Source organism: Polyodon spathula, chromosome 2 (assembly GCF_017654505.1).
Source record: "Polyodon spathula isolate WHYD16114869_AA chromosome 2, ASM1765450v1, whole genome shotgun sequence".
In the NCBI taxonomy this organism is placed as follows: Eukaryota; Metazoa; Chordata; class Actinopteri; order Acipenseriformes; family Polyodontidae; genus Polyodon; species Polyodon spathula.
The window spans coordinates 84,590,462-84,734,640 of NC_054535.1; the positions used below are offsets into that span (position 1 = coordinate 84,590,462).

Consider the following 144,179-nt stretch of genomic DNA (forward strand, 5'->3'; position numbering starts at 1 on the left):
TTAAGCTTGAACAAAAATAAATGTACCCATTATCAATTCATTTTAAATAAAAACAATTATGGTTTTATGTAGATAGGCTACACAATATGCATATTTGTCCTGATCTCAAAACTGAATTTGAAAGGTGTATGTTTTTCTCCCTAATTCACTTCCTAACTTGCAGGTAATTGGACGCAACACACTTTCCCATAGTAGACAGCATGGAATTCGAGTATACTGTACTTTCTTCCCGGTTTGCGTTACCTAGGCTGTAACAGTCATATAACAGACTGTGAATCTGTAGTGTTATGGCAGGATAAACTACCTTCACCTGAGTGAAAATGAAAATAGATTTTGAAAAGCATAACAAATCGCCAGTAAAACAATAAGTAATGCGAGAGATTGGTGAGATACAAATTAAATGTGATATATTTATTATTATACTTTCAGTGAATACATGAGACTAAATAACTTGAAATAACATGAACTTGTGCTAATAGCTTCATTTTATACGACATCTCTTTTCTAACTGTCACCTGTCTAGAACGTGTAGAAGAGATCCATTTCTGCAATACAAATGAAAACCGTTGAATGTGACCTTCACTTCAACCTGCTCTAGAAAACTGGCATTTAAATAATTCAATTATTTTAAATTACAAACACATACGCGCGCGCGCGCGCACACACACACACATGTTTTCTTGATTCTGTAATTCTCTTAGGCATTACTGGGAGAAGTTTTGAGGCAGAGTATAATTTGCCCAAATACCCATTTCTTTATGTCTAGTTTAGCAAGTAATAGAAAACTATGCTATTGTGAATTCTACACTTCAGTCATGCTCTTCATTTAAAAGTTATAGCTGGGTAGTTATTGAACCTTCATAGTTGAGTTGCTGCATCATTTTTTTTCATCACTCCTTTTGTTAAGTCAGTCTTGGGGGTTGTATGAGGATTTGCATTGAATATGTTCTCTCCCTATCTAACATGTCTACTCCCATCACAATCTGGGTCTGTGGTTTTAAATATTAACACCTGCAATATATTTCTTCTTCCAGAGTCTTCAGACTTGCCTTTGAAGTCGCTTTTCTCAGAGGAACTAGTTTAACCCTGTTTCTGACCTAATCTGTTTGATATTAAAATAATACATTTTAACTCTATTAACACATCAATTTATTTTAAAAATGGTTCAAACTAATTGAAATATAATAATTAATATTTTGCTATGAAACAACCCAATGCAATAAGTGTCAAATAAATGAGTATTATACAGCAAGCATATTAAAATAGATGTTCTAATTCTGCATTTAATATTTCAAAACCATCAGTACAGAATACATTAGATGAATCTACCAGAGGGAAATTATTAAACACATAGCAGGGCATGGTGGTTAATGGAAAGATCATACTGTTTGTACTGAACCTTCATATCAGCAATTCTCCTGCTGTTATTGTTTTATACAAGACTAATAGAGTGAACTGTGGGATCCAGGTTCCACAGGAACTATGTGGATCACTCCCTTGAAACAATTGTATGTATTGCTGATTAATCAGTTGCCCCTCTGAGTTCTTCAGATCTATCATCAATCAGAATTTGTAATTTGTACATGGCATTTCAGTTCATTTGAACATTAGGATACAAACTTTGTGGATTTAAAGGTCCTCAGCACTTTTTTTTTTTTTTAAATGCTGGTGGTCTTTGAAAATCATTGCATAATGGTTTTCAGTTAAGCAACTTATGTTCTAATAGTTCCTGCATACGCGTGGTTTAAAACCCAACATCTGTGTGTTTAAAGATGTGATGTATACTGTTTGTTTCGTCTTGTACAGCTATTCTTTTTAAATCCTGATTTATAAGCTGCATCCAGGTGTAAGGGCACAACTACAAAATAATACCTGTTACCATGCAGCAATTCACACCCTGTGAGCTGCAATGTCTCTGCCTGGCTTTCCTTAGCTGCTCAAGCTGGAGTTCAGCTGGCACCTCAACATCAAGGGGTTAGAGCAGTATCTCAGAGCCTCTTTGAAATACTAGTGTTCTCACATGTGTATGAAAGACTACACTGTAAACCACTTCAGTACCAGAGTGTGCTACTGCATCACTACAGCTGTGCAGCATTTATTACAAATCTCTTGCCTTTGCCAGTACTTGTAATTCTGTGCTCTGTAAGGGATCTGTTTGTGGATTTTGTTTCCCAGCCAAGACCCGATAAAGGATGGCCAGCGTTAACTTTTTACCTAGTTTTGAGGCTTTGTGATTTATATGAAGGTACATTTTTCAGCAATTGCTACCCATTTTGCTTTTGTACTAAAAAGAAAGATGTTCTCAACACTTTATTTGTTAGGCATTTTATGTTCTCATGACTGACCAGAAAATAAACTAGTGGCATGATTGGAGGCACAGTATCTGGTACTTCGAATTTCTATGATATTAGTATATCTCATTCATGTTTGTAATTATTAAAACATGTCACATCTTTCTGAGTTCCTGCAATCAGCTACCCCAGTTACTGTATTATAAACAGGTTTTCCTTAAGCTATAGTGACAAAATAATTCCATAAATCAAACCTGCTGTCCACTTCTATGTTCTATGTATGTGCCAAATGTGCAATTTATAGAAAATAAGTATTCTCATTTTAAAGCATGCATCAGGTAATACAATATGTTAAATAAAGTGTTTGCAGACCGTATAGAAAGTCTGTTAAAGTTTCACTTTCTAGGTCATTTTCACCATAGGGTCAAAACATATTACAAGTAGGGTCAATATTGGAAGCAGCTGGATAGTTGATGACAGAAAAGAAGGTGTTGAATGGGTAAGGACAATCTCACTCCCTAGGTGAAATGTGGAAAAATATTGTTATAGAACGTGAAGTTTCAGAAATGGAGGAAATTAGGGTCCATATAACTGAAAACTTGCGCACATAGGGCTAAACTGTAAAGAAGTAGTTGTACTGACACCTGCTGGTACAAAAATGTTTTCCATGTGTATCATTTTAATCAGTTCGGCAATCTATACAATAGTGTAATTAAAAATGATAACCTATCAACAAACCTGACCACTGATGGGGCAGCAACCGAGCCTAAAAAAATCTATTTTCTTACCTCATCACTTTCGATTCTTTCTAGTTTGGTTTTTGACAATTTTATCTAGATCTAGATTTTTCAAACACAACAATTTAATTTAAAAATGTAAACTACAGCTTCTCTGTATCTAATGTCTGTAGTCACGTGGTCTGATTAAAGCCAGATATTTGTAAGGATGAGACAGGGAACAAGGGAACTTAAACACACAAAATAAGCATCACTGCTTGGCCTTGCTTTGTTAACTGTTCGCCCTTTTTACGTGACAGAATAATTACAAAAGGAAAATCAATAAGCCACAAGCTTTACTCAGCCTGTAATTGAACTAGCGTCCGAGTACTTGAATGATTTTATTGGAAATTCCCATCTTTACTTTGTAGTAAGACAGGATTACAACACAGGAAGTGAATTGGTACCATGGGAAAGCAACCTTTAATCTATATTGCTGTATCTGGAAATTACTAAAAACTATACTGCAGATAGACAAACACCGTGAAACACTGTGTGGTATATGCTATTACACAGGACTGCTCTAAAGGGGACTGTGCAGTAAGTTTAACTGCAGTAATTAACTCCTGCTAGCTTATTTTATAACTGAGGTATAAACAATTAGTTTAATCTTTCTTCTTTGATAAATTAAAAACATACTACAAACACTAAATGAAGTGTAGTGATAAAATATGATTGTTTATTTCAATATTTAAAAAGCAATGTTCATACAGTCTTACTGTACATAGAGATGTGTTACTGTGTATATTTCTGAAGTACATTTAAAGGATGGTAAAGTGAATTAGTATAGAATATTTTTTGGCACGTGGATACAATAAAACAATAGATTTAACAGTCTTCTATACCTCTTATACCATCACATACAGTACTGATAGATATGTTATATACTTTCATACTAACATAGTTGTACAGTAGAAACAATGTCATAAGTAAACAAAGTCATTGGTTTTAATTAAATCATTTCACTTTTGATTACAGCATTTTACACAAACATTGAATATACAGCTTTGGTCAAAATATTAAAAGGTACTATAAGAAACCACTGTCTGAATACTCTTCATCTTAACTACACTGCTCCAAACCAAGCAGGTGATCTTTGGTCTGTGGCTAGTACTCCAATCATCTACACATACTCTACATTACAATCAGGATATACATCTATCCAGTTTCTTGAACAAAACTATGAAAGCACTCATTATTTATTACAGTACTGTCACCTAAGTGGGTGAACTATTGAAGGCTGTATCTTGCCAACTGCTTCTCTTATTTTGATGTAACAACTGCATCCCTAAGCATTTGCTATAATAAGGCAAAATGTTGCCTTGGATAAAGTGGACGCCTTTATCCAAGGCAACTTACAGAAACTAGGGAGTGTGAACTATGCATCAGCTGCAGAGTCACTTACAATAACGTCTCACCTGAAAGACGGAGCACAAGGTCACACAGTGAGCCTGTGAGTGAGCTGGGATTTGAACCAGGGACCTCCTGGTTACAAGTCCTTTTCTCTAACCATATATATACCTGTTTCTAAAAATCAGTACTAATGAACTAAACACTTAACATACTGTATAAATCTTTAGGGAAAAAAACAGCCCATAAGATAAACTTCAAATGATTCAGTCAATGAAAGAATACATAAATTGTGTTGTACTGCAAAGTTAAAAAGTAAGTTGATGACATAATTGCTAACAAATGCCAAATGGGGAAAATTCTGTAAATGTTCACAGCTGTCTCACACACAAACACACACACACACACACACACAAAACTCAGAATGTGGAAGACAGTTTATGTCTTTCAGATTTTCCTTCCATCCATCTTTAATAACTACTGTGTAATTTCCCATGAAGGGTGTGTGTTAGTACCACTTTATTTTCGAGGTTTACAAGATCGCTGGTGGACAGTCAGTCTGTCTGGAAGGAAAGTCCGCCCACAGATATCACAAGGCACCAACTGGGCCTGGGCATTTTGCCAGGCTGCTTGGTTTTGTGCCTCAAGATCATAGAAGCCTGTAGCTAGAAAATGTAAATAAAAACAGTATCAGTTTTTATTGCAGACAAGGATACTGTATTCTTTGTGGAAAATATTTTTAAGTGATATCCAGTGGTTAAACACTTCAAACTTTTTTTTTTTTCAAAATCTTTTGAACTGAACTTGAAGGACCATATAAGCTTGAATGAGCTATAACTACAACTTACAAAAACAAGTTTACTTTCTACAAACACTTCAAGTTATAACTACTATATATATATATATATATATATATATATATATATATATATATATATATATATATAGGTCATCCTTTAACTACAGTCTTCATCCATATTTATACGAAACTTTTTTTCCCAGACCAGACCTTCTGGCTAGTGTGAAACTATTGAATTTAAAAAGTTTTCAAGACCTTAGAGCGAGTTGGATTTAACATCTGTCAGTTGTAGTGATTTTGTAGGAAATACTTTAGATGTTATTGAACAGCAACTGAACTGGATTGTATACTCTTAGGAAATCCAGTTGTATTAAAATTATATTATGGTACTAATTCATCATCACATACATGCAGTCATCACCAGTGTAAATTACACTGCCTGGAAATACCATGGGGGCTTGTTGAAATGAATGCTATTAAACAGCTAATAAAAAGCTACATTTATTTCTACAAAACAAAGGGTTAATTAAAAGAAAATAGAAATAAAAGTGAATTGAAATATATGTACCTGTGGCCACCATCACTTCAGGCTTTTTAGGTTCTGTTCTTTGGAGACTCTTTGGCAACTGGCTATTTTCAATGTGCCATTTTTTCAAACACTGTGGTTCATGTATACTAATAGACTTGGATCCAAATTCCCGTCCACAAATGTAGCAAACAACAGTTGCTGGCCGCCTCACTATTGCTGGCTTTAAAAAAAAAATAATGCATTTGATTAGAAACTAAAGCTCTGTGACACAACATCCTCAGTTGTATCCATATTTTCAAATTAGTGAGTTGGTTATACGTAACTGTCTAAATTGAATGAAAACATTGTTTTTAAAGAAATGATCAGCCATTACCATGTATGATCAGCAATCTACTGCCCTGCGACCCTAAAAATGAACAGTACATAAAGGATACATAGACTATTTGCTGTCCCTATGGTACCACAGCTACCCCTGGTGGTTAAATTTTAAGTAGGCTATGGTTCCTTCAGGCCCTTGAACACATAATATGTTCCCTATCTGCCTTTTAAGGTCTGAACATCCTGGTCAAAATAAGTGAACAATAAGACCCAATAGAAGTGTAGGAATGGTCAGAGCAGTCCACAAGCATATTGTGATGAACTAATTACTAACTTTTCAAAATAATATGTACCACAGTTCCATGATTTGCAGTACAATCAACTTTGCTGCTACCAGAAAAGAAATAATAGTTTTTGAATGCAAAAACACAGATAAAGAGACAGAAGCAACAAACACAGTCCACCCCTTTCCCAACAAATAATTGTAAGTATGAAGTAGAACCCATCTATACCTTCTCAGCTGGTCTGGAGGAGGTTTCATTATTTTGTTTCTTGATGGTACCCTGATTATTCTGACATGTCACCTCATTAGTGAGGGAGACTGTCTTGACACTGAGACCAGTAGTTTTATTCTTACAGCTCTTCTGGTGGACAAGGAGCCTGTCAGATGCAAAGGTGCGGCCACAGTTAGAGCAGGGTAGAAGCTGATCCTTGTAGCTCTGGTAAGCAGCCTCATTTTGTTTTTCCCTTGTGGCCCCCCCTGCTTGAATGGCTTGTGGTTTTTGTGGGAGAGGCCTGCGAAGTTTCTTTGATAACTTGTCATTTTCAATCTTCCATTTTTCCAGGCATTTTGGTTCGTGGATTGGAAGCGATTGTGTCCCAAATTCCCTTCCACAGATGTAACAAAGTAAAGTTCGGGGTTTGGGTTGTGCTTTTTGAGATGAGTTTGAAATGCTTTCGGACAAAGTTTCCTGGGTGGTACTAGTTTTAGAGGGTCCCAGGGCACCTGGCTTTGGTTTACAGCTCCTTTGATGAACAGGAAGGCGATCAGGCAGAAACCTGCGGCCACAGTTTTCACAGGGAAGAAGCTGAGCTTTTGAACTTTGCCATGCTGCTTTGTTCATAGCCTCAACATCATATGCACTGCCACCAGACAGGGTTTCAGGTTTCTGAGGTGCTGGTCTCCTTTGATGCCTTGGCAATTTCTCATTTTCAATATGCCATTTCTCCAGGCACTTTGGCTCATGGATGTCAATTGACTTTGAGCCAAATTCCCTTCCACATATATAACAGACCCTAAAGGCTGGCCTTTTTGGGGGTATCACTGGATGGTTGAGATTGTTTTCAGACATGGTCGATTCACTTGATTTCCTGATTAACACTGCAGTAGTGGGTCTTGCTAGTCTCTTTTGTTTACCAATGTCGATTGCCTTAGCACCTTCTTTAGGTTGTAAAGTGGAGTCTCCTAACATATGTAATTGATATTTTCTTTAGGAAGTGTTCAGGTGCTTTGACTATGGATTCAGAGAGGCTCTTCAGGTTTAGTTGCCTGCAAAATGCATACATCACAGGCCAGATCAGCCAAAGTATATTTACTAATATAAAAAAAAGAAAAAATAGCAAACAAAAATGTAATTTCAAGCTACTTACTCTTTCAAGGGTTTTTTAGGAAATCTGAATAACTGCTCTGTGAATTATCTTTCTAAAATGAGGTGGCAAAGCAACTCTGCTTATTATCAAATACATCTTTCAAATATACAAATACAATAACTGTCTTTGAACACTGGTTATCGTTCAATAATGGATCCTAGGTCTTTTCCAATAGCTAGTAATGTTATGGGAATGTGTTTCATCAGGGGGCAATAACAAGTCTTTTTTTTTTTTTTTTTTTAAGGATACAACACTTCCAGATTTGCCATTTCTTGATATTCAGCTTAATTGTAATTCAACTAAACACATTTTTGTCAGTTTCGTTTTCCAAAACGAGTCAAATGTAAACAAATTGTAGGTTCATGTAACTACAATGAGGGATCTAACTTCACCTCCACTTATAGGTCTTCAGCCCCGCTACTGCGTCTAAATAAAGCATGAAACATAAATACATAGACAGTGCATTGACTTACATTATAACAACTGTAATTGCACATTGAAACAAAGAAGCACATGTATACATACAAAGGAAAAGATACTGTAACTTTTTCAAATTGAATTTACAATTGTGTCTGCTGAACAGACGGTTCATTTATCACAACGCTTTGCAATGCTTTGTTTTATGATTCATGTATTCAGATATCCTGCTTTAGAACACACACACACACACATTCACACATTCACACAGAAGTTATGCCTACCTGTTTAATCTTTTACATCTGTTTGAATTAAAACAATATATATATATATATATATATATATATATATATATATATATATATATATATATATATATATATATATATATATATATATATATATTACACGAAAAGTAAAAGAGATCCTTCAAGTACAATCTGCTGTCGCACAGACTGTCCCAATGTTAGAGCTACGTCATGGCAACACAGATTATCCTTGGATTTCAAGGCGTTATCTTCAGTGTCTCGTAGCAACCGTCAACAAACTGACGAAAACTTGTTTTTGGATGCAGGCAGGAAGACCCAACAGTAGGTGATTTTAAAAAATCACAGTGCGCTTGCTGAAAATTACTTTCTAAAACTTAAATGGCACAACAATAAATAAATAAATAATCCCGATTTTATGTGAAACTTCATTGCTACCTCCATGACCAATACATTTCTTCTACCTTGTGATTACGATGTCTGTAAATACCCATAACAAAGCTATCAAAGTTTCATTAGCGTTCTCTTGGTTACTGTAAGTGTTTGGAACAATAGGAGTATAAAATACAGAAATAAGTATTAAAAAAACAAACGAGTTGAAAGAAATATTATTTTAGTTAATCAGTTACTGGGTGATTATTGGATTACTCTTTCAAATGCTAGATTTATGAAGAAATAAACCTTTCCTGTTAGGGAAAATTAAAATTAATTACATCAGACTAACTCTGTATAGATAATCCAGGCAAATACAAATAGGTCGTTTAAAAATGATCAACCATCGCTAATATATTTAATATTGTGTACTCTGGTTAAGCGATTCCAAGAGACGTGGTAAATTGTCTAGCGACATCTAGCGACCTTGTGTGGTTTCTCTAGCGACTTCCTGCTTTGTGGAGTTGGCAACATTGTGAAAGGGGCGGTATCGCTGGAAAGCTTAAGCTCAGCTTCCTCCCCACCCCACCCCTCCTAATACAAGTCGTCTAGATAAAATAATAATAATAATAATAATAATAATAATAATAATAATAATAATGGTTTGTGGCTTTTTCCACAATGCGACACTGACTTCCACTATACAGTGTGCGATAAAACCTACAATAAGAAAACACAAGGGGGCGCCATAGGCACAAGCAACGTGCATCTCTCGCGTATTTGTTAGATAGGTATAGTCTTAATGTTTTTAACTGGCTCTTAAATCCCAGAAGTCTTGTTACTGTATTTCAATTAGCAGCATCTCAAATGAATAGCAGGAAACTCACAAGTGTTTGGCCAATAAGATTGCCTTAGATGGCATAAATCACTTTGGTTGCATTATGACTAGACTCGGCATCAAGGGGGTGTTAAAATAATTCCGAAATTGCACACGTTACTATCAAATGCGCAAGCCTGCAGTTAGAGTATACATTTTAACCACAAATAATACCTCTCTACAAGAGGGTGGTAAAACAGATTATGAAACGAAGAACGATTATTAATTATATAGATCATTAACAGTTTATATTACAGTTTTACCCATACAATCATGCATTTAAGGTAAGGATGTGTTGAAAAGAATATACTGTATTTGTTTAAACTCAGTTTCCACTTTCAGAAAATAAAATTATACATTGCAAATGTTTTTATTTTTATTTTTTACGTCTATATTTGTCCTATGAAAACACCACACACACACACACACACACACGCACACACAGAAAGATTGAGTAAACCGGTGGAAAAATTGAAGTTGTATTCTTGTTCGGACAATCTGTTAAACCACTACTTTAAAATGACAAGGCAAAATAAACACATCTGGTGTTAAACATTAAGCTGTTCTAGTTTATTTTTTAAATTAGCTGTTAAATATTGAATACTGTCTTTTGAGAAATATGACACACTGTGTGAAAGTCATTTGAAGGGATTTATCAACACATTGTTTTGCGACGGCGTTCATTTGATAAGATTACCAAATTGAGAATCCAATACGTTCTGGGATTTGGTCTTACTCTTTCTAGCATGTTTTAGGCAAACCTAACCCATACTAGAATTGTGCTTAAGGTTTGCACCATTCTAGAATGGATTGAACAGTCTGTTAATTCTTATTTGATTCAGGATGACTGATACATGTGATTTGCTGGTCACAAGAAATGCAATTCAGTTTTAGCCTCTCGTATTTCAATGCTGTATAGTATTAGGTTCCCTTCTCTTTAAAGAGCGGTAGTTAACACAGACCAGAAAGGGCGTTTTCTAATAAAGAAAGAAAAAAAAAAGATCTGCGGCTCTGTCAGACTTCACGTTTTCAGTCTATTACGTGAACAGAATAGGAGCATGCCCGCCAGAACAGAGCTTGTATAATTTTGCAACGGTGCCAGAAACTTTAAAAAAATCAAATTCCTCCTCCTCCCTTCACTCCAGACACCAGCGAGCAAGAGGAAGATGTGAGCGCGAGCTTGCTCATCTGCATTTTTTTTTACAAGACTTTTTTTTTTTTTTCTTTTTTTTTTTAAACTTCAAAATTCCCTGTATAGCTCGGGTGCAGTTTTCTACAAAAATACGATTTTAAGAAATGCAGTATATTTATATATATATATATATATATATATATATTTTTTTTTTAAATAACAAATAATTATTTTAACTGAGGCTATAAAAGCTAGTTTTATATTTTCTATTAGGCAAGTTTCCTCACTTAAACTTTGTTTGACTCGAAAATGAAGACACTCTTTTTAAACTCGATCATTTATAGATGCATCCTCTTTTGTTATTTGACTTGCATTTTACAAGTTGTTTATTGCCAACAACAGCAGCTCCACACCAAGCAAGGAAATGTCCCGTCGACAGGAAGGTTTAGGCAGAAAATTCAGTGGCAGAGTAACGGCAGAGTCTTCCATTTGCTAAGCCACGGATCCGAATACCAGCCAGCGAGAAGGAGAGAACCCAACGCCAATCTTCCACCTCCAAACCCTATTATCATACTAAGTAACACTAACCACACAGCGGGCACCGAGCACTCGAGAACCTCAAACAATGCACGCAGGCGAAATCATTCTGGCAGAAGACCAGGAGCAGCATACTGGTTCCAGGCTGGTTTCAATGGTACTGGACAGGACAATGGTACTGTAGAGACGAATCCCACACCACTAAGCAATCTAAGGCTAGAGGATAGAATGGTTGGGGATGATCCCTACAACCCTTACAAATCTTCAGATGACAATCCTAACTATAATTACTACGATATATATGAAAGACCCCGACCAAGACAAAGACCAGGGTATGGGACAGGGTATCACCAGTATGGTAAGTATTATATTCAGCATCTGATCAAAACATGTAATAAAGTACACCGTCGATCCGTGAGAAAATATGATGTTTCACTGTTTAATTTGTAATATTAAATCCTTCAAAAACAAGTCACGGATATGTGGTTCTTTCAAAGGTTTAACATCCATTGTGAAATGAATCATCCACAGGTCTCCCAGATTTGGTGCCAGACCCCTACTATATACAAGCCTCTACATATATACAGAAAATGTCAATGTACAACCTGAGATGTGCAGCAGAGGAAAATTGCCTTTCAAGGTATATATAACCTTCAGGGAGCTTTGGAACAGTGTTTCAACTTTCTGTGATTGCAGTGCTCAGAAGTAAACTGAACCTTTGGTTTTACCTAACGTCAACCACTGGCTATTTTGGCTGTTGCTGGTGCTAAAAGCTATATATTTGAAGTTTCAAATATAAAATAATAATAATAATAATAATAATAATAAATAATAATAATAATAATAAATGTATCCCTTCTGTGATTGACAGTTCAGCTTACTCTGTAAGAGACTATGATACTCGGGTGCTGTTGAGGTTTCCCCAGAGAGTGAAGAACCAAGGAACAGCAGACTTCATGCCAAGTAGACCACGCTATGCATGGGAATGGCACAGCTGTCATCAGTAAGTTAAATACATTCTGTATTTCTGCAATTACTTTGGCTGTAAGATAATGCACTACTTTCTTTGGCCACCTCTCTCTATGGAATGCAGTCATAAAACCAACTGGGGGAAACATCTGGGACACTTGATATGGGTAATATCCACATACCTTTAACTCATATGCTATTTAAAAAAACAAAACAAAAAAAGTTTTGTTCATAAGTTGTTTCATTGTTTTAATAAAACGTTACTAACCTGTTGTTGGCTTCTTTCCCAACAATCTAGAACAGTAAGCCTTTTTTTTTTTTTTAAAGATATTTAGAAATAAAAAGTGAAACTCATGAATTAAAGCTTCGTGAATAGGGCAAATACATTTTTAAAAAAAGAGCAAAACCATTAACCATGGTATCCTTTTAGAAAAACATACTTGTTTATAATTTGAAGAGCACATCAGTGGTGCCTGGCAACACGTTTATGCTATAAGTGATTATTTGTTTCCACCTTACTGACAGATTGCAATATTATTATTGAAATGATAAAGTCATTGCTAAGCTATGAAGTGCATCAGCTTGTTTAGAGCCTTGGACGTGGCATTCAGTGAATAGCTACTGCACAGCCCAGTCCTCAGAATACTGTATGTGAACAGACTGTTTTAGTAGTTTAAAAAGCAGATTGATACCCAAACCCTCCTATCTTCATCAACAATATATAATACCACTCTACAATATTAAATATCTTATCTATATAGCACTATATTAGTGTCTCTCACAACTCACATTCTTGTTTAGCCTTTCAGTATAACAATCAATGCACCTCAAACTACAAAGCAAGTGGACTGTTAGGTATACAGCTGGGCCACTGAACTATATGATTGGCTAGTTAAGGTTTAGACCTAGTTAATTGGTAACAGCCTTTTTTTGTTACAAATGGTATAGTTCTTATAGATTTAACAAATTAAACAGAAGTATAAAACACACTGAAAACAACAAACAGCATGATAATGAATATCCTCCAGTAGTTTTGATGAAGAATACAAGAATCAATAATTTGTATGGCTTATAATAATAATAATAATAATAATAATAATAATAATAATAATAATAATAATAATAATAATAATACATCTTTGTTTATGTGTAATAGACATTACCACAGTATGGATGAATTTAGCCACTATGACTTCTTGGAAGCCAATTCACAGAGAAGAGTAGCTGAAGGACATAAAGCAAGTTTTTGCCTTGAAGACAGCTCATGTGACTATGGCTACCGTAGACGCTATGCTTGCACATCTCATACACAGGTGTGGTTTTCTGCAGACAATTGCCTATAAACATGAGATCCTTTTCTATTAATTGTTATTATTGCAACTTCCAATAGTGAACACTGATAAACTCTTTCATTGAGTCACATAATGGGAGAATGGTCAATGTAGCTCCCAGTGGATTGTGCAAGTGAAAAAAGGCGTGTCTTGTCCAGTGCTGAAGGTTTCTGTGATTTGGGCCACTGCTACTGTTTTTTGTCACAATACACTGCACACATGTGCAACCAGTCAGTGTGCTATTAAGTTAAAATGTCCTTCTTTGGTAGAATTCCTCTGAAAAGCCCAGCAACAGCTGGTCAGAAATCATGACACTTGCATTTTTCTGACTATGCTCTGACATTTAAATGTTCCACATGGAGTATTTTAAGGTGACCGATTTGACGGGTATGGTGTATTGGATTAAAATGTGATCATGCTAGGCGATGGTATGCTAATTTACACTAGTGTCGTCAGATATACCTAAGTAATAACTACGATATATGTCGTCATGTAAAACTTTTTTTTGGTGAGGGTTGGGCACAAATTTACCATTCCATCACCGCGTGAGTGTTCAAAAAAAAAAAATTGGTTTTAAAATAAGATGTATATATAAGGATTATATATATATATATATATATATATATATGTTTTTTTGTCCAGGATTTGAGTATATGTTATACACCTAAATGTTTTTTTTGTGCAGGGTTTGAGTCCAGGATGTTATGACACCTATAATGCTGACATTGACTGCCAATGGATTGATATCACAGATGTAAAGCCTGGCAACTATATACTTAAGGTCTGTGACCTTTTAATATCTAACATGGCTGTATATACTGTAACATAGTTCACTTACACAAAACTAACACCTGTTTTTTTTTTTTTTCTAATTGTAGGTTAGCGTGAATCCCAGCTACCAGGTACCAGAATCTGATTATTCAAATAACGTTGTACGATGTGACATTCGCTACACAGGTCATTACGCATATACATCAGGATGCAGACTTTCAGCGTAAGTTTTTTTTTTTATGTATTATTATTATTATTATTATTATTATTATTATTATTATTATTATTATTATTATTTCCATTTTATTAAATGTGTGTCTTTATGTTAATGCCCTATTTTAAACTCTAAAAAGGATATCATACTGTATTTTTTATTCATGTTATGGCAAAACTTAACTGACTCTGCCAATGCAGTGTATCCGTTTTGCGAGAATTTATTGAAAGAGAAAAAAAAGGCACTGAAGCCCTGTGAAATGCTACTGTCCTAATGCAGCATGTAAATGTGGACATGATTCCTGGATTATACAAGGAAATAATGTACAAGGCATAGAAACTATGAACATAGGTGAATTATGAAAGCTATGAATATTTTTTATAAAAATAAAGGAGTTTAGACTATAGATGCAATAGGCTTTGCATAAAGATAATGCGTGGATGTATTTGATGCCCATTTAATTCCATAGTAAAATTAGTATTCTATGTTTTTACAGAAGACCACTGTGGCGTAGTGGTGGGTGGTCAGATCTAATCAGTGGCAGAAATAGCAAATCCCAAACACCAAACTTCAGTTTAAAGTGCCTTGGTGCACTTGTATTCAACAAAACAAATCAAAACAGGAACAAAATGTTTAAACAAAAAACCTACAATGTCTTAAAACAAACAAAATAGAACACCCAAGCTTTGGCTATCCCATTTATGTTTTTCTCTCTCTCAACAAGCACTCTTTTGTTCCTTATATACCATGTGGCCAGGGGCCTGATTAATTGATTGAGTCCATCAATCATCCAATCGCCACCTGGCCACATTCCACACTTTTCCATTCAGACAATAACTCAATTAATCAATTAAACAATGCCATGTGGCTGTGCAAGGGTGGCCAGCTTGGTTCCAGCTTCCTTCACCAAGATGGCCACCAGACACAAAACTCTCACACACACCTGTGTACCGCCTCTGCTCTATCACATCACATATTCCAACAGGGTTATTTACTAGCCAAGATAGCAAACAAACCTATGGCGCTTTGATCAAAGTATAATACAATGAGAACATTAAACATCAACAGGGAACTCTGAAACCTTATCCAACGATGTAAGTGGCAAGCAATCAAGAGATTGAACATTCACATTGTGTGCAGCCAAAAGGGTCTCTGATGGTGGAGAAAAAGGATGGTCTGTGGGATATATTTATTTTTTTGTAAGAGGTGGCTTCTTGTTGGAATAGTATGAGATTGTTGGCAAGAAATGGTCAATGAAGTGGTAGCAAAGAAACCTAGAATGAATATCAAATTGCAGTAGACCAATTTAATTGCATTCCAGCTGTACTGACTTCATGCCAAGGTGGTTTCTGGCAGTGATCAAGATTATCAAGGCAAAAGGAGGCCCCACCAAGTACTGAAGCAATCCGTTGACTGTTTAAAAAATAAATAAAATTAAAAAATTGGAACAATTTTTGAATAATCAAAAAAGATGATCTTCAACAAGACAGAAAGTATTAAGCTATTTTGTCTATAATTAAATAATACAAGCTTACTCCTTAGTTATACTTGTTTGTTTTTTGTACACATTTGACGCAGGTTCCACATCATTTGGAAACATAACTTGTTTCCAGCAATAAGCGGCCACTGTTTACAAATACATGTCGCCAAAGTATTCGTTTGAGGAAGAGAAAAAAATAGACCTGTATACACATGACTTTCAACTGTTGTTTCCCCTTAGATCATTATTTGCTATGCTTACCAACTATTCCAGCAAAAGTGTTTTTTAAAGACTGAATGGGGAGACAGACTGGCCAAGTTTGGTCACTGAAAGTCATAGAAGCCTGCACTTCCCCACATCACACCACCACAATGAGCCTTGAGGAATCATTCAGAAGCATTTTTTTTTTTTGCTGGAACAAAATGAGAGAATCATACAGAACACACAAAATAGGATATTTAACAGGAAAGATAATAAGGATTAGGAAAATATAGACCCTTTCAAGTGTTTAAAGCTGCAGTATACAATGCTAAGTATCTCACTGGCATTTTCATTAATAATGCAGCATCATCCAGAGCTTAGTGTCACATAACTCAGCTGCCTTGCTTCAGGATAAATAGCATTCCATCTTGACATCAAACACTAACTCATCAGTTTTACACTATAAAATGTGAAAATTGATTTAAATTATAGAGGAAAAGACTCCTAATATATCTGCAAATCTGAAGTGTCTGCTGTATGCATTACAGGGAATGCAGTGGCACTCACAGTCATATTGTAGCTTTTTAAAGCTTTTTCCAATCTTTTAAAATTATATATATTAAAAAATAAATAAAAATCCTGTAAACACTTTTACCAGAGAAACTAGATTACTTGTAGAATCTTGGGGATTTCAGGCTTTGTATTTCGCTGACCCTGAGATTAATGCTGCAGAAATACGTAAGTAACATTTATAAATATTTTCATTTTCTAATGTTGGGAAATCTATGAAGCCTGATGTCTTACTTTAAACACAGCATTGTAAAAACACCTTAAATGGCTCTGTAATACATTTTAGTTGCGTAACATCTCAAAATTAATAGTGCCTTCCTTTGTAATTTGGGATTTTTGTCCTTAAAATGTGATAATGACGAGCTATGATTTGTTGAGTAAACAACTTCTTATTTCTTTTCAGGTACTAATTTACTACAGATGTGGATCTGGGCCCAAAGAGTGAAATGAAAATCTAAACTGCCTTAAGATATTTTCAGAATGCCAGGATACGTACCTTCTTTAACTGCATAAGGACTGCTTTTTGTAACAAAACACTATAACGGGATTTTAAGCTACTGCAGTAAAATGAGTATTTATAGTTTAAACAGATTAGACTTTAGGTATTGTAGAGTTGGGTGAAAACACAAAGAAAAAAAAAATCTGGACATAAACAAAATTTAGAAGACAATACAGCATTGGGATATTTGCAAAATAATGTTTTTTTTTTTTTTTTACATGTTAAAGCATTCATTGTAAAACGTAAGTCTAAATAACCAAAGCTGACCAAAGTGTACTCAGATTTTAAATTGACTAGCATTTTTTTGTTACGCAGCACTGGCTCAATTAAGAGTACATACTTGACATGCACAGAATAATGGTTATTTAAAACATACTATTTGTGCAGTTTAATGGGATCAGAACACCACTTTAACAGACATAAGACCACTTTCATACTGCCTTTACTGAAGGTTTTTTTTTTTTTTTAAGCAGCAAATATAATGATCAATGTCTTGTTAAAACAACAAACTGCCTGTATCAGAAACATATTTATGTGATTATTCACTCAATATACAAATGTAATGTGAGGTCATCTGTATAGGACCACACACTAAGGTTTCACATCCTGATGCAAAATACCAGAAATGTTTTTTGGACAAGTTCCAGTCTGTAAACTATGTAGTCCACGTATGCAGGAATACGCAGTGGCTACGTCTAGTCTTGCAATAAACGCTCTTTTAAAGTGTCTTACTGTTAAGTAAAAACAAGTGCTAATTTATTAGCCTACTTGGAACTTGATTTCAATTTTCTTTGTAACTAGTGTGCAGGTAAAAGTTAAATGCCACTAAATGTTGCAGCTTTGTAGATAAAATACTTATTTCCTTGTTTTTCTAGCATTTAAAAAAAAAAAAAAAAGAACATTTATTACCCGATTGCTATATAACTCCTGTATGGCATTTACAAATAGTAGCTTTGTATTCTTATTGCCCTTTCATATTCTTACTTTACATTTCTGTATCTTTAATGGAAAATGTACTTGAATAAATGGTGGTGCTCAATGTACCTTCTCTCTCGTGTCTTACATTGGGGTAGCATATACATTGCTACTCTGGATCCATACTATAGATAGAATATTGTGTCCTTTCAATTTGGAACTTTAAGCATTTGCTGACAGTATGAGCACTTATTTAATTCATTTACATGACTAAAAAAAATCAAGACTGTACCTGGAGGGCTTGCCCTGGGTTATTCATACAGTGTATAGCTGTATGAAAATAACTTCTGACTTAGTTATTTTCCTTTGCATTCTTCTTACTTCCATTCATTGTCTGTGACTTTTCAGTTTTTAAAACTTGTAAAAAAAAATTAAAAAACTGATCACACCATGTAGGGAGATAGAGCACATGTTCTTACACTACCTGGATACTGTGACTATCAGACCCAGTGTTTGCAATGAATCAATACCTGAAATGCATTAACCTTTTAAAAATAACCTGTATTTTTCTTTTTGAAAGCTGAGATCAGATAATACTGAATTATTATCTTTATATATGAAACACACCTACAACCACCATGAATCCGGCTTCTTGTTAGACACAAAGAATACATGGAAAAATATTGTCCGAGCCACTTAAAAAACAATTTTATTACATAATTTTGTGAGCGCCTGAAAAATAAATGTTGGAAAAGAGCAAGCCTAGATATAATCTAGTATATGTCCATGACGACAAATGTGCTAGTCAAATGTTTCATTCTTCAGACCCAACACACAAACAGTTAACAATCTTTATCTTTAACATTTACTCTGTCTTAAATGCATTTTACATTTCCTGCTATATTTAAGCATGCAAACTGAAGCTGAAGCTGGTAGATCACATTAATCATCTATGTATGTAAATATGCTATACACGGAAAGCAATACTCAGATATCCTCTGAGACTAAGCATTTTATAAGATGGCATATGGGACTTGCACTGCCATGCATTCCATTATAGCCCCAGGTGCTTACAAATGTGATGAACTTAGCTGCTTATAATATTGAGAAATGTACAGTGTGTCCCATAAGTCAGGTATCATAGGCATTATTATTAACACTGGCTGTCTCTAGTTCTTTCAGGTGTGAAAGGTGTTCTTGTTGGAGCATTATATATCAGATATAGGTACTATGAAACATCCTCAAATAACATGCATGTCAACAATAGCACACACACAACCAAAAAGAATAAGAGAAAACTACATATCTTCATTAAATTGCAGCATAAACCTTAAAACAGTAATGGCTCACAAGACAAGGTACAACATACAAAGAATGATAACTCATCAAATTCTAAATAATTTAGGATTTGTGTAGAACTTAGTGTCTAAAAGGTTGAGCAAAGTAATACATATGTACAGAAACAAAAATGCTGGTGCTCCAAGAGATTTCTATTTAAAACACTGAAAACTTGCGTTATTTGCACTTTGCATGTCATTTTGGATTACTCTGCCCAGTTCTAGTGAAGTTATACACAAAAATTAGTTGTCGTCGTCAAACTTGATCCTTTTTCCCTGGAATGCTGTGATTTGGGCCTGCTGTTCTTTCCGTCTTCTGCTTGCCTCCCATGACGGATGAAGAGATTGTTGCACGTGTGGAACTTTACTTGTGAACTGCCGACTGGCAGCAGCACGAGGCAGTTGCTTCTTAAACTGGGGTCTGTTTAACTCAGCTGTAGAAACAAAAGTTTAGTTGGTGCAATGAATGTAGTCATTTCTCAAATGCAGGTAACACTAGACTAGAAAGTAAAGTAAACATACTTTTATTTTTATTGATTATGCAGTTATGGATGAGTCTGCACAAAACAAACAAAAAAATGTCTCCAGTTGCAATATTATAGAGATAAAAAAATAATTCCACAAAGCAGTATTTTAGGAACATACACTAAATAAATAAATGGCACCCTGTATTTTGTCTATGCAAGAAACTAGAAGGTGTGACAATAGTTTTGTGTGTTATGTGTTTAAAGGTTATCCAAGTGTTGAATCTTTAGAATTTTGCTTAACCGTTTAAAAAATATAGAAGTGTATGTAAAGTTTCTGACTTTAAGTTATTTGCTGCAGGGGACACTTTGTAGTTAATTCGTTTTCATTTATGTCATTTTTGTTTTTCTTTCTATTTTTTTTTTTTTTTTTTTAAATGGCCACAAATGTATTTATACGTTTCCAAAAACACTGCCCTATGTTAAATAATAAACATAATGGTTTATTAGAAAAAAGTCTATTCTCTATTTTCATATGTAAAATTGAACTCAAAATCAACATAGCTCTTAAATATTAGATTAGAAAATTCTCTTCAATTGTTACCACATTTTTTTAAAATTTTGTTTATATACACCATGCAAATCTTTTACTGCATTGTAATCTTTAAAACTATTAATGCACTCTGTGCATACTGCAAGGGTTACAGGAAGAAGCTTATGTGCTATATAATTAAGTACTTTAAGTAATATTACAAACACCTGTTATCTATCCTCCTATAATGTGCCATTCAATAAGCAAAAAAACTAAACACCCCCCCCCACCCCCTCCTTTTTTTTTTTTTTTTTTTTTAAATGATTGCCTTTTAAAAATGACATACAATATTTCAATTGTGACTATCAGGGATCCTAGTTTTCCGCAATAAAAAAAAAAAAAAAAAATACAAATCTGCGTTATTCTGCAATTAAAATAAAAAGGCCAAAGTTCCCCCTTAAACATTGTAAGAGATACCCACTGTATAACTGAATAACAGTTAACACAGAAAGCATTTATTGTACACTTTCAAATCCTAGGGAAGTTACAAGCTCACCAGTGCCATCAATCAATAAAATAAACAAACTTACCATTTTACTTTAAACATTACAAATACTTCTGTGTAGTAGTAGTAATAATAATAATAATAATAATAATAATAATAATAATAATAATAATAATAATAATAATAATAATGGTTAATCTCCGAGGTAGTCTTTGTCATCCTGATGGCTATTGTTAAAATAGAGCTGGACTCATTGACCCGATCTTTAGGGATGAATTTGACCGTTTTCGGCAACTGTAAACAGCTTGTTCAGTATCCAGCGTTATTAAAGACTACTGAAGCAAACCGCAGGCACGTTCCAACGTGACTGTACGTCTTGTTCAACCTGACCTCTGCACTGGAAGCAGTTTTACTGGACTAGTATGTTTACATAAATTGATGATTAAATATGGTAATTGTATTGACTTGGTTATCAAACTAACAAAAAAAGCCTTGCATGTATTTTGACCCTCTAAGTGTAAAACTAAAAAACCTCCCACAGCGTATAAAATCAGTGTTTTTTGGCATTATACCACAGCAAACTGATTCCTAGGATCCCTTGTGCTAATATTGATTTATTTTATTTTATTTTATTGAAAGTCTCAGAAAAATAAAGTTTTATTGTGGTTTAACATGTGTAAGCTTAACATACCTGACCCCTTGTTCACTTGAGGCTTTCCTTGAAACTTCCTGGAAAACAAAATGGATATCTAACTGAAAGAATATATTTACACGCCAAGGTACAGCACAAAGTTAGTACATACATACTGCATTTATTCTCAACAGTCTTCTCTAATTTTCTACTGGATCTATTGGCATGCAGTTGTATTAATTACAACTTTGGTAAATACGGTCGGTGCCACTTTATCGGTACGCCTCAGGAGAAGTATACATATCCTGAATAAGCGGCCGTCCCAATTAAAGAGGCACTTGAGAAGACATTAGTCAAGGTTTTGTTTCTAAATGAAAAGAAAACGAATGAAATCAGATCACATTGTGATTAAATGTTAAATGCATAATTAAAACAAAGTCAATAGTTTTTTTTTTTTATTCCTAAACAAAATTAAAACACTTTTTTATTTCTACATGAAATGAAAAAAGAATGAAACGACATGGCGATGCTGACACGTCAACTTTCTTTGCAACTGCAGCCTGAGAAACCACAGGAGACTCCAGCTCCTTCAAGTGTTCAACACGGTTTACGCAAGTCACAGTGTAATCACATACTCAATGCACTGTGCTACACAAACCTGTCTAGCTCTGAAAAGCAAAGTCCTTTCATCATTTGAAAATACCGTCTCCCAATTAAACAACATAAATAGCATTGGGAAGAACCGTCTCATAGAGTTGTATTCTATTTAAGCAGAAATCCTGATTATCAGTATCAAGATTAGGCGACACCGACTGTACTGTAAATTATAACAAGATTAAAACTGACTGAACTTGAAACAGATTTATTACCAGTCACCATTTTAGGAACGACCATGTATTATGTTGAAATGAGGACACAGGGCTCAAATGGTGTAGCTGCACAAGACTAAACCTGGACAGTGCTCAAGTACACAAATATTCTCAAACATTCCTAAACATTCACAAACTTGTTACCGTTGCTGCCTTTCAGTGAATAAATATGGTAATAAAGTCTATCCTTTAAAAGAACTGCAAGATGCAGTCATCTTGAATTGAGAATCGCAGGTGGCCATTTACTGCAAAAAGGCCACTTATGTTTGGGTTACAGTAAAACAAACATTACAAGTCTTAAGACTTAAGTCCTTCTATTTCTGTGTTTAACTATTGCTTTTTCACTCTCCAGAATACGCAGCCTTCAAACAAAAAACAAATCATACCTCGTTTGTTCCAGCGGCTTTGATACTTTTGATCCTGATAAAGAATTGCAAAATACAGACTGTAATTTATTTTGGTTTGACATGTGCCTGCTTTCCTCAGTATCTTCTTTTTCAGATTTCCTGACTTCCGTTTTCCCCTTTTCCTGTTTTAGGCCAGGGTCACTTTTCTTTTTCTTTGTTTGTTTAACTTTACCAATGAAGAAATCGTCATCATCCCCATCACTGTCTTCAGACATGGATGACTGCTTGAAAAAACGTTCTTCTGTACTGTCGTCAAAATATTCTTTATCTTCTTCATCTGATTCTTCTAATTCACTTTCTTCACCCTCTGATTCGTGTGTATGTTGTATTATTGTAACACTGGCTTCACTTTGAGGTTTAGGTTGTGTTTTGTTATTCTTCTTTGGTGATTTTCTCTGAGAAATGGCATTTGAAATGGTTGATATAGTGGCATTGGAAGTGTCCTGCATTATGACGGTCTCAGGCAGTGCATCAGTCATATCTGTATCTTTACTACTTTCTAGATTACGAACATGCTCTGTTTTAGTTATCTGGTTAATGCTTTCTGCAGTATCTCCAGGTAGGGTTAGTTCTAGGTCCTCCGAGTGATCCTTTTCTTGGACTGATTGTGTCTTTTGTACAGGGTCTTCTAGCTTTGCAACCTCTTGAGTGTCTTTGCCTTCTGACTGTGTCTCTCTCTCTTCCTTAAATGCCTTTATTGCCGCTAAAAAAAACAGACGAGACAAGTATTAAATGTTAATGTTTATTAATACAAAAACAAGAGACAAAGCTAGTTATGATGTGTGCAAGTACAGTATATGTAGTGTTCCGCACTTCTGGTTTACTCCGAATTACCAAAAAATTGATTAAAATGCTGCTTTATTTGACTCTGACATTGTAACAAGCAGCCCTACACTGTATCCTATGATACAACAGACGTTTAGATGTCCGAGGATCAAATCACGTTTAAAAATTAGTTCTCTGTCACTTCACAAACACATTATCCCCTGATTATGTTGGCCAATCAAAGTCCAATTATTGTGGCAATTGCTGGGAGTGGTAACTACTAGCTTGATCAAAAACTAAATTGAAATACTTACACGAAAATGTAAGGAATGGGGAGAAAACGTAATCAGTCTGGGTCGATTGCAGTGTACCAAAGTTAGTCCACTTGATGCATCTAACTAGCGGATGAAGCAGGTTTAGTCCACTTACTTGTACCAAAGTTAGTGCACTTGTTAATCCCGGTTGCAGAACACCAGAAGATAATCACCACAGGTGGACCATCCGCTAAATCACTAAACAAGATCCTGATTGCAGTGTACCAAATCGGATGTGAGATGATCCTGTTCAGGAGGACTAACTGAGTACTATGAAGTATAAGACTAACTTAGTATACCTGCTCGTCCTACATTTGTACAGCACATTTTAACACAAAGACACAGCCATTATTCTCTGAAATGATGTCTATAAACTAGTGAAGTGGAAAGTGAAGCCTTTTGAACCTCAGTCTGAACCCTTTGAAGCATCTGGTTCAGTAAGGTTCGCTCAACGAGTCACAGAAATATCCTTAATAAAATTGACAATTGCACTATGTAAGATATAAAGTACCTTAATATATTGTTGATACACTATATTAAGTAATTATTCATTTTCTTAGGTAGACGGCGTATGTATCCATTAGTTTAAATAAACTACTATAGCAATGTGGCACCCTTTTCCTTTTTGTCTAATTTATTATGATTGAGGAACAAAAGAGATAGTTTAGTTTTTTCATTAAAATATTGCACAAACTTTAATACAGTGCTACACAATAAGATACTGTATACTTAAATAATAAAAAAGCATGCACGATTGATGTATTCAATTTAAACTGAAATGTCAGTGTAATGAGTATTAAATATAAACAACACATTTAGAACTAACATTCAATGTCAAGCAACAATGGGCTAATAGCAAGTTAAAATGCAAGTATGATCCGTGTGCAGAATGTGCATAAAAAGACAATTATACTATAAATATAGGTGTACTTTTACTTAAATGTGTTTGCCCGAATCACGCATAATGTAATAAAAATGCTTTTACCATTTTATTGTTAATATATTCATTATTTGCTTCTTTCATATTTCTGACTTTTTTGCTGGTTCAATATCTTTAATGTTTTTTTTTTTCAAATGTTAGTAACGACAATGTACACGTAAATGCCCACGTTTGTCTTTACACTTTAAATTGTGAATTTCCATCCGCATTTGTAATTACTTATTAGTTAGTTAGTCCTCATTATCGGTTAACTTGTTCCACTTGTTCAGGATAGCAAAACCAATTTTCAGGATTAGCTGTTTGGTACACTGCAATCAGGACTAACTTAGTACAGAGCTGCAGGATTTGCTAGAACGTTTTTTAGTCCACTTGATGCAGACTAAGTCACTGGTACGCTGCAATCGACCCAGAATGAATATTTAAAAGAAAAAAAATGTTTCATAGCATACAAAAAGCAAAAATAACAGAAGTGGGTTAGATGAGGCAGAAGGTACATAGCAGTGCAAATACTGCTGCACTGAGGTAGATGTTCGTGTTAACAATAACATCAATGTCTTACTCACTGAAAACGAGATAGATAGATTTTTAAACAAACACAAGTTGTATAATCTACATTGAATATTCTATAATCCTTTGATTTGTGTTCATACTTCACTGTACAAACCACCGTACTATGAGGCACACAACATTCCAAGGACAAAATATTGAAATTAAAAAAGGATTCTGAGATAGTAAATCAAAAACAAAAATATGGTAATTAGATAATAAAATTATTGAACAAAACAATGCACCACATAAAATATGACAAATGCCTAAATTGGGGATTACTTCACATACTCCAGTGTCTACTGTATTTAAATATTTGATTTTAAAGATAAAAAGCTTACCTTCAATGGCTATTATTTTTTTGCTGATTTGTGGATGGGATGCTATTCTTGCAGTTGCCCGTTCTGATGATGTAGAGTTGGGCTGAGAAAAAAAGAAAACCCAGAAAGTTCTACCTATGATCCAGATTTTTTTATGTTTAATTTACTCCGAGGAACATATTTCATATCAGGCTGAATATTTTGTAAACATGATGTAAAATGGAAATGTAAAAAGATCTGCATCATTAATGTATCTAGATGGTTAAAACAATGTGGCAGTGAAGATATTAATTTCTCCTGGACACCACCTGTAATGGAACTTTGAGATAATAATAGAATACGGTTTGTAAAGGCTCTGCCTGACTGGTCTGTATAATTATTAACTCTATAGGGTTTACCCAATGTTAAATATCCTGCCAGCAACCTGGCCCTTTAACTCTTTTTATTCAGGCATTGTGAGAGGCAGCCCTGCTTGCGACATACCGTTGGAAAGAGGAGTCAGAGCTTTAAAACAAGGTCCTGTGTATTTCCAGTAGATTACCATGTTAGGAGATAGCCGTGAATGTGAGCATTTTGCAATGTTACTGCTGCGCTGTAAGACAGATCTACCTCAGTGCAGTAAACAAACATTTTCACGTAAAATCTTTACAAAGCATGCAGAGCCAGAGCAGAAGGAAGCAAGTTTTCTTCCAGGACAACCATGTACTTGGCTTGATTCATGCGCCCTTCACAAAGACAAATCTGCCCGATTCCAGCCTTGCTGAAGCACCCCCAGATGAGTCCAATTTTCAGCTTTGCCCAACACCAGGTCGTCTAATGGTTAGACGGAGACCTGGAGAGGCCTAGAAGCCACAGTGTCTCACACCCACAGTGAAATGTGGTGCGGGATCGGTGATGATCTGGGGGTGCTTCAGCAAGGCTGGAATCGGGCAGCTTTGGCATGAATTAAGCCAAGTACAAGGTTGTCCTGGAAGAAAACTTGCTTCCTTCTGCTCTGACAATGTTCCCCAACTCTGAGGATTGGTTTTTCCAGCAGGACAATGCTCCATGCCACACAGCCAGGTCAATCAAGGTGTGGATGGAGGACCACCAGATCAAGACCCTGTCATGGCCAGCCCAATCTCCAGACCTGAACCCCATTGAAAACCTCTGGAATGTGATCAAGAGGAAGATGGATGGTCACAAGCCATCAAACAAAGCCGAGCTGCTTGAAATGACCAGGAGTGGCATAAAGTCACCCAACATCAATGTGAAAGACTGGTGGAGAGCATGCCAAGACGCATGAAAGCTGTGCTTGAATATCAGGATTATTCCACCAAATACTGATTTCTGAACTCTTCCTAAGTTAAAACATTAGTATTGTGTTGTTTAAAAATGAATCTGAACTTATTTTCTTTGCAGTATTTGAGGTCTGACAACACAGCATCTTTTTTGTTATTTTGACCAGTTGTCATTTTCTGCAAATAAATGCTCTAAATGACAATATTTTTATTTGGAATTTGAGAGAAATGTTGTCAGTAGTTTATAGAATAAAACAAAAATGTTCAATTTACCCAAACACATACCTATAAATAGTAAAACCAGAGAAACTGATAATTTTGCAGTGGTCTCTTAATTTTTTCCAGAGCTGTGTGTATGTGTGTATGTATGTGTATATATATATATATATATATATATATATATATATATATATATATATATATATATATATATATATATATATGTTTTTCGTGTTTGTGGATCAGACACACAAGACAAGAGCTGTTAAGGTTATGTTGCCATGTTCACCATCGTGCTGGCCATTCAAGCCAAAGTGAACAGCCCCATCTTGTGCCACATGATCAGGGTCCCTGGGACGAATAATTTGAATGCATTTTTCTTTGTTTTCTTTGCACATTTTCAATTAATCATGTTTTCTTTGGTTGCTTTTGGTCCCTTTTGTATATATGGTCGAATTCCTTTATTTATTATCCAATTTGTTCAAAAAAAAAAAAAAACATTCCATGTTGAAGTTTCATTGTACACTGTCAGATTTAGATTTGGCCAGAGAAGTTTCCACATAACAAAGTAAGTTGCTAGGTAGTAGATGCAATGGATGGTTTGCAAACTTGTACTGTGTTTTTGTTTTTTGCTTTTTTGCGTAAATTTATGTTCATTGTAATTTGCAAGGTTCATGTCTACAATGCATATTAGTATCTTTAAGATGGGAGTGATTGAGGAATTGTTCTTTTTTGTCAGCGCAGGTTTCAATTATTTACAAATAATATTTTTTTCATTGTTATTGAAGCGAGTTATCCTGAGCAATGGAGTAAAAGGAAAGACAATTTTCTTTGTCAAATTCTGCCCAAATATCTAAAAGGGTCCCCCGTTTCTTTCATTTCCATATTGTCCCATTGTTTTACCAATTTTCTGACCAACATTTTTTCAGAATACCAGACAAAATGAATGATGCTACCAGCCAACTACAAAAAAATAACCTTGAAACTTCACTTCCTCCTCATCTATCTAATAAGGTCAACATGTAGCAAGCAAACTGAAGACATGGTCTCAGTTCAGTTTGTATCCCAAGTGAGCTGTTGTTCACACCACACTCCAAACTAACCAAACCATACAGAGTTCCGAACAAATTCAGCGAGAACACAGACTTAGTTTTGGGTTGGCTTTGCCATAGAATTAATAACAGTAAACAGGATAAGATGATGTTTGATCATACAAAACTATTTTTATTTAATTACCATTTTAGCCCAATATTAATTTAAGGTACAGTTGATTATCTACTTGTAATGTTTTGTTTTAAAGAAAATAAACTAACCTATTGTAGAATGTATTAGGAAAATCAGTATCAATATTGACAGGTTTCTTGCATTTTCCACTACAAATTATAAATGCTAACTTTACACCAAGATGACTAGTGTTCTACAGCCCATTGATAAAGCTAAAGAATGTAACAGAAGAGTGCAAGAACTCCCATTCACTTAACCCCATACTGTGCATTTTGCAATGGTTTCTGTTCTCCTTATGGACCCAATAGTACTGTGTGTGTGTTTATTTCTCACAGGTCCACCATCTGCCTTAGTTTGACCAGTAATTGCAGTATACAAAAGCCAACATAATGACCAAATGATGAACATAAAGTACCATATGCTGGACATGACCATTAAGAATGTGGGGTTGCGAATCGCTGAACTTACTGGAAGTTTGATTCTGTTACGGTATATTGCATAAAATTCTGAATGTTTCATCATTCACTTAATTTAAAACTTAAAAACATCCACAGATGGTTCAGAATGTAGTTTGTGGAGTTGCAATTGTTGTTTTAAAAAACCAGAGCCTTCATAGTAAAAACTGGTCTTTCACATTGCAAAGAGGCTACATGCTATAGGAATGGACCTCAAACTGACTGATTCCACATCTGTGCAAGTCTTTTCTACACAGATTCTAACTGAATTTGGCAACTACAGAACAAACTGGCAGAATTGTCCAGTTAACTGTCTACCTTAAATCTTAAACATCTTGAGCCTTAAATTATGAACAGCCAGTTTCCAAGCTCCAGGGAACCCATGTTGGAATTCAATTAAAAAATGAAATGCTATCAGAGACATGCCTAAACTTTTATACAAACAGTCCAAAAAAAAAAAAATCAAACAAAGTTTTAAAGGGAATCTTTAAATAAAGAAAAAAAAAAGAAGTTTTATACATCCAATATATGTTCTATGTATCCAGAATAAAAATGTACTTGAAATCAACATTTCAGACAACAATTAGCTGCATGTTGCACTGACGACCGGTAAGTAGTACTCCAAATCAACCCGTAATCAAAAGCTGGGGCAATTCAACACTAAATACAGCCCCCCCCCCCCCCCCCCCCAAAAAAGCTAAAACAATCTTGTCTTAAAATGCTTCTAAACAGTAAACTTCATTTTTTTAAAATCCCAACAAGTACACGTACTATAGGCTGCTTATTATAAACTAAGCTCCTGTTAGTTTAAGATTACACAACGATTATTTCTAAATCTGCTAATACCTTAGCAACTACGTGTTTTTTGTTGTTTGTTTTGTTAACTTTACTAGATTGCTGCATTTAAAAGGTTAGGTTTATGTATTAAGAAAGCAGTATCACTTATTTGCTAATTTACAAAAAAAAACATAAATACTGGTACAGTAGTGTCCATGTATAGGAACATCTCCTAAGAGAACACTTTATTTAAAGGAACACCCTTGTGGTGAAACAGATTTTTACCATTATACATGCTTTGGCTAAAGAAACAGGAACTTTGCTTAAAAGAACACCTTCTTGGCATCAATAGTGATTTGTTCACAAAGGATACAGTACTACTTTGTAAAAAAGTGACTTGTTATTGCAAGAGTGTCTTTAGGGACAGTGATTGGTTTATTAAATCTTTCCAGAACCACCGTCATAACATTGAATTAATTGTTCCGATTTCCATGAGTACAACTCATCGCTACAAAATGTCATGTAAACAAAACGGCAAAATGCGTCGCTGTTTCTCTTCCTACACAAAGATAGAAATTGTTCGAGCTCTTGAAAAAAACCTGCATTGGATACAAGTCACCAAACAATTTGGTGTTTCCCATTCTGGAGAGATGCTTTCACTTTTCTGTTAAATAATGTGCATGTCTTGTATTATTGCTGCAGCATTTTGTGATGTGTGTAGGGGTGCTGTGTTAATTTAGTTTGACAGTTAGTTTATTAGGGCTGCAACGAAGGGTACATTTTGACCTTCGAAGGTTCGGAACACATTACCAAAGGTAGGTCTGAACCTTCGATGGTACTCATTTGCATAATTTATTGGTGATGTTACCATAGCTACTTGTTTATATTTGATTGAAAATCCTATTATTTTACAGGTGATCCATACAAATGGAATAAAACATTCACATGTAGTTTAAAATACGTTATATAGAACAGAAATCACGTTTTTATAATTTAAATAAAAATAAAATTACATTTATTTATCTCGTAACCTATACAGTAAGCTTGCATTGCACCAGCTTAAACTGCAGCAGACAAAGCTTTATTTAACAGTCACCATTCCAAGCAGGTTATCAGTCACATTATACTGCTACTAAACATATTAATAATACAAATAATTTTTTTTTTTTTTTTTTTTTTTTTTTTTTTTTTTTTTTTTTTGTTTTTTTTTTTTTTTTTTTTTTTGTTAACAATAACAATAATAATAATAATAATATGAACTTACGCTTGTCAAGTGACCCCAGAGATTGGTTAGGCCTTCATGATATGAGTCACTTGCACAGTTTGCATTCAACTTTTTTTTTGGTTGTCTGGGCATTTAACAAAAAAATCCCAAACAGCAGAGGGGTTTCGAGACATTTCTTTCAATACAGCTTACGCTATACAGTTCTTTGCTGTCGAGATGGCGAATGAAGAGATTAAAGGTTTGCCACTGGATAACACGAGCTGCAGGAGGGAGGGGCGGATGGTGCTCAGTTTTCGAAATTAAAAATTATTAGTGTTAGCGTATATTTTGTATGTTTCAAACATAATCTTCCATAGCACTTCTCTTACACTGTCTTGTACACTAGGTATTCAGTACATATTTTACTGAAGCAATACAGCCACTAGAGGTATTAGCTCACTGCTTTGCATACTATACCCTGCTCCAGTTGTAAGTAATGCATAATGATGTGGTAGCGGATTTTATTAACAACTTTTGTTTACATAATATGCATTATACAAATTAAAAGATCAAATTATGCATGACACTTGAGTGACATTTAATGTGTGATTTACAGCATTTTCGTGTTGTCAAACAGTTTTTGTTAATGTGAAGAAAAAAAACTGAAAAAAAAACAGTGCGTGAACCCATCTGACGAACCTTCAAAGGTTTAAAACAATCTTCGAATCCCTGGCTAGCGAACAAACCTTTGGACACAGCCCTATAGTTTAACTATAAGTTAACCCTAAGTAACGCTGTTATTTTTGCCTCTGCCATTGTGCTGTTTTGCATTAGTTGTATTAACGTTAGTTTGCCTGTTACTTATGTAGAAGTAGAATTAGTGTTCCGCATTTCCGGTTTATTCACAATAATTTGATTAAAATGCTGTTTTATTTTGACTCTGACATTATAAGCAGCAGCCTAGCACTGTATCCTAGGATACAGCAGGTGTTTAGATGTCAGAGGATCAAATAGTGTTCAAACGTGGCTCTCTGTCACTTCTCAAACACATTATCACCTGATTATGTTGGCCAATCAATGTCCGATTACTGTTCAACTTTCTGGTCGTAGTAACTAGCTTGATCAAAAACTAAACTGAAATACATGAAAATATAGTATTTTTAGTGGATGAGGAATTGGGAGAAAACTTAAATCAGTTTATGAATATACACTACCGGTCAAAAGTTTTAGAACACTTCCATTTTTCCAGTTTTTATTGAAATGCACGGAGTTAAATGTCTAAATGTACTCTGAAATTAAAGCACAGAACAAATAAACAATTGGAGATAAAAAAGAAATCATGGAATCATTTTGTTTAACAAAATTTAATCCAAATTTTTGACTCAAAGTAGCCACCTTTTGCAGATATAACAGCTGAACACACTCGTGGCATTCTTTCTACAATGGAAATCAAATATTGTTCGGAAAGTTCTTCCCAACACTGTTGTAGAAGTTCCCACAAATGTGTTGCACTTCTAGGTTGCTTTGCTTTCACCCTTCTGCCCAGTTCATCCCAAACCAGCTTGATGGGGTTTAAGTCAGGAGACTGTGCTGGCCATTCCATGATTTGAAGCCTACCGTCTTGTTCTTTTCTTCTAAGGTAGTTCTGACATAGCCTGGAGGTATGTTCTGGGCCATTATCTTGCTGTAGGATGAACCCATGACCAACCAGGCGTATACCAGAGGGTACTGCATGGCGCTGCAAAATGCTGTGGTAGCCGTTTTGGTTCAGGGTGCCACTCACTCTGTGCAAGTCGCCGACTCTGGATCCAGCAAAAGAGCCCCAGACCATCACGCGTCCTCCTCCACGTTTGATAGTTGGTGTTACACACTGAGGAACCTTCCTTTCGCCTACTCGATGGCGTACAAAAACCCTGCGTGATGAACCGAAGAATTCAAATTCTGATTCATCAGTCCATAAGACCTTCTTCCAGTCTTCAGTAGTCCACTGGCAGTGCTTCATGGCCCAGGCAAGCCTCTTTTTCTTATTTTGCCATCTTAGCAATGGCTTTCTTACTGCCACTAGACCTGTCAAACCTGCAGCTCAAAGTCTTCTCTTCACAGTTGAAACTGAGACTTGCTTACTTCGACCAGTGTTAAGCTGTACTTGAAGCTGTTGTCCTGTGAGCCACCTATCACGCAAGCTGTTGACTCTCAGAAACTTATCTTCTGATTCAGTTGTGGCCTTGGGTCTGTCAGACCTCTTCCTGTCAGAGTTACCTCCAGTTTCCAAGTGCCTTTTGATGGTGTGGGAAACTGTACTCACTGACACCTTGGCTTTCTTTGCAATTTCTCTAAAGGAAAGACCTACAGTTTTAAGGGTTATAATGGTCTGTCTGTCTTTCTTTGTTAATTGCCTTTTTCTCACCATTATGATAGCAATATACTACTTGCTGCAGTACAATACTGTCTAAATAATGCCTAAGAGGGTGTAGTAACACAGTATGTTCCAATACTGCTTTTATACAGAGGGTTTGTAAGTAATCAACAGAAGTTGGGACACCTGTAGGAATTGTTAACATCAACTTTCAAGGCTTAATTTACTTCCATTGCTGCAGAACAGCTGTAAATTGTTAACCCATTACTTGTTCCCTGAAAAAGGCCTTTTTGTATAACTCTGAAATGTACATTATTTTTCAGTTTTTGGTAACCTAAACTTTTTTTTTTTTAACCTCTGGCAGTTTACCGCTTACCTTTTTACCATTTCAGGTTATTCACTGGACTTGAACTGCTTAAATTTCAATAAAAACTCTAAAACTTTTGACCGGTAGTGTATATTAAAAATTTTTTTTCGAAGTATACAAAATGCAATAATAGCAGAAGTGGATCAGATGAGGCAGAGGATGCATAGCACTGCACATACTGCTGCATTGAGGTACATGTTCACGCTGACAATAAAAGAACATTTTATATAAGCGAAAAATAAGCGACACATTAAACTGAAACAAGAAAGTGAATTGAGAAACAAGCAATCAACTTCTGCGGCTTTTACACGTGCTTTAATAAAAAGAGAGTGCAGAATGACTGTGTTAATGAGTTTGTCAGGGCGCTGTGCTTTGCTGGACAGCCACTGGTTATTGCAGAGAGGTATGTATTGGTGACCGTGTGACAGTACTGTCCATCAGCTAAAACACTGACAATCTTAATGGTAAATATTTGACAAAAAATGGCGATGATTTAGTTGGTAAACGTATGGAATGCATTGATGGAAATGTCCAGTGTGATTTTTGATCCATCTCCCGATTGCTTCCACATCCCAGTTCTGAAAATTCTTTTATTTTTATGATTTCAAGGCGAATAAACCTGGCTTGTTTTGTGTTGATGTCATATTCATACCTTCTGTAGATACTATTTCCGTCTGCACTACGAATGCCCAAATGTCAGGGCGCTGTGCTTTGCTGGACAGCCACTGGTTATTGCAGAAGTATGTATTGGCAACCGTGTGACAGTACTGTACATCAGCTAAAACACTGCCTAACGCCGACAATCTTAAATCATAAATATTTGACAGAAAATGGTGATGCTTAGTGGTAAACTTAACAAATGCATTGATGGAAACATCCAGTGTGATTTTTGACGCGTCTCCCGATGGCTTGCACTGCCCAGTTTTGCATTTTTATTTTATTTTATTGTACTTTCAATATCTGCTCTTACCTGTATTCTGATATTCTGTAATGTGATATTTTATAATGCAATACTTTGTACTGTGATAACTTGTGAGAATTATAAGTTGCCCTGGATAAGGACGTCTGCTAAGAAATAAATAACATGTTGACGCATGTGTGTCATGACAAGTAATACATATTTATTTATTTATTGATTAATATTTTGAAAAATTAAAAACGCACATTTGCACTTCATTTAGTCCGTGGTCATCTGCTGTTTTTAATACAAAACCTAATTTAAAACATCCCTGTTGGGGGGGGGGGGGGGGGGGCATATCCACAGCACATTAAGAAAATATGAATATATCTGCCTGTAATATCAGAAATAATCTGATAAAACTAAAACAGCAGGTTTAGATAAACTGTTACTCATTTAATTAATGCATACACTAAAGAATTGTTTTCTGCAGTATGGTTTCAGTTTCTAGGCAGAAAAAGTCAAACTGTTCAGTCACTGCCAGACAAAACTGTTTCATTGGAATCAAATGATTCTAAACATCTGGACTGTTGTTTATGTACCAAACGCACAAAGACCCCACTAATTTCACTGTGTACACATATAGGAAACATGTAAACACTTCAAAATGACTTGCTGTATATAAAATCTCAGGATTTTAATTTTTTATGTTTTGCTGCCAAGGTTATCACAACAGAATATGACTGGCCTAAGTGTATAAAACATGGGAAAGTCGTCTGTGGGTTCACAAGTGCTTTTAACTGGTGAAAGAAAAAAAAACTGGAATTCAAAGGGCAAGAGCAGGCAAAAGGTCTGACAGACTTTGACCGGCAGCAAACAGATAACAGGGAAAAGTGAAAAGGTTAATGATGACTGATAATCTGACCTGTGGCTAGCTTTCACTCCCACATATATCAAAGAGGCCTCCAGCTGTAATCATAATGTCTGCTGCAGTTACCTTGGTGATAAAAAGGGATCTGTTATTTAATCCATATAAATTTACCCTCTATTTTCCCTCTATGTCACCAAAACATTTTTAATCAGGAAAAAAACTAAATGTTCCCTTCCTTTAGTTTTCAACCTCTCATGTCATGTTTAAATATAAAAAAAAAAGTTGTGGCAACAAATACAAAAGATAGATATTCCAGTAAACATCTGGTACATCACCCACCACACAGAAAGCAACCAAAATAACATTCCATAAAGAATTAAGAACAGCTCTCTTTCAGAAGAGAAGCAGGACTTTTTTTCAAACATGAAAGCACTCCCAAGTTATTATTTCCAAACTCTGACTGCACTGCCCCAGCATTTCAATATGAAGACAGGATAGTTGAGAACATCAATACCTTACATTACTTAAACAAACAAACACCTTTGTAAAAAATGAATTTAGGCTTCCTCTTTCACAGCTTTTTACCACTCAGTGTGGCCTCCTTTGGATGACTGACTGGCCCTGTATCAGTGTACTTCTGGTGGACTTGCAGGCATTTTTTTTTTTTTTTTTGCCACTGCTCTATGCAGATGGTCTTCCATTTCTACTTTGCAGCTGGCATTCGTACTTGCCTGGTAAGTTTGAGATTTTTTTTTTATCAAGGTCATTAAAACTGCTGCTTTTAAGGAGTCCTAACTAAGGTTGTAAACATAGATTTTCTTACTGCACTTGCAGTATCACTGGTACCCCTTTTCTGTTGAAAATCTTTTGGTTCTTGCTTGTATTTTACACTTCCATTTGGAGTATGCAGACATTTCACAGAGACTAATGATGAAAAGGGACCATGTGACCTACAACAATGTACAGAATTGATGCAGCACTTTATCTATAGTGTACCATTTGAAGTATTTGCAAGCACACAAGAACCACAATATAGTTATAAAGGGGGCAACCCTAATGCTATTGCTAATAAACCATTCTGATAACTGAAGACTAAACATCTAAGTATTAATTAAACTAGAAATAAGAGTTTTTGTGAATAAAAACAAAGTGTCTTTGGTAGCAATATAAAGATTAATTTCTGTTGGACTCCACCTGTAATAAAACTTTGACAATCGTAGAATACAGGTTGTAAAGACTATGCCTGATAGAGTGGTCTGTAGTGGAACTGAAACAGTTACTTTTCATTAACCACCACCTGTGATTGAAATTCAGTACAACCGTGCATCAATTATAAAAACCCTATGTAAAAGTATTAGGTCTATAATTAATTAATAAGGCTAGAGATAAACGCAATGAAGCTGTCAAAGGGCTAATTTTAAAATAGCAGCAACAGTAGGCGAGAGGTCAGTGTCACCAACACATTAAGTATGCCGAGTTTATACGACCATGAAAATATAAAGGAACCGCCTTATAGTTTCTGAGATATGAGACTTTGACATTGTGGCAGAGGAAGATTTGCAAAAAGTCACTTGACCCCAATATGGCGGGTGGGGGGGGCATACAAACTCCACTTGAGGGTATGTTTAATTACAATTTGCAAACAAACATGCATATAGTGTACACACTGGTGCAGAACCTTTGTTTCGCTTTCTGAGCTAGTCTATAACATCCCTTGAATAGCTGATCTGATTTCTAAACTCCTGTTGCTCCAAGTAATATAGCCTGTTTTATAACAAAGTATTGTGCACAAAACGATAAAATATAAGACACAACATCCAGACATTAACTATGACAGGAGTGTATTTACGGTAAAATGGTGGCATCACAGCTTTAAGTTTAAGATTTCATTTGCTGGGATTGTTTAAAGTCTTTCTTCTGGACCACTCAATGGCTTTGTCGCTCTGTCATAACCATTGTCAATTACAGTTAATGTGAAACAAAGAGAGGCTATATTTGTTGCTTGACTTGTGAACTGTACCGTAGTGTGAATGATCGATTTCAGCTCCATGTTATCATATGGGCTATCTCAAGACTATATGCCAAAAGCACATTTTCTTAACACTACTTCTGGAAAAAATGTACAGTAATGTCTGTTCTGACACAGTCATATTTAAGCAAAATGCTATAAATCCTATCGACTGTGTGTCACCAATCCTGTTTAATTTACACGTCACAGCACACCAGAAGTGGTATGTAAAATGCTGTACATTCCCCAATCAGTTTGTTTTCTTTTTCAAATTGTTTCCCACCCACCTTGTCTTCGTATTCCCTTGTGTTTTTTATGTACATCGGGCAGTTGGCAACTCGGCGAATGCAATAAATTGCGTCAGAAATGGATATATTAATTTGCTACACAAGGTAACAGTTTCGGGCACCAGCACTGGTATTTACATTTACTGGATCTGAGGACGACCCAAGCCCCAGCGCTTTATTTGTCAGGAGGTTTTGTCAAACAAAACTCTCAATTCTACAAAATTGAGACGCCATTTATCTACAAAGCATTCAGGATATGACAAAAATTACTTTTTTTTTTCTTTTTTAAACAAAAGAAACAGGAACTTTGCCATAAGCAATTTTCAACGTGTAAAATGACAACATTTCTTGCTGACCTGGTAGCAAAGATTCAAGGCCAGCAATCTCATTGTTAGGTATGTTACATAAATACTTTATTTCTACATGTACTTATACGTGTCATGTGGTCTGTGGGAAAAATTCAAACACCAAGGGGGTCCCTACATTGAAAAAGGTTGGGAACCACTGGCACAGTGGGTTAACTTAATTCTGATAATACAGAATGAAAAAAACTTTTACTAAATCAACACTGTATGTTCATGCTACTATATAAATGTAGTGAATAAAAACAAACAAAAACACAACAGCTTTGTTTATACTTACATTTTTGCACACTTTTTCAAATATGGTATTCCTTTGCAAAGCAGCTTTGGTAACTTGATCTGGTTTTAGACTCTGCAAGATAATGAAAAATACAATTTAACCCAGTTCTAAAGAGTACAAACTAAAAACAATAACTGCCTCAACTACAGAAGAGATTAACACATTACATTTAAACCAGATTTAAGTCATAAAAAGCCCATTTAAAACATTTAAAATAAATTATTAATGTGTCTGCAATAGAACTGTTGACAATGTATTTATTTTCTGTATTCAAAGTGATCAAAGAATTGAATCAGCTACTACAGTAAGTGAAGGACAGTACTTGAGATATACAGTACCATGTATGTTCATATAATACTATGGCTCTAAACTCCCTGTGAGTACCAATTCTAGGGTCTTACATGAGGCTTGCCAAATCCAATAAATGTATTTCCATTCCTTAAACCTGTATTTTAGGTTTAATAAATTGAGATTCCGACTGACTAAAAATTTTCGGAAATAGTATATTGTCACAATCTGTAGTGGCCCATATTCTCTGCTTAAGCAACATTTTCCTTTACCAACGAGCCATTCATGGAAATACATTAAATAAAACATGCCCTATAAAAGATCAAACTGTATTTCCATATAGATTTTTGTGCACACTGCTGTGCTACAGTTTTATTTAAAATGGGGGGGGAATCCACACGGAACTGCTAAAGTAGTCTCAAGTGTGTCTAATTGTCTCAAACCTTCTCCCACCATTTCAGACTTTCCAAGACACTAACAGTGGATAACTACTGCAGTGCCTACAATTCCACACCATGAATTTCTGAAAATGTGATGTTTACATTATGGAAAGTAATTAAACAGAAGTGGCTGTTACTAAACAAAATGTTATTGCTTCAACTAAAATGCACCATACTTAAGTAGACATTAGTGGTTGTTTATTACTATCATACTTTTCTAAACTGATTATAGTATTTTATGCTAGTTACTTAAGTATTGAGAAATTAAATCTTTAAACTTAAAAAGGTGAGTCCACACCAACCAAGAAGATGCACACATTGTAATAAAAACAAAAACAATGTTTGACTTTAAAACATATTTTCAGGTTATTTTCCTGCTTCTTTGCATCCATTTCATAATGTAAAAAAAATTTACTCATAGGGCTTTGGAAACAACTAAAATGTTTAGTGCCACATATTATATATATATATATATATATATATATATATATATATATATATATATATACACATACACCCACACCCACACACACAGAGTACCAGTCAAAAGTTTGAGTACACCTGCTTGAAACCAGGTTTTTCATGATTATCTATGCTTTTAACTGTATAAACTTGTCTATAAACACTTATTTAATTATATGATACGTGTACTTATATAAGCTGATAATCGTAAGTGAATTGTATTCAAAAATTACATTTTTAAATGAAAATGTAAATGTTGTCAATTTCAATGAAATGGTCACCCAAAGCAAGGGGATTTCAGTCTGAAGCCCAAGTCAGTTAAAAGTCTGAAATGTGTATAACACGGTGTTAGAACACTGGCCTAAGTATAAAAGTGTCTTTGTTAGATGTTCTCTGAGTTAACTAGCATGTTACCTAATTAACCTTTTGTCACCAATTATTGTCAACAGGTGAGGGTCCATGATTACTATAAATATAGGTAGCATAGACACAAGTTTGTCATTCCTGAATGTAAGCAGAAAATGGCAAAATACGCTCAGTTAAGAAAAAAGACAGTCTGTAATTACTTTAAGAAATGAAGATCAATCTTTAAAACAAATCGCAAGAACTTTGCAAGTGTCTGTAACTGCTGTGGCCAAGATCATCAAATGATTTAAAGAAACTGGCACTCATGAGGACCGAACAAGGTCAGGTAGGCCAAGGGTGACCTCAGGATCACAGAACAAGTTCATCAGAGTCACAAGTCTGCAAAACCGGCGATTAACTGCCCCTGAAATACAAACTCGGCTAAATGCTACTAGAAGTACAGATGTTTCAACATCAACTGTTCAGAGGAGATTGCGTGAAGCTGGCATAAGGAAGAATTGCTGCAAAGAAACCATTGTTAAGAGTGCAGAATAAGAGGAAGAGACTTACCTGGGCCAAAAAACACAGAAACTGGATGTTTGAGGAGTGGAAGTCGGTCTTAAGGACTGATAAGTCAAAATTTGAAATATTTGGGTCCAACCGCCAAGTATTTGTAAAACGCAGAGAGGGTGAGTGCATGAGCTCTGCATGTGTGGTTCCCACTGTCAAGCATGGAGGAGGCAGTGTGGTGACAGAGTTGGTGATCTTTACCAAGTCCATGGCAAGCTCAACCAGCATGGCTATCATAGCATACTTCAGAGGCATGCCATTCCATCAGGATTACGGCTAGTTGGGCAGTCCTTCATTCTTCAGCACGATAATGACTCGAAACACACCTCAAAGTTGTGCAAGAACTATCTGGTGAAGAAGAAAAGTGAAGGACAACCCTCAATCTAATGACCTGGCCTGCCCAGTCTCCAGACCTCGATCCCATAGAACTTGTGTGGGACAAACTGGACAGAAGAGTCAAAGCAAAGCTTCCCACAAGTTCCCTACATCTCTGGGAATTGCTGCAGAACAGCTGGGAAGACATGTTGGGTGATTTCCTGCTGAAACTTGTTAACTGAATGACTTGTGTTTGTGAGGCTGTTATTAAGGCAAAGGGTGGCTATTTGGAGGAATCCAAGATTTAGAGACAATTTTCAATTTTCTTGAACATTGCTTTGATATTCCTAATGTTTTGTTTTGTATATTGTAACATGTGTTCTCATTTTCAAGTATTTACAGAAACGTATACGACGTAAAACATTGTCAATTATGAAAAAAACCTAGTTTCCAGCAAGTGTACTCAAACTTTTGACTGGTACTGTGTGTGTGTGTGTGTGTGTGTGTAATATATATATATATATATATATATATATATATATATATATATACACACACACACACACACACACACACACACACACACACACACACACACACACACACACACACACACACACCACAGAAAGTCTACACCGCCTTGAACTTTTTTCACATTGTGTTGTGTCAGTGCTTCATAGTTTCATGCATTTTTTTTCCCCACTTCTCTACACACCATACTGTTAAGGGGAAAAATGTTTTTATTGAGAAAAAGATTATATGTGAAAAATACAAAACTGAAAGATCATAATTGGATAAGTCTCCACCCCCGTGAGTTAATCATTGGAGGCACCTTTGGCAGCAATTACAGCTGTGAGTCTGTTGGGATAGGTAACTTTGCACACCTAGATTGGGCAATAGTTTACCATTCTGCTTTACAAAACTGTTCAAGCTCTGTCAAGTTCCTTGGGGAGCACTGATGGACAGCAATCGTCAAGTAATGCCATAAATTTCCGATTGGATTTAGGTCAGGGCTCAAGGACATTTACCTTGTTGTCCCTTAGCCACTCCAGTGTAGCCTTGGCTGTGAGCTTTGGGTCGTTTTTATACTGAAAGGTGAACTTCCGTCCCAGTTTCGGCTTTCTTGCAGAGGGCAGCAGCTTTATCTCAAGGACTTCTCTGTACTTTGCTCCATTTATTTTTCCTTCTATTCTGACAAGTGCCCCAGTCCCTGCTGATGAGAAACATCCCCATAACATGATGCTGCCACCACCATGCTTCACAGTAGGGATGGTGTTCTTTGGGTTTGCGCCAAACATAACACTTTGCATTTAGGCCAAAAAGTTCCATTTTAGTCTCATCAGACCACATAACTTTTTGCCCCATGACTACAGAATCTCCTGACAGTTTTTTTGCAAGCTTCAAACGGGATTCAAGGAGGGATTTCTTGAGTAAAATACAGGCCAGATTTGTGGAGTGCTTGGGATATTGCTGTCACATGCACACTTTGACCAGTCTTGGCCATAAAAGTCTGTAGCTCTTGCAAAGTTACTATTGGCCTCTTGGTAGCCTCTCTGATCAGTCTCCTTCTTGCTCGGTCATCTAATTTGGAGTGATGGCCTGATCTAGGCAGGGTCTTGGTGGTGCCATACACTTTCCACTTCGTAATAATTGTCTTGACCTTGACATTCAAGGCCTTTGATATTTTTTTATACTCATCCCCAGATCTGTGCCTTTGTCCTGGAGTTGCACGGGCAACCCTTCCACGGGAGCTGCCACACACTCCACCCCAACCCGATTTGGAAGTGTCTCTGGTGATGGCCTCTCTACTGGTGACGCTGCCCAGAGCTATACCTAGGCTTAGATGTGCCAGCTGTCTCCACCAAGAGAGTGCCTGTTGTTGAGACACAGTAAACAGGAGGTTGCGATTCAACATGGGCTGACAAGTCGTGTAGTTGAACCATGCCTGCAGGGAGCGCACATGTAGAAGACGTAGTGGAAGGGTATTGAATGCTGCTGCCATCAAGCCCAGAAGCCTGTATAAAACCACTAGTTTAAGTGCTCTGCTGAGCTGAAACAGCTCTAGGCAGGAGGTAACTCTCCTCACTCTGTCTGACAGAGTAGCCAACATGAGCCCTGAGTCCTGGCTCTTTGCATAGTTCACTTTCAGGCCCAAACGATGTAGGTGGTTGGTGATAAGCTCCGATTGTTCATGTGCCTGTGCTGGAGACTCGACGCAAATGAGCCGATCACAACCCGGCGCAAAGTGGCCAGTATAGCCTCCATGCATTTTTTTTAAACGCACAGAGCTAGAAAGAGGCCGAACGGCAGAACACAGAACTGGTATACTGTTCCCTGAAAGGCAAACCTCAGGTGCTTCCTGTGCGCTGGTTTTATTTTATGGGGATGTGAAAATAGGCGTCTTTTAGGTCCACCATGGTGAACCAGTCGTCTGGCCTGACAGACTGCAACAGCCGCTGTGAAGTCAGCATAGCATTTTGAACCATCTCTGACTCGGATACAAGTTTACCTGATCGAGGATTGGTCTGAGGCCGCTATCCTGTTTTTGGCACCAGAAAATACCTGGAATAACCCCCCCCCCCCTTTTGTTGGGTGGGGGCAATTGTGCAAATGGTCTAAGCTGCTACCTCCTGATCCTCCTTAGCCACCTGGCAGTTGTTATTGTCACGGCCCAGAAAGCGATTGTGGGCTTTCCGGGTGGATCCAACAGACACTTTGGGTGCCACAGTGCTGCAGACTTACGTGGTGGAGGCGGGCGCTTAGGGGGGAAGAAGCACCAATTCTTTGGTGGAATAACTACATCTGCACAATAACTGTAGATACAGCATTCCGTATTAGAAGCCACATGGTTACTATCATTAATGGATCATAGTCATCACTGACATAAGCCCAACAGGATGTTATGTGGTTTGAGTTAGTTCCTGAGAAGAATAATCTCTGCAATTACTATTATTGATGTGTAATTGCCACTCGCCGTGTGTTATTGTTTTCCTATTGTTTTACCCTGTCAGTTAAGAAAAGGCTTAATGCAAAGTTCGATTAACATTGTGTGTGTGTGTATATTAAATAAACACACACCTTTCTTTCAAATACTGGTATTTTGCTTTCACTTTAATACTAGATTTCCAATATGCAAGTTGGCAGCTTCTGTTCAAATATTTAACTACTAATTTATTTAAATGCTTCTATAAGTCTCGTTTGTTTTGTATATTGTATGTCTAAGTAAAAAGTAATTCTTTACAAACAGTCTTTATTTGGAACTGTACACATATACTGGATATGTATTTATGTAAACGTTTTCTAAATCTGGTTGTAATTAAAAGATGGATGAATGGGGTGGATGAAAAAAGAAATGCATGACACAGAGACAGATAGCACGTCTTTAGACACATTTTGAACTCTGGTGTGGAGCAGTGAAGATGCCAACTATTACATCACTCAGTTGAGTTGAATTATCTTGGTTTAGATTACTCACTTGTGTCGAATTCTGCCAATTTAACTCAATGAATATTTTACTTCGCAGGCTGTCTGCAGTGACTTTTTACATTTGGAAACACACATACTGTATGCCAGAAAACCACGTGGTTAAAAATTACATCATTCTCTTTTAACACAATAGGTTGCCTTTTTATTTCAACCACTGAATGTAAAAACACACTTACACACATCTAAAAACCCATGAATTCATTCCACAGGAAATATATTCCTAACCTATCATTCAAGGGAGCAGGTTTGTAATACTATACTGGACTTCTCACCCTTCAAATACCAAAATGTTAGTGATATACTGCCATGAAAATATTATTGTGTTAGTTTGGAAGAGAGTTGTAAAAGCTATCCCCAAAAATTTTGACAAAGAAAACAAACTCTGCTTTTGCCTTTCAGATGACAAGTATGCAGGCCTCTTGCACCACTTCAGCCAAGACACTAGAATCAGCCCAGTTCTGTGAGGACTCTGGATTTCCAAAAGTTGCAGAAATGTGACAAGCTGGTTACCAACAAAAATGGATTCAACCACCTCACAGCTCTAATTGCTACAGAAACATGTCACAGATTTCACAACTAATCAATCTGATCCCATCATCTGACTAAAATCATATTGTTTTATACACAATCAAGAATCAGGAGCTGTGAAAGGAAACCGTTATTTTTAAGGTCATGAAGGAGTTAAAATTGCTGAATTCTAAATTGTAGAATTCTAAGATGATTCAAAGTAATACTGACACTTGTTTTTCCAATAAAATCTCCTGACAAATACATTTCACAATTAAAAGTCTTAACAGTTACCTTCTCTTGCTACTTGTAAAATGGATACAACCTGCAAGTCATTATACAATCACTGTTTTGTAACCAAAACACAAATAACTTTTATAACTCTCTTTGCCAAATAACCAGATAACAATAACATGAGAGAAGGAGGTAGGTGGAATTCAGCTTGCTGCTCAAGTAATTTGCCAAGAACGTAATGTGTTTCTTTAATGGAAATAACATTCAAGGTATAAGCACTGGAGTAAGAGGTTTGAAATATTGATAGATCTAATTCAAAAGACGGCTCTAATCCAAATTGGCAACATACAATAAATGTGTTCCAATTCTGCCTCTAAGGATATTCAAATTAGATTAGGCCCTTATGATAAAGTTAAACATGCACACCGCAGCATTGTACAAAAAAATGTATCTATTGAGTAATTTGAAACTGCATCGATAATAATGGCTTACAGTACAAATTAGCCAAATGTTAGATAGATTAAAACCTAGGACTAATTAAATACATTTGAAGTTTCCAATTATTTATCACCATTTTTCAGTTTAGACTGCTATAGGATGTTCCGATACCACAGCAGCTCCCTAAACAGGTATGTGAGAAGTAAAAATCTGTAATGGATGATAGAGAGCAGGTTGAAAACTCACTGAAGAAACATATATATATATATATATATATATATATATATATATATATATATATATATATATATATATATATATATATATAACAGCTTCTGAGCTTCGTCTCCCATTCTGTAAGTAAGTATTCTCACTTAACTAAAACAGGTCATTTTTCACATGTTCTTCTATGAAAAATGTCTGTGTTGAAGAACGGTGATGGTGATGAGTTTGCCATCTGCTTCACAAACCTTGCGCCTGGGGCACTGTTCATAAAAAGAGAATGTTTCAATAAACTCCTTTTTTTCAATGTTGTTGAACATTTATGGCTGGTTTCAAAGACCCTGATTAGCACGAACCTTGGGACTACATCAAGTTACTTTAGGTAAAGTAGTCCAAAATGAATGCTTATCCATGCTTGTGAAACCAGACGCTCATTTACAGAAATGTCTTGGCACATTTACTTTAATGAAGTTGAGTAATGTAAAGTTGTCACTCATTTGAAGCATGAATTGTTAACAATTAAGAAATGATTACCCAAAATCAACACACATATAGTACGCATTACTCCCTGAACAACAGACCTAGTTGGTTAAGAGACAAAAGAGTTCAAGGATAGCACAGCAATCCAGAGGGCTTCTCTACCGACTTGATTCTGGCCTGTATACTTAATATATTTATGGGAAAGTAGAACAGCTGTCATGTGTTAACAGTAATTTTTCCATCTTTTATAAATATCAGTGTAAAAAAAAAAAAAAAACTGTGCACACACTGAACCTTTAACAGCTAAATGGCTTCTGCAAACAATTAACATAACTCTTATATCCACGTTGGTAGAATTTCCTGTCATCCTGCAGAAAGAGCATCAAATTCTGCTTGTATGGGCTCAAGCACAGTAAAGTATTACATGCTCTGCTGACTGCATCCTACTGCTTGGTTTAAATGGACTACTGCATTAGAAAAACACACTAAATCATGAGGATCGGACCAAGCGCTGGGCCAAATCACAACACTGTGAAGTGCGTGATGGCCAGCTCGTGTAAACAAAATGTTCCAGAGGAAATATGCCAGATCTAATACTGCCCCCTGAATGACCTAAATGTAAAGCTGCATTTGAATAAACAATATTTTTGGCCCTATCTAAGCAACAGTTTTTACACTTCACTGAAGGATTTACTAAATTGTCTTTTATTATTATTTCCTCTTTCTTCATATTGCAATTAGTTAGAATAATTCAGATCACTTAGGAAAAATATTGTATTAACAAATCTAGTAAAACAGCACTCCTTGTCCTTGTTGCATTACAGTGCGCTGTTGCCTTGCATGTTTCCCAGAGGAGGCTACAGATACATTAAAATGAATGAAATAAAACAAAATGCTACTCGTTTCAGTTAAACTTATACCGTATTTGAAATGTTGCAGATGATATATCACTTAAAAAAAAAAAAAAAAAAAACTTGACATTATCCATTACTTAACCCTTCGTCAGTGGCAATAAATTGCGCTCACACAGAAGGCAGAACTGGGTGTGAATGCATTTATTTATTAACATTAAATACCCTACAAAAAGAAATATGATATTGCACTTAGAAACTTAACATGTATAAAACCTAGTAAAAAAAAAAAAAAAAAAAAACACAATTTGTCAACACATACATGTAGGAAGTCTCATTGCACAAAAAAAGTACAGTATAAAAACTGTACTTAATTTGGTGCTTGGCTTGGTTCATAATTATCCAATTACTAGAAAAAAAGTTTGTTTGTTTTTTTTTTCCTGAAACTGCGAAGCAGTAATCTCAATAGTAATCAACAACCAGACTAGGCAGTGCACAGCGAGTGTGGGTGCCAAGGTAGCCCAAGCCAACTTTCAGCAATAAATTGAAATGGAGTTACAGAAAACTAAAAAAACTTTAAGAGAATCAACAACTGGAAGAGGTTTGTTTATACCCACCTTACCTACCTGGTTGCGAGAGGCAAATGGGAATGTAATCTCCATGGAGGGACTATTTAAAACCTCAGTGGGCAGGACGGAGGGCTCTATCAGCAGTTCTGATAGAAAATTCTCAGTGAATACCTGACCTGTGACAGGCATATCCCGAAGGTATGGTTGTTGGTCATCTTCAAATTGAAATGGAACAAGTCTTTCATAAGTACACTGATGAAAGCACAAGCTGAACGCTTGTCTACTTTAAGCTTCTTGCACATTTTACTTCATAGAGGATAGTACAGCCTACTTGCTATCAATTGGAGAGGTTTTGAATGTGGCTTACAAATTTAGTTTTTACGTTCAAAGTTGCAAGGTACAGAACAGATTAATGGCTGAGGGATTCAGTTTTTAAGTTTATTTTTATCTAAGAGGAATCCAGATTGTTAATGAAATTCCAGTTGTCTATGTTGGACACGAAGGAGTAAATAATATACATCTATATCTTCTCCTTAATAAAGTATGCTAAACATTTGGTCAATGAACATGTATTCCTGTACTAAACCGTCAAGCTCAGATACTGTATCCTTTGAATGCGTCTTCATTATATATACAAAAAAGAAATAAAAAATCTCTACAGCCAAATTAGATTCAATAAATATTTACTTGAGTTGGAAATGTTCAACAATACTGACATTACAAAAAAACATACAAGTCTGGCATGTGGAGAAGAATGAAGTCATAGTTGACCAACACTGCCAGAGTCAACATTCTGAAAAGTCTGACGTTTTTCATTCCTCTATGTGATGTAGTTACAGTATGTGATTTTAAAATTCAGCAAATGCAAAACACTCAGTTGTGCTTGGCAAAACCCAATCCAAAAGTGATTAAATTAGCATACGGCATGGTCTAGTGTGGTAATGCTCAAACTGTCACAGCACTCATCCAAAAGAAACAGGCTGTCCCCCTTAAACCAAAGCAAAACGTCAGGAAATGAGAACCAAAAATATGACAAAACGCAAACATTCTTGTTCTGTGCAGTATGGTCATGGTCTCCAAGACACGAACAGTGTTAATTTAACCCCAATACGAGGTCAGTGCCTTAATTAGCGTCTGAGATATTAGACTTTCCAAGTATAATAGCAACATAACTAGATTTTATCAAAAGGTATAAAGTTGCTGAATTAATAAATACATACCAAGCACAACAGATGCCAGAAAAAAACAAACACTGTCAAATATTCTGAAAACAAATAACTAATACCCTAATAAATGCAGATTCAAACCATGCCTTATGACGCTAGCTTGCGATTCTGAAGGAAGAAAAGTTTATGAAGGTATAATATTTAAATATTTAATACATACACCAACAGGAATATTTGTTAGCATATACGAATAGTATATGTGTGTGTGTGTGTGAGGGGGACACTACAAAACAGTAAGTAAGACTATAGGAAAAATACACAACTTCAATACAGTGCTCCCCCTTTAGATGCTGCCTGTCACACTGTGGAACAGGTTATAAGGCGGTACGGTCATGGATCCCATTTGCCCCATAATGCCATTACACTAACACTAGTATTCTCATTATATGGCGGAATACAAACAGCAGTCTCTTAACTATGGATCCCGACTATAGCATCACAAAGGGGTGCACTGTACATCATTCATGTGCAAAAATCAAAAACATTTTTTAAATTTTTTCTCAAGAACTAAAAGGCAATAAAATATGCTTATAAATGAATTAAAAAAAAAAACCCACTCAGGATTAGTAATTGCACATAACCTCCTTGATAACCTACTCCTGTAGGACATGTATTTGTACCTAAAAAAATAACTGAGCATGAAACAACTTGTAGTACAAGACCAAACAACTGCTACTAAACTTCCAAATCTCAACAAAAACAACTGGTAACTGTTCATCTGAGACAGCTTCTGATAAACAATTCCTGTGGCTTTGAGAAGATTGTATAGGACTTTTGTGTTAATTACTGACACATTGGTTCATAATCATTTTTTGGGAGAGTACACGGTATGAGGTGTACAGAGCAACACGGATAGTGCAGCTGTTACGTCTTGCTTACAAGTCTCACTCATGTTTCTCTCTCTTACTTCCTGTATCCCCTGCATAAAGGCCAACCTCAATTAATATAGGCAAACCACAACAGTCCAAATGCAAACGTGCATTAATTCAAACCTGTAATTTAGAGGTGTAGACACACATTTCAAACGTAGTGTAACCAATACAAATTGCTTACTTTGTCCTACAAAAAAATAAAATAATCTACTATCGATTTCAGGTTGCTTTTCTTCATTTTACTAACTTTACTGTTTTTAAAAGATTTAATGCGGTTCTATTTTTTCCAGCAGGAATCACTGTGTTTCTCCAAGCACTTTCAAGAACTCAAAAAAAACAGTTTGAGCATAGCAACAACGATGTCAATACTGACATATTAACGTCTTATTGGCTGACCCCCCACTTAAACAGTGTTGTCAGTGTATTTGCTGGTTCCCAGTGTCTGTATTATTGAAAGTGCTTAGAGAAACACATTCTATGTAGGAGCTACAAAACAGTCCATAGAGACGCTGAGAACCAGCGAGACAGTGCGCTGCACAAGACGAGGCATAAATGCATATGGGCATGAATATCACCAGTACGAATTACATTGTAAGTGCAAAATCTACTTTCCCTGATCTATAACCCATTCACAAACTTGCTCAGTGTCAGCTGGCCCATTTTGTCACAATTCAATTTAATTCTGTCTAACCTTATCCTGCAAGAATCACTCTATCATAACGTATTATTGTTGCCATTTTTTTTACTGTGCACCTCCCAAACACTAAGCCACGAGAAAGGCGTGCCTTATCGGGCAAACGGAGGGAGGGATGCTGTTAGAATGAGCTTAATATGACCGTGCTTCCAGAACTTTCAATCACATGTGTTCACTGGCAATGTCACTGTGATTTTTCTGTCTGTGAGCTCCGTGCCAACTCCAAAACGTTCAAAAAGAAAGAAGGAAGGAAGAAGAGCCATCTAAAGCGGCAGCAAAGTATTCTAGGAATTACCGAATGTTCAGAGAAGCAATGGATGCACAACAATTTCTCCCTAACAATAATAATAATAACCAGAATTGTCAGACAGTTTTACAGCTCCCAAGCCCCAGTATCAGTACCCGTCTAAGCTTGTTTAGTTCTCAAAGTGCCAACTTTAAAATCAGTAACTTCAACTGTTCGACAGAAGATTTTGAAAGTTTTTTTTCAAAAATGCGTCATGCAGCCATCTTGTTTAACATGAGTTAAGTCAGTTGTATTGCTACAGTGTCAAGGATGATGCTTGTGAAGTTTCGAGTTAGTCAAGTAAACCGTTTGTCAACTGAGGCAGTTTTAAGTTTCAGACGTAAACATACACCTGGCAGCCATCTTGTTTTATAAAACATACCCATTTTGACATATTTTTATTCCATTGTTACTGTGACAATAACTACCAAATTTGGAGTTTGTCGGTCAAACGGTGTTCACATAGCAGCAGTTTGCTGTTAAGGACGCGTTTTGATAAGATCTGTGGCAGCCATTTTGACATTAAAATTTATGCAGAAACTTCTGCTTCGCAAACTTGATGCAGGTTTGGATGCTGATGATATATAGCAAGTGTCTGATCAATCGCTTCACTGGTTCCCAAGAAGATTTCGAAAGGTTTCTTAAAAAATGAGTCAAATCGCCATTTTCGTTTCCGGTCAACACAATTTTTTAAAAAAAGGTTGTATTGATACAGTATCAGGGAAGATGCTTGTGAAGTTTGGAGTTAGTCAAGTAAATCGTTTATCAATTGACGCAGGTTTAAATTTCAAATCTAAACGTATAAGTGGCAGCCATCTTGTTTTAAAAACATCACTATTTTCACATATTTGTATTCCATTGTTACTGGGACAATAACTATCAAGTTTGGAGTTTGTTGGACAAACGGTTTTCAAAACAGCAGCAGTTTGTTAGGGGCGCGTTTCGATAAGATTTGTGGCAGCCATTTTGACATTAAAATTTATCACAGCAACTACTGCTTCGCAAACTTGATGTAGGTTTGGAATTGGATGATGTATGCCAAGTTTCAGATCAATCGTTTCAACGGTTCACAGGAAGATTTCGAATTGTTTTATTGAAAAATGCGTTACAGCGCCAATTGTAAGGACGCAGCAGCAAAATTTTTTCAGCATCTGACAGCAAATGTACCCAGCTTGTTACCTGCCAAGTCAGAGAATGATAGGTCACACAGCTTTGAAGCAGCAGCAGTTTAAAGTTTTGGGAAGAAAAAATAAATTAATAATAAGATTTTTTTTATTAATAGGAATTTCACAGCCTTTGGCTTTGAAGCCTAATTACAGAAATACTAATGTGAACTTACAGTTGTCAAGTACAATATTGCAGAAAGGACGAGATTAGACAGCGTGAAATTGAATTGTGAGAAAACTGGCTTAAAATTGCAATACTTTAAAATACAACAGTGCAATACACATTATAACTCATTTTTAACTAGTAAAACTCATGCTTTCACAAAATAGATTAGGATGTGTATGCTTTACAGCATACCTTTTTTTTTTTTTTTTTTTTTTTACTGTGTCCAGCAATGTAAATCCTTCTCAACTGTAAATTTCATGAACTGTGAAACAATATAAAGTCTCTCAAATGTAAACATCTAATATTATGTACATCCAGCTGTTCATCATTGTGATGCTGAGCACTCTCCATTGCCTGACAAAGTTTCTATTTCTATTTTCTTTATTTCAAAGCCACGTTTCTTGTACAGGTTTTATAACAGCAGTTTTCTAAGTTACAGTTGCGCAGACTGCAGATGGAACAACTCATTTGACCAGCAGTTAAATCTTCAGCCAGTTTGCGTGAAAATTTCATTTTTTATTTTATTTTTTAAACTTTCCCTTCACTCATATCGCTTATTTGTGCTTTTGTATCATTAAGGCTGTATTTAAGCCTCTAGTCTAATCCATGTATTTGTCAGTGGTGTGTGACTGACTTTAGTTAAAAAAAAAAAAATACCCTAAATATTTATTTTTTGCCAAATTACCCTTTGTAATTTATCATAAAACGTTTGTTGTTTTAATTTTTTTTTTTTTTTATACTATTTTATTTTTACAATGGAAAAGCGAACTATATTTTATTTTTGTAACAATTAGTGTGTGAATCATTCAGAAAAAATTGATTTGTGTTTGTCTGAATTCAAATTCCATCAACACAATAGGCGCTCTGTTTCTTTTTTGTTGTTTTATGAAAGTATGAAATCACCTTTGTGCCCTTGGGTTGGACTTATGTCTTGTTTTTTTGTCTCCTAGAACTGCCTCGGTGCCCCTGAATCTTCACGCCCAACAAAGGCAACATTGCCTTGCCCTTCATGAGTTGTATAGATCTGGCAGTTTTCAAACCTGTTGCATCGCCTCTATGTAGCTTTGATGTGTATGGTCATGTTAAAGCGAAAACCAGCAAATTGCGTCTGGTGTGTGGCAGCCTTTAGTGTCTTTGTTTTACCTTCATAGCATGGATTTCTTCTAACAACCTTCCGGCTCGTCTTTTGTTCTTTTCAACTTCCTCTGCATTACCCCTGCAATGATACAAGAACACATTTTAAAATAAATTTAGTATCTGCTGGGAAATAAATGTTTTAGTGGGCATCCAGTGTAATCCCATTGCTGAGAAGGGCAAAACCAACTTTGGATAAAGAAAAGCAAGCATAGATATAAAATGCACTGCCAAAAGGCTGTGCAGCATTAGTAAGCATAATATTTTTTAGGCCTACCTCACTTAAATGGTCTAATGAGGAGTGCCTTTTGGAGCCAAAAAAAAAAGATCCATGGTACAGCATACAGAGCTAACATTGAATTTTAAGGGGCATTTTATTTATTGTAGTTCTGGTCACCTCACTACAAAAATACCTTATCCTCCGCCAGGGACGTATATGAAAATTTTTTAGGTACTAACACTAGTAACACACTACTAACACTAACACTGCTTGTCCAATAGGTCATAAACAATGCCAAGGACCTTCTTTGGTGCAATAAAGTATATATAATATACAATTAGGGTTTCTAATTTCTGGTTTTAACCAATAAAAATGATAACCCCCCCCCCCCAAAATATACAATAAAATGGAATCGGTACATCATCAACAGGTCTTCCGGATAACGAGGTTGTCACCAAATGCCATGTTACTGAACACAGAAAGACCAGCCTTCAAGTAAAATCTAAGGCAAAATCAAATTATAACTTAAAATAGAAGTTGAGATATTTATATACAGGTCATGACAATACTCACGTTTGAAAGGTTTTTCTCTGCAATACAGGAAATTGAGCAAGCAGCCACTAATTAGTTAAGAATCTGAGTGTCTAACAGTTAATTTCAAAATCTATAATAAAGAGGTGTTTCTTACTAATCAGTTTCTGCTGTTTCACAGCAACTTTAAAGTGATGAGGTTTCTACATCAGAACATCTCCTAATCACCTTGACTCTTATTAGTTTCTACCCCTTGAGGATGATTTTATTTATTTATTTATTTTTTTAAATAGGGAATGACCTGTCGCAGATAAAACAGTACCATAAGGAAAAACAGCTGAATGGATTACCTTTAAACTAAAGTATGTTATTGCCCTAAATATGGCTGATATACAGATTGAAATACATTTACATAAGACTGTTGATGGTATGGCAGCCAGACAGTGTGGAATGCTGAATTATCTGGGATGGGGGGGGGGGGGAGCTGGATTGAGTGCCCTCATGAAATACATAAATGCTTTGCATTTACCTAAATAATTAGGCGGTCCTTTAACAAAGAGTAGGGACCACATATCGACCAATCAGGTTAAAGGAAATCTTAGACCCCTTTTCTAATGACGTATAGAACATTCTTCCCCAGATCTTTTTTTAGGTTGGAATCTGCCATAAATAAGTGAAACTTTGAGTTCATAAGATCATAATTTTCTTTTAATGGGCACTTGAAAACCAATGACAGCGGGGATCTCTATTAAGCAGTCCATTCAGAGAAGATGGATGCAGCTACAGGGAGTGGCATTAAGGAAGCTTGCTGACGCTTCGCTGCCCAAACTGAGCAGGGGTGAGAGGAGGTGTCGATGTTTGAAAGCTGTTATATTTAAATGTAAGTTTAAAAAAATATATATATTTAACCATCTTACTTAAAATAACATATTTTTGCCCTCAGTTATATCCTTATATAAATACTGTTGTGCCATCAAAATAACATGTTCAACAACACTAATAAAGTGACAAAGCGTTTCGGTTTTTGCTTTTGAATCTCCAGGCGGCAATATTGGAAGATACTGAAATAAATAAGAGAATACTTGATGATTTGGTAAAAATTGTAATAACCAGCAATCCGGACTACTTAAACATTCAGAAACTATTGTTGTGGTCTCCACCCAATTGTTTGAACTGTCGGAGGTGGAGGCCATGTGAACCCATGATTTTAATGTAAAACATATTTCTGTTTCACCCGTGAGACTGGTAACCAGCTTTCTTACTAATCTCCACAGCTGAGTAACTAAGGAGAAATGCAAAATGGAAGTCAAACAAGACTTTGGCAAATGGCTGAGACAGAACATTTATTTAACATTTCTCCTTCAGGGGATTACTGACTTCCTTTCAGGTGATGAAAGCATATGGTTTTTGACTGATAAAGGCAATTCTTTGTAAAAGATACTGTGGTTTACTGTAGTTCTGATAATACCCATGACTTAACTAAGCTACTACACAGCCATTTTCCTAAACTTCAAAAATGTATTGATGAAAATGGTCTGATCTTAAATGAAAAAAGACAAATATCATGCTGTTTGGTTTGGAGAAAATTATTCAAAATACTAGTTCAAAATGTTTCTATTGTTACTTGTAATACTACACCATTGGAGAGAGTTGACATTTAAATATCTAGGGGTTTATATTGACACAACTCTTAAAGTTGAAAAACACATTAAAGATGTATGTAGTAACATAGGTAGGAAGCTTGGAGTATTGTATGGTCAGCGTCACTGTTTAAGCTTTTGCAGCAAGGTTTAACCCAACAACTTTTGTTCCCTATTCTAGACCTTAATGATGTGATCTACAGGACTGCTAGTAAGGAATCACTGAAAAAGATCGATACAATGTACACTGAGTGTACAAAACATTAGGAACACCTGCTCTTTCCATGAAATAGACTGATGAGGTGAGTCCAGGTGAAAGCTATGATCCCTTATTGATGTAACCTGTTAAATCCACTTCAATCAGTGTAGATGAAGGGGAGACAGGTTAAAGAAGGATTTTTAAGCCTTGAAACAATTGAGACATGGATTGTGTATGTGTGCCATTCAGAGGGTAAAAGGGCAAGACAAAGGATTTACGTGTCTTTGAACTGGGTATGGTAGTAGGTGCCAGGCGTGCTGGTTTGAGTGTGTCAAGAACTGAAAAGCTGCTGTTTTTTTTGTCGTACCTTGACACGAATGGGGTATGGCAGCCGACGACCAAACAGAGTTCCACTTCTTTCAACAAAACACAAGTAACTGTGGTTGCAGTGGGCTAAGGAACGAAAACACTGGACACTGGAGGATAGGAAAAACATTGCCTGGTCTGATGAATCCCGCTTCCTGCTGTTTCACGCTGATGGGAGGACTAGGGTATGGAGAAAACCACATGAGTACATGCATCTATCATTACGCATGTTAACATTGCAGGCTTGGTGGTTGTGTGGGGTTTGTTTTCATGGCACACATTGGGCCCCTTGATAAAAGTGGAGCAACGTTTGAATGCCACAGGATATCTGAACATCATTGCCAATCAGGTGCATTCCTTCATGGCAGCAGTGTATCAATCTGCTAATGGATTTTTTCAGCAGGATAATGCCCCATGCCATAAGGCTAAGATTGTCCAGGAATGGTTCCACCAACATGACAGTGAATTCATCTTATTGCAGTGGCCTGCCCAGTCACCAGATCTCAATCCAATTGAGCTACTCGGAGAAGAGATCCACTACCAGCCAACTTGACAACTGTGGGAAGCACTGGAGTCAACATGGGCCAGCATCCCTGTGGAGCACTTTCGACACCCTGCAGAGTCCATGCCCCGATGAATTGAGGCTGTTCTGAGGGCAAAAGAGGGTGCAACTCAATATTAGGATGGTGTTCCTAATGTTTTGTACACTCAGTGTATAATAGGATTTGTAGGTTTATACTTCAGTGTACTCCACTAGGGCATCATTGCAGCTTGTATTCTAAATTAACAGAAGGAATTATTACCGGAAAATGATTCTTTTTAAAGGGGCACATAACATTACCAGTTTATTTAAACAGCTTGTTTCATGAGTTTACCTATAAATACAGCCTACGTAATGTCTGAGGCACAAAATACTTCAATATTAAAAAAGTGCTGCGGGAAGAAAATCTTTAGTTTTTTTTCTGCTGCTACAGATTGGAACCTGTTACCCACAGGACTTAGATCTGACATCTCCTGTTGTAGTTTTAAAAAACTGTTGTTCCCGTACTTAAACAGGCCTTGTGTATGTGCTGTGTAAACATAATGTGTACTTTGTGTATTGTCTTGTCATTATGTGTTTTTATTATTTTTATTTTGAAACCTTTTTGAATTGAGCGTTTTGCTTAGTGACTGGAGGAAACTTGAAATCCCTTATTAAAAAAAAAAATCCAGCAGAGAAATTACTAAAATCATAGGCATTCAATAAACTAGATGTATAGATCAAGTGAACAGCCTCCAAGTGTTAAATAAAACAGAATAAAATAAATAAATACAAAATAGATGACTCAAGTCACCAACTTTTTCGACTTTAGTTTGGTGATGTGCCTCGTTAACTTCCGGATGATCAGTGCTCTGGCCTTCTTTACGTCTTTCCTCATCTTCACAACCTGGTTAAAAAAAAATACAAAAAGAAACCAAATTTAACATTTCCTACATACAGTAAATCACACACTGACCTGCACACTATAACTTAACATGGACCACTGTGAGCCGGATACTGTACACTGTGGCCCCTTCTCCTAAGAGTTTGGTTAGCTGCATTTATTGCCCTATTAAAAGCTGACAATCTTCAAAGGAAATGGAACAAGCCAAAAACTCTTGAGATGTGTCTGAAGCCTGAACAAAAACAAAGCATGAAAAGGCAAGGCATTACCAGCCAGTGACGTTTTCATATTATTCTTGGAGCAAGGGTGTAGACGCATACTTGAGAAAATTGTTAATCATCTTTTACAGTAAATGCTCAGTCACTTTCATCTTTACACTTTAACATTTTAGATTTAGCCAACACCTGCACAATTAAAAAGTTACTGTTGGCAGCTCTAGTGGTTAGTGAAAAAAAGGTACACTGTAAGCTAGCAAAGCTGAATCAGTAAGACGCTATTTGATTTTTTGTGCACAGAGATCTCTCTTGCTATACTGTTTGCTAAACAGCTATAGACAGTGCATATTTCATAGCTTTGCTATTCAATTTAAAACCCTTAACCATGTGTTACATTCATACACACAAGAATCATCATGATTTGTACAAATTAGGGTGTAGTTGAAAATATGAAAATAAGCTTATATATTAGCTACTAGTAGAAGCAAAATAAAAAATCTGTTTAAAACTATCGGTTAACCATTAAACCGTAGTTACACCATCACACTTTAAATAAATACCCTTTCCACATATATTTAGTCTTTGTCATGTGTTGACATTAGTTTACCAGACATCAAAAGAGGCAGCTTAAGATCGCAAATCCTCTTTAATTAGATCATGATTGTATCACATTGCCGATAGTATCTCCGTTATTTTGATCCACTACAGGGGACACTCGATTCACATATGAAAAAAACGCCATTTAAAAATAAAAATACACGTACCATCTCATAAACTTTGCGTACCAATCAACAACCCAATTTTCAAGATTCTGAATCTGTTCTAAAAGAAACTACGCAAGTTGTTTTTGTTTTTTTTTTTCCATTGCTTGAAATGACCAGATAAACTGCAAATGTAACAAACTCTCCCCACAACCACTGAACTAAAACATCTTAGTTTAAATAAATATTTAAACCACTATACTCAAAGATGAACTAAAATGTCATCTGTTATCACAGAGCAGCGGTTCACAAACTTCACTGCGATCCCCTAGTTCTAGCAATAAAAATGACTACACAACAGTGTTTTTTATAGCGAACAGAAAAAATAAAAAAATAAATAAATATGCATATGCTTCTAGACTCCCGCGGTTTACGCGATCGTACTACAAAGGGAGCTTCTTGATTCAGCTTTCGAGTTTGTCAGTGAGAGAAAAGACTAATATGTCTCGTCCTTGGAGTGTCGTGTTAAGAATATTTAAGTGATCAAAAATATCTGCCAGAAACCAGGCAAAGCAAGCCATATATCACAAACTTTTTAGGGTTTTTATTTTTTTTGTTTACTGCTGATCGGGCGATTGTTAACGTAACTTTTGCTGGAGCACCACTCGATTTCCCTTCATTACTCCCGTTTCCAACACTTTTCTTCAGAAAACTGTCAACTGTTTGATATAAAGTAACGTTCTGAACACTCTTCACAACAATAATCACAGTGACTACAGAAGTGCATCCTGCTAACAGGGCAAGTTGGTTGCTAGGTAACCAGTTCAGAACTTTCAGACAAAGGCAGGTAGGGCGAGGGACTCGTTGGGGGTACAATTGATTAAAAAGCTGCATTAATAATAATAATGCATTAATGTACCTGCTTTTTAAACTAAAATGTTTTATTTTTATTTCGCAGGTATTCGACACATCGTTTTGACCGCTCCATCTTTACACGCTTCCCTTTTCAATTTTGACGCCAGCTGCTGTGCTCCGCGTACGAACACCAGAAATCGAGACTAGTTCAAAGAAGCGTCAATAGCTTCCTGAGGAATACGCACTGTGATGTTGCTGCTCAACTGTGTCTTGGTACAAGTTTCATTGAGCTCTGTATTTTAATTCAGTAAACAAAAAGAAACACCGGTGCCTAAGGAAATGGAGTATTGAACGAGTCTTGGACATTGTTTGTACTCTTCATAAACTTTACTAGCTTACATTATTATGCTGTCTGCTTGTAGTACCAATACGCATTTGCCTTTTATTCTTGGGAGCGTAAGAGCAGGGATTCACCCCGTGTATTCAAATAGGAAACTATTCAAAATTCCCATCCCTACCTATTTACAAACAATAAATATTCCTAGGAGTGATGATATTCTACTTTAAATTTGGAAAAATTGCCTTCTGTATACAATTAATTTCTGTTTCACTTTAACACATTTTCTACCTCCCATTCACCTTAATTACAGTGCTGGGCTCTCCAAAATATGTTTAATCGTGAAAAACCTATTTTTAGACCGTGAAATAAGCCATTTTTTAACATGAAAAAATACAGACCTATCAGGTTTTTGAACGAGATGGATTTCAGCAAAAAAAACACAACCGTACATAGGTAATGTTCAGTTCGCTCCGATTCAAGACATACCCGGTTACATGTTTTCCAGCTCAACACAGATGGAACTACAATGTATGGGCCCGCCAACATCCTGAAGCTTGCACTTCACACAATGCCGCTGTACTACCTGCATGATTTAAAAAAAATGTAAATAAAAAAAATAACCTGCGATGGGGCTGCCCGCTTCAGGACGGTCAAATGCGCGTCCTAGGAACTCAGACAACTGCAAACCTGAGAGTCCTGCACAACACACATCCCTTACAGAAATATACTGTATACTGTAGCTGCTAAATGATAATGCACTTAATGGTTTAATACAGTAACACTGCAAAGTTACTGCATTCAAAACACTTAGCTGGGTCCTGAATTCAATTCTTGGCCCAACCTTATGCGCAATTTTTTAACTGGAAAAACAATAATCAGCAGGTTAAATAGAAATCCAGTTACTACTTTAAAAAGGAACATTACTTGGGTGCAGATGAGATAAAGGAAGTTGCTGAGAAAGAATTCAGTTCTGGTAAAAAGTCTACAGCCTACAAGCGTGAAGGCTACCTCCGATATAAAAATTAAACAATACTTTGTACATCATGGTTTTATATTCTATTGTCACTGAAGGCACGGCTGTGTTCCTTAATGACAAGAACTGCAGCATTAAAAACAGTGCAAAAGCTTTTTTTTTTGGTTTACCAATACTGTAGCTATGAAAAAAAAAAATCCTACCATTCAAAACCAAATACACATTTAAAACAAGATACATACAGTGCCTATAGAAAGTCTACACCCCCTCAATTTTCACATTTTGTTGCCTTATAGTCTGGAATTAAAATGCATTAAAATATATATATATCATTTAATTTATCTACACATCCTACCCCACAACTTCCAAGTGAAAAAAATATTCTAGAAATTTGTAGAAAATTAATTAAAAATAAAAACTGAAATAGCTTGGTTGGATAAGTGTCCACCCCCCTTGTAATAGCAATCGCCTTCAAAATCACACACCAAGTGACCTCCACCTGTGTTAAATTGTAGTGATTCACGTGATTTCAGGATAAATTCAGCAGTTCTTGTAGGTTCCCTCTGCTGCTTGTGGCAAGAAGGAAGTCACTACTCAAGAAAGCCCTGCTCGAATCCCTTTTGAAGTATGAAAAAAAAACACTTCTGTAGCCATGTGGCAAAAAGGTTTTGGTCTGAAGAAACTAAAATGGAACTTTCTGGCCTAAATGCAAAGCGTTGTTTGGCGAAAACCCAACACAGCGCATCATCCAAAGAACACCACCCCTACTGTGAAGCATTGTGGTGGCAGCAACATGTTATGGGGATGCATCTCAATGGCAGGGACTGGGGCACTTGTCAGGACAGAAGGGAAAATTAATGGAGCAAAGTACAGAGAAGTCCTTGAGGAAAACCTGCTGCCCTCTGCAAGAAAGCTGAAACTGGGACGGAAGTTCACCTTTCAGCATGACAACGACCCAAAGCACACAGCCAAAACTACACTGGAATGGCTAAGAAACAAAAAGATAACTGTCCTTGAGTGGCCCAGTCAGAGCCCCGACCTAAATCCAATGGAAAATCTGTGGCATGATTTGATAGACAACAGTCTTCAACACTCCCCAAGGAACTTGACAGAGCTTGAACGGTTTTGTGAAGAATGGTCAAATATTGACAAATCTAGGTGTGCAAAGTTGGTAGAGACCTATCCCAACAGACTCACAGCTGTAATTGCTGCCAAAGGTGCTTCCACCAAGTGTTAACTCAGGAGGGTTGACACTTATCCAATTATGATCTTTCAGTTTTGTATTTTTAATATCATTTTTTTCAATAAAAACTTTTCCCCTTAACAGTGTGGAGTATGGTGTGTAGATAAGTGGAACTAAATCCTCATTTAAATGCACGAAACTCTAAGGCACTGACACAACAACGTGAAAAAAAAAGTTCAAGGGGGTGTAGACTTTCTATAGGCACTGTATCAGGTAAGAAATGCTAGAATTATTTTGTTAAGAATACATAAGTTACAGATGTTCTGTTATCTTGCTATGATCTTGTTTATATTAAAACTTATGACATCATCCTTTTATTTTATAACAGAGGAATTTCATGCTTCAACTAAAACAAATTGTCAAAACCATGTAGTAACCTTTATAAAAAGTTTACCATGGTATTTTTGCTTTCCACATGGTTATACTGTACTTTACAATAGTTTGCCATGTTTATGTTATTTTATTTGTTTATATTCATTCCCTATAGACTTTCTGCTTTACAATACTTTACCATGCTTTTCCTGTGATTTATTACATTTTGCTAGACTTTTACTATGGGACAGTTTTATAAGAGAACAAATCCTCAATAGTGTACTAAATTACAAAGTTAAACATGTAAACTAAACAACTCAAACAAAAACAACTGCTTTGAAAGTTGTGTACTATTTCAATTTAAGGGTTTAGCAGACAACAAAAGAATGGAACATTACCATGGCAAATTGGACCACTGCCTGCGAAAGTGTGCCTGCCAACCAACAGCTGGCCAAACCCACAACCACTACACTCCACGTCACTCATCCAACACAAAAGACAGTTTACAGCAAAAAAACGGCACTCAGTGACAGAAATATTAGGTTGTCCTAATGCCCATTCTGCTTTACAATTTTTGTATAATTTCTCCCTAACTGAAGTCTTTTGTTTTTTCAGCAGCTGTGAGTGTGTGTGTGACAGAAATGATCTGCACTGTAGGAAGAAAACCATGAAAGAACATGAAGTTGAGTATAAAACATGACAAATGGGTTTTGTAAAGGCTTTGTTAAATTGGCCCCGAATAAAGGGGTGACGTTAGCAGGTTTCACTAGAAAACTACTCAACTGAAGCAAGAAACAGCCCACACAGTTCATGGGGGAAAAAACAGGATGGAAAAAGCCTGGACGTTCAGCCAAAGGGCCTTCACTTGTAACCACAGTCACACAAACAAGTCTAAAATAGGGAAGGGAAATTAAACATCTGTATTGTATCACACGATGAGAAGGTTGTAAGCAATGTACAGAAACTTTCAGAATAAGTAAAATCAGAAAATCAGAATAACCAGCACGAATTAAAGATAATACAACCCCCAAGAGAAACAGATGGGTATGCAGATAAAAGCCCTTAACCCCTGTTATACAACAATTAGCAGCCTCTATGGGAGTGGTTCAGAGCTAAGATAAGATACTGGTTAGAAACCAGTATTTGGTACAAGGCAAGTTTAATTTAGGGTGTTAAAGTCCAGTGAGAGCGGAATAATACTAAACAAGGGGTGTGAGATAATAAGCTGCTGTCTCACGGAGATTGGACAGAGAAGGGAGAGCAGCAGGGGGTGTACCTGATTGCATGTCTTGCAAACATGTAATGACTTACATTCTATATACGCCTGTGTGAATTAATGCATTGTCAGAATACTCAGTCACGTGCTTGTGAGGAGTATCTCCTGCATAATGTAATAAAAGTGACAACCGTATCAAGGACCAAGTTTCTTTATTTTAGTATCTACTTCACTTTTTAGTGACATTACTTTAACATCAGCTTTCTTTTTAAGCCTTTATCAACACACATATAAGTATATAATTATATATATATATATATATATATATATATATATATATATATATATATATATATATATATATATATATCTATATATATACACACACACACATACACACACACCACCCAGTGTTTTAGAACACCCCCATTTTTCCAGTTTTTATTGAAATTTAAGCAGTTCAAGTCCAGTGAATAACCTGAAATGGTAAAAAGGTAAGCGGTAAACTGCCAGAGGTTAAAAAAAAAAAAGTTTAGGTTACCAAAAACTGAAAAATAATGTACATTTCAGAGTTATACAAAAAGGCCTTTTTCAGGGAACAAGTAATGGGTTAACAATTTACAGCTGTTCTGCAGCAATGGAAGTAAATTAAGCCTTGAAAGTTGATGTTAACAATTCCTACAGGTGTCCCAACTTCTGTTGATTACTTACAAACCCTCTGTATAAAAGCAGTATTGGAACATACTGTGTTACTACACCCTCTTAGGCATTATTTAGACAGTATTGTACTGCAGCAAGTAGTATATTGCTATCATAATGGTGAGAAAAAGGCAATTAACAAAGAAAGACAGACAGACCATTATAACCCGTAAAACTGTAGGTCTTTCCTTTAGAGAAATTGCAAAGAAAGCCAAGGTGTCAGTGAGTACAGTTTCCTACACCATCAAAAGGCACTTGGAAACTGGAGGAAACTGACATGAAGAGGTCTGGCAGACCCAAAGCTACAAGTTTCTGAGAGTCAACAGCTTGCATAATAGGCGGCTCACAGGACAACAGCTTCAAGCACAGCTTAACACAGGTCGAAGTAAGCAAGTCTCAGTTTCAACTGTGAAGAGAAGACTTCGAGCTGCAGGTTTGACAGGTCAAGTGGCAGTAAGAAAGCCATTGCTAAGATGGCAAAATAAGAAAAGAGAGCCTTGCCTGGGCCACGAAGCACCGCCAGTGGACTACTGAAGACTGGAAGGAGGTCTTATGGACCTATGAATCAAAATTTGAAATCTTCGGTTCATCATGCAGGGTTTTTGTACGCCGTCGAGTAGGCGAAAGGAAGGTTCCTCAGTGTGTGACACCAACTGTCAAACATGGAGGAGGACGCGTGATGGTCTGGGGCTCTTTTGCTGGATCCAGAGTCGGCGACTTGCACAGAGTGAGTGGCACCCTGAACCAAAACGGCTACCATAGCATTTTGCAGCGCCATGCAATACCCTCTGGTATACACCTAGTTGGTCAGGGGTTCATCCTACAGCAAGATAATGACCCAAAACATACCTCCAGGCTATGTCAGAACTAACTTAAAAGAAAAGAACAAGACGGTAGGCTTCAAATTATGGAATGGCCAGCAGTCTCCAGACTTAAACCCCATCGAGCTGGAGTTTGGGATGAACTGGACAGAAGGGTGAAAGCAAAGCAACCTAGAAGTGCAACACATTTGTGGGAACTTCTGCAAGAGTGTTGGGAAGAACTTTCCGAACAATATTTGATTTCCATTGTAGAAAGAATGCCATGAGTATGCTGTAATATCTGCAAAAGGTGGCTACTTTGAGTCAAAAATGTAGATTAAATTTTGTTAAACAAAATGATTCCTTGATTTATTTTTTATCTCCAATTGTTTATTTGTTCCATGCTATAATGTCAGAGTATATTGAGACACTAAACTGCGTAAATTTCAATAAAAAAATATATCTATCTTTCCATGAAATAGACTGACAAGGTGAATCCAGGTGAAAGCTATGATCTTTTATTGGTGTAACCTGTTAAATCCACTTCAATCAGTGTAGATGAAGGGGAGACAGGTTAAAGAAGGATTTTTAAGCCTTGAAACAATTGAGACATAGATTGTGTATGTGTGCCATTCAGAGGGTAAAAGGGCAAGACAAAGGATTTAAGTGCCTTTGAACAAGGTATGGTAGCAGGTGCCAGTGTGTCAAGAATTGAAACGTTGCTGGGTTTTTCATGCTCAGCAGTTTCCTGTGTGTATCAAGGATGGTCCACCACCAAAAGGACATCCAGGCAACGGCAGGCCAGTGGTTGAAAACGGCTCATTGATGAAAGAGGCCAAAGGAGGCTGACACGAATTGTGCAGAGCAACAGATGGGCTACAGTTAGTTAACTGAGAGTCCAGTACAACATTGGTGCCGAAAGACCCATAAAGGAATGCACAACTTGTCGTACCTTGACACGAATGGGTTATAGCAGCCAACTGGGGGTGCACCTCAATATTAGGAAGGTGTTCCTAATGTTTTGTACACTCAGTGTGTGTGTATGTGTATATAATATTATATTCACACACACACACACATACACTTTTTAGTCAAGTAACATGTAGAACTAAAACATTGTTCATATGTAGTTCAGTGACCTTACATCATACAACAGCAGTTAGCCATTTATCAAATGCTAGCCTACCAAAGAACCACAGACATTTGATTTCATAACAGCATCGAACAGGCCTACGTGGCCTGCCACATGTGTTCATATAAAAAGACGTGCTATAGGAAGCAATCTTTGAAAGTATTGGCAATAGCAACACTATGTTTTGTTTGTGTAATATACACATGCTTTAAGCCCCATAGTAACAGTTTACAATCTCAAATAAAACACATTTGTAAATATATACTTTAACAGAATTATTGGCCATTACAAAACAGGCAGCAGATGATGTGGCGCTTTTATAAGTGCTGGAATCTGGAAGAGATCCAAGTTCTGTACAACTGACAGTTTTACATTATACCAGATGTTAAATGCAGAAAGAAACACTAGTCAAAATATTTTAAAGAGGACACAATTATATCAGGGTTGCCTGATTTAAATCAAGTCAATTTAAATCACTTGATTTAAAAAAAAAAAAAAGAAAATCAAGGAAAAGATGAAAAGTATGTTTTAAAAACCTTTTATTAACACAAAAATCTTAAACTCTTACTGTCTATAAACTAAAACTCTGATCACAGCACAAATGCAAGTGCAAGCGTAAACGCTTGCCAAATTCTGGTGTATAAATGGAGTGAAGACGTATAAAAAAAAAATAATGCACTGAAATGGTATTCTGAAGACTCATCTTGCCCCGTTATAGAACGTCTGCCCCATCATTAACATATTCGCCGAAGTGATTCTGATGACAATGCAATGGGGTCCCAAACAGACAATTGAGCATTGTATTTACTGTAAAACCAGGTTTATTTAGTGGAGCAATCAGGAACTTTAACAGTTGAACACACTATAAAAAGCAAAGTATTCCTAAGTAACAACTGTGTGTGTTTGGACTGACACAGAAAGAGAAAATCAAAGAAATAAATGTAAAAAAAAAAAAAGAATGACTTGGATGAGTGAGGGATATGTTTCTTTGGCGTACTTCATCGCCAAATTCTTGTAATTCACATACTGTAGTTCACATTTAGAGGATGCCACAATGATAAATAATTTGCTTTATTTATATTCATAAACGTCAAATCCTATTTTTTTTATTTAAAAAAATAAAAAATCGCCAACCTTGCTTTGTACAGAAGTGTTCAGTCTGCATTTCTATTACAAAACAGGTTCCAGATGATGTGGCAACAGTTTTATATGTGCCAGAACTTGGAATGGATATAACAGGCTATTTTACATTCAAGCAGATGATAGTATGATGCAAAAAACAAAAACAAACCTTTAGTACTAGAAGCAGCTACAGATCTCACTAAATACATCAATATTACTGTACACTAGTATACAAAGAGCTCAAGTACGCATATTTGAAATATGTCCGCTCTAGTGCACTGATAGTGTACGGACTGTTGCCCACATTGTTAAACAGGTAACACAGCAATATGGAAGAGAAAAGTCAGAGAAGTTGTTATGGTTTTTTATTTTTATTTTTTTTTGTGTGTGGGGGGGGGAGTTGGGGTTTGCAGTGTTGTAGAGGACAGATCTCAAACTCAAGTGCACTAGAGCAGGCATTTTGAAAAAAAGCTTTGAAACAGACTTCAAAATTTAGGTGTAAAAAGCTGTCAGGATGTTAATGAAAAGAAAGATTACAGGTACATTATTTAAACAGTTGTAGCAACATGTGGGGACATAACGTTATATATTTTCAGGAACCCCACTACTTACTCTTTAACTGTTGCATTGAGTCCAACATACTATACAATAAATTAACCGATGCAGATTGTGTATTTTTTTTTAAAGCAAAAAAAAAAAAAAAAAAAAAATAAAAAAAAAAAAAAAAAAATAAAAAAAAAAAAAAAAAAATAAAAAAAAAAAAATAAAAAAAAAAAAAAAAAAAAGAAAAAAAAAAAAAAAAAAAAAAAAAAAAAAAAAAAAAAAAAAAAAAAAAAAAAAAAAAAAAAAAAAAAAAAAAAAAAAAAAAAAAAAAAAAAAAAAAAAAAAAAAAAAAAAAACAAAAAAAAAAAAAAAAAAAAAAAAAAAAAAAAAAAAATATAAGCAAAAAAAAAAAAAAAAACAAAAAAAAAACAAAAAACAAAAAAAAAAAAAAAAAAAAAAATAGTTATGAACTGCCGTCTGTCTCTGTTTCAATCATAGAAAGCAAAATCAGAAAGCTTGTTTACTACTTTTCCCTCACAGCCATACTTGCTACAGAGTCTGGGAACGTTCTTATAGAGCAGTTCTTGAAACTGATTCACTATTTCAGATCAAATTGAATGCAACCTCCTCTTCGCTTCACCCTGAAGTAACTTGCTAACCAGATACAGACACACACAAAGGGGATATGAAAGTAGTTCATTTAAAGCAACAAAAATTGCAGCAAATCTACAATTGGAGGTCGTGAATCCGTAACACAAGAAATATAGTTCTCACCCATTATAATGTGGAATTGGTTACAACAGAGTAGGGTTGTGGCTCACATTTGCTCCATTATGCCATTACAGTAGCCCTTTCATATTCGTTATAAAGGCAGAACATCAATAGCACGGTCTAGTAACTATGGCTTCTCACTATAGCGTTATAAAGGGTTAGCACTGTATACTGTAAATACATGGCATAACTACCATACATGTCTGTTACACAGACATGCAGTGCATACCTCCAGATTTTGGTACACCTAATAACTTGAATGTCCTTTAAAAGTTTAATCGAAGCATTTATCTAGATGTAAATGAAATCATGACAGAATTGGACAAGCAGCTACATAAAACAAACAGACAGATGGACAGATATACTGCCTCCATATACCCTAAGGTTGTAATATATAGCTTCAATAGTGAACAAGTGGTTCTATATACTTTATGAAATCTGTAAAATAAAGAAAAAAACATACAAATACAGAATATTGAGTTTTGCAACTACTGTATATGCAAGCTAACTTATGAACAAAATTATTGGATTAAATAGATATATAATTAGGTGTCTTCTCTTGGAAGACAAAAAAAGCTGAAACAAGGTACCTTTTTCTGCAAGGGATATGATTACACAGTAATTAAGTCAGTACTGCTTGCTTTTCAATGGTAATGCAAACTGCAAAATTATATTTAAGTTACCTGAGGTCAGTGGGTTAATGTCTAAGAACACCACAAGTCTATCCATCAGGTTAAAAACAGAAAACTGCAGGTTGTTTTGGAACACAGACACACCAAGTCAACAGCTCCTTTATTTACTTACTGGATGCAAATATTTCCTACTGTAGACTCTGACTTTCTTTTTTTGTTAGCAGGGATTCTAATTACAGTAGGTTTCATATAACTACTGTTTAGTTACAAAAGATTTCCAAATTACACATTACACAGGATTAAAAGTCAATGTGGCCTGAATGGTCAGATCAAAAACAACTTTTAAAAAAATGGGAGTGAGCTGTGGCTTAAATGTAGACAAGCACTGCACTGTGGATTTCCTAGGATGACCTTTAAGATGTACAGCATACTGTGATCCTTACATAATAATTACAGGGGTATTTATAATAAGTATTCTAAACCTTATGTGACCATTAAAACGTAGTGTCTGTGTGTTCCTATGGATATGGGAACACACATGTTTTCCAATCTTTGTTCCTCTCTGCAGGACACATCATCTGAATGACAGGACTAACAAACTGATAGATATGAAAATACATCCAGGCATGTCTAGCGGTTTTAGTACCAATACCTTGGTTACATGTTACAGAAAGCAAGACATGGTAATAGACGTGGATATTTTGGATCATAATGCCCCCTGCTGAACTGCAGCAACATCTGTAATGTAAAAAAGGGATTTATTTTTAAAACATTATGCTCAAACAGGTGTAGAAATGTGACTACCATATCAGAGGGAATTGATACATTACAGGTTTTATGACGTGGTTAATTTAGCAACAGCACATTTAAACAAAGCTCAGGTGTGTCTAATAATGCACATAAAAAGCCCACGCGTTCCATCCAGACTTTCGCACTGCCCCATAAAAAAACTGGTATGGACCAGAACAGGCTGTGAAGGAGAGGCCCATGGGTACAATATTCAGTGAAACAACTGTGGCAATATCAATGGACCAAAAGGGTGCTATGCACATATACTGTATATGTGCTGCTGAAAAAATGGGTGAATCAGAAACATGCTGTTAAATTGCCAGTATCACATCCATATAAGTTATAATATTACCTGTAAGATGCATTAGACCTTACAGTGCTGTTATCTACATTTCAGGATCACTTGAAATAACTCCTTACTTTTTTGGAATTACAAACTGCTTATTTGGCAGTCCCGGAATTAACATCTTCTTTCTTTCCAGTTAGGTAGCAACACAGTGCACCCTGATAAAATGCAGTGGATGAACCTATTAATTCTCACAAAGTTCTACCAAGCTAACTTCTATACATTCACATGATGCAGTGTATGCTCTGGAGGGGGCCTACTGGTTAAAGATATGTTATGTTTTTGTATGTTTACATACCATTAAAACATCCATTTTTAACTTTCGTAAAATGAATGCCTATTGAGACAGTGTGTCTAATTTTTATATATCTCATGATTCAAATAACTTATATCGTCCCCATTTATCTTAGAAAAAAAAAAAATAACCCGAATGCCATTCACCAAGACAGACATTGCTACTTTTGAAAAGAACCTGTGTTATTTCAAGTAGCTGACATTTGAGTATCACTCATCACCCCCTCCCCTCCCCAAAGAGCTGATTTGCAGTTTGTCACATGTATAATTTTTCAGGAGACTGTTCCATAGTAGACATGGCTTCAAAGCATATGTTGTGTCTTATTATGGGGTTGAATTGAACACATACCACCTGGTGGCCAAATGTTGTAATCACCACTTTGTTGTAATTACCACATTTTCTGTTTTTAAACAGACCTGAAACGCCCTGTGAGGCACACGTGCTTGCTAAATTCGAAATAATGTAGTTCAATCAAATCAACTATTATAAGGAATTAAATTCTGATTAAACAGTATGCATTTTAAAATGTTTACTACTTATGAAGTAAATGGATGTGTGAAAAAAAAGGGTAGAGCTACGGCTTGAGATTACAACAAATAGTTACGGTAATTGTTATTGGCCAGTTACTATTTTGAACTTGAGAAGCGTGTGTGATGTAGCCAATAAACAACGTGTAAGTGAAACCGTACATTTTATGTGGACAACGCCTGTAACAATGTGAAGCGACCCATCATTAAAAAAAGTCCCTTTCTGTACCAATATAAGTCATACAATTGCAGGAGATATATTTTCCCAGCCTAATATGGTTGTGATAATAGTCCACTTGTGTGTTCCTTGCACTGTGCTGATAGACCGACCGTAGCACTGCACACGTGAGTGGACAGATAATTAAGCGTCAACCACGCATACACCACCAGTCTAATTCTATAAAGTTGCAGTATGTGGACCTGCAAGTCACTGGGTAACAACTGCCGTTTCAGAAACTGAAGGTATAAAAGAAGATTCTAAAATCAAAGTCTTGCCGTTGAAAAATAACCTATGGCTTACATTCTTAAACTAAATTAAAGCAGTTAGGCTACTGTAGTTTCAAACGTACCTCGTTGTTCAGGTTTAGCACTTGCGCCATTCTGTTTCTTCTGCTTTTTGTCAGTAATTCATATAATAATTATATCTGGTTATTGATGCGTTTGTTTTAAAATGCCTGTAAACAACGGCTTCAAGTTTACTAACTACACACAGCAAATCTGCTGTTTTGGACACACCAGCTTCACGTTGTCTCTGACAAAAACTTCCGGGCATGCGCCACCTACGGTAGCGCACAGGAGACAAACTCTAGAAAGGCACGACTGATTGAATTATGCAAATAGGAAGAAAAAAAATACTATATGGTGTGTTTTTGTTGAGAAAACAAAACACATAACGGTAAGCTATTACCTGCCCATATTCATGAGTGAGGTCAGCTTTCACGCCCTTGTGATTTGCAGCTTGGTTTACAAGCGTTTCATGTACCTGTGTTTTAATTTATGTTATTCTTTGAACATTGATAGACATTCACCTGCTATCTAAAAAAACGCAAACTATTTAAATGTGCAAGACATCTCACAGGTAGAGTGGTATCCTGAAATGTTCTCCTTTTCTCTAGCAAAGCAGTACAACTGGGAATGGGGAGTTTCTTGATAGCCTAACACAGCAACCTCGCTTAGTAAATATTTTGGTGCCCCTCAGTAGATAACTGTCACCTATTTAAAATATGTAATATATTTTCCATTTATAATTACCAATGCTGAATGAGTTACAGTACCATACCTACTTATACAGGTGTGTATACCTGCACAAATTAAACTATAGTCTATTAACCTGTGGTGATTTTTTTAAAGGGTTGGTTACAACCATTGTAATGTAAATACAATTAAAACACAATATAAATTCCTTATTATCATTCTTTTATCTTAAATAGAGCCCCATGATGATGTAATACAATATTAAATGAATACAGGACTGGCATTGCAGTATGTGTGTGTATATAGACACACACACACACACACACACACATTATGATTAATCCAAGTTATGTGTTACTTTAGAGGGGTTCTTGTGACATTATGACACAAGAGCAAAGCTTGAGCCCTTTTTTTTTTTTTTTACTATACCACCAGAATCTTGGTTGGTAGCATTTTACAGTATATAGTTTTAATATCTGTGGATATATTAGGAAAAATATATATGAAAAACATGCAAAAAAATCAAGTTCTTCTTTATTCTTGCACTCATTGTTAATTACACATCTGGTACCAACACTTGAATGTGTGAACTAGTAAAACTTAGAAATGAAGTATATGAGACCGAGGCTCATAATTGCAAACATCATTCAACACTGAGCTGTAAAGTGCAGGAGTGAAGATAATTGTCGTGAACACAGTACTAATGATAACATGTCACTGTTATTAAACAGTGGATGCACATCATTTGCAATAGCTAATATGCAATTAAGAAACCAATATTATTTTAGGTATCAATTATAGAGGCTGATGTAAGGATAGGCCTAGTGCAAATAACTGTGTCTGCAAAATCCAAATTGCTTAGCAGCCAGGCAATTATTTTGCACTGTGCCCAATGTAAGCTTAAGAGAAATGCAAATTACTCAACATGCACAAATAATGCGCTTCAATCATGATAATGAGGGTCGTGACAAACACCGCCTGTGCATCGGTCTATGTGATCTGTTCAGTGCTGAAATGTAGTTTGACCAGTAGAGGGCTCTAGAGTGCTATTGTACTTCTATGTGATCTAACATACCATGATAAGAATGTAGGTATGTAAGGTGACGTTTACAGTCATTCATTTAACAAGGAGTATACCACATAGAAAACCCTAGATTATTGCAGGATATGTTTTTGTCAATGGCAATAAAGCTGCGTTTAATCACTATGGCAACATCAGTACAATTACCATACACTTTGCTACACATGCAAATATTGTATGATCTTAAAATAGGTTTTTAATAGCAGCAAAGACGCATAGACTGCTTATTCTGAAGTTAATGTTGAATGAGATTAGCTCACAGTTAAATATGAGCATACCTATACTTTGCTTTATATTTTTTAAATACATCTTTATTTTAATTGTTGTACTAATAGAACTTAATTCTGCTTAATATATCACATGTAATGATTTATGTACCACATCCTTTAACAAAAGTTGCAACAGTAGTACAACAATTAATGTGATAACAGGAAAAAGGGCATGTACATGACACTACACATAATCAGTCACTAGTGGCAACTAACCTAACACCCAGAGATAAAATATAGAGAAGGGATCGAATTGGCAGTTTTATTTCATCAGTAAGGAAGGTAGAGATGGGGAACCTCTTATTGGAAAAGAATTATGGGCACATAGAAAGACAACATACTCCCTATGGGAAGGGGAAAGAAACAACACATGACAAACTGGAGACATAAAAGTCAGTCTGACAGGAACAAGTGTCATTGGAAGAATTGGCCTATTAGACAAGGAGCTCAAAGCTTTCCATGCGTGCCAGGAATATAAAATCCAACAAGCACAGAACGTGGAAGGCACCAGTGCAATCTGAACTAAACAAATATCTCATTCCAGTAGGTCAAATATAAAGATGAGATGAACTTCCTTCTATGTAATTTATTTTCAAATAAAATGCATACCTTTTATAATTCGGGGAGGGTCGGGTTGCTCCAATAATATTACTATATTAATACTATAAACCAAAACCAGAAGGCAAAAGCAAAAAGGGAAAATAAAACACAGTAACAAAACTCCAAATAAAAGTTGCTGCTCTTGGCAGTATCCCGCACCCTCTCCCAGCCTCCCCGTGTCACTGCCACGATTGACAGGCGGATCCTACAGGGCTGGTACCCTCTTCCTACAGAACCATAAATGGAATATATTTATGCTAGCTCAATAAACGGAATGTATTTCAATTTATGTGGACTTCAAATGTTTATCCGATTCTTTGGATCGTGGCTAAGTTAGAGATTTGATTACAAGTACGTCTTACGTAGCAGACTCCCACACAGAATGATTTTATGACCCACTCCGACGCTACCCTTTTCTATGATGGACTGCAAAAGACAATTCTCAAATGTGACAGGCTTGACTTTTGTGACAGCTTTGGGTCTTGTCTGCAGTTCTCTATCTTGCACAACAGTTTTAATTACTGTTTTGTGATCTATTTAATATGGTTCAAAAGTGCTGACACAGTTTTATGCAAAAAAGAAACAATATAATTAAAACAGTAAACACTGTGACACAAGTAATTACAAGCTTAACTTGACTTAGTAATCTGATATGGAAATTGAATGTGGAAAGAATGTCAATGGATAGTAAGAAAATGTTGAACTATTTATGCAGTTGAGCCAAGCACAGCGCTGAATTGGCTTATATTTAGTGCTATCAGGTCTCCTGGTGATTAGGGTTACATTGCCAGCTGTAAAAAAAAGCAGCTTGGTTAGAGCCTAACTGAAGAGTTTACAGCTACTGTATGACCTTGGAAACACAAGTATGGCAAACCACAGTACCCCAAGGTAATCAAAGGAAGCCTTGAGAAGATCATTACAAAAATACAAAAATCTGTTCACATAACTGGATATAGACCTGCAATGCCCCTGGAGTAAATTTTCCTGACATGCAGTCACTGCTAAGGAGTGGATATAGGTATTAGTGAAATTACACATCTAACATGTCTGCCGTATTGCATTAATTTGAGGTTATAGTTTCCAGATCAAAGGAATACAGATATTAGCTACACATTTGGTACACAATTGTATAATATGATTCTCTTTATGACATATTGTGACAGAAATACAATGACTCTTGGTTGTAAATCTCCCTCCCGAGCTGTGAGGGCGCTAAGCAGCGAGAACAGAGTTCTTTGGACGGGCTGGTGTAACAGTCTTTTCCAGGTTCGGGAAGTCGGGCAGCCTGGAAGAAGGCGAGACCCCGCTGCAAGAACGCATTGACCCGGAAGGGAAACCACTTGGCAGCTGCAGATTGGAAAGGCGGTTGTACTCGTTTACCAAGGGGTCATGTGTGACAGCATAAAAGGGGACAGAGAATTGTAATCTGTTCCTTCGCTTTGGTTGGTATTAAGTAACCCGGAAGGAGCTGTATTGTTGTTGGATAATCATGAGTTTTTGTTTTGTTCTGTCTATTTGTTACATGTAATCACTAGACAGCTAACACTTTCCCGAGCTGTCGCCAGAGGCCAGCACAAACCTGGAACAGCATTGCACCTGTATCATACAACTCCCCAGTAATGTTGTTGAAGCTGACACCCTGGGATCCTTCAAGAAGCTGCTTGATGAGATTTTGGGATCAATAAGCTACTAACAACCAAATGAGCAAGATGGGCCGAATGGCCTCCTCTCGTTTGTAAACTTTCTTATGTTCTTATGTTCTTATGTTCTTATGTTCTTATAAATAAAACTGTATTTGCACCACTAGCACTAATTCATGCACTTGTGTATGTGTATGTATTTTGTGTGTGTGTGTGTGTGTGTGTGTGTGTGTGTGTGTGTGTGTGTGTGTGTGTGTGTGTGTGTGTGTGTGTGTGTAATAAAAACAGGACTACTATTTGTGGAGCAACACAGGGATTATAAATGACTTACCTCCATTATATTACTTACCTCCATTATTATTTACTGTTTGTTTTGCCGTCACGCACTGGACTTAAAAAAAAAAAAAAAAAAAAAACTTTTCACCTGGATTACAATTGTCTGTCTGTTCTTTTATCACCTGCACCTGCACACTATCAACCACTTTGCCACACATACTTACTCATGTTCCTGAATGGCTGAGAAAATGAAAGTTACACTCTGTGAACCACTTGCACAAGTTTTGATTAAACATTGCAAAAAAGAAGTTACAGCATGGAAGTGTTTGCTATAATGTTGCTGCTGTCAGTCCTAATGTAATGTAATATACTCCACTGTGTGCTTTGCTGTGTGGATTGAGCCCTTTCTAGGTGACAGCAACTTCCCTCTGGGTCACCTCTAAGGAGCTGAAATAACCAGTAAAGGCGAGACAGGGACTACAGTGCAGCATGTAAGGGTCTGGGGAGACACTTGTGTGGCAATGGAAGGTCACTTCTTCATCATGGGAATCATGTGTTGGCTTATATTAGATTCCTTTTAAAAACTCACCTTTTAATTGACTCGCTACACAGTGTACAGCATAGGCTGTACAGACTCAAATAGTTCATAAGTTAAATGCAATCAAACCATGTTTGCAAAGATAATAATTAAAATAATTAAAATGCATCTAAGGCAGCAGTATGGGGACTTGTTCACATCTGTATGCTGTGGACCATAACAGAAGCCTTTATAAAAGAAAAAAAAATAGTGGGGTCTAATCAAGTGATCTAACAAGTAGCAAATATTATTGTCACCGCCATTCAAATCCACCGACTCCCTTAAGCTGTTTATGTTAAAAAAGTGATACGATCCAAAACTGTTTAGTTCAGTTGAATACAGATCAATATTGGATCAAACTTTATAGGGTAACATTTAGGAACGTTTTATTGTAATATTTATATCTGACTGGCTTTATGTGAACAATAATTATACCTTTGATATGTATAAAAACATAAACACTAGATGGCACTCTTTACAAATTATATGTTTATGGCTTTTTAATTTGATGAAATTATATCTGTTGCCATTGCATGGTTTGAAGATACCATTACCACAAAATAGAAGAAATAAATCGTGAATAGCAATCATTGGACCACAACGCTTCCCTCCAGTAATCAATAGAACAATCTCTTAACAAGTCTTACCCCTCGTTACTGCTGTAACCACAGCTGTCTCTCTTGGCAACCACTTTTCCTTCATTTTGCCATTACTGATACACTCTGATGTCTTGGAAGCAGCCAACCAACATGACTGTCTGTGCTACTGTGGCACTTGCACAACATGCACCCATTATGAAGCATCTTCTGAATGCTGTTAGATCTTTGTCTTCCCCTAACCCTGGTAGACTGATTAAAAGTATGCTGCTCCCACAGCTTACAGTGCTGAAGGGACCCCATGTCACATCACCTGATCAACCTAATTTGCATCCTTAATTCCAGTGGCGATGCAAAATTGAATTGGATAGACAAGTCCTGATGTATTCAATGGAGGAAAAATCCTACATAAGCCCAGAGCAAGACCACATTCGATACCATTGAACTTGATCTTGCAAGCTGACATGGTCCATGCTTTGAGGGTCTCTGAAAAACTGGCTACTGTTCAGATATCTCTGTCTTTTGAAGAGTTCTTATTTTTCATATATCCAACACTATTCTTCCATATACTGGAAGGTAACCATATATTTGAATTTAATATTGGATGCATTGCTATATGGTATACAAAGTATGCATTAGTTTTAAAAGAGTGATATATTGAATGCTTTAGAACGTAGCTGTGGGTGTTTTAGCTTTTTGCATGGCTGGCCTAAGGGCTAAGCATATAATTAACCCTTAGCAGTCAATTTATTCAGCACTTGTCAGGTGCATCAGGTCCAATTTATTTTCACATGCGCTGTTTATTTTACATGTGCTGTTTAATTTTTTTTTTCAGAGTAAAACAGGTTTGAAAGGCACTGAATCACAAAAGGACACTCAGTACTACATCTCCAGCCAAGCCCCACCCCTTGTTCACTGTATTTTTCAGATACCTCTTTATAGACATGCATACTGATAAATCCTCTCCTGATCACTTGCTTTATCACCAAACTCTTCAGTCATGCAAAGTCATTATTTTATTACTATAACATCTCTAAAAGATCTGCAAACTGAATATGCTAATGCTGGCCTACCTCCACCTGGGAGGGTGACCTCACTCTATCAAAGGAGTGGCTATGTCATGGGCCCTCTTTAGAGGTGCTTTATTGACTGATATTTGTACTGTGGCTAGCTGGGTTACTCCACATACATTCACCAGGTTCTACTGACATAATGTGCTAGATCCCTCCATGCCTTCATTAGGCACAAGGGTCCCCAGACACACAGACATTTTCATACTGGGCGTCCATTCACTCACACATACACTAATGTATCACGCATGCTACGAGAGGGAGGGGGGAGCAGGAGCGAGAAGCAGGCAAGGTTGCCACACGCTAAAGAAAGAGAGAGAGGAGACACAAGTGTGGGTGCCAAGTGCTCAAAATTAACTATTTGTTGTTTGGTAATTTATTCTGACCCATATATTATTCTCTCTCTCTCTCTCTCTCTCTCTGTACATATATATATATATGTGTGTGTGTGTGTGTGTGTGTGTGTTTTTATTTATTTATTTATTTATTTATTCAAAAGACCCAAATACTCAACGCTTCAGTATATTTACATACCTTTGTCAAGGGAAAGTGTGTTTGAGGTTTCTAGAAGCTTTTGATGCCATGGTAACCAGACTCACTTATTTTTATTCAAATCTATGAATGTTTTGTGAGGGTTGTCATACATATATTGTTTATTGTTTGTTAGGGATATATATATATATATATATATATATATATATATAGACACACACACACACACACCAACTGTGCATGTGTGGGTTGAGGGTATGTTAATGTTACTTCTGTGCAAGAGGCAGAACGACAATATTTAAGCCCCCAATTTCATTAGGCAAGCATATTTACCCGATGCTTAAGATTTGTTTACTGTATGTTTGTTATTTATTTACGATTTACTAAATAACCCAGAAAGCCAAGATTTTGTTATGCTGGATTTTATCGTATGCATGAATATGACTTTATATCAACTTGATATTCTGCTGTCATCATCTGCCATAGACTCGCTTGTAGTGATTCTCTTTCAATTCGAAGATGACCACCAAAACATTACATATGGGATATGCCTGCCTCTTTTGCTCATTTGCATTGCAGGCTGCCTTTCCTTACTGTCTGTCGTGCGTGAGCGACCACCTGTGCAGTATTAATTTAAAGGAGTGTGTGTTTTTCCTAGTCTACACTCTTGGGAGAACACAGTTCCTCCACCGGGGCTAAGACTCGTTGCATCCCTGCTTTCGAGTGATTCCACCAGCCGGCGTCTGGGCAGCTGGACTGGGCCTTGTTTGTTTTGGTTGTTGCTACGCGTCCACCTGTCTGTATAGCAGACTGCACAACCATGCTTGTCAACAACAGTCAACCAGCCAGGTATTCCTCCACCGGGCCATGTGTTTACATACACCCCTCTGTAGAGTAGACTTTGCCGACTGTGTCGGCCCGCCCTTCAAAACAACAAACAACAATAGTGTGTTCTCCCTCAATTGTTTTTGCTGTGTTTTGCTGTGTTTTACTTTTCAGCTCGGTGCAAGTGCATATGGTGCTGAATGGTACTCGGCACACACGGTGCCTGGGGCGCACAGTGCTCGTGCACCCGGTGTGCACAGTGCCCAACGCATACAGTGCTAGTGCCTTGGTGCACATAGTGCCCTTGCTGCTCGGTACACCTGGTGCACGTGGTGCTCGGGACAACCGGTGCACTCAGTGCATTGTACACGTTGCACACGGTATGCAGTGCAAACAATGCATAGTGTTAGAGCCTCTGTACGCATAGTACCCTCGGTGCAGGTTACGTCCGTGGTACACTCAAAGCTTCCGATGCTTGGTTTAGGCGGTACACACTTGGTGCAGGTGGTGCTTATTGCACTAAGCGAGCACGGTGTTCGGGGGTAATGCGACACTCGGTGGTAACGTAGCACTTTCTCTAGCGGCCTCCTGGAGTGAGACCTCCTTCCCCACTGAGATGGACGTGGGGGGGAGCCCAAGCTCTTGGCTGAGGTGGAACCTTGCTCCAAGGTGGCCTCAGAAGCTAGTGCACCACCATTATTGAGCTCAACATCAGCACTGATGGGACGTGCTGCAATGTTCTTGCAGGTCCCCTGGATGACAGCGGCCGAACCATGCTGGTCTGTGTTACGATTAACAACTGGCAAATGGTGACGATGGACACCTCCAATGTGGATTTTGAGGCTGTCTGGGAAGGCAGAGGAATCCGCGGATCCTGATCGGGCCACTGGACATCCTTGCACATAAACATGCTGAAGTTGCAGGCTGTTTTCCTTGCCCTCCAGCACTTCCTCCCAGCGCTACAGGGTACATATGGGTTGGTCCGGGTTTGCATCGGATTGCCTTCCAGATTTTGACATGGGCTCAAAGGAATCTGCTGTCTTTACGGGCGACACATATTCCTGGAGTGGTGAATTGGACAGCGGACCTCCTCTCGAGGGAGGGTGCACATCAGAGTAACGACTCCATCCTCAGGTGGTGGAGCGCATTTTGGAATGGTTTGGGAAGGCACAGGTGGAGACGACACACTGCCCCCTGTTGTACTCCCTTCACTGCTTAGGTGCTCCACTATACGTGTTCCTGCCGATACCGTTACTCCCGGCCTTTCTGGAAACGGTCCGGTTAGAGAAGGTGACAGTTCTTGTAGTGGCCCCCAGGTGGCCCAGGAGAATCTGATTTTTGACCCTGTTCCAGCTCTTATAATGCCAGCCCCAGGAGATCCCGCTTCGCCTGGACCTCCTCAGTCAGACGAGAGGCACCCTCTGGTACCAGGAACTGGGCAGCTTCCAGCTATGGGTCTGGCCCCAAACGGGACTGCTGGTCAACCACAGGACTATCAGAAGCGGTGGTGGGTACATTGCAGAATGCTAGGGTGGATTCCACTAGGTCGTTGTAAGCCAACAAGTGGAAGTATTTTCAGAATTGGTGTCTGACTAGAATTCATGACCCAGTCTCTTGCACTAGCCAATTATCTTACAGTTTCTGCAAGAACTGCTTGATGCTGGTAGGTCACCTTCCACATTGAAGGTGTATTTAGTGGCTATTTCTGCATGCCATGACCCTGCAGATTCAGTCTGAGACCATATACTCCATAGAGTTGAAGTATCTGTCTATGTAGACAAAGCGGGTCAGTGAGCTACAGGCACTGTCAGTGCGTCATTCTGACCAGCTCTGTCTGTCACAGGAAATGGACCCCCTCGCAAAGCAGCGACTGTCGCATTGGATGGCGGACACAGTCTTGACTGCGCATGATGGTGCTGGCTTACCCCCCACCTGGGAGGGTAGCTGCACATTCCACTAGCCTACATCTTGGGCCCTCTTTAGAGGGGCTTCATTGTCTGATATATGTAACGTGGCTAGCTGGGCTACGGTGCATACATTCTCCACATTCTATCACCTTAACATGATAGATCCTTCCTTGCCTTCATTAGGCACAAGGGTCCTTGAGGTTGCACCCTCGCACTGCTAACCTTGGGTTAGGTGGTTCTGATGCGTCCCTCATAAGCTGCCATTCCTTCTCCCTCACGATGGCTCTGGTATACATTTTCCATATGTAAAGTTTTGGTGGTCATCTTCGAATTGAAAAGGAACATTAGGTTACTTACCGTAACCTTGGTTCCCTGAAAGAGAAGATGACCACCAATCACGAGGTCGCATTGGTCGCCCTTACTTATTCGATGCAAAAAGAGAAATGGCTTCCATGGAATGACTGTTTTAACCCCTCGGTAGGCAGGACAGAGGATGTCATCCAGGAAGGGGCCTATCGACAGCTCTGATATAGAGAACTCAGTGAATACCAACCAATAGGCAGGTATATCACATAAGTAATGTTTTGGTGGTCATCTTCTTTTTCAGGGAACCAGGCTTACGTTAAGTAACCTTACGTTTTCTGTAGTGACTGGGATGTGTGCTTTGTTGCATGGCAAGTCAGAAAACTCTGTTTACAAATCTTAAAATATGTCATATTGACATCATGAACTACTATCAAAATTAGCACTGACTAACATGTTACCATTGTTGAAATCAATAGACAATAGACATCGCCATTGAAAAAAAAATATCAGGGAGAGTGGTTGAGACTGATCGAGTTATTTTTTCCCCTGTCCCTGACAGTGTAGACACACTGATTGAGCAGAACAGACAGGAGGGATAAAAATAAACACAACGATGTCTCGAGTTTCAGTAACTTTTCAAGGTCTGTGTCTGAGAGGGGTGGATAATGTGTAGAACTGTCTTTCTGTTTTTCTGTAGCATTTACAAACCACTAAAAATACATTATTTTAAGTGACAAAGTCAAAAAAAAATATCTTCCAGTTCATTTAATTGTTCTTCATCCAAATCGGCATGTCTATTTACTACTTTGGGATTTTTTTGCAGGTTATTGGTCACTCAGTTTCATAGTTACAGCTATACATCTGTACCTGTAAAAGCAAGATGGTTATCGACCTTAATTCTGTGAGGTAGCGCAGTGATTTCGAATATATGACAATGATCCAGCTGCCTGTATCCATCCAATATACGGACAGCTGGAACCTTACTCGACCAATCCCATTGCTTGTTTCACGTTCCATTGATTATAAAAAGTGATATTCTATATATATATATATTATATATATATATATATATATATATATATATATATATATATATATATAATTTATAGATTTTTTATAGACATAATTTTATGTCCACATTTGTGGACCCAGGACCAGTGTTGCGTTACGGATTCTAACCACTAAACATTAAAAGTTAAAACAGTGCAGCTGTATTACTGCTCATGCAATCAAGGCTGTATCTTTTATATAATTGTTAAGGTGCTAGCTTGCAAAGTTCAGGGTTTTATTTATTTAGAATACAACATTTTATCTGCCAAGTTTCTTAAATGTGCCTTTATGAATGCTTTCAAACTATTATAATCTGCTTTAATTGCTGTTTTATTGGGAGTAGTGCATGTGGTAACATCATTACTGTTCGAGTGCCATTAAAATAAATAATTACTGTGCGCCTCATTGGTCTGCCACTGCGATGTGAGTCTAGCTTTTGTGAGCCTTGGCCTTGATATGTTTCTGTACAGTCAAAGCAATCGTTTACCACTGCTGAACTTCAGTATACCATTCATCAGCATGTATTTTTAATTACATGAAGTAACTGTCAAGATATGAAAAGTGTTGCCTGTGTAATTATAAACCTGGAGTAAGGAGCACAGCTAATTTCTTTCTTAACATATTAAATCACCAGCTGAGTTATATCTGTATGTAAATTACAAGCCTTCATTCTGCTGGCACTTGCTCAGTATAACAGGGCAAAATCACTGCATTATAACCATGCATATTCAATTTGTACTGCTCTGTCCCCTAATAATCTAATCCTAATAATTCCCCTTTTAAATCTAGTGTGTGTGTGTGTGTGTGTGTGTGTGTGTGTGTGTGTGTGTAAAAATGCCTAATTTAATAACAACAGTTATAAAAGCTTATTTTGCAAATATTAAACTTTTATCTATCTATCAAATTATTTCTCCTTTTATATATCCCTTTTTTTTACTCACTAAACTGTTTCAGCAGGCCTTCACATGAATAAGATGTCAAAAGTCAAGTCGGCAATTAGGGTATGCAACATCAGTAGCTAAATGATATCTTACAATTAGTTGAATGCTTTTGTATCTTGATTACTGGAATTTATCATTTTAAGTGATATATTCAAGAGCAAGTAATAGTCCGTAAGGAAATATATCTGGGCATTTCCACGCTAACGGGGTACACATGTGTAACACAAAGTTTGAAAAATAAAGTGATGTTCACCCCCCCCTCTTACCATATGGTCTGGAGTCTCAATGACACAGAATTATTAAAGATATCTTTTCATGTTGCACAAATGTTGCAGGCACTTGAAGTTCATACTCCATGCGTGGTAACGCTGCAAATGAGGACGGACACAAGGCATGAAAAGAACCTACAAAATTTCAATTGTGTTTTTTGTGCATGACTTGTTATTTATTGACATTTTACTATAAAAAACAGTAAAATATGGGAATCCAAGGTATTCCTTATGATGCGTTAATCAAAAGTCTAGTTGCTTGCACACAATTGTCAGGCTCCTTTATCCAAGGTGACTTTTTGAGGGTGTGCCAAGTGGCTGATGTTAAGTAGGGAGGGCACAACCAAAAATTCAGTTAAAAGAAACAAAAAGTAAGCTTGTTCTTTCAACAAATAACTATTCACACTGATCCTGTATCAAACCCAAAAAACCACTGGCAGATAACACAATCCTTCTATACCTAGGCTATCACAGAGGTCAGGTACTAACCTCCAGCCCACCCAGAGCTCCTCATACTGATCTCTTTTATACTTTATCTCAGGTAATGTCCCTCCCACAGCAAAACCATTAATAGACAAATACCCATAATAATTCTACATGTATCCATATTATTATTTATTCAATAAGAATGCTTTACTTCACCTCCATTTCAATATAAACTCAGCCTAAAATAATGGTTAAAAAGATTAAACGTCCCCACTATGGAAAAAAAAAAGCGCCTTTTTGCAAGATATACTGAAACACACGCTTTAACAATCTCGGTCAAATTTGCTGTAAAAAACAAGAAACTTAACTTCTTTATTAATCCAGAGAGATGGAAGATGTAATCCACGAAATAATTATACACTTCAGCAAGTATGTGATAGTTCCTTGATGCAAAATGACAACTCTCTTCAGTCAAAAGTCAAAGGGCATTCATTGTTACGAAAATAGAAATAAGTGGACAGACTTCAGGACGCAAGATTAAAAACCTTTATTAGTGATTAACAAAATCCAGCATCCCCAAAAAACACGTTTTATTAAAAGTACAGGTATAAGTCGGCTCCCAAAAAATAAAACTTTGAGTGTTATTCATTCCTAAAGAGCTGAAATAATAACTTTCACGTTCGTAACAGTGTGGGCGGACACTGATATGAACGTAGCACATTTTTTAAAAACTGATCTAGAATATAGAATTGCTTGCTGCAGTGCTGAAAACACATTTAGGATAATATTTTAAGTTTTCTAGGTTAATAATCAATTGAATTAGACATAAATGTGACAATATTGTTTTATAAACACCCTGTAAGTCATCATGTTTTTCCATGTCATGTTTGGATCACGTTTGAGGGATAATATACACTTCCATATCCAGGTAAAATTTCTTCAACTTCATTTTTCAGATAAAGTTATCTACACTTTATCTCCAGTGTGTGTTTTATCTAATTTTAATATTTAATCTCAATGAAATCAAGCTGCAACTTCTCAATTTACTCAAACACATGTGTAAAGTTTCCATTTATATATATATATATATATATATATATATATATATATATATATATATATATATATATATATATATATATATAGTGGTTTGCAGAAGTATTCACCCCCCCCCCCACAAAGTTTTCACATTTTGTTGGCACCTGAGCGTACTCCATGACGCTTTCAAATTAGACTTTACATGTAGAATCTACACAAACTACTCCACATTGATAAAGTTATAAAATGCATACAGAATATAAATAAGTAAGATTTACAGAGAAAAACAGATTAATCTCAGTTGCATAAGTATTCAACCCCTTTGCTACTGCAGCCCTAAATCAGCCCAGATGCAAATGATTTGTTTGAAAGGTCACAAAATTTGTGAAATGGTTTCAGACTGTGTGTACTCAAAGTGGTTTAACTTGTATATCATTTCCCTCATGTATATAAAGACTTCAAGCTGCAACTCACATCCAACAAAGCAACCATGAAGACCAAGAAGCTTTCGAAACAACTCAGGGATAAAGTGGTAGAGAGGCACAGAGCAGGAGAAGTGTACAAGAAAATTTCAAAGGCGCTGATTATCCCTCTCAGCACAGTGAAGTCCATCATTAAGAAATGGAAGATGCAACATACCACCCAGACACTACCCAGATCAAGTTGCCCTCCCAAACTGAGCAGCCAGGCAAGCATGAAACTGGTTTGGGATGTCACTCTGAAGCCAACAATAACCTTGAGAGATCTGCAAATTTTGATGTCTAAGATGGGAGTCAATGTTCACACATCAACAATAAGCCGGTTCCTACACAAAGCTGAGCTGTATGGATGGGTGGCAAGAAAGAAGCCATTACTCAAAAAGCCTCATCTTAAAGCACATATGGAGTTTGCGAAAAAGCATGAAGATGATACTGCAGACATGTGGAAAAAGATTTTGTGGTCAGACGAGACAAAAATTTAACTTTTCGGGCTAGATTCCAAGTGTTATGTCTGGCGCAAGCCCAACAGTGCACATCACCGTCAACACCATCCCAACTGATTGCTTCTCTTCAGCAGGGACTGGGAAGATTCTCAGGATAGAGGGGAGAATGGATGGTGCAAAGTACAGGCGAATCCTTGAGGAAAATGTGTTCGAGTCAGCCAAGACTATGAAACTGGAGAGGAAATTTACATTGCAGCAGGACAATGACCCGAAGGACAAAGCCAAAGCCACATTGGAGTAGTTGAACAAGAAGAGAATTAATGTACTGGCTTGAATCCAATTGAAAATTCATGGTGAGACTCAAGATTGTAGTCCATCGATTATCCCCAACAAACTTAGCAGAACTGAAGCAATTTTCCTGTGAAGAATGGGCAAAAATGTCACCATCCTACTATGCAAAGCTAGTAGAGACCTATCCAAAAAGACTCATAGCAGTAATTGCTGCAAAAGGTGCTTCTACCAAGTACTGACTTAAGGGGCTGAATAGTTATGCAACCAGTAAATTTCATTTTGTAAGTTTTCTTTGCAAGTTTTGCTGACATTTAACCTCCTCCTCATATAACAGTGTGCAGTTTAACCACTACAGCTTTGAATAAAAAAAGTTAGTTTGAAAAACTGTTGACACATTATTTGTAATTCAAACAAACGTGATATAATTGGTAGGGGGTGAATACTTCAGCAAAGCACTGTGTATGTGTGTGTGTGTGTGTGTGTGTGTGTGTGTGTGATATACTAGGGTATATATATATATATATATATATATATATTATATATATATATATATATAATAAACTGGCTCACGGTGCCAAGACAGACAATGGAAAGAAAACAGACACACAGGCTGGAGGTTGCAGTTTGAAATGCTTTTTGCATGCTTTTATTATTTACACAGAAGAATAGTTCAAACTCAGAAATAAACAAAAGCTAAAACAAGTGCCTAGCTCTGTCACAGAGCTCTAACTAAACATTCCCAGGCCCTAAACTAATATGGGACAACTAAGAGGTTTTCCCATTACAAAAACCACAGTTCAGCTGTTTTCATTTTGCACCCATTTTGTACCAATTTCACACCAACTCCCCACACAACTCCTACTTCACCCACACCCAATGCAGTCAAAATGGAGTCTTTTATACCTCGTTCAAATTACCTTAATTACAAACAATTAACCAATTTGTAACCCTTAAAATAATACCATTACTTAATTTTATTCTCCACAAGTGTATTGTCGGCCACTCTGATTTTGGCCGACTGATGACATCTAGTGGTCGGTACATTATTACTGCAGTTTTACAAACAGCCATGTAATAATGACGGTCAAATGGTATTAACGTGGTGTCCCATTCCTCAAGCTTACAGTTCGAATCCCTCTGGGAGACCTGAACCATGTTATGATATATATATATTAATATATATATATATATATATAATATATATCGGGGGGGAATTGTTAAGGTGTCCTTGCAACCTTGCCTTCCCAGACTGTGCTGCTGTTCCTTCAGATAGACTTGCCAACATTGTATGGGTAACCACATCACTGCTCTTAACGTTCTTTAAAATGTTTGGTTAATGATTTTTATTACATGAGACTAGCTGTTATAGTCTTCATTCTGATATTGGACTAGGCTTTTGTCCAGATAAAATGAGATAATAGTGACGGGAACCAACATAGACGTAGCTTTGCTATGAGCCTTAAGCGCTTTTCCTCCAGGTGATGTGGATTTTCTTATTGTTCCAGTGTTGATGGCTGAAGCGTACTGCTGGCTCCAGGGATCAGCCTATTTGTGGACTCCCTAGCGTCTCAGCATGGAAACCGTCTCGAATGGGATGGTTATTTTAATCTATATGTTAACCAAAAAGCAATATATAGTAGAGTTATCAGACTGTGAGCAAACATGCAGCACATAAAGTTAACTTCTTCTTGTGTTAATATTCCCTGCATACACAGACACTGGCAGTCCTATAACCCTGTTATACATTTAATATTCTGAAAATGTTGATGGTATATCTTTAAGGTTTTTTTGTACGGGTAAGTCTTGAGAAAAAAAAAACAAGTGCTTTACAGACAGAATGCCTCCAATTAGAAAACGAGAAGTAACAAATCATTAAAAAGCAGTTGATTTGTGTCTGCTTTCCCTCATAAGCCACACTAAACATAACCACCCTCACCAAGCCTTAGAGTCTGGCAGCTGGAGGAACTCCAGTTGTAACACAAGGCAATCTATTTTCATTGCCTTTGTTTCAAAAGAAAGGACACAAGAGACTGCTCAGTCTGACAGAGTGTTATCCATCACCTTTATACTCTACCGTATATTTTTTGCAAAATAATGGAACCTAAGGAGGTTAAAGTGTGACTTCTCTTCTGGATTTTAACAAATGATATGATCATTCCCTTTCAAATACTGTCACAATGCGTCATAATGTCAATTTATCTACTCCGATCCATCTTTTAAATATTTTATACACCAAGGGCAATTAGCAGAAACATAAGAAGCCTCAAACAACCCATTTATAAATGGAGGGGGCACAAATATAAATGTGTTATCTTCAAACTCTTATCTAACCTCAGAAGAGGACAGCTGTTCTGGATTTTTTGCAGACTTGGAAAGTGCTCAAGGTTGTAGACGAACATACAAATATGGATTTGTGGACTAATCACATTTCACACAAGCAACTGAGCTCTAATCCCTTCACGTGTTTGACAGTCTGAATGCACAGCAAATTGTCGACTAGCTCCCAATTTTTATCTGCCTATCCCTCTTAAACATTGCAGGCATTTGGGTTAATATTAAAATAAATTAAATTGTCCACTCCCAGACAGAAAAGTATACAGAAAGATATTTTATTGACATCTATTTTAAATAATAATAATTGATTCTCCTATCTTTTTTGGGGTGCAGGGGAAGCCTATTGTAGTGTTCTGTTAAAGTGGTAATAGAGACTTTTTAAAATATAGATTAAATATTAGCATGTTGAACTGTTATTTGTGACTCGACTATACCATCAAGGCAAAAAAAGATTTAAAATATATTTTTGAAGAAGCATGTTTTGTGTTTAAATAAGCTTACACTGTGTTTTCCACTGCCACAACCTCACTGGATACCAACTTTAGTAAATAATTATTAAAACCAAAAATAAAGCACATCAGTGGTTACCAACATAATATTATAAACTTTATAACACAGGCTTTTCTCAGCATTTAAATGTGGCATTGCAGAAAAAGACAGGACCTATGTGAACCTATCTGTTCATATGATGAGTCTAAAAGCATTTTGTTGTTACATTCAGCAGTAGAAAATTACCCACCTCAAATTAGTTATTTAAAACTTGATCCTGATTTCTCATGGCTCATGTACACATCTCTTTCAGCCAGCAGCTCGCTCTCCTTCTCAAGCCACAGCTTGTGTGGGACAATACAGGCTAACCCTGTTACCTAAAAAAACATGACAGCTCACAAAGAGTTGTTAAGGGTGTAATATTATACGTATTTTTTGTTACTTTTATACACATGTATAAATAGAACAGTTGACTATCATTTATTTAGTAGCTTAAAAAAAAGTTGTTTAAAAAAAAACATAGCCATTATATTTTATTTGTGTAAGTAAAATGTTATATATAGCTTCCGAAAATCCACAAACCTAACAATCCAGGCCGCCCAATTGTATCATCCTCTTCCTGTCCCACAGAACTGACCTCCAAATTTCCTGACGAAATCTTCAAACCTCTTGTTGAATCACTGCATCCCTATGTTAAAGACTTTACACATTTTCTAAAACAATTGGAAAATTTCAAAGAACAGCACCCTTGTGATAAAATTATTCTTTTTCTTTTTACAATGGACATAGATAGTGAAAGAACCTCCAGCAATACAATGGAAACACACTTAAACTCTATATTAAGTTTTTACGTGCTCGCTAAAGAGAGGCAGCCTGCTGCCATGTTTGTAACCTACTTTAAATTACTTTATTATTTCAGCTTGAGTGCCTTTAAGTAAGATGACACTGCAGACTGCAACGCCATAGTCGTTTTGTATACACAAATAAGCTTACTTGATTTGAAAAACATCATGAATAATACTATCAACTTCTTATACTAATTGGTTTGATTAAATGAGTAGTACACAACAAAATATGAAAGCTGAACATTAATTTCAACAAAGAACAACGACAACTTTTTAATGAAAAAAATATATTGTAGCCTACTTCAATAGGAACCCTGCTATATTATATTAAACCAAAACGCTAAAAAAATAATGATCTGGTTCTCTCTTGCCTTTTTCAATGAATATAATTTAATGAATAGAGACTAAAAACATACAAAGATAACAACTACCAAGCCTAAGTTTAATTAAATAATGTTCGTGTTGGGGTGCGTATTTTTTTACAATCAATGTCATCCATCTAGAGTCCTCTGAATGCCTTTTAATTTGTTTGTTTTTTAAACCATTTAAATGTGAAACTATAACAAAACATGTGTACAGGTTTTTTTTTTTAAATTAATTATTTGTCCTGCAATTGTCTTTAATTTTTCTGCACCTTCTGCTACTTTGTATAGAATACGTGAATGTAAACATCTAACACCAGTATGTGCAATAGCCCTTCAAATAAACGTGTTATGATTTTGAATGTGCAGTTCTTAAGGATGGTATTATTGTCATTGCTTGTGTCCCGGCACTTCTTTCTTTACAAATTAAGCACAGGTCAGAACTAATGACTCGAAGTGACTCAACTCGAGGAGTTTAGTGACTCGACTTAACTCGAGCTTGGCATGTCAAAGACTCGACTCGATGACTCGACTTGACTTGAGCGGTTTAGTGCCTCGTCTCTACTTGAGCTAGGCAAGTCAATGACTCGACTCGAGCAGTTTAGTGACTCGACTCGACTCGAGCAGTTTAGTGACTTGACTCGACTCGAGCTTGGCATGTCAAAGACTCGACTCAACTCGAGCAGTTTATTGACTTCACTCGAGCTTGGCATGTCAGAGACTCGACTCAACTCGAGCAGTTTAGTGACTCGACTCGACTCGAGCCTGGCATGTCAAAGACTCGACTCAGCTCAAGCAGTTCAGTGGCTCGACTCGACTCGAGCTTGGCATGTCAGAGACTCGACTCGACTTAAATCTTTACTCCCCAATGACTCGACTCGAGTCCCAGTTTTGGTGACTCGTTACCACCATCTTTGGAATTTCCACCAACTCTAGTGAGGATTTAAAACAACTCATTCAGTCAGTAACAAATTTCCACAAAGCCCTAGACTTCACATGGAACATATTAGAAACAGACAATAGTATATCTTTCTTAGACCATTCCATCATTATTTTGAATTCCACCATTAACACCACTGTCTACTACAAACCAACTGATTCTCATTCATGTCTGCAGTATGACTCCTCACACCCTAAGGCTTGTCGTGAGGCGATTCCCTATTCACAACTATTAAGACTCAGATGTATTTGCAGCGACGATCAAGGTTTCTTCACCAAAAGTGAGGAAATGCGTGTGTTTTTTGGAAACTGTGGCTTTCCGGACAAGATCATCACTAAAGCTAAATCCTGCAAATATAAATAGAAAAAGTGCTTTATATAATAACAACATACAATACACATATTTTTTTTTAAACTGCATATCATTTATTATGCATTTCTGTGTATTTGAAGTATTATGGATTTTCCTGTTGTTACTGCATGTTCTAAAGCACTTTGTGATGGTGGTCCACTATGAAAGGCGCTATATAAAATAAAGTTTGAGTGATTAATTGATTATTTTGTGTTAAGCAATTAATTTGTTTGTACTCAGCACAGCCCTACCACATAGCTTTTAAACTGCCTGAACATAGTGTTCTGGAGTTGCTTTTAATGCTTTATATTTTTTATTTATGTATTTATTTATTTTTTAAACATGCCAAAAAGACAACCTCTCTTTTTGCTTTCATAGAAATACACCAGAGACTTTAACTAAAGAGATGAGGAAAATGACGGAGTAATACAGAAAATACACTTCCAAATCATACAATGCAATCTGTAACTCTTTAAGTTGTTTGCTTGCTTTCTAGTCACATTTTCACAGTAAAAATACATTAAAAGGTCAGACAGCATGTGACACACACAAATTAAAAAAGATTACTGTGAACAGAGAATGCTGTGTTAGACCTTTTAGGCATATCAGTTTGGCACAAATCTACAGTGATAAGACCAAGATTTGATCCAAATGTCTGCAGATGTTATCACCAGAGACAGTACATTGTAAATGTGGCAAAATACTTCAGCTTTCATTCGAAAAATGTCCTAATGTTAGATTCGTGGTATATTAAGAGCTAATGGCAGTCTCTAGCAAACTATTTACATTTTAAAAAGTCATGACCTTATGAACAGTATTCTAAGTACAATTGTGAGCCACTAGATTAACTGTTTATGTTTTAAATACCAGTTGGACCAAAACCTGCTGGACCAAAAATTTATTTTTATGTGAAAAATGTTTCAAACTTTTAATAATTATGTGACAGGGGACTACAATTTCTAGGCAAAGCCTTTTGAAGACTAAATAGCTTTCTTTGTTTATAATTATATACAGTAGGGCAACCTTAACACAGTACTTGAATCATAATGTTGACCTTTTTGTTATGGCCAAGAACATTATTGTATACCACGCAAAAAGTCTTCATAAAGATCTCTTGTGCATTCTGGAACAGGAATGACCACACTTTTGTTCCAAAAAACGTTTCTGTCTCTAGAACCAGATACATTTTTCACAAACCTATTCATCGTGATACTGCATTTGATTAGCAATGCAGCATATTGATTTATGCAGACAAGTGATTGCAAAAGTCCCTGGAACTGATCTTACTGGCTAACAACTCCACAGCGCTTGCAAATCCTTCAGAACATAATTTTTTAATCTACTGATGATCTTGCTGCAGAGGTAAAATAATTTTAAAAAAGCATCCATATTTCAGTGAAACCCAAGGGGACTAAAAAGAGGGTCAGACCTTGCTTTACATAGCTGTCATTCCTAAAAATCAGTGTTCAGGCCGTAATCTTAGCACATCCCAAAAAATAAGACAAAACTAATGAAGCACTACAAAGGAACTGTGTAAAAGTCACACAAAGATGATATTTGGAACATGTCTGACAGGGACAGTAGACAAGTTGTGTACCAATTGTTTTGTCTACATTTCCAGCAGAAGATAAGACTGGTTGACTTTGATGCAAACCACTTTGCAAAGCAAATGGTAACGTACAGATGTTGAACCAAACAAAAACATACACCTGCAGTCAACTGTAGTGCAAACTGAACACCAGGAATTATTACATTTTGCAAATGCAACACTGAACACCTATAGCAACTTTGCTCCCAGAATTGCTTCTGCTGATACAGAAATTCAAGTTGCAACCCACAGTGATTAGATGAGTTGATTAATAATATTTTCATTGTACTTGCTGAGATAAGAAGGCATTAAAGTATTATTACCTTTTTATGGTTGTAAATCATGATATGTGTTTATGTCAAAAAACATTCATTTTCAGGTCAAACACACCCCAAACTCCTTGCAACAAGGGATTTGTCCTTCCTTTATATACAACTGGCCATTCCCCAATTATCATTCAATTACCTAATAGGGGGATGGACACATTCCCCACGTGATAGTTGGCAGGGATAGATTTAACCCCTTCCCTGCCAAGCTTATATTCAAAATGCACTTATTTACACCAGCAGGGCTGCCATGCCACATACCTCCCCTCCATGTGTGCAGCACACATGGCCTCCACCGGCCACCTCCCCCTTTGAAAAACCATCCTCCCTCCCACACTGTCCATCTTTCCCCCCTGGATTCATATATGACAGCAATATTAACTGTTAGTAACTTAAAGATCAAACCAAAAAAAAAAAGGACTGACACAGAAATTAATGGGGTTTCTTTATTATTTAATTGCTATGGCCAACAGTAGAAATACAATATACAATTGCATAACAGGAAACTTTTTTTATATACAAGGACATGAAAAGTGACATACATCTTGCTGTTGGCTATTCAAAGATCTTATGCTTCGGACTATGATGATGACAGCTTATCTAATATAAAACATCCTTTGGTTTTGGAGCGTATGGCTTCAAGGCCATTGTAGAATAGAATGTTTACATGTGTATTGCACTTCCAGTCATGTCTGATGTTGTTACTATTTTTATTATTGCAAAACAGACCCCTATTAACTCACTTTCCTTTTAAGCAGAGGAAGCTGTAGTGGTGGTACTGACAATCTGTCCTTCTGTGTGTATTTGTTTCATATTCTGTTATGTGTCAGTTGTTTAAGGACAGAAATACAGATATCACCCACATTTACATGCTGTTACCTATGTCACTGTATTTAGAATACCAGAACACTATTACAAATACTGGACTGCAATAATTTTGAGAATGTACATGCCCCTTCACGTTAACTTGAAGAGCTGACGTAGAATATCACGCATTTGAATAATACATTCAACTGTGTACAGTGGATTTGCCACAAGAATTACTCAATCAATCAATCTTTATTTTATATAGCACCTTTCATAGTGGACCACCATCACAAAGCTATTTACAAGATGCTCAATACACTTTGAGCCCCCTGTTGCAGTCACTGCCCCAATTTTGACCAATATTAAATATTTGTAATCGCCCAATATTAAAAAAAAAATCATCCTATTTTAAACAAAATCTGAACAAAAGGAAGCAAAATGTATGCTGTGTGCAATAGCAATGGTTCTCATCATGTACTCTGTGTGCAATAACTAGCTTCAAGAAAACAACTCCCACTTTTTCCCAGGTTTTCAATTATCTGTGCTTTAGTAGTACAATGACATGTACAATGAAAGCTTGATTCAACAGACCCGCAGAAACTCACCTTTATTGTTCACTATGCTATGTACATGTGCATACTTCTGCACCACATAAAGAAATTGCATGGGAAAACTGCAAAATTACTGTGCAGATTTACCCTTGTAAGGGTCATGGCCAATACACATTTCTTTCCTTCCCTCCCCCGCCACCATAGTGGAGGCTAATTTCAAGAAACAAGACCTGGGCCAGTGTTAACAAATAAATAAGCTGTCAGATTTGCCGCTCCCAAAACATAATTGTGTCACTTTTTTTTCTTCAACATTATGAAAGCTGAGAATGAGTGCATTCCAAACATTTTCATCTGCGTTGACTGCAGTTATTACTATGGCAGTGATGTCATAATCTCACTGAAACTGATTTTGATTTCCCCTTCAGGTAACTGATTCAACACTGTCGGTAATAATAGGCTACTTTGAAGATTTTTCAACCATGCACAAAAATATCTTACTATTGTAGGTTATTATTCCAGTTTGGGATTGTAAGGATTTTGCTTTGCACTTAGGCAACTGCTGACCCTCCAAAAACTTTACACCTCTGTGGCAAGGTATACCTGACCCCTGTGCGAATTTTGTTTATTTTGTGTTCTGTGTTGTTATTATTTAAAATAAATGTACTGGCGCGCTGTTGTTTTAGGTCGGCATGGAAGGGTTAACCCTTTGCTGTCCTATGTAGGACCAGGTTCGGCATTACGTTTTTCCTTTACCAGTCCAATGTCAGACCCTGTCCGACATCATCAAAAAGACATAAAGCACAGGTCTCTAGTCGTTTTTTCTCTGGAAAAAGCAGAGAAAACCTTTCAGTGCCCGCGTGAGATGGACAGGAGCCGAATGAAGCTGAAAAAAGGACTTATCTGATAGCCCCATGCACCATAGAGATAACACGGACATAAACAAAGGAAATAGCTGCTTCTGCATCCAGCACTCAAAGAATATCACAGACATTTGCAGAGCTTTTTGAGATATTTGAGTATTAAATAAGTACTTGGATCACATTATTGAGGTGTTTGGTGATAAAACGAGTGATCAGAAGAAGATTTATCAGTATGCACGTCTATAAAGAGGCATGTGAAAAATACAGCGAACAAGGGGTGGGGCTTAGCTGGAGATACTTCATGACTCAATGCATTTTAAACCTGTTTTACTCTTAAAAAAACAAAATTAACCAGCGCATGTAAAATAAACAGTGCATGTGAAAATAAATTGGACCTAACGTGCCTGACAAGCGCTGAATAAATGGACTGCCAAGGGTTAATTACCTTCCCTGCCAAACCACTTCACGTGCAGTGTGCCTGGGCTCGATTGAATTATTAACAAGCAATCGAGCCCAGGCGCAGCTGTAGAAAACAGTGGATCAGCCGCTCATCAGGGTTGGGTTGTTCAGAGGCGGAACGTGAGGTAAAGAGAACTAAAGATATAAATAGCAATTGCTACTTCTGTTGGCTGTAAAACCAGCACGATACTTGTTTGCTTCCGTGTTTTGTGTCTGTCTGTTTGTTTTGGCCATCACGCCTTTTGTTTTGTAAAGTGTTTTGCTTGTTTAAATATTCATTTTATAATCAAGCTGCTCACCAGGGCTTCATCATCCCCAGTATTGTTGTCATCACTTCCTGGTTTAACGTCACCAGCAAGCCATCTGTGTGACAACCTCTTATACAAGGAATCTATGAAAAAGACTTAGGAGTTTTTGTAAAAAAGACCAACAAGATGCTTGGATATATTGTGAAAAGTGTTGAATTTAAATCAAGGAAAGTAATGTTAAAACTGTACATTGCATTAGTAAGACCTCGTCTTGAATATTGTGTTCAGTTCTGGCCACCACGCTATAAAAAGGATATTGTTGCAATAGAAAGAGTGCAAAGAAGAGCGACCAGATTTATTCCGGGTTTAAAAGGCATGCCATATGCAGACAGACTAAAAGAATTGAATCTATTCAGTCCTGAACAAAGAATACTATGAGGTGACCTAATTCAAGCATTCAAAATTCTAAAAGGTATTGACAATATTGACCCAAGAGACTTTTTTGAAATGAAAAAAGAAACAAGGACTAGGGTTCACAAATGGAGATTAGAAAAAGGGGCATTCAGAATAGAAAATAGGAGGCACTTTTTTACACAGAGAATCGTGAGGGTCTGGAACCAACTCCCCAGTAATGTTGTTGAAGCTGACATCCTGGGATCCTTCAAGAAGCTGCTTGATGAGATTCTGGGATCAATAAGCTTCTAACAACCAAACGAGCAAGATGGGCCAAATGGTCTCCTCTCGTTTGTAAACTTTCTTATGTTCTTATGTTCTTAAACCATTGTAGAAGCGAGTAACTAAGAGCTGTGTCATTGGCTTCAGAATGGCTGCTGTGGTACACTTCCTGATCCTGCGATACTTGGCTTTTGTTGAGGAGAGGAAGGAGCAGACCAAGAAGGCTCCACATATTCAATTCCAGCGTCACTTTGTTTGTGATATCGGAGGATGCTGTGCTAAAGCATTATTGTCTCACTCCGCAGGTCATCCTAGACCTAATAGCTGAATTGAGGGATGAGCTAGATCCCAGCATCAATCTAGGGACCGCTATCCCTGTACATGTGAAAGTGCTTTGTTCTCTGCACTACTTAGCCTCTGGTTCCTTTCTGAATGTCTGGAAGGAAAGCCCAATCCATCTTTTCCAGATTGCTAGGCAAATTTCTGGATGTTATGCTATAAAGGGCAGACCAATACATATACTTTCCTAAGGATACTAGCGTAACTGATGGCTGAGGCTTTTCCAAACGACTTCGTTTCGTGACGTCAACCGTACTGACTTTCAGCTCCTTCTCCTAAAATGTTATTTATTTATTTATTTATTTACTTATTTATTTTGTGTACCAAGAGGACTTTGTTGCCCTTTGTCTGACATATTTTTTTTTTGGTTTCTATTTTTGTGCTCCACTATTGCTCTCTGTACTCCTAACTCTGCAAGTGCAGCCGCTAAATAGACTGATGCGCTCATTGAGACCTTCATTGTCATAACTGCGGATCATTATTTGTGTGTGTTGAGTAATTTGCATTGCTCTTAAGCTTACATAGGGTCCATTGCAAAATAATTGCCTAGCCACAATGCAATCTAAATATTGCATCCGCAATTATTTGCACTGCACCTATACATATATTTCAATTATGTGGATTTTAGCAACAGCTATGCTTGAATGCCTTTGGTGTTAGGAGAGTGCATTGACAGTAATGCAAAACTGTGGTTGAGAAGAGCTGACAAATTGAGTTGTTGACAGCTTATTAGATGGATGCACACAACAAAAATGAATCTGCATGTAAAACCAATTGTTACACTTATAAATGTTTATAGTAAATGCATTTGCCATTTCTGATTTGAAAGAAGACATTGGTAACCTTTTGTAAGGCCATCCAAAGAAAGGTTTTCTGTCAGTTAATATTAATGAGAAATACCATCTGAGACTTCAAGAAACTTCAGCAGACTGCTCTGGTCCCTTGCTTTAGGCGAGAAGTCAGCACCAGTTTAGTCAAAAAGCAACTGAGAAACATCAGCTCTAAATTGGAAGCTGTTTGTCAGCCATGTCAACGAATAGAATAAGGAGACATAAGTAAGAATACCACAAACCGCCTGTTAAAACCATAAACACTGCCTTCGGTTATTTAAAAAAAAAAAAAATTACTGTGAAACATTTTTCAATAACATACACTGTTTGCCCACTTTATAAGGACCTGTCGACTCAATTGAATTGGCATTGCCCCGGTGTGGGGCATGTTCTTTAGCTCCCTTGATTACTTTGGAATACTGAATAAATGCTGTAGTTTATATGAGCATTGTTGCAGATTACCCACCAATGCTGCACTTGTACACTGATGGAAATGGCTACTTTCAAGCCAATAATGCTCCCTCCACCATGCCAGAATTGTGTATGAATGGTTTGAGGAGAACGAATGAGACTTCAGGTATCTTCCATGGTTGCCACAATCCCCAGATCTCAGACCAGTTCAGCATGTTTGGGATGAACGTGAAGGAGTCCTTCGTCATTGTGGTGGGGTAAATGAAAGCCACCATGGTAAATCTATATACCCCTGACAATAGGAGATATGTGCAACAACCGTGTTCGCCCCTCACAAGGATGACCAAGAAGAGGATCTATATTTTACTGGCAGCCATCTTTTTGAGAGACAATGTTGATTAAATTCCTCACTTCCGGGCTCTGGTAAGGGCTAGGTAGGTTAGGTGGCTTGGCAGTGCACGATTGGAGGGCTGACCAAAGGGGGCGGGGATTTGGATCTGAACTTGAATTTCAGTCGTGTTGGTGATTCCTGGGAGGAAGTGTTGTGCCGTAGCAGCAGCGTTGATAAATACACTGGAATTTTCTTTTGCCACAGAACACGAGACTTCAGTTCCTGAATATCTCCTGAAAGTACCTGAGAAGAAGTTATCGTTTGACATTGCGTTTTTTTTTTTTTTTTAGTTTTTTCATGTTTCCAGCTCCTCCACTTTTTCTTATATCTGTAAATGTAAGATACATTTTTTTTATTTTTTTGTTTACCTGCAATTGGGACGGTAATACCTCTTGTCACCCTCGCACAGTTACTAAGATCACCTTTACACCTCTCTGCACTAATTGTGTAAAATATTAATTACTGAATACATTTTCCTGAAGACACTTTGCAGCCCCATCTTGAGTGTCTATCACATCACATCAAGTCTGTGATCATTGCAAACTGGCTGAACACGAAAAGTTTACTGTCAACTTTCCTTTACCGTGAATTAACCAGATTTCAGAGTTATCGAATTGGGAAGTATGAGGGTGTACTGACAGTTTTTATTTATTTATTTTCTTCAGTTTGATACATATTGCTTTCCATTTCAGTTGGTGATGTTTGCTGAGTTTGTCATTGTGATGACAATATAATTTTCTTTGTTTTAAGCAATTCAAGGTTTAGTTATTAAAATACATTCATTAAATAATTTAGTGAGACACTTCAAACTTCTCTAACTTTAAAGTTTGATAATTGCAGTGCATACTGTACCAAAGGGAACAAAAGCAATATGCAATAAAGGGGACATCAACAACACATATTGTTCAGTACTAAGGGCTCCATTTTAGACTTGTCAAAAAATGTGCCAGCTTTTACTTTCAAAGTCTGAGTTTACAGCAAGTAATTTCCTTTGAATTTGAATGTGGAACTTGGCTAAAAAATACCTGGCGGAGTGTGACTTGCCATACGGCCAATATTGGTTTAATAAAACAAGGTTCTTTCCTCTTTGGTCTAACAACAGAACTTAGATTTTTCATTTATAATAAGAAATAACATAAGGAAACGTGTATCTGTACTGTAGTATAGATGATGGTACTTTTAAGTTCTGGTTTCACGTTTGTATTTGTCATCTTTATTGTACCTAGACACTCACTGCAAGTTTGCAAGTCAGTGATATCACACGTCTCTGGCCAAGACTGTTCATTCAGTCAAAACTGTGAAAGCCTTTATGATGTTGCGTTTATCGGAGCATATCCTGATTCTGTATTGAGTTGGTCAAACGTGTGAGTACGTGAGTAAGTGAATCTGTCCGTTCCACTGTCACACATACCAGTAATCGTAAGTAAGTTCATGTTCAAGATTTATATAACTGTAATATAAAGTCAGGGTTAGAAAAGATGAATAACCAACCGCCTTTGAAAAATACAGAATTTAAACAAAAAAAATATAGCATTAGTGTCTGATTTATCAGAAAAAGCTTCAGAATTTAGGCTGTTGGCTATACTGCTTTAATATGTTGTCCCAGCCCCTGAAATCTTTGCATTTCATCATTTTGTGTTGTTTACAGTAAAGCAACACTGTGATAAGCAGGAGTTTGGTGCATGTGGCAGATCCTGCCTATGGAATGTGCCATGGAAGCTCTAGTATGCCCCTCCTCTTGATCGATAAACAAACTCTCAAGGAGAAGTCTCTGATTTTGTTTCATAACTCTCACTCCGCCACATATTAGATCAATCCTGTCACCAGTTCTTATAACTGTTATCATAAACTTGGCCACCTCTGGGCCAGGCCTATAAATAACGGTCATTCAAGCCAAGTTGAAGCAGTCAAAAGAACCAGAAGTGATCCAAATAGACGTGTCCAAATGTACTGCCCAAGCTCTAGGTAACTAGACAGGCGTGATTTAATCTTTAAGACAAGCATATGCTGCTGGCAAGATTAGCTAGGCAAGCCCACTGAGGAGAACAACAATAGCACACACCTTCCTGCCACATCTTAAACACAGTGAAATGATTGAAAACTGGAAACATGGTGAAAGGTGAAACCCTTGGAGAGAGATGAGGTTATGGTGTCGCTGAATTAATGCCATCTGGTGTTTTCATACAATATATGTAATGCTATTTGCGCAGAGCTGTGATTGTATTACTTCTTGGATAAATGCTGTACACTATTTACAGATATACTGTATATATATATATATATAGAGTGACAGATTGCCCTCTGGTCACACGTTTTCCTTCTTCAAATAAACACTTTTAGACACAGGATACCAGGAAATGCTGTAGCATGTGTTTATTATTTACAGTAAAAAGAAAATAAACTAAACAAAACCTAACGTGATCTCGGGCCTTATCTACACAAATGTTTCCCTAACTAATAATCCAAATACCTATAAGACATATTTACTTTAAACCAGATTGAATTATTTTAACTCTCATTTATTTATCACACCATTATCATTTAGTAGTTAATCAATTATCCCATCTTTAGTTTTTACCTAAACAAGCACATTTTATTATTTAATTTCTTTGTTTACCCTCCAGTTAGTTTATGTTCTTTCATATTTTTCTCCTTTACCAATCCTTCACACTATCCCCCCCTTGACACGATCCCGTGGGATCAGGCATACCAAAAAAAAGAAGGTAAGCTAAACATACAACAAAACACACTTCTTTTTTTTTTTCCTCTCACTAAGGCCTGAGGGCCATTAAGTGCAGGTTGGAAATGTAGACTCCGTCATAAACCCAACCTCTCGGCTTAACCTCAACCTGTTGTGCAAACAGATTGATCTCAGACTGTGGGTACCTCGAAAAAAAAATCTGCAATGATGTGTTCCTTGCCCTTTCTGTACTGGAGATCAAAACAATAGGGCTGCAATGACAAGAACCAACAGTACGTGAATGGCACATAACGAGATCCATACAGCTGAGTTGGCCTGAAATATACAACGTGCTTAGCATGGTATAAACAATGTTATTATTGAATAATGTTGTTATTGAAATCAATGGGAATGGCAAACGGCAAATGCTAATTTGTCCGATAAAAACGACCCCCTGCAATGACCCTGGATGGTGTAAGTGGTGGATACTGTTTATATAGATATTTTTATATCAGGAGGCAGTGTGGTCCAGTGGTTAAAGTCCAGTGCTTGTAATCTGAAGGTCACTGGTTCAAATCCCACCTCTGCCACTGTGTGATCCTGAACAAGTCATTTAACCTCCTTGTGCTCCATCCTGCAGATCCACTATGAAAGGTGCTATATAAAAATAAATATGTTTTTATGACCACTTCCCATGGTATGGTATATCTCAAAATCAGAGCAAATCCAGAACCGCTCAGAATGAGTGCAAAAGCCATTCAAAAGTAAGGGAAATGTAAACAAGAAATACACATGGAATTTGAAGCTACCTACTCTTGAAGATAATCAATAACACATATTATGGACTAATGATAGTGGTGCTCTCTTCTGAAACATTTCTCTGTATTTTAAAGCCAGTGTTACGGCTTACTGTATCTCAAGAAGCTTAAAATTAATTGTACATGGCTTGGTCAATAAAGTATCACATGAAAACTGTAAATCTTACAGTTACGCTAATCACTCTGTTTGACATAGTCATTTTCTCAATGCGTGTCATATGTACTTTATCGCCTGCATGCATTGGCAGTCTGTAAGCACATGTCAGCTCTTATAAAGTGCTACCACTTGGTACCTCTTTGATTCATGTAGTACTCAAGCCAGTAGTCACATACTTACACTAACCAGTTTTAATAAGTAGTACACTTCTGCATTTATCATTTAAGATTTTACAAATAGCTTTTAATTGTCTTGAAGCCATGTTCTTGTCTTGGCTGAATGCATACATACATAATTCTATTTCCCTATATTCCAGTTTTCCAAATTTCTCTTTCCATATATTTATATATATATATATATATATATATATATATATATATATATATATATATATATATATATATATATATATATATATGTTATGGTCCTATACCTGGACCTATTGATGTTTTGTTAAATATTGAGAAGAAAAAATTATTTAAGACCAACAGAGGCCATTAGGCCTTCTGAGAAGCACATGGTTCCATTGATAAAGGCTGCAAGCTGAATATTAATAACGAAGTCAAGTGGTAGGAAGTGGGTGTCCCTGGCTTGTCAGACAAAAAAATCTTAAAACAAGCCACAGTATTTGAGCAGGTGGTTGCATATCACTCTTAATTTTACTAACCATTGGTTTTGCATTGATTACTATGTTTGTGGTAGGCCTTCATTCTAACTATGATGCCAAATGACATAGAGCAATACTATTTTGTAATTCACCAAACTATTTATTTCTAATAAAATCAATTAAGAATGGTTTTGTTGGATTTTGTGTTAAAAGTAAAAATGTAAATAGCAGTAGAGCACAAACAGTAAAGATACTAAATTAATATTTAAAAACAACGACCAAACTTGCAACAAGCAAAAACTAAACCTGGTCTTCTCTAGACCTTCACGTAACAAGGAGGGTGGACGTAATACAATATTCTCATAGTTCTTGGCAGTACAGCTGAATCCAGAGGATCACACTACATCCTGTTATTGGAATGTGTGGGTTGGGAGTTATTTATTAGTTACAAAATCTTAGATATAGGCCCATATTCACTAAACTTACCATCTCCTTTATCATGCCAGTAATAATGTTTAACATCGAGATGTATAAACACCATTTATCTTGAAAAAAACACTCATCGCGACATGAGAATAATGTGCCCTTAGAGACCAATTTTCTCATTAGAATATTATTTGTCTGATTCATAAATCTGTATTGTGCCATTAATTGACCCTTATTGGCATAATTAACATGCACCTCAGACCAGACATGTCAAATTATTTATGATTCCAAATAAGTTGGTTTGAATAGTCTAGGTGATATGGTTGTTCCTACAGTATCTTCATCACTGCTTTGCACAGAAAGCTAGTAGGAGACTTAGCTTTACATATTTGTCATAGCATTACATCTAACAATAGAGGCAGCTTAAGTCATTTTAAAAGAAATTATATTTTATTACGCCCCCCCCCCCCCCCCCCCCCCAACATCTATGTGTGTTTACTATTTACAGCTATGGCCAAAAGTTCTGTATCACCCTATTGAATGAATTAATTGTGCTTTATAAAGTCGAATGAAACCTGCTGAATAATGTTATGTTAACATATTGAAATGCATACCACTTTGTAGTTTTCCATATACTTAACAAGAAACTGACAAAAAATGAAAAATGTGGCTGTACTAGTATTATGGCTTTCAGTAGACTTTTGCAATATCATTTTGTAGTTTCTTTGATTACATGATATGTTAAATAAAATATAAAAATGTTACAGGAGCTTTTTTGGTGATAAAAAGATGGTTCTGGGCCGGAACGGGTTAATGACAGCGCATTATTAATCAGTTCTGATTGCTAAAATATTATCCTCATGTGTCTGTAACTTTTTATGCTGTTTTTTCTAGCAATTGAATTCATTAAAGTACCGTTCCGGGCCGTTCCGTCTTGGCTTTTACTCCATGCCCTGTTCACAGCGCTGTATGGTGCATAACCGTAGAACTGTATAAGAACAATAACTGCAGATAAATGGACACACTCACACACTCACACACTCACACACAAACACAAGGATGACGTTTCTCACATTTTTATATGGCACAAATGCAGCTCCGCAATCGGGAATATATATATATATATATTATATATATATATATATATATATATATATATATATATATATATATATATATATATATATGTCTCTATCCTAAAATTATATGTGAAGCAACTCTTTTAGCCATAGCTGTACATGCTCACCAGGCTTTAGTATCTTGGACAGCTCTAGCACTGTTGCAGACACCTCAGTTTCAGCACAATGAACAAGGTTAATCATATTAATTCGGCACTGGCCTATCACCTCTGGGCGTTCCATGCTTTGAACATGCATTTTCCGAGTGCCAAAAATCATTGTAAACATAGCTATTGTTTTATTTCTTGCTCCTCATTTTACAAGTATAGTCTTTTGCATCTCTTTTTACATTGAACACTGGACCTCAATAACCCAGCCTTGTTTCAGTACATGTTAGTTCTCCAAAAAGGTGAATAATTGTGCTCCTTTTAAATCGATACCTGCTGCAAACCACATCATCAGAAATAAAGTGCAAGAAGCAGCTCAAATCTGAGGGGTCTTCTCACTCTTCTAGGAGGATCATGTTCCAAGATATCCCCATCTTCTTGATTTACAGTCCACACAAGCACACCGAAGCCTGGTATTTTCATAGAGCAACGAATAAGCTACAAACGTGATTTATGTTTTCAGACGGAGTTAACAATGAAATTTATTGTATGCGCTACGAATAATAAAAAATTATACTAGGCTATGATACCGTTAAGATGCATCACATTCTCCTCCTGGTCTGAGGCACATGTTAATTATGATGCCTGTAAAGGTCAATTAATGGCACAATACAGATTTATGAATCAGACAAATAATATGCTAATGAGAAAATTGGTCTCTAAGGGCACATTATTCTTGCCCCGCGATGAGTGTTTTTTTCACCGTAAATGGCGTTTACATCTTGATGTTAAACATTATTACTGGCATGATAAAGGAGATGGTAAGTTTAATGAATATGGGCCTATACCTTGTAAGATTTTTTTAAACAATAAATTACTCCCAACCCACACATTCCAATAACAGCATGTAGTGTGATCCTCTGGACTCAGCTGTATAGAATATTGTATTATCTCCACCCTCCTGGCTACGTGAAGGTCTAGAGAAGACCAGGTTTAACATTCTCACGTCGCGATGAGTGTTTTTTTCACGGTAAATGGTGTTTCTGCATCACCAGATGAAATACTATCACATTTAATACTATTACTGCCTGGATATGGGCCAGAGAGTGATGGATGTATCAAATGTGTTACCAAGCCATACTGCTGCTGCTAGTTCATTGGAATACCACCGTGAACGGGGTGCTAGCATCTCAGTAGACTACCTGAAAGAATCATTTCTAATTCAAGAGCCATCTGTACACACTCCAGGATCCATTACCAACCGACAAGCATGGCCTCATCTTCTTATGTTCTTATTCTATGGGAATATAAACAGGCTTTGGTAAAATCGAAACTGTACAGAAATACTTTCTTATTGTAAAACTAAGTTTTTTTTTTTCTTTCAATTTCCTTTTTTAACTATTTTTTAATTAAAATGGGATTGTACTGTAGCCAGGATAATTGTTAAAAATGCCTTTGGGTCAATGGGGAAATTGATCTGTTTAATAATTATTACATTAAAAGTATAATTTCTGCTGTCCTACATATTTAAAGCAAAAAAAAAAAATTACTTACTTTCAAAATCAGCTAACCCTTTTTCTTGTTTATTTCTTAATGTAATCAATAATTATATTCTACAATTATAGTGTGTTTTTTGAAGTGGGCATGATGGTAAATTAAATAAGCTTCTAATGTAATTCATTATTAATTAAATAAAATAAGGCACAATATTATCCATAAGTAGTTTCTGCATTGAAACATAAAAATGGAGAGCTGGCATCTCAAAAGAAGTTTTGATTTTTTTTTTTTTTTTTTGACATATATAATCTGAAACATTTAAAGCACCGTATTCATTTAAATTATTTAAAGCTGGGGAATTTTGAACTTTCATTAAATATTCCTCCAGAAAACAAACAAACATCAGAATAACAAATTAACTTAAATAGCCAATAACAACATGTTGTTATGAAGCATACATGTGGTATTATTAGCTGAGTATTTTTGCTATACTGTCTGTGTTCGACTGACAAGTGATAATGTTTTCTCCAACTGCCTGGAATTGTGACCATATTAAACTGTAACATACAATCATCAGTCTGAGGTCCTGAGCATTATTAGCAACTTCTTTGGTAATATATTACTTCAACCCTTACAAAAGTGTTCACGGTGAAAGCATAGCAAAATGAATAAGGCATAGTGCATACATGGTAAAGCATAGTTACTGTTTGCATTGTAAAGCACAGAGAGGTATGGTAAGGTATAAAAAAACACAGCAAGCCATGTAAGATATAATAAGTGCATAGTATAACCACGGTAAAAATGCAAAATTGCAATGCAAATTTATCATGGAAACCTTTTATAAAGAAATAATTCACATCATTGCCTAGTTCTATGACGCTACTCAACAAAGGGTATGAGGATAGCTGTATTCAGTTAAGTTCTTACTGCACACATGCTCAATGCTGAATGCACAGGCGGTTGAAAAGACATTCACAAAAGAAAAGCAATGCAGCTGACAGTTGAAAATTAAAAAGAGACTGTAGTGAAGTTATTATCCAGATGGAACAGGGAGGATTAATAAAGAGTGTTGGCTTAAAGTTTCACTGGTATGTGATCTCACTAAAGAAAAAAAAGAAAAACAAACTACCATTTACTTGTCAGTTGCTCATGGTAAAAAAAGATTTGACAAAAAGAGGAAACAATATTAAAGAAAATGAGAGAATGATAAATATTTTTAGCCCAGTTCATGTGCCTTCGTGAAAAATAGAGGGCAAATAAAAGGGTATAGCTACATCAGTGTATTTGTTTTTTTTAGAATATTCCAATTTGTTCTATATCACCTCTTATTGTACAATTGAAATAGTGCAAGGATAGCTACGGTTTTGTGTGTGGGAAGCCCCCCCACCCACCCCCCAAAAAAGGCTATATGAATGTGGCAAGTAAATCAAGTATTTTGTTAATAATATAATAAAATGTTCAACACGTGACACAGAAGGGAGATAAGACCCAGAATTGAGGAACTGAATACAGATAATTGAACACAGATAATTAGTATTTATTAGAGGGCCTTTAACCAAGGCGCTTTCCAAGTTTTTAGAATTTGTACAATCTGAAAAAAATGGGTGAAGAAAGAGGGTAAGATTATTGGGGTAAGGTGAGGAGATTAATAGCTATGTGAAAGCAAGGGCCAGGGGCTAGGTCTGAGGCAGGCAGGCAAGATCATAACAGGTCGGGGGCCAGGAGTAAGGGTAGGATGGGCTAGGGAAAAAAGATGAGTTTTAAGGGAGGAGTGAAAACTGCATAGAGTGGGTGACTGTTTTATGATGAGTGGGAGTTTATTCCAGTGAAGGGGAGCAAGAAAAGAGAAGGAACGGAAACGGGATTGGGCACAGGGCGAGGGTGGGACAGAGAGGGGCAGTAGTAATTGGGAGCGTAAGGGACAAGGAGAAATATAATAGGAAATTAGTGCAGCCAGATAAGGTGAGGCAAGGCCATGGAGAGATTTATATACTAGTGAAAGGAATCTGAACAGGCAAAGGTGGTAAACAGGGAGCCAGTGTAGCTGGAGGAAGAGGGGGGAAGTGTAAAAGGAGTGGGGGAGGTTAAATATAATACGGGCAGCAGCATTTAGAATTTGTTGAAGTGGTGTAAAGGCATAGGAGGGGAGACCAAGGAGGAGGGAGTTATAATAATCAAGCTGGATGAAAATGAGAGAGTGGACCAGGAGTTTGGTAGTGTATGTTGAATAGCGGATGTTGAATAGGTGAAAATGGCAGGTGCGTGTGATGGCTGAGATATGGTCAGAAAGGGAGAGGGTGGAATCGAATATGACCCCGAGGTTACGAGCAGAGAGGGTTGGAATGAGGGACAAGGGGGGGAATGAAACCAACCTGGGTGGTGGGACAGGGTTGGAGGGGGAGGGGGGGAAAAGGATTTCAGTTTTTGATGGATTGATGAGGAGGTAACAGCACACCATCCAGGACTGGATAGTGACCAGACAGGCTGATATACGGGCAGCCAGGTCAGGAGTAAAAAAGAGGAATGAATAGAAAATCTGGATGTCATCAGCAAAGAAATGGTGGGGGAATTTAAATGAGGAAATGAGGACTATATCTGTTATAACTGATATAAAGAATACAAATAAAAGTGGCAAAAGTGTGTAATAATACTCTTATTATTTCTAACAATATTCTATAATTGTTAATAGCATAATTAATAACAAGTGTACACATTGTTTATAATCATTTATAACAGATACCTAAACTAAAGTGTTACACTTACTCTAGATAAAACACATAGTTAGGGGCATATGTTGAAAATGAAAAGCATCTGTTGCCAACTATACTGTAATATATCATATATCCTCTCAAGACATCAGGGTTCTATGGCATATATTTTGTTTTGAGGAGTACACTCACTGTGTGTGGATACCAGATGAGTTTTACATTATTCATAGCACAATTCCACAGAGAAATTGATGACTACTTCCCCTGATAAATATAAATTCTATTAACAATTTTTGAACTGTGGGTGGGGTGACTTTTACATTTCACCGACATAACAGCAAGGGTTTCTTGATTCCCTAATCTAGGATGGTATTTTGTTCTTTTAAATAACATCTCAAACAACACAAAGCAAACTCTGACAGAGATCATTTGGTCGATTTGTAAACCAGTGGATGGTGAATACATGGATGCCAGTCTTTTGAGACAGAAGGTTACATTGTTGCAGAAAAAGGTCAAGACACAAGTAATTAAAATACCCTGAAAAAACAATCTCCGAGGCAATATGAGAGAAATCATCAAACTGCAAAAACTCTTGTCAAAGCTGTAATGATGGGCAATTATAGTGGTTATATGTTCCATCAATCACATAGAGTAGAGGGTTTTTTTTTTTTTTTTTTTTTTTACTCTTGCATTATTTAATTTTCATATCAACTAAAATGTGAACCAACAATAAACTTCCAGTTAAAACAATGTGCTGTATCTTTCTATCTATATAACACATCACAGGGCGGGCCTTTAGTTGGACGGGAGACCTAGAGATCTATTGAATTGTGCCCTGATTCCAAATGCAATACGCCATTTTTCATGTTTAAAGGATCAATTATTTTTTACATGTAATTAAATACAGACTATAACATCTCACAGGGAAGACAAAATCTGTTTTTCTCAGAGGTAAGGCAGATTGCTTCTGTACGGCTCTTAAACAATTACCAGAACCACTGCTGCCCCTGTTGATTATATTTAACTCCAAATTTCATGAAACGCTGTGATTAGCAGTTTTTTTCCTAAACCTTGACATTCCCTTTGTTGCCTCCTTGAAACACACTGCTAACAATAATAAATAAAATCCTCTACAGTTAGATATAATGGTTTCAAAGTACTGCTATTAATCTGTCCCATAGTACTTGTGTTCCAACATTAACTAACACAAGACATTTCCAAAGTCTTGTCAAAACATGTGTCTAATTTTATAACAAATGTTCTTTTTAGTACCATACTAATACCCTCTCACAAAAGCAGTGCCCTTCAAGTATGAAGCATCACATTGGTTCTGTTGTTTTCAATTGTTCATTTGAACTCATTATACAGTAGAACCCTGTTATTTGGGTTAAAAAAAAGCTGTAGGAAAGTACATGTGGTAAGTGAGCATTGGGCTTTGTAGGGCACTGTTTCTTAAACACAGATAAAAGTGCGTTCAATAGGCAGAGTGAGCATTAAGTGGCTCTTTTTATTGAATGACCTGCATGCCGAGAGCACTACATAACAGTAGTGACTCAAGCTCAGAGCTGCCTCACTGGAGGTTCAGAATATCCGACCTGCATTGTCAGTGTGGTGGCTGCAAATTGATTTATTTGTGTTGCTCATTTGGTTACCGAGGTAACATAATGTGCTTTCTTCTATGAGAAACCAAGCTGCTTTAAAATGAGGCTAACCCCTTTGCAGCCTCCATCGGCTATATTCAATTCCCCTAGTGGTCTTTTGGTAGCCACCATCAGCCATGTTTGATCATTCTGCTATAATAATAATAAAAAAAGAAAAAAAAAGTTTTTCATTTTTTATGATCTTACAACAAAAAATGTTAATCTTCAGCGCTGAAGGTGTTTTGTCTTGAAGCCTATCAGCAGATAACATCAATCTCCCTTGAAAGGTGTTCATGACCATGTACAAGGATAACTTGGTTGATCACAGGTAGGTCTTAATCCTATGAAGGCTTGTGAATTACTTTTCCGATGTACAAGAGGACACTGGTATGATAAATGCAATTTGAATCAGCCTTGCCAGCCCTGGTAGTCGTCCTTGCAAATCTGCCACTGCATCCTGAAATGTTGACAGGTGAGCACTGCACAGCTTTGCAATGTCAACAAACACATAGTGGTGTAGTTGCAGTCGACCAGCATTAAAGTCAGTCTTGTAAAAGTCTGCAATCTACTTACTGTTGCTGTATCCTATAACTTTTCAATGTTTGTCATATGTTCCAATTCCCATTCAGCAGATGTGAACTGCTTGGACAGTGCAGTAGTAATGTAGTTTATTACTTCGTACTATCCCTGTTGGTAGAGTTCCATAGGAGACTGAAAGTCATGTGACAGACCAATCATCACTGCTGCGAGGAGCCTTTCTTGGTCTTGGAACAGAGGGTTTTTTCCAAGTCCAACTGTTCTGCCTGCTTGGTTGTTTTTGCCCAGAACTCATTAAATCTGTCACAAAGTTGACTTGTACTCTCTTTAAGAGACATAATTATCATTTTTGCTGGCTGGAACTACGTTACTCCCCTGCAAGGCAGTAATTACTGTTTCCACAGGGGAAAAAATAAGTACTAGTAATTGGAGTGTAAGAGCAATTGGAGATGTACAATAAAACCACTTGCTTTCCCCCTGCATCACTTTTGTCATGGGTTCATCTTTAAGAAACATGATCAGTTCACTGTAGTTGGAGGCTATTGACTGCAATGAAGGTACTCCGAGTGTTGGGCAAAATGTGCTTGTAATATTTGTTGCTCCATCATAAGACTTCCCGCAACACTTGAATGGAAGGACTACATCTTTAAGAGCGGTAACTAGAACTGTAGCATCAGATGTGGCTTAAAAGCCAAAGGAAATCTCCTCCACTACAGATCCTCTTTAGCAATTCGGAAGCAAAAAGACACCTGCTCCCTTATAGATATCTGAAGTCCGGAGTATGGTTATTTCAAATTGGGAGAAAAACTGGGTAAAAATCAAATTACTAAATTTAAAGAAAAAAAAAAAGATCATCACAATTATAAAGATACAGAGATGAAAGATAATACAATTTTGAAGGAACTGGATAAGCCTGGTATGTATGATTTATTGCCATATATGTTGACTCACCATCAGAAAAGACCCTCATAATTTCCACATCATTTTGTTGAATATGAACCAGTCTTGATCATAGTTTTGTTCATAGCAGTTTGTAACAGTTTTATAGATCTGGCAGTTTTCAAACCTGTCGCATCACATCTGTGCCGCTTCAGGTGTGTATGGTCATGTTGCTGCAAAAGTATCTTATCGCTTGATGACAAATCGCATCATGTATGGTGTGTAGCAGCTTTTAGATGTTGTTTGAGTAACAAAACATTCAATTCATAATGACAGTGTCATTCAGTTGTAAAATAAGTTACCAAAGGCAAGATCAGAAGTGCAGTAATTGGAAAGCTTGTAGTTGTAAGGGAGCTGAATGATTTTTAAAGCGATCCATAACAAAACCCCTCTATCTCAGACGCTTTTGTAAGTATCATTGCACATGATTCATCCTACTGTGACAGGTAAATGATATGTCACATTGAAAATACACACATAACTCACAATGATTGGTTTTTTTATGCAGAGCCCAACACTGCTTCTGTGTTAGCTGGAAATACAGTCATGTCAGCATAGACACTATTGTAATGATAATATTTTTTATCCATATGTTTCCACTCTGACTAGTGAAAAGCTCAGGACAGTAAGTAAATACAAGTGGCTTTCGAGTTAAGGTGGGAGAAAGCAATAACTATAGTATGATGGGTAATTACTGAGTTTTCATGATTATGAGTGAAGTTGAAGGAGATTTTGACCAGAAAAAAAATTAATCCACCATAACAATAATCTGAAAAACACCTGCGACGATAGACAAAAAATAAACTGTATTGCTGATCCAAAATCCCTTGACTGTTTAGTCTCATTAAACCAAAGTTAAAAAGCGAAGCCAGCGTTGTTGACATGCACGGATTTCGGCTTTTATTAATTTGCTCTGCATTTCTGCTGATTGGAAACACCTTTCAAAGTGTACTAGATAAATTTCTATTCCCAGAAGACACTGCACGCCCGTATACTCATATTTCCCCCAATGCAGACAAACTCATTCACTCTCTTTTCGTCTGCACAGTATATAATTATTTTGTTGATCATTTGTTTAAATTGAGCAAATTAAATCGATAGGATGTGCTTGATTTTTTTGTCTGCCTTTCTCCTGCCTTAACAACTTTGTTTAGAACATACTGTATGCAAAGTATATTAGTAACGTGGTCTTGAAATCTGAATGTTATATCAATGTTGTATACAGTGCATTTTTAAACATGTGCTGGCAGTGTGTAACAGTTAAGTTTATTAGAATAAACTATGATGGACTACTGTTTTCTCTTCTCTGTTGGCTAGTGGAGAAAATTCATTTAACAGCCAAACTGGGGTAAAACATATTTAGACTGCACTTGCAGATTTGTTGATCTATCCCTACTACTATGCACTGGACTTACCTGACCTAAGCACCACGTTACTGGATCCTCAGCGGGTGCACTGCTAATATATCTTTGTAGATAAACTTGCTGTAATCCTACCATTAGGCATCAAATATAACGTAAAATGCATTTTATATTATAAACTTGAATGACATACTATTTTAAATTTATATTAGAACGTAACATTGGGAGACATGCATCACGGGAACATTGTGGACCTTTAGTAGAACCTAATTCCGTGGACGGTTTATTTTACCTTAATAATAATAATATAAATAATAATAATAATAATAATAATAATAATAATAATAATAATAATAAATAATAAAAAGTGTTGTCAGTCAGAATATAATAATAAGTTTCCATTCTTTGTTTATATAGAAGGCGTCAGAGAGCAAGAATTTTCACCCCAGCAAGGGCAATCCTGTCCACCACATATCAGACCCTGAATAAATGTAGACAGTGTCCCAGATTAAATGTTTGTTTTAAAGTGTTTCGCCTGTATGCAAGGAGCTTAGACTCAAATTGATATCTACTCATGCAATATCTGCTGAAGCTGAGGTTTTATCAGCAAGTTTAAATAGTGGTTACAGTGCTGTATTTTCTGTAATTGCATGTCATTTTCTAACAGTGTATGTTGTTTCCAATTGCAATTATTCTAATCAGTTCTACTCCTATTGTGAGAACATTGAAAACAGAGAATTGTCTTGGTAGTCTGACACCTTGACCTGGAGATCAAAATTTCAAGGTTTCCCACAAGCCTTGTTTATGCCTTCGTCTACATGTGTGACAATGACCTTTATAACTTGTTTAGTTTGTGAGTTATGGGGTGTGAAAGATGGAGAGAGTACTCTGCATCTCGCTTTGCGGGCTGCAGATAATAAACATTCCAAAACAACTGACCTAAAAATATATAAGCTGTTAGGATTAACAACTTGAGGCATATGGTGCCATCCGCTTTACATTCAGTTCACGAAGGTAAAGTCTGTATGGTAAACTTTGTTGTGAAGGAAAAATTCTTGATGCATATATTTCAACTGGATCCCATTACATGAGCTTAATATTGCAAGAACAACAAAGTCAATTTGTATAATGCCTTTCACAACAAACATGTGCTTTCCTTATTGCTGTTATGAAATATAATTGATAATGTCTGGCCTTCGTATCGCATAAATACAGCAAGGTTACAGTAAAGGTATATGGGAAATATAATATAAAATATCACCAGCACATGCACAGTGTGTTGCATATCTGACTGTGATGGGACCAGAGTAAGGGTGGATATGTAAAAAGGCAGATAAATTAATCTTGTTTTAAATACCATTATACACAGGTGTAATAACTACTGTACTATATTATTATTGTTTTGAGATTCAGCTTTTATTAAGGAGTTCCCCGAAAGATACAGGGTATTAATGATTGTGACAGAGTAGCCGTCTGCCATGTGGATGAGTGCATTTGCTGAGTGACAGGCAGGAGATCTGGTTGAAGTTGATATACCCCGCAGGCGAACAGGATTTATTTACATACTCTAGCACTGAGCTGCTGGGTTTCCAGGATATAATGAGACAGGCAACAGTATTTATTATTATTATTATTATTATTATTTTATTTTTTTAGCTTTAGTTAACAGTGGCTCTCATTCCTCTCCTCTCACTCGCAAACTCAACCTCTCTTACCAGGGTTGCCAGAAATTAGAATACATTTGTATCCCAACCAAACACCAGCCCCAAAGTAGCCCAATATTATCTTGCCTAAACTAGTTCTAAAAGTAACCCAATAAACATGGTATTTTCCAGTTTTATCTTCAGGTATTGGAATGATCAGAACACAGCAGTGCACCAACATGCACATTGTGTAGCTATGGGTAGCAGAGTGCATTTGGAACTGCGTAAGCAAAGGTCTTCAAAGGAAAAAAAAACAAAAACATTTGTAATTAAAAAATACAATTGCTTTCCTATTATTATTTATATTATACATCAATAATCCTTTGCATTTAAAGCATTAAATATGTTACCCATAATGCAATGTACCGACATATCCACAGATATTGATGCGTGTTATTTCATTAAGACTTTAAAACCACGCAAAATATATCCAAATGTAATAACCGCAAAAAATATACAAAAATAGCCCAAAAATTAGGCACCCGCCCAAAGCCATTTTTTCACACACAGTAAAAAAAAAAAGAAAACACGCCAAACTGTGCGTGAAACCGCCCAATTTGGCAGCTCTGCCACTGTCATCTCCACAAACACACACATACACACAAATCCCTTCCCCCTCCTCACGCATTGTTTCAACACTCCCTATTTCTGACCGGTCGTGTCAGACAAGTAATTAAATAATTATTGCATTGCTTGAACCTTTCTATTAAGATTGGGACATTCCAACATGGGTTGCATTTGTACAAAATAAGAGTCTAAAACGTCCTTTTAAACCTGAAGGTCACCGATTAGCAAACTCTATAATCTGGTTTATTATGTTCACATGATCATCGAGAAGCCCATGGCTGAAAAGAGATTTTTCAAAAATTATCTGGTTAATCCCTTACTATGTTATATATATTATATATATATATATATATATATATATATATATATATATATATATATATATATATATATATATATATATATATATAGAAAACAGTGCTTATCATTTTGGAATCCTACAAATCATTTTATTTACATCCAACAAAAAGAATGGCTGGGTGAATTTCACACTTCCAAATTATGTTGTGTTGCTAAGCAAAAGTGCAAAAGTTAAGCTCAATTAAATAAATGTAATACCCTGAATTTAGCTTCCCTAAAAAAACATACAATGTGCAACTACAAGAAATACTGCCTCTCTCTGGCTACCTGGGTTCCTGTTTAGATCTTGCTGAGAAGTTGACATCTTGTGAGGTTTCATAGCCAAGCAAGTTAAAAAACAAACAATAACAACAACAAAAAAAAACAAAAAAACAATAGCAACCAAGTTGTGTTTAAAATACTTACAACATTAAGTATAACCCTTATAAATGTTTAAGCACATGTTAGAAATACCTTACAATGGAATTTCTTATAAACAGTACATGTGTATAAGTAACCAAGATTTAACAGTGCTGTTTCCGAAACTGACAACACACGCAGTCATATAAACTCCCCAGTTGCTACAGAATTCAGTGTTCCATTTTTGTAAAACACAACAGTGATATCTGTACAGTGCATAATCTCATGTTTTTATGTTTCACGTGACATACTGTACATGTACCATTAAAAACTGTACTATTAATTTAGGCAGATTCTATATCAGTTTACTATACTGTTCTGTTTCTTTAAATCAAGGCAGATTCATTGAATGTCAGTACTTTATAAAATGTTGTGCCATGGATTTTTCATTCTTTCGTTCGTTCTTTCTGGGATATTGAAAAGCCTAAACACATTGACATTTCAGTCGTTTTTTTCTCCTGTCAGCTGTCCTTTCAATTTCCCCTTTAGTGTTCACTTTTCAAGAGAACAGACGGTATGCAATCAGGTTGTTCTTTAAAGCACCTAGCGAGGATTGTAACATCTAAAGGCATGCAGTTAAGTGAAGCACAAAGAATGTTATTAGACTCGGCAGGCGTTCTGCTATATTGGTACAATGGACAAAAAAAGGACCACTAGTACTATTATATCAGATTGCAAAAGTCAGCTGTCAGATGTACTGTACCATTTACTGTGCAAAAACACATTGGGTTTGTTATTTTATTTATTTATATTTTGCTCTTAAGTGTGTTTTCATTGCATGCTGGGTATCATCTTTGCCATTTGTGTTTATATTAAGGCTTTTAATATCTGGGAGGGTTTGGTATGCAGTGACAATTAAAAAAGAAAAACACGGAAATAAATAGCAATGAAAATAATATTACATTACTCAAATACATTGTGTTGCCTGTATGTTTTGCTTCGTAAACAAGAAAAATAAGATATCGCTGATTTCTAAACACAGACATTAAAATGCAAGACTTTACAAGCACAGAACTGAATAGGGCCACAGTAGTTTTTTCATCTACACACATAACTGCTGTGGCAGACATCACAACACATCTCCAGCAATACTGTCTGAGTGCCAGCTGCTCTCAGTGCCTCTGTATACTGTACACCCAGCCTTCAGTTGCCTAAAGCCTATTATATTATATTAAACATCTGGCCTTAGTTAGACAGAAACTGGTTGTTATTTTATTCAAATCATATGCAATTGCTTTTGTTTTCCCATCATACTTAGATATATCACAAATAACCTGGTGTATTTCAAACTTCGTAAAACTGTGTACAATGATATACAAATAAAGTCAGTGTTGAAGCCCAGCTAGAGCATTTGTCTAGTGTCTAAAAAGCCTCACATAACATCTCTCTCTCTCTCCCTCTCCCTCTCTCTCTCTCTCTCTCTCTCTCTCTCTCTCTCTCTCTCTATATATATCCGCACCTAATATAGATATATATAATCATATGATATATATAGACCACCTGCTTTGAGTATGAGTATCTAATATAATTGACCGAGCTAATAGCTAATTATCTTCCGGTAGCATCTACTATTTTCGGTAAAATCTCTTTCTCCGATAGGTAGACATATATATATATAATATATATCTAACTATAATATATATATATGATTTGGACATAATATATTATATATATGATATAATGCCATTCGTAATAACCCGATTTTTTCTGAAGAGCTGCTTGAGTATGATTAAATGCCATTCGTAAGATGATAAAGCCATTTTTCTGAAAGAGCTATCCAAAAGATGGAGTCAAGCAAGATGGATAACCACTCAATATTACTGTCTTCAGTACAAAATTGATTGCATTGCAGTGGAGCCTGTATTGTAAAACCTGTATCACTTATATTTAAGTCAGAAGTCAGGTAAAACATTTAGCCTTGTTGGTTTAAACAGTGCTGTAACCACAAAGAAACTATTCTTAGGTGATTTTGTAAATTACAGCTAATGGGTTGAATTTGACCATGTAACAGCTAATTCACTGAATTAAAATTAACATTTGGCTCTTGCTTGTATAATTCATACAATTTTAGAAGCAGTCCTCATTAAACCTGTTTTTTCTTTTTATATCTGACACCATCCGAAGAAGACAGAGAAATTTGTGGAAGAACAATAAGCAACATAAATTTAATAGGAAATGACCACAGCCCTCCATGGGATCTTAGGCAGTGTAGACTGATGGACCTCAGAAGACAGAGGCTTTTGAGTGATGAGGAAATCATCCAATTCCCCCTCAACCTTAGCCTTAGCCTTAACCTTAACTCTAACCCTACCCCCTTAAAAGCCATTATTAAGCTATATGGAATATTCAGATACAGTGCCCTGTGCAAGTGTCAAGCATAGAATCTGTCAGTAAACTGCAGCCGATATCTTTTGTGGGGGCTTTTCTTCAATAATCTCACCCACTGTCCCTTTGAGCTGCACTGCACATCATCTTACATGTTTGTTAGGTGAGTTGCACGGTAACCTTATAGATTTCAGTCCTTCAGGAACTCATTTAAAGAGCCCCCAAATAGTCTGTAAATTGTTTTTTTTTTTTTTTTGCCACATAATGTAATAAGTTGAAGACAGATAACACCCTGCAATACAGCCTTTTCCAGTTTATTCTAAAGACATTCATTTCTTATCTGCTTGTGTCTTCTTTGCAAACACAGTCGCCATCAAACCAGGAAATGTTTTATCTTGGCTGTGAAAAAACATACTTTCTTTAGACGCATCAATAGACAGACCTGGCTGTCACCATTACTCTCATATAGAATTCCCAATTTAATGAAAGCTTGTATCTGTTGTATCATTTTAAAACGACTCTTGCAAAACAAGACAGCTTCATATTTCATTCCTATTTATTTGCTTAGCCATAATTCCTGCCTCAGGAATAAAGTGAATTACCCTTAGCTTCCCTGACCAGTAAGGCAAGAGATGTGGTATTTTATATATATATATATATATATATATATATATATATATATATATATATATATATATATATATATATACACCCGTGTGTGTGTGTGTGTGACAGGACAGCGGTGGTGACGCCAGCTAGATACAGGAACAGAAAACACAAAGGCAGTACTGCAGGGCAAAATACCTGCAAAAAATTAATACAGTATTTAAACAAAAAACACTGCTCAGAGCACAAAAATAAAATAATTAAACAAAATAAATCTTGAAGACAATAATACAAGTCCGGCTGGGCAGTAGCCTTCACGGATCCTATAAGTTATTTTTAAATTTCTCTCTTGCTCCTCGCTCGCTCGTTCCTCCTCTGAACACCCACCCTGGGTGCAGAGAGCTGCAGGCTTATATATAGGTGACCATCGCCCGATTAGCAACAAAATAATCACCTAATTAATTTGTGAGATGGCCACCTTCTGCACAAGTTTTTTTTTTTAATAGTGGATGGGGCTTCCCATCCACACTACAAAACAAAAACCTTCAGCTACGCCGTCATTTATACAATTACACATAATAAATAAATCATAATAAACAAAACACATGGCTTTTGCCGTCATTTATATACATAAATAATAAATAAACAAACACAGGGGCGGAGGGGGAGACCCCGTTCTAAACATAAACAAACTAAATGTACAGGGCTCCTATATATATATATATATATATATATATATATATATATATATATATATATATATATATATATATACGTTATACCTAATATATATATATATAAGTTTACATTGGATTTAGTTTAGGTATAATTACAATTATACAAGTTTGAACGTAGATAATTATACTTACATTTATACAGTATATTATAAATCAGGGCTCTTCAAGTAGTTTTTTTTAAGGGGGTCAGATTGCAAAAAAAAGTTAGGAGTAGGCAGACCAGAAGTATTTTACTCTGCAAATTTTTAAGCAATATAATAAATATTATATAACGGAATGTTATTATATTGAACGAGACTTACACATTTTACCATATGAATAGTACTTTAATAATAGAACAGTGTGAACATTTAACGGAGTATCATTACAAACATTTTATAAAATATGACTTATTATTAGTATTACTGATACTGTACTATAATATCATATACAGTCTCAGAGTGAGAACTGTACGACAGTGTGATTGTAAGGTAATGACGTGACTGAAAAAAAGAATACAAATGTACACACACAAAAAAATGTGAGTGTGCCACTTAAAACAAATAAAACTTTAAAACAAACAGATTAGTCCCATGGAAAGAGATAACAGTAACATAAGGGAAATACATAAATAATCATGTTTCGACGTTTTGGTTAATTTCCCAACTCATGACATTTGATGTTTCTGACCAAACTGTTAATCTCCTTTGTATGGTATACTTTTTAATAAATCTAAAAAAAAAAAAAAAAAAAAATGGATTAAGAAAATAAATCTACATTAATGTATGCACATCAAACTAACATTTCTTTAAAAAGAAAGACCACTGTACAGTGTGTATAGGTATATAATGCAGAATAAAGCATATAGGACAGCGCATACATACAGTATTTTTCAAAATAAAATTACTGTACATTTTACGGTCGTTACAAGTATAATGATACAACGATTATACCGTACAAAGATTTTGCAGTCAGTATTTTTTAAATGAATGTATAATCAAAAAGTAAAAGCACACAAAAAAATAGCCAATGTTCTCCTGTCCATACATTTAAATTGTCATTTGAATACCTGATGTCAGTGCGAGCATACAATACTAAAAACAACGAACGAACGAAAGGAAATACAAGCTTCTTGTTCATCATATATTCACAGAGGCTGAGTCATGACTTTCTCTTTCTCTCTCTGTTATTCGAACCGAGATTCACTCAGCCTCAGCGCTCTTGCTTGTGTCTGACATTAATAGTATAACTGTTATACTATAACAGTTAATAGTGAGTTTCTACGCAAACAATTGCACTTCTTTCCTTGAGCCACCTTAATCACATTCTATTAGTTAACTACACTAGCTTTGCGTTAGATACAGTTGGTAAAATAGTTATTTATTGGTTGACTCATTGTTGAATCTATGATTTTCACCATCAAGTTTTCTCTTCTTACTAGCTAAAGAGAGCCATGTTTATATCACTTTCAAAATAAGACAGAAAATGATAGATTGTTTTCTGTTACACAAAAAACAAACAAAAAACAACAGTTATGTCTGATGCCGTATGTTTAGTAAAGTTACCTTACAATTTAAATCCAAACAAACTAAAATAATGAAATTGCACATCATAACTTAAAGCATTTTTTAAAATGCTTGCAGTGTACATATTAAATGCTGAAGAAAGCTAAGAAAGGAGGGGTGAGGACTGACTCTAGGAGGGATGAGGATTGACTCGAGGAGGGGTGAGGACTGACTCAAGGAGGGGTGAGGATTGATTCGAGGAGGGGTGAGGACTGACTCGAGGAGGGGTGAGGATTGATTAGAGGAGGGGTGAGGACTGACTCGAGGAGGGGTGAGGATTGATTCGAGGAGGGGTGAGGATTGACTCGAGGAGGGGTGAGGACTGACTCGAGGAGGAGTAAGGACTGACTCGAGGTGGGGTGAGGATTGATTCGAGGAGGGGTGAGGATTGACTCGAGGAGGGGTAAGGACTGACTCGAGGTGGGGTGACGACTGAGGATGTCGTAAAATGGACAAAATGCAAACATAACCTTTGAATGCAAATATAACCTTTTACCAAGATTCACTGAATTATAGAGCAGCACTTGTGTTTTCCGGATGTGTGTTTGATTTACAGAAGGTAATCCAATCTAATCCACAAAGCAGTCTCTATTTTACCAGAAACATAATTACATAATGCCAGGGTCTGATCAGTTACAGGGATCTGCTTTCTTTTGTATACTCTGGGTGATGAACTCCACTCGCTTACAGTAACTCTGTTTACTTACTCTTGTTAATTAATTGTAGAATTGCAAACTAAAAATACTGAATCTCTTTACAAGTCAGGGGTCATGGCCAGCTCTTACGAAAAATCCAATATCTTCAGTTGGGCCATGGCATATTTGGGATTCATGATAGAGAAAAAAAGGTTTTCATTATCAGTTACACATTTAAGGCAGTAAGATCAGAAAAATTTAACTGACCTCTCAATGTGTAAACTTCAAAGTTTGATAATGTTTTATAAGCAAAGGTTAAAAATTAAATAAATAAATAAATAACAATTGCATATATATATATGGGGTGCCATGTGTAAAAAAAAGTGTTAATATTTTAACATGTCTTTTGTCCAGATTTAACTTAACTCTTGTATTTTTCCCCAGATTTATAAATGTTGTGAAAATATAATTTTTTAAATGTGTACATTCAGATATCATTCATAAATCTAGTTACAAGATTTAACATTTAGCTAAATAATTAACTAAATATTAAATCTCTAAACTAGATTAAATAATTAACTAACTTGCTAAATCTGCAGTTTGTATGCAAATGAGCGCTGCACACTTTGTGCTTTTACGCAATTTGATTGGCGGGACATTTCAGCATTACAAGAGCCAATCAAATCACGTGAAAGCACAAAGTGGGCGGAGCTCATTTGCATACAAACTCCAGATTTAGCTGCCAGTTAAATATTCAGCTAAATGTTAAACCTGGTTAAGAGATACAAAAAAATACAAAATTTAAGTTAAATCTGCAAAAAAAAAAAGACACATGGCACCCTTTATTTCTACACTGTCAAGATCTACAGATACTCCAGCCACTGTTCATCTTTTGAAAATATGCACTTTATATTGGATTATAAATGATATTGTAATTGGAGTTTAAATTAGGCTATGCTATAAAAAACCTTTGTCTTATTTCGAGACGCGAACGCTGTACTGCCACCTGCATTTCACGTGATAGAGATTTTATAAGGGGGTATGTTTGTTACAGGGGTGAATTTATTTAGTGCCATTAAGTACAGCAAAAATTGTAAAGGGGTACTTGAGCTGAAACTTTCCCAGACAGAAGGAATACAGTTGTAAAAAAAAGGTTAAAAACCCCTGACAGGAATGTAGAGATCTGCAGTGGACGATTGCTCCATAAAACTATGTGATCTATAGTTACCTCTCGAGTACAGAGCTTGCTTTTCAGTTGAATGGTAAGACCTTTGTCTTTGAATCATACATTATGTTTCGTGGTTCACATCCAGCCCTTGCCTTTCCATTCAGTTCATTAGATTAATTACTTACCATAAATTCCACACACAGGTAAGCGCTGACAAGGAACCTCAGAAATGGCCAAATCTGGGACACCTAATTGTTTTTCGCAGTAGAATTCAAACACTGACTACATGCATTCAAAAGAACTCTAATTGATTTGTCATGCTACAAAAAGGGACTACACGCATATTACCTACAGTGCTATTTGCATTTGTATCATGTGCTTTATTATGTAAATATCTTCATAAGCTCTTAGAAAATCCAGTTGACAAAGTCATTTTGCCGTGAAGAACAAAACATTAAAAATCGTTTCAGTGTTACAGTTTAGTTAGCTGGTCTTGTGACTTGAAGTGAAAATAATAAATATCAACAATTCACTGCAGTAGCAATACAAGTACTGTATGTTTGTAGGTTTAGATTCTGACTTGGAACAATTAAGTGCTGTGATTGGCTAAACAAGATCACATGGCCGTGCAGTAATAATTGAACGGCTAGAGGCTAATCACCTTGGTAGTGCAAGCGCAGCCAGCCTTGGTCCAACCATCCTAAAATTGGCCTGCTCCAGCAAACAGAGAGAGGTCGAGTTGGAAAGAAAAGAAAAAATCTTACTTAATTGTTGCCAGTATTGATGTCCCTCAGCATTCATGAGAACTAAATTTGAAAAATGTTTTGGGAAGAATAACACTATGACTTTAAAAATAAATAAATAAGTGGAAAGAGGTCCTGTTGTATGTGACACTGCAGCAGTGGTTGTGATGCACAGTTCACCCCCTAGTCTCTGTACGTCGCTTTGGATGAATCTGTCAGCTAAATTCAACTAAATAATTTATTCATGGATTAATTGATTGTAAAGTGGTTACTTATAATGCAGTGAGACAGAAAGTAAGCACCCAAGCAGCGGACTGCCTCAGTTGTTGAAACTATGATTGTGAAAGAAAAAGAAAGACATCTGCAAATGGCTTACATTAAATGTTGCTTCTTGCTGAAAATTAAAAATTGTGTAGTTATTTAAGAGAACCTAGGTGCGTTTTTCACTTCAGATTGAACTAAACCAATTAAAGCCATCACTGCAACTTCCACATTGTGAAAGAAAAAGATTGATATTTCTATCAGACTATGAAACAGAAGTTAACAGGTTTTGTTTTGACTAAGTACTATACTGTCTTGATGGGTTTGATACCATGTGATTGATTCAATTCAGGCAACAAAGCAATCATCAAAAATGTATGCATTAAATTATCGGATTTGCTTGTGTATAAATTTAACCCCAAAACACAATCCTGAAGTTGGGGGGGTCGACTAATACACAAGCAAAAAGCAACCCTTATGTCAGCAAACCTTTAATGTCTGCAAAAGTCATGGCCGGTGTGTGGTTACTGCAATCCCCGTCTGTACCTAGCAGGGTTTAGGACCCAGGGGAGCCCTGTGGCAGGCATGCATTCAGAGCAGGAGGCAAGTTCACATACAGTGCTAGGAAGGACCTGGGGGTGGCGCTTGTATATTAAAATAATACTGTTGTAGGCTATACAAAAAAAAAAAAAACATGTACTGCGGTCCTAGGTAGAAGTGCCTATAAAATTGTTAATTTTTCAAATCTGCTGCTCAAACGCCGTCAGGATACCTAATGCATAGGAAAACTAACACCTGACATGCACTCTAACAACAGTTACTTTTTGTTTTCTGCTACACAAAACTTACCACCTCTGTTTCAATAACAAATGAAAAAAAATAATTATACCCAAACATCGCCCTCACAATGGGGGGGGGGCTAGACTTTTACACATGGTCGACTTTTACTCGAGCGAATACGGAAAATACAGGAAAAACTGAAAATTAAATAGAAAAAAGAAAGAACTAAAGAGCTGAGAGCTAGATTTAAAAAAAAAAAAGTCCTTACTGGCCATCCAAAAACAAGATACATGGAAATGAGCAAAAGCTAATTGGGTTATCAAATGAGAGACTGAGAGAACTGGCTTTAATATATGGTGGTGACCCAGGGAGTGTAAGTTAGGGTAAGGGAATTTCGTCACATCAGACGTATTTCTGGCAGTGATTGGGATTTATCCACGACACCAGGGTCAAAACCTGACCCTCTTCTTAAGATATCCATGGTGCTGACAGAAAACTGGAGTGCCAGCCGAGGCCTTATTCATGTTCTCACCTCTTATTAACATTAAATATTGCAGCAATGGGCCACGAATACAAATATATTTAGTAAGGAAGGGGCCTAAATAAGAAAAAACTGGGCAATAAAAGCTCCATCACATAGTTCTACATTCTCAAAAATAAACACCATTTTGTGGTACCACTGTACTTGTGAGATGCCTTGATCATTAAAATTCTTAGCATATATTTTTTTTAAGCTACTCAGGGGTACCAAGACATGCAAGTGTCCTGAATGTCTCAGTAGATCCATCAACCTGAATGTTGCACTGTGCTATGAACAGTAGACCCATTTCATTAAGCTGCACATGTGAGTGTTTGGAATAGGCCTCATAATGCCAGGGGAGAAAAAGCTGCTGATAAGGAGTGATACTTTACCCAACCATGATTTCCTCTACTGTGTATTGGTGGTGATGGTGGTTGTCAGGGAGGGGATTAATTCCTATCCCTGCCAAATAATTGTGAGAATGTGGCTGAAGCCTTAATTGAATGATTAATGGTTGATATTTAAGGAGGAGAAAATCCTTTGTTGGGAGGTTGGTGTTTGGGTGAGTGTACCCTGTGTTTTAAACTGCGTTTTATTCTGTAGTTGTCCATAAAGGCGAATGCCCAGCCTGACAGCACTGTTGGTATTTATTATTGTTTTATTTAAAACTTTTTTATTTTGCTCTGGGAGCAGTGATTTTTATTTATTTTCTTTAATAAATTTGTGCCCCAGCACTTACTGTTTCTGAGTTTCAATAACCCTCAGTCACCTTGTCACACAGCTAAACATATGTCTTGGTACCACAGAGGGCCTGCTTTAACCAGTTACTGATCTGGCTACTGGGAAATGACTCACAGAAGTAAAGCAAGTTAGAATTCCTCTCCAACTCCACACAAAGCAGCAAACAGCCATGCCAGTGCAAGGAACCTGCGAGCCATTTCTGTTTGTTTTGTTTAGCCATATTTCTGTTGATTGAGACACACCATGAGCCAGATTGCTGCAGGGATGGTGTTAAGCGATTGTAACAGTGGAGATGTGGGACAGTGTATTCTCTGATTGACAGGCTGGAGACCGAGATGGAGGTTGGGACTGACACGGCCCGCAGGTGTGAAGGATTTATTTATTTACATACAAATCACTTGCAGCTACCAGCAATGGTAGCTCACAGAGGATATATATGCCAAGCATACAACAGGCAAATTAAAACACAGTACAAAAACTACAAACAAAAGTAGCCCAGAATACTCCACAGCTTATACTGGTGGGATCTACACATAAGGTCGCTGGCAGCTTGGATTAAAGTGATTTAGGCTTCAAGGTCTTTTCCAGAACATTATAACAGGGAACATTTAACACTATTCTATATATATATATATATATATATATATATATATATATATATATATATATACTCACACGGTTCGTTGCCCCTTTTATTCAGACCCAAGACACCAGAAATTGAGTTTAAGCGCTTACGTGCTATTTTTAATACACAAAATAAAACACAAACAAAAATAAACAAAACAAACACCTAGCTCTTTCTTGAGCACTACCTACAACACACGGGAACCTAATTAACTCTCAGGACGGCTAAGCCGTTTACCTGTCACACAAACACAAATCTCTGACCGACATCATCAAAAAGAGGTCAAGCACAGGTCTCTAGTCGTTTTTTCTCCCGAAAAAGCAGATAAAACCTTTCAATGGCCGAGTGAGACCAATAGGAGCCAAGAGAGGCCGAAAAAAGGGGCGGGTCTGAGCAGTACACATAATCCCTGCACCACAGAGATAACACAGACACAAACAAAGAAGATAGCTGCTTCTGCATCCAGCGCTCAAAGAATATCACAGACATTTGCAGAGCTTTTTGAGATGTTATAGTAATAAAATAATGACTTGGATCGCATTATTGAGGAGTTTGGTGATAAAACGAGTGATCAGGAGAGGATTTATCAGTATGCACGCCTATAAAGAGGTATGTGAAAAATACAGCAAACAAGGGGTGGGGCTTGGCTGGAGATGCAGTACTGAGTGTCCTTTTGCGATGCAGTGTCTTTTAAACCCATTTTACTCTGAAAAAAAAATTAAACAGCGCATGCAAAATAAACAGCGCGTGTGAAAATAGATTGGACCTGACGCGCCTGACAAACGCTGAATAAATGGGCCGCAAAGTGTTAAAAAGAATATGAATAACTAATAAGCAGTACAGCTACAATTTCACTAACCGATTCCCCTAACCAGGTCATCAGCACCGGATGTGGTTTCAATCTCCTACTCCCCAGTTTGGCAATTCATTAAATCAAATTCACCTCACCCACAACAGGGGGCGCCACTCCACTACCGAGCCCAACCCACAGATTAAGGGGGTCTAGCCGGACAGTTTGTTGCTACTGGGGCCCCCGCTGGTCAGTCTCTAGCACTCCAATTCAGTATAAAAAAGAACAGATAGTGCAATTAAAATCCTATTAACTTCCCATCACTCTAAATCCTTATTCCAGTTCAGGAGGACTGTGTATTTAATAAAAGGGGAAATCCAATCATGATAAAAGATACTAGACTCCAATCAAACATCCATAGCTATAAACATATCAAATACATAGACAAGAATAGTACCCCTACAATTATACAAAATCACTAAAATTATCACTTAACACTCACAGAGTTTAGAGAATTAAAAAAAAAACAGTTAAAATTATACACTACCTAAAACCAATACTAACAGTTAGAAGGTTTTATAAGCCAGGTACATATGGCAGAACAAGGATTAATTATACACGTGCGATCTGCACAATATAACTAGAGTGCAAGTTGCTTAATTCCTTTACTAAAAAAATGCTTCAACTAACAGAAAATCCACTATTTGTTAGTGCACTGAGTAATTCTATCAGCAGGGTGCATTGGACAGACAAGAACATAAATACATGTGTGTAGTAAACCACAAGTGTAATTGCAATACAATTTACTTAACTTCTCTTTATCACTGTGTCTTAGCCACTGCAAAGTCAACTGCTTCGCTTCCACTTTTCAGCTGTGATTGTTATTCTCCTGGTCTCGTATCTCTGACGCTCTTCTCTATCCGTTCGCCTCTCAGCTGCTTCCCAACTCGCTTCACTTTTACGTTGTTTGCTCTCTCTCCCTCCTCTCAGTTGTCTTTCTGTCTTGTTTGTTTTCCTCTATTGTTTTGTTTTCTGTCCCACAGTTCTCCAGGCTCTCCCCACTCTCCAGGTTCTCCCTGCTGTCCAGGTTCTCCCCGCTGTCCAGGCTCTCCCCGCTCTCCAGGTTCTCCCCGCTGTCCAGGCTCTCCCCGCTCTCCAGGCTCTCCCCGCTCTCCAGGCTCTCCCCGCTCTCCAGGCTCTCCCCGCTCTCCAGGTTCTCCCCGCTGTCCAGGCTCTCTCCGCTCTCCAGGTTCTCCCAGCTCTCCAGGTTCTCTTTTTGACTGCTTATATTGGGATCTCCTCACCGCACCTGTTATTAATCTCAATCAGCTTGTTCAGTGTCCTTGTTGCTAAACACTTCTCTCTATGTGTGCTCCGGGTGGAAACAAAATCAGAAACGTGACAAAATCACTCTGTGTTCATAAAAATTTACTTATCGTGCTATACAGAAACCAAAACAGTGAATAATATTAATAATTAATATAACAATAAAAAACACAAGTTATAATGTCAACCTAATAAATAATGCCACGCAACAATAAATCATAGTCACCCGTGACAATCAACTGCTAAACAATACAGACACATCTGTATGTAAAGCATGAATTGTAGCGGTCATGCTGGGGGTGGGTTGAACGGTAATAATGCTAGCATCTGTAGTTCAAGCGTTTCCGGCCTGGTCCATGGAGTGACGGGCCATGTTGTCGGTCTTTAGGGTGTGGAGAAAAGAGAAGATATAAAGTAGAGCCAAGCGAATTTGGGGAGAACTGCGGCGGTGTTTCAAAGACAGCTTTGGCCTGGACCTCCATTAGGAAGTCTATTCAGAAGAAAGTGTAGGGTGTCTTGACTTAAGCTCCGGTGACTGTAACTTATAGTCTTCTGGTAATAAAAAAAAGGCCTGGTGCCTTGCACTCCTGTTACATGATAAAAGGAGACTTTTTAAATTACTTTAAATTCTACTGATTGTGTGCCAGATGGCACTGTGTTGGATATTATGAGATACTTAAAAAATATAACATTTTCACTAAATCTGTAACAGTAAGCTTGGATCCAAATGGTGGATGAGAGAAAACATCCCTGGTTACTTGTTAAATAGTTCTCAATGACGATGCACTTGCTGAGCAATGACATTTTACTGTGATTACTTTGATGGCATCCTGTAGTTTGACAGTGCTGGAGCTGATTAAACATACCGCATGGTACAAACATTTTAGTTCTGCCAAGTTCATGTTGCTTGGCTGTGTGTCTGCAGTATACTGAACTAATTCCTGTTTGTTTTTTTAAAACTTGTAATTACAGTACGATTCCCCTGCTCCTTGCAGTTGCCAATCCTATCTTCATTTTCATACTTTCCTAACTAAAATAAATGACATCATTGTATGTACATGTCCAGGGAGAGAGATTATGTTTATTGAAAGTCTTCTTCTTTGTGACTATGGAGCAACTTAATGAACATTTACATTTACTGTCCTAGCTAAGTGAGTTCAGAAACAATACACCTGTATTAAAATAAGCTGTTCATCTACCAAGAAAGCAAATAAATGACATACTGAGTTAAAATAGTAACTTGTATATCTCAATTTAGTCTAAATGTTTAGGGAAATGGTTAACACGTCAGTACGATTCATTCAGTTGTTTTTCATCTAAACTTTACTGTAAAGAAAAAATGGAAAAACATCTGCCTTCCATTATTATGTTTACCAATTTGTGAATCATAATGATAAGTAACGTCACGCCTGTTTGCTGGTAGATCACGGAGAACAATGTTGTTAATGAACAAGGCTACTGAACTTTGGAGGAAAGGCCCAGTCCAGTCAGTCCCATGTGGCCTTGTCAGTTGGTGTCGCTAAAACAAGATGAGTAATAATAATGACAAGATTTGAATTCAGTATCTTACACTATAGATTTTTTTTGGTTTGTTTTTGTTATGTGATTATATTATTATGAACATATTATTATATACATTATTACAGGGACTTTTGTTAGTGGGTGGATAATATTTGAGTTTCACAATAGCGCAAAAACCATGGAAAACAAAGAAATAGGACAATTAGTCTAAAATAAATCGATCAAGTTGTGCATTCATTGGAATTCAAATTAAAATTGATTTGAAAATGACTGTTCTGCTTGTGCTCATAAATATAGCTGTAAATTGTCTGGCACAAAACACATTATTATATTATTACATAATCACCTAATATGATTGCATTTTTACATTTTACATCTAAACATATGTTACTGTATTGTATTACCTTACAGTACTAATTAAATTATGCAAGAAATGAAATTAGAAATGACATTCTAATTATGCAAGTATGTATCTTGTCAGCTAAACAAGACTATAAATTGCTTCTTATATATATATATATATATATATATATATATATATATATATATATATATATATATACATAGATACACACACACACACACACACACACACACACAGTATATATAGTTCACTCCCTGGAGAATTCTGCAACAAAATTTCATAAATTCCACAAAAATTATGTGGTATTTCTGCAGTGGTTTTACACGTAAAATAACCTCAAGATTTATATACTTTTACACATCAAAGTGACATATAACAAATTCGAATTATTGTGATAGTATTTCTAATGTTCAGAGAGGGTACATCGATTTAAACGTCAAGTGTACTGAAACAAATATCAAAACCAAAATCACACTAAATAATATTCTTTAAATTTACTTTAAGGGTGATTTCCTCCTCATTGTTGTCTGCCAAAGCCACAGTCAATCGTCAAACCCAAGTGAGTCTTTGTTTTGTTGTTGTTGTTGTTGTTTTTAAACCCTATGCTCCCCCAGTACAAAACCATTTGATCGCTACTTGGTAGATGCGCAAGTGGGAAAAAACTAAAATAAATAATTGAACCCCTGGTAAAATTAGTGGATAAAAACATTTTTAACGTGACAATCTAACAAGTTAAGATTTACAACAGCATTTAAAAAACTAAATTCATCATATTCCATTGTTATGCTTTTAAAATTTAAATCAATTGCAGTGTTCTTTATCTGGATTTGAAAATGATATAATATTCATCCCCAATAACAGCATAGACACATAGTGCCGTCAGACGGTAAAGTTAAGAGAAAACTTACCTTGATAGGTTCTATCTCCGATACTGTATTGGTGCGTAGGCTCGACGGTCCATCGGTTCTCAACCTTTTTTTTTTACTCACGCCCCACTGAAATTTATTTTTATACCTAACTAAACCTACTTATTTTTATGTCTTCTCTCCAAATGACGTCTTAATTTGCAAGACTTCAAACTGTCATTAGCCAGTACATCGCCACAGATGACAAACTGAGGACATGGTTCTTCTACTGTTCCAGCAAAGGTAAAGACAAATTCCAAGTAACTTTCTTCATATTTCCTATTTTCCTATCCGGGTTGTAGAGCGTGCCACAAATCCTCGACAACCCACCTCCACTGGGAAAACACGGACTCTCCATTCTCGCTCTTCCGCTTCAGCAGCTAGTTTAGCATACCGATATATAAAAAGAATAAAACTGCAATGTGTAGAAATTGCAGTGATTACACTGTATACTTGTTTTTGCATAATATTATAATGAGTTCTCTAACCCAACATTACATTTTCACAAAGGCAAAATAATCGGTCACGCTTTATTTTAAGGCCTGTTTTTTTGTTTATTAACTGTTAAGAAACAGCTAATAAACATGTTACTGTACATTATTTATTTTCTGTTAAATGTTCAATGATCAATCAAACACCAAAGCCCTATGAATGATCAATCCAGCACAAGAGCCTAATATACGCTCAATACCCAGTCGATCATATGCTTGAAATCTGTTGTTACTTACTGTAGCAATGTTTAGCAAATTAAATCAGGTTTTTATTAACCTTAACCCTAACCATAACCCTAACCCTAACCCTTAGCTAAAAATTTAAAATGTTTGTTAACAGATAATAAAAAAAAAAAAAAAAAAAAAAAAAAAAACGCCCTCAAAATAAAGCATGGCCGCATAATGAACTATTAATCTAGGTTTCACTGGTGCCTTTCAAAATATGTTTCTTAAACAGATTTGTAATTACTATTCAATTAAGTATTATTACTAGACAGTTAGTGCAAATTATATTTTACTTACATTTTTCAATTAACCTTACATCACAACAGGATGGAAAAAGTACTTTCAGTGAATGCTTAATTGACTATATTCATTCATTAATTATGTGTTGCTGCTCCTAAGCAGTGAGTCATACTTCTCATAATGTCAGTTAGAGCTGATACGGTATATAGTAATACATTCATGAAATTCATCTATAGAAATATCTCCTCAAACCAAATTGAAGTATATCAAAGGAGAAAAGAAATTGTGAGATAATGATGTCTCATACATTTACAACTTGTGTTCCTACTTCCTGTTCCACAGAACTTGTGAAAGTGGAACTACTTCCTACAAAAGAAAGACTTGAAAAGGCCAGGGTGTTAACTGCATTCTCCTTTCACCCACTGGGAATTAACATACTGTGTGCCTACTATAGCTAATAAAAACAAATAAATACAAGTTTGTGGTAAAACATGTAGTCAAGGAGAGGACAGGCATATGGGTGAGACAGACAGGGGTCTGTCACAGATTGCTTCCAAGTTTACAGTTTGGCCAGTATGATTAAAGCTCCAAATGCAAGTGCTAAATAATATTATAAACCAACATTCTAGCCTGCAGTTCTGAAAGTATTTTACAGATGGAGGATGCTCAAAAAATGTTTGAGTAATACATCTATTGTAAATAACTTGTTACAAACTTCATTCCGAAGTCATCTGACTGCCAGAGCACTACTGTAACACCTTGGGCTAGGGCGCTATATAACAAACAGCTAGTCCAATCCACTATACTGTGAAAAAACAACTCTGCACTTAGACAAATACCCATTCAGAAGCAACATGTAAACAAAGCATAGAAACAAAACAGTCAGGGGAGCGCATGCTCATGTCCAGACTGCTCAGTTTCTGGTCTTCACTGGAGGTTACACTGGGAGCATTGCATTGGTACTGAACCCTGCAGGGCTGGCCTTTGTCTTCCTTCAGTCGGTTGGTTGCTGGCATCTGCTATTAAGCTTGGCTGTGGAATCAGAGAAAAGAGACTGCATACTCCTACCAGGAGACTCTGTTTTTATTTATTTAAAACTTTATGGAAAACAACCTTGTTCAGTATCCACTATACCACTAACTTGATTGTTTGTTGTTTGCCAGATGGCCATTTTGCACATGATTTCTATTACATGAGAGTAGGTGTTAAAACTCCATGCTGATATTGGACTCAGCTCTCGCCAAGATAAGCACCAACTAACACATAGCTTCTTTTACTGTAAACTAATCTGATGATGGAGCTATCCTTCTACTTGGTGTTGATCGCTGAAGTGTAATGCTGGCTCCAGGGATCAGCCTATGCTGCCGCCCTGGCACATCAGCACACACTATATATATGCTATACTATAAACACTCATGCTCGTAACCCATATTTATATCCCGTGTATTTTATACGTAAACACCAACATTAAGACACTACATACAACATAAAACACTAATAAACATAAAGGGGCAGGACACTGCCCCCCCTTGTGCGCAGCACACCTGGCCTCGGGAGACGAACTCGGAGGGTAGAGGAACCCTGTAACCGGTACCTCCCCAGGCAATGAGGAGCAGTAGGTAACCCCAGGCAATGCAGAGCAGCAGGTAACCCCAGGCAATGCAGAGCAGCAGGCAACCCCTGGCAATGCGGAGCAGCAGGCAACCCCAGGCGATGCATGGCAGCCATCCTTGGGCAGAGCGAGGCAGGCATCCTTGGGCGGAGCCAGGCAGGCATTCTTGGGTGGAGTGAGGAAGGCATCCTTGGGCGGAGTGAGGCAGGCATCCCTGAGCGACGACGTGATGTGTGGGGAGTCAAGCTGGGGTGCGGGTTTTGGCCCTCTTCTCAGCCACTCCGGCCAGGAGGTTGTTCCCAGTGCTTCCCTCAGCAGCCTATGAAAGGCTGCTGAGGACCGCTAGAATCTAGTCCTGGTCCTTCTGGTGAAGGGAGAGGCAGCTCCTGCTCCTCTCACCCTGATAGTGATGGAGGCAGAGGCAGCTCCAGCTCCTCTCCTCGTGATGGTAGAGGAAGTGATACCAGCAGGCATTCACCCTCTGCTGGTGGAAAAGGACCCAGCAGGCATTCACCCTCTGACCCAGCAGGCATTCACCCTCTGCTGGTGGAGGTGCTCCTGCTGATCTGCTCCTGGCAACGGAGGTGGGAGTGGCGTGTAGTCTCCCAGCGACAGAGGTGGGAACGGCGTGTAGTCTCCTGGCACCGGAAGTGGGAGCGGCATATAGTCTACTGGAGACGGAGGTGGGAGCGGCGTGTATTCTCCCCCTGTTGCAGAGGACAGGTGTGGCTCTCCCTCACTTGCAGGGGATTGGTGCAGCTCTCCCTCACTTGCAGGGCACTGGTGTGACTATCCCTCACTTTCTGGGGACTGGTGCGGCTCTTCCTCACTTGCAGGGGACTGGTGCGGCTCTCCCTCACTTGCAGGGGACTGGTGCAGCCCTCCCTCTGGCAGGGTTTCTACCACCGACACTGGACACTTGGGAGCCGACAGCAGGAGAGGAACCTGGAGAGTCAATGGCAGGTACTCTTCCCACGGCGGTGGAGGTGAAACCAGCAGGCATTCTCCCTCTGCTGGTGGAGGTGGGAACAGCAGGTATTCCTTCTCTGCTGGTGGAGACATGGGCTGTGGATGCTCTGCCTTCCCCTTTGTGGGATGTAGACGCCTGTGCTCCCCCCTTCTGGGTGCTTTGATGTCTGTACAGTAATAATTTAGTTTTCTCTCGGTCAGCGCCTGCCTGCAGCATGCAAACAAACACACGCAGCGAGACAGAAAATCATTCCGGAAGTATTTTTTTTAAAAAGTGTAAAAGCGTATATAAAGTTTTTTGTTTTTTTAAATAACAATTGAAAAAATAGAAAAGCAACAACTTAGTTCCTGGTCTTCGCTTGCGGTTGAGTTGTAGACCAGCACTTTTGGGCATGTAGAACAGGAGATACAGACGTTTTCAAATGGGTGAGTGTAAATACAATTGCCCATTGAACTCAGCTGTAATGGCGGCAGACAGAAACTAAAGTTTCATGTTAAAAAAATGTATGTCCCACCCTGTTCAGCCCTAAACCAAATACATAGGGACATTCACCATCGTCATGGCTATGGCCAGATGAAAAAAAAAAAACAAGATAGCTGATTGGACGGCTGAGAAATGACATTTTTTGTCATCACTGAATTTTCAATGAAATTAGAGCACGTCGGCAGCATGGGGTTAAAGAAGTCGTCAGGCTCACATGAGGGTGTAAAGTGAAAACAACAACAACATGGAATGACTTACTACAAAGCTAGCACATTACTATAAATTATTTATTTTAATAGAAAAAAGATTTGATATTCATGTGTGCAATATATATGTGTGTGTGTGTGTGTGTGTGCGTGTGTGTGTGTGTGTGTGTGTAAGGTGACCATATGTCTCCATGTTCAGCAGGACAGTTTGGGATAGTTCAGGCTTTTCAACTCACAAGCCAGTGCATTCTGGTAAGCGTAGTGCTGCTTCTCTTAAAGGAAAGAATGGTACCTGAGACAGGTAAAACGTACCAGAATGCATTTGGGGTTGTGAGTTGAAAAGCTTGAACTATCCCAAACTGTCCTGCTGAACACGGAGCCATATGGTCACCTTACATATATACAGGATACACCTTGGACATGCATGGAATACTGTAGTTATTCCACAAATGAGGGTTGCTGTATAGACAGATTGTTTACGGCTGTCCTCCTGAGTAAAACAACCACAGCACTCTATGAACGTTAATGGACTATTATGTTTACATAATTATGGAAACTAAAATATGTTTAAACCTAAATAAAAAAACAGAATGTGGAGAACTACTTTCCTTACATCAAACTCCGCCTCTGCTTAGCAACGAGGCATAATTTGGAATAGTGCAATTCACCTGCTCGTTCTCTCATTGGAATGAATGAATGAATGCAATATAGATTTTAAACCAATAAGAAAATGATTTACTCAGGACCACAGAATATAAAAAAGTTATTTGATGTTAGATATCTCAGTGCTATTTGTATAAGCATGGATCTAGGAAAGGACTGTACAGTGAAAGTATAAAATATAAAAACATAGTTTGTAACATTATCTATGCCAGAAAATATTAATTGACAAAGTCGGTTTAATGTTATAGAAGCCATTAACTTTTCTTGACTAGGAATGTGCTGAGTTTTCAGACCAATACAAGTATTCATTATGATTGAATGCATATTAGTCATTACTTGAACCAATCCAAGGAGGAGGGACTAGTTATTTACTTATATATTGCACAAGTAAAACAAATAGAAGGTTTTCATGAAAAAAAAAATCCTTGTTAAATACACATTTTAAATTGCCTCACTTTCTGAATGGAAATTAGTGCCAGAAATGTATTTGTCAAAGAAGAAAACCATTCCTTATTCTGATCATTTGAGTATTTATTCAGGACACAGGTATTCAAGTTTAACACACATGCATAAACCTTCATTCAGGAGGGACTCTATAATGCTGAAGTCGATCTTATACTCTTCAAATTTTAGTAGATGAACTACTAAAGTAGAACTCATCTGAAAAGGGCATGCATAGGCTACTGTAGGCTAAAATACATATAAAATACAATAAACAACATTACTCCGAACACAGAAGAAATGCATTAAATATAACTAATTCTAAAACTTTTTCTTTAGTCACATGCACTATCCGCATGTCTTAGCCTTAACACAGACAACCCCTACCTTGGAAAATCAAAGGTGTGCTTCATTAGGAAACTCTGTGTTTCTAACCAGCTTGTATCTAATCACAGGCATTCTGGGGAATGATTACTTGTTCACTTTGATTAAATGATCAGGACTACATGCTCCTTTTTTTCCAAGTTAATCCCATACTCAGCGGTCTTGTAGTTTAAAACGTCACATAAAGCCTAGATGGATTTTTTTCTTATAATTATAATTTTCTTGTAAAACATGCATAACAGCACAAAAGTACTACTAACAACTCTACTCTGCAATAATTTCCTCTTTACTTTTTTTTTTTTTTCAGTATAGTTTCTTGATGTTGATTATACCGGGGGGTGTTGTTTGGTTTTCTGTATGGGTTGCTTTTAGATTAGATTATTTCAGTTATTTTTTCTTGCAGCTTGTGGTGTTCTGGCCTGTTTCCTTGTTGTTGTTTTTTACACCAATTAGTTTGCTGCCGAGATCTTGCCAGAGTTCTGACTGTTCCCAGTGATTTGTCATTCCTATCTGAGTTGCACATTTTATGGTATCTAGCTGTTCTGGGGATCTTGTAGATTGGCTTGGTGTAGTTCACATGCTTTACTACTTTTACTTTCAGTCAGAATCCAGGTAATAAGCATCGCTAACATGTTAAATATGTTTTAAAAAGTGTCAGTGTGCTACTTGTTTACAGCTGCACTTTTTGCCTGTAATATTTCTCTGTACATATTTATATTGATTAGGTTACAATAAAACAAATACAACTGTATAGTTTTACTAACTTTTTTGGTTAACATGCTATTTTAAAAATCACAAAACAAATATTAAATCTAAATTAATTCAAAATAATTTATGACGATATAGAAAATATCTACCAATTTCCATTAAAAAACACCATCTTTAAATTGATATAGTGTGTTCTTTAATTGTTGTAAGGTGGATACTTTAAAAAAAAAAATACATGGAGTTGTCTTCAGATAATTCCGGATGTATGGATCGCTCCGAGTCCTGTTGTTCTCTGAGCTCTGTGTTCAACTACACACCACGTGAAAGGATGATGATCATGTGATCGGAGCTGAGCGCGAGCAGAGTGAGGAGTGGAGCTGGACCCTTTTGCTAGGAGCGTGGAGTGGAATGGGTAAAGTGCCGGAGCACGAAAAGCTCATCAATTTCAGTAGGCTGATCAGGAGAGACTCACTCTCTGTGCGACAGTATTGGTAAATAGAACGAGTGAGTCTGTTACTAATTTATGAAATATAGTTACCAACATACCCCTCAGTGACACATGCAAAATGGGTAATAGTCCATAAATAAAAAAAATAATAATTGGAGGGAAAAAGTGTGAGATAGCGAGATAAACATTTTGGAAGTGATTTACACTAGCAGTAGAGCGGAGCGTGAGTGGAGCTGGCTGCTGGATTAGAAGCACCGGAGTGGAGCGGACTTGGGAAATAAAAGCCATGGAGAGAGCAGTTTCAAAGAGGAAGAGAGTGAAGAGCAGCGTTTATGAGCACTCCACTCCGCTCATATGCTCTAAGTGATATACAATGCTTTGCTGTGATTGGTGAGGCATCTCATTATATGTTGTACCTCACAGCAGACAGCAGCAGCAAGTAACAGTCGCTCTGGTTTTGATTCTGGTGGCACTGTCTGGTGGCCCATCCAGGCTAGCGAAACCCTCCTGCACCTATCTGCGACCACCAACTGAACACCACCAAATAAAAGTAATAGTTACGATCATGGCCTTAACTAGCTATGCAACATTTTTTTTTTTTTTTAACATCACAAATGTTGAAGCTCTTGTAAAAATTCTGGTAAAGTACAAAAGACTCCTTCATTTTCTCTTTTGGTTTGCTGTGTAACATAGATTTGGAGGTTAAATAATACATGCCAAGCAATTATATAAATATTGCCAGCTATAGCTTGAAAGATAAGTCCTAGAATGTCAGCTCTAGTTATGGCCCTGGTTACAATACTGGTGGAAAAATACAGTGGGGCCCAGTAATACTGCACCACACCTGTCAGTCTTGGCTTTAACAGACTTATATATATAAAAAAATAGAGTAATTACTATAAAAAGCACTCAGAATGTTTGCAAACATCATACAAAGGGAAGAGTACAGTAAACACGTGAATACATGTGTACTGCAATTCTTTGATTTGACAGAAATATGGACAGTCCTCAGTTACTCCAGTTTCACACAGAATTTAAGGTGGTACCTTAAATTAGTTAACTGTAAAAATCCTAGGGAATTGATTGATCATCAGAGGTTATTCACCCCTAGCCGTACATAAGACCATTCTAAGTGCATGGCCATGTGATCTTGCTCTGACAATCATACCATTTAATTTGTATGGCATATATAATACGTTGCTTCTTGCATTGAACCCCGCCACACTTCTCACCTCGCCACAGATAGTGCCTTTGAACAGCAGTAGTAGGTACTACTGAAGACAAAGGCACAACTTTTCAGTTTTTCTGCTTTGCATTATCAATTTGGCAAACAGGCCAATTCCGCTTTTTTTTTTTCACGATCGCGAAATCACGAATTTCTGGAAGAACTACATAATGTGTCAAACCTTAAAAAAAAAAAAGGATTTGCATGGCATTGGGTCTATCAAAGCAATGTATCAGTCAAGGACATTAGCAGATCGGCATCAGGTCTGCTTTGCAATACGCTCAATGTTTAAGCCATAGGTAGGCTTTTTTTTTTGTTTATTTTTTTGCTAAATAATAATAATAAAAATAAAACAACATCCAAAAACACACAGCATGAAACTGTTCAATTTGGTTGAGTGCATTATTTGAGAAGCAGTAACAATAATTAATGACATGATTATATCACAGTGGTCACGACTATCAAGGAACCCATGACTTTTGCCATTTGTTTCCACTCAGCGTAAAAATCGAATTGGTGGCAGCGGTTGCAGTAGTTGCTCTGCTGTGCTTAATAATAGTACCTTTCAAAAGGGTATATTGCAGAATGATCATTCTAATCTTTTAACAATGTGCTCAGGGATAGCAGACGTTGCATCAACAGTGAACTTTCAATGCAGATCTTGTATTAACAAAACAACAGCTGTTTCAATAGACATTAACAAATACGACACTGCACTTTGTCTAATGCCCAGTGCCCGTTGATGAAGGCTGTACCATAGATGACCGCAATTAGAGTTATGCGTCCCGCGGCGAAGGCGAGGGTGCTAATGAAAGTCCAGAAAAAAAATTCTCATTGTTTTCTTTAAAATTTAGATTTACCTTGGACTTTTAATGATTCCTTGGGGACCCTTCCACTGAGAAAAAAATTAGGAAAATGGTCCTGAAAATGTTCTTAAAGGATGATGTGCATAACAAGAGAAAAACATGTAATAAACAAATAATGTTTTACTTGTCAGAGTTGCTTATAGTTAATCTAGACAGTCCCAAATATCTGAATGCAACAATATTACTGAACTGTCTGTGTTTTGGTTTGTTGAAAGATGTTGAACTCGTTGAGATGTAATTGACTCATTCAGATGTTATGGCTATTCATTGGCTGGTTTTGGTGGATAATAAAATACATTTGGACCAATTGTGTCTTTGTTTTGTTGTCCAATAGATGTGAATTGAGTTTTCATTACGACAAGTCAAAATGAAAAATCCAGCACTTGCATGGATTGATTTTACGTTTGATTCACAGTTGATGCTGTGAAGTTTCAGCAGGCATCTACTGTCTGACAGAAGCCTGCTAGAGCTGAAAGCAGATTGGCTTATGGTACTGAATCATTTTCTAATGCAGTAAAATGCTTCTCAATCTGCAGCACAGAAGTCATTGACAAGTGTGTTTTCATCATCTAAAGCAGGGGTGTCAAACTCAAGGCCCGCGGGCCGAATACGGCCCTTGGAGGTACTTTATCCAGCCGCCCACAAAGTTCATTCATTACAGTGTAATTTGGCCCGGCCCAGTTTGAGTCTAATGAGTTATTACACATAGGAACTCCAAATCCCATCAACCATCAGAAAAGTATCAGGAAGCTCAGAGCTAACGAAACAGAAGACAGCGAGAGACAGCCAATCATATCTCGTGCCGTTAGACACTGGCCTACTGGCCGTTAAAAACGATAATATAACTCTGAAAATGTCCAAGAAAAGAAAGATCGATAATTAAGGCAGATTGTTTCAGAAAAGGTGGGAGTTTGAATATTTATTTGTGGAGCGGCAAGAAAACCCAATTTGCTTGGTATGTAAGGGAAGTATTGCGGTGATGAAATAATTCAATTGAAGGCGCCACTATGAAACGAAACATAAAGAAAAATATGGCGAGCTTGAAGTAAACAAAAGGCAAGAAAAGCTGGCCAAATTAAAAAGAACACTTGATTTACACCAGAACGTGTTTAAAAAGGCAAAAAGTGAAAGTGGTGCGGCAGTAAAGGCAAGTTACTTTGTGTCAGAGCTAATCACAACGTTGTCAAATCACTTTTGAGGGTGCTTTTGTAAAAGATTGCATGCTTATTAAAGTCACAGAAATAGTCTGTCCTGAGAAAAAGTGTATGTTTTCCAATGTCAGTCTTTCAGAAATACCATGGCTGAAAGAGTGGATAACCTGGCTACCGATCATCAAGAGAGCTCACTGAAAAAGCAAGCGATTTCGTAGCCTTTTCCCTTGCTATTGATGAGAGCACATATATGATACCGCTGCGTGATCTATTTTTATCCAAGGTGTTGATGCAGACTTCACTATTAGCTTTTGGATGTTGCAGCTATGCACCTCATTTCCACAGCAAACAATACATTTCAGCAGTTTGAGAAGTGTGCTCGCAACATGAAATTACAGTGGGAGAAATTAGATGGATTGACAACAACAGACGGAGCTCCTCCCATGTGTGGTGAAAAAAATGGGCTTGTTGCTTTGGTGTGCAACGACACTTATAACGTACCATTGTATTCTACACCAGCAAGTGCTGTGTGGAAAGGTGCTGAAAATGGATCACATAAAGGCCATGGTTGTGAAAACGGTAAATTTAATCAGGGCTAAAGGTTTGAGTCACCGACAATTCCAAAAGTTACTTGACGAGCTTAATGCTCAATATGGTTATTTGCCGCATCACACCGAAGTTCGCTGGCTTAGCCGCGGTGCAGTACTTACAAGGTTCTTTGAATTGCGTCAAGAAATTGAAATTTTCATACACAATAACAGGAAAGAAATTAGACAGCTTTCAGATGCAAAGTGGTTGTGTGATTTCGGATTTCTCTGCGATATAACTGAACAGCTCAACAATTTAAATATGAAACTGCAAGGCTGTAAACAAGTTGTAACGGAAATGTATGACAGTGTTAAGGCACTTCAGCTAAAGTTACACGTGTGGGAAAAACACATGCAGCAAGGAAACTTTTCCCATTCCCTAACGTGCCAAGCTGTATGTGATTCTATGGCGGATTTTACTTTTCCTGTAGTGCGTTTGCTGCAAAAGTGGACGTTTTGCGTGTGGAATTTGGGCACCGTTTTTCAGATTTTCGCAAGTAGCAGTTCCAGTTCCAGCTTTTTTCAAACCTGTTTGGCGTAGATGTGTAAACTGAAGGCTAAGTT

General features: G+C 36.8%; 3 protein-coding genes across 4 annotated transcripts; 1 reads left to right on the top strand and 2 right to left on the bottom strand.

Annotated features, from left to right (window-relative positions):
* Positions 1 to 4,500: 4,500 nt before the first annotated feature.
* On the bottom strand, positions 4,501 to 8,336 carry LOC121328466 (zinc finger protein 474-like). 2 transcript variants are annotated; one of them, XM_041273159.1, is made up of 4 exons: positions 7,714 to 8,336; positions 6,576 to 7,612; positions 5,785 to 5,965; positions 4,501 to 5,082 (listed from the first exon to the last, which is right to left on the bottom strand). In XM_041273159.1, the coding sequence occupies exons 2-4, from the start codon at positions 7,533 to 7,535 to the stop codon at positions 4,937 to 4,939; spliced, it is 1,287 nt and encodes a 428-aa protein (XP_041129093.1). In that variant the 5' UTR covers positions 7,536 to 7,612; positions 7,714 to 8,336; the 3' UTR covers positions 4,501 to 4,936. The 2 variants fall into 2 exon arrangements, with proteins under 2 accessions (XP_041129093.1, XP_041129085.1); XM_041273151.1 differs by having other exon boundaries at positions 6,576 to 8,336.
* Positions 8,337 to 10,970: 2,634 nt separating this feature from the next.
* LOC121302574 (protein-lysine 6-oxidase-like) lies at positions 10,971 to 17,807 on the top strand. Its single transcript, XM_041232579.1, has 7 exons — positions 10,971 to 11,672; positions 11,846 to 11,954; positions 12,186 to 12,317; positions 13,440 to 13,596; positions 14,300 to 14,395; positions 14,493 to 14,608; positions 17,254 to 17,807. The coding sequence occupies exons 1-7, from the start codon at positions 11,087 to 11,089 to the stop codon at positions 17,258 to 17,260; spliced, it is 1,203 nt and encodes a 400-aa protein (XP_041088513.1). The 5' UTR covers positions 10,971 to 11,086; the 3' UTR covers positions 17,261 to 17,807.
* A 356-nt stretch (positions 17,808 to 18,163) lies between these two features.
* LOC121302565 (serum response factor-binding protein 1-like) lies at positions 18,164 to 71,883 on the bottom strand. Its single transcript, XM_041232568.1, has 8 exons — positions 71,694 to 71,883; positions 57,528 to 57,616; positions 53,243 to 53,315; positions 38,483 to 38,554; positions 25,916 to 25,997; positions 22,989 to 23,712; positions 21,794 to 21,831; positions 18,164 to 20,035 (listed from the first exon to the last, which is right to left on the bottom strand). The coding sequence occupies exons 1-8, from the start codon at positions 71,721 to 71,723 to the stop codon at positions 19,845 to 19,847; spliced, it is 1,299 nt and encodes a 432-aa protein (XP_041088502.1). The 5' UTR covers positions 71,724 to 71,883; the 3' UTR covers positions 18,164 to 19,844.
* Positions 71,884 to 144,179: the final 72,296 nt, after the last annotated feature.

Coding starts and splice junctions, on each gene's coding strand:
- LOC121328466 (XM_041273159.1), bottom strand. CDS start 7,535: ATGTTAGGAGACTCCACTTTACAACCTAAAGAAGGTGCTAAGGCAATC. Junction 5,966..6,575: donor CCTCCAGACCAGCTGAGAAG/GTATAGATGGGT, acceptor TTTTTTTTAAAG/CCAGCAATAGTGAGGCGGCC. Junction 5,083..5,784: donor TGAAGTGATGGTGGCCACAG/GTACATATATTT, acceptor TACATTTTCTAG/CTACAGGCTTCTATGATCTT.
- LOC121302574 (XM_041232579.1), top strand. CDS start 11,087: ATGAAGACACTCTTTTTAAACTCGATCATTTATAGATGCATCCTCTTT. Junction 11,955..12,185: donor GAGGAAAATTGCCTTTCAAG/GTATATATAACC, acceptor TGTGATTGACAG/TTCAGCTTACTCTGTAAGAG. Junction 13,597..14,299: donor CTTGCACATCTCATACACAG/GTGTGGTTTTCT, acceptor TTTTTTGTGCAG/GGTTTGAGTCCAGGATGTTA.
- LOC121302565 (XM_041232568.1), bottom strand. CDS start 71,723: ATGGCGCAAGTGCTAAACCTGAACAACGAG. Junction 57,617..71,693: donor TGCTAAACCTGAACAACGAG/GTACGTTTGAAA, acceptor TTTTTTAACCAG/GTTGTGAAGATGAGGAAAGA. Junction 23,713..25,915: donor AAAAATAATAGCCATTGAAG/GTAAGCTTTTTA, acceptor TGTTTTTTTTAG/CGGCAATAAAGGCATTTAAG.